Source organism: Pteropus medius, unplaced genomic scaffold, assembly GCF_902729225.1.
Source record: "Pteropus medius unplaced genomic scaffold, Ma_sr-lr_union100, whole genome shotgun sequence".
NCBI lineage: Eukaryota > Metazoa > Chordata > Mammalia > Chiroptera > Pteropodidae > Pteropus > Pteropus medius.
The window spans coordinates 15,756,943-15,901,121 of record NW_024351543.1 but is presented as its reverse complement, the minus strand read 5'-3'; the positions used below and the strand labels follow the sequence as shown (position 1 = coordinate 15,901,121).

The 144,179-nt window shown below is 39.2% G+C and overlaps 2 protein-coding genes and 1 pseudogene across 6 annotated transcripts in view; 1 reads left to right on the top strand and 2 right to left on the bottom strand.

Moving 5' to 3' along the window:
- The first annotated feature begins 28,688 nt into the window (after positions 1–28,688).
- On the top strand, positions 28,689–110,247 carry TGFBR2 (transforming growth factor beta receptor 2). Its single transcript, XM_039843481.1, has 7 exons — positions 28,689–29,115; positions 61,627–61,795; positions 66,481–66,671; positions 90,961–91,760; positions 93,380–93,521; positions 104,513–104,640; positions 107,510–110,247. Exons 1-7 carry the CDS (start codon positions 29,022–29,024, stop codon positions 107,687–107,689), a joined length of 1,704 nt encoding a protein of 567 aa, XP_039699415.1. The 5' UTR covers positions 28,689–29,021; the 3' UTR covers positions 107,690–110,247.
- LOC120586853 (uncharacterized) lies at positions 85,291–85,409 on the bottom strand (annotated as a pseudogene).
- Positions 110,248–130,290: 20,043 nt separating the features above from the next.
- Positions 130,291–144,179, bottom strand: part of GADL1 (glutamate decarboxylase like 1) — a 166,355-nt gene continuing 152,466 nt past the window's right edge. For all 5 annotated transcript variants that reach the window (XM_039843478.1, XM_039843476.1, XM_039843479.1 and 2 more), the window contains one exon: positions 130,291–132,056. In XM_039843478.1, coding sequence (XP_039699412.1) covers positions 131,883–132,056 — 174 coding nt within the window. In that variant the 3' untranslated portion in view covers positions 130,291–131,882. The remainder of the gene's footprint in view (positions 132,057–144,179) is intronic.

The window sequence follows — 144,179 nt, the reverse complement described above, 5'->3', positions numbered from 1 at the left end:
TTTCATTCAGAAACACTTGTGACACTGAAGAAGGGATACGTTCACATGCTGTGATCTAGTGGTACATGTCTCAGCTTGGACCAAAGGGATGTATTCTTGATGTAATAGGTTAAAGGTGACAGCAAAGTTTTTACCCTTTTCCCATTGGAATATGGAGTCTCATCCCCGTTCCCTTGAATCTATATTGATCTCTATGTTTGCTTGAACAATAGAATGTAGCAGAAGTTATATCCTGGAATGTCTAGGGCTAAGTCTTAAGATGCCCTGCAGCTTCTACCTGGGCCTCTTGGAATATCCACTCTGGGAAAGTTGAGCCACCATGAAAGCTCTGTTGCGGAGAGGCTGCCAGGTTGGATAAGCCATGCACAGGCACTCTGTGTGATAGTACCAGACTTCCAGTCATCGCTCAGAAAGTGCCAAACATGCGAATAAAGCTATCTCAGACCCTCCAGATCAGCCCAGTCCATCTGCCAGCTGAGTACCACTGAGTGACCCCAGCCAATGACTCGAGCATCAGAAAAATTGCCTTTTATGAACCCTACCAAATTCTTGACCTATATAATTGCTTACTTTTTAGAGTGACCAAGTTTGGGGCTAATTTTTTTTTTATGAGAAATAGGTAACAAGAGCCCTGAGAGATATAGACCATGGTTCAATATTGTAGTTTATAAGAAATGTATATTTGGTCATTCAGATATTTGCCTTCATCCATGGTTCCTGGCATAGAGCTCCCCAAACTCTTAACATTTCCAGAGCAATAAGAGCAATGAGAGCATCTTTTGTCATAATATTTGGTCTCTTGTCCTCAGCTCCTACAAACCTTCACAGCCATAAAGGTGAAATGGGTGTTTTATTATATATAACAAGCCCCTTTCCACTGCAATTGGGTTTATGTTAATGAGGTGACTTTTGAAAAGCACCTAAAGATGGCGGCTGGTTGCTAGGGGAGGCAACCACAAATGAAAGGTTGGAACTTGCATTCCCATCCCTCGATTTCAGAGAAGGGGAGAGGGCACTGGAGGTTAAATCAATTACCAATGGCCAGTGATTTAATCAGCCATGACTGCGTACTGAAGCCTCCATGAAAACCCACAAAACAGGGTTCATACAGAGAGTTTCCAGGTGAGTAAACACATGGAGATTCTGGGAGAGTAGCAGACTGGGAGAGGGCAGGGAAGCCCCTGAGCTCCTTTCCCATACCTTGCCCTGTGCATCCCTTCCATCTAACTGTTTCTGCTTCTTTCTTTTTACAAGAAACTGGTGATCTAGTAAGTAAAATGTTTCTCTGAGTTTTGTGAGCTGCTTTAACAAAATAATTGAAACCAAGGAAGGGGTCATGGGAACCTCTGATCAGTCAGTCTGTCAGAAGTACAGGCGACAATCTGGACTTGAAGTTGGCATCTAAAGTAGAAGGCAATCTTATTGGACTGAGCCCTTAACCTGTGAGATCAAAACTATCTTTGGGTAGATAGTGAGTTGAATTGTAAGACACCCAGCTGATGTCCAAAAATTGCTTGGTGTGAGAAACTCACCCTCATCTACATTGCAAGTGAGTACAGAATATTTTACATGGTTAAAGTTGAAGCCTTAAATATGATAATAATAATTATTTATATAGTATTTATTATATACCTGGAACTGTAATGCATGCATGTCTCACAAAACTCTATTAACTAAGTGCATAAGAATTTTGTGACTTGTCCACAGTTATTCAGCTAATAGGCAGAGAGGCTAGGATTCCTGGCTTCAGAGTCTGTATTCCTAACACTTATACAAAAACCACAACACTCTTTATAGGAAATTAGATCTCATCTACTTATACAAAGCAAGGGTTATCCTAATGTGCTCTATAAATCCATTTTAGGTGATCTATTTAGGTAGACTATCCTCTGCTTTGCCTTGGGCTGCATTGACGAACTTTACAAAGGACCACACACTTTGTGATTTCCCAGTCAAATGTTGAAGGATGCCATCCCACAGAGCCTGGTTATATGATACAATATTTTATTTATAAGGATTCTCAGGAAAAAATAAATTCCTGATATTGGGATCAGGAATATTTACAATTGTTCTGAACAAATGGTTTGCTTTGAATAACTGCTACTTGGTTTAAAAACAAATCTGTAGATGGCCTTGCTACAGAACATCTCAGGTTATGCATTTTTCTTTCTTCCTCTCTCCAGGTTCTATTTTATGTCTTAATCCTTATTCTCTTTTAGAGGCTGTTCCAATTCTTTTTATTTGATGTATCTGTAATTTACGAATATTTACAAGTTTTTTTCTAAACATATTTTATAGTAAGACAGGGTAGATGTCTATCAATTAATAAAATGATGGTTAAGAAGATAGTTTTGAATACTTGTGCAAGGCACAGAATTTAACTTTGGGTAATCTGCTCTTAAATTTGAAGTGTGTATGTATACCAATTATATATAGGTCACCCAGTTAGAAATTCTAGAATATTACAAAAAAAAAAAAAGTTCATGGGAAAATATTCCACTAAGAGAAGATGGCTCAGAGAAGAAGTTTGTTGTAGACAGCATCAGTTAGAATGCTCTCGAATGAAAGACAAAAATCCTAAACTCAAGAAGACCTAAAATCAAGGACATTCATTTTTATTTAATTGAACAAGAAGTCTGGCAGTTGCCCCTTCCAGCGTTAGCTCATCAGCTCTGCCATGACAGTGTAGAAAACTGCTGTCTAACATTCTCCTGGCTTCCGCCCTGGGGTGGTAAGGTGGCTGCTGCCAATTCTTGCATCACTGCCTCACATGACTGCTTCCAAAGGCAGGAAGTGGGGAGCAGCCAGGATGGCAAGAAAGTTCTCCCTTCTGCTTTCATCACAGAGGAAAACTCCTTCTTAGAAGGACTCCAGAAGACTCCCTCTTACACCTCCTTGCTCAAAACTATGTGACGCGTCATTCTCGGTTGCAAGGGAAGCTGGGAAAGGCAACACCGACTTTTTCATCCTTTATAGTGGAAAGCAGAAAAGGAAAAATGAGGCTGGGAACGGTTGTTAAGCAGCCAAATATTACTGTCTGCCTCAAGAATTTAATAAAAACACTGGATATATAAAGTATTTAATAATGGAGATGGCTGGGCAATAACCAATCAGAACATAGGGTGGCCTCAAATAGCGTGTTAGGCTGTAGTGAGGGGTTCCACTCACATTTCGGTCTCAGTTAGACACAAGTCCCCCAAAATATTAGCAAAACTCTCACAGGAATGTTCATGTTAACTTTGTAGTTCTTCCCAGGCAGGAGAAAGAAGAGCTTTTGTTTAACCAAGCACTGTGGAGAGAGGTATGTTGGCTGACAGCAGTCCACGGGGAATAATTCCTGGTTTTCTTCTTAAGGTTGAAGGGCAGGTCAAGGCTGCAGGTCCTAGAATGACCACCTACCTGCCTTTGTGAGAGTAGCTCTGAATTTGTTCTCTTCCTGAGTTTAAAAAGCGTTTAGCTGCTAGCAAAATATCTGGTAAACATGGTAATCTGTTGCAGCTGTAGTGTAGGGTTTCCTAAAATGTGATCTGCATCAGAATCCCCAAGCCACGCTTGTCTAAAATTCAGTCCCTAGATCCTATTCCAGACTCATAAACTGAATATTCTGACTCATTGATTTGGGGTAGGTCCCAAGTTTCTGTACTTTAAGCCAGATCTAAAGTGGAAAACCCACCAAGATTCCCTATAACTAATCCTGCCCTAAAAAGACAGCTATTTTAATCATTAGAGATGTGAGTAAAAGTTGTTACAAGGTTGATTATTTTTAATGGCTCTCTTTAATGGCAATATTTTTTTTCTTCCTTAAATTCTTGTTTTTGACATTCACCCTTGAAATTCTCGTACAGATTCTGAAACTACAGTCCTGGTTTCTCTTGGCTTGTGTCTCTGTATGCAAAGTGAAAAGTGAAATATTCATTGAAAGTGTTATATATAAATCACCTATTGGCCTTGCCAGGAATTCTTTGTTCCTTTCATCAATGAGGCAATATTTTAGAATAATTGTTTTAAATGACTGAAGCAGGCTTCCCTGCCACCCCCAGGAGTTAAATAAAAACACGCAAGCATAGAGAAATGCAAGAAGTAGTACTCTGTAAATGGTTGAAATTCAGGTACTCTTTTGTTAGATCACAGCAATGTGAGACAGATTAAATTTTAAGCATGGAGACTTTCAGTATTGTTCCTGTGATTGCGAAGCATCCACAGGCCTTCCTTTGCACTAATAATTACCCTTTTAGTTAATGTAATTGTTCCTGAAAATTAAACAGAAAGGTTCTGAGAAAATTACGGTTTCTTTTTGTTTATCACAACACTAGAGGATAAGCTGAAGATTAATTAAATGCTCTTGCTTCAGTTTCTATGTGGTATTGATTTCCAATTCAGAGTTAAAGCTTATGCTCTCACACTAAAAAGCCTGTTTATATGATCATTTTTAATCCTCTTCTGAAAAGGTTTCATTTATAATTGAGTATGCTCTCTCCTCCGCTTTAATTGTTCACAACAAACAATGCGAATGAAAATGTCCTTTATGGCATGGAAAATTAAGGATGAGAGAATTCTCACTCACCGACTTTCAATATGTTCTTCTAATTTCTCCAGAAGTGGCATCATATTTAAGTAAGTGCCCTCTCCCATTACAGTGGAAGCATGAAACAAAAGAATGCCAGAACAGACTTCTGTCCCCGAGGCAAGCCCACCAGGACGCAACACAATAATAGAGAGCAATAGTTTTGATTAATGATTTAAATGAATAATAATTCTGTTCAGGCTTTATTTCCCCTGCCTTCGCCTCCTCCTGATCCCTGCTTCCCTTTCTTTCTTCTTAATTTCAATGACTTCCTATCTCTTGTTAAGCTTTAAAAGTCCTGTGTAGAGTTTCTTTAAGATAACATTTTGTGTATTTTAGAAAAATACCAAGGCAATTAAAGAAGAGGAACTGAAATGGGCAGTGAGTTGCAGTAAATCACAAGTTAAAAGAAAAAAAGTGTCCCTAATAATTTACTGCTCATACCAATTAAGCTGATAATGTTAGCGTGCGCACACACAAACAGTAAAGATAGTTCTTACTTAATTTACACTTTCAGAAAGGGTATGACCTTGCCTTTCACCATAAAAATCAAGGGGCATATTAGCACGAAAAAAATCTGTGCCTTCATTTTGTGTGGCCAGTTTGGGAGTTTCCATTTCCTTAATTTTCATTTCTATTTATATTTGTATCTTAACAGAAAAAGTCAACCCGATTCCAAATGGACCTCCAAGCCATTATGTAGCATGGTGACCACTGATAAAAGGTAATCCCCTTTTCTTCAAGCCTGGTGGATGAGATCTGGATGGATTAAACAGATTTGGACCAAACCAACAATGCACGCATTGATTTACGAAACTCCAAGCTGTGAGCTTGGCATCAAACCAGAAACCATTTTTTGGATGTCCTATGCAGGAACGACAGCCAAGCCTCTGCTTTTCCAGCAAGGTAGATTCACCAAGAAAACTCAAGGATCAGAAAACTCACAAACTCTTAAGACCAGAAACCTGCTGGCAGTTATGTGTTGTTTGGCCCATACAGGTTTTAAATATTTTTAATTCACAATCAACATTTAAAAATACGAGGTTTAACATAGAAAAGGAAGATAACTGATCTTTTTGGAAAAATGAAAATATCTGGCAACACTGAGTGCTTGCAGTGACTGGCAAGAATGAAGTGGATCTATCCGTTTTGGACAGAATGGGGGCGCTCTGGCCTTCCCAGACTCCACTCCTCCTTTTTTGTCCAAGTCCTTCTCTCTCCACTCACAATTCTTGCCTGCCTGGTCTCTGAGTCATCTGAGTATGTGTCTCCCGAGGTAGTCCAATGTCTGTACTTTTCCAGAAGAGGAGACACGGTTGTAAGAATTGAAGGTCCTTTATATCTACTGATGTGCCACTCACCACACTTAGAAACCATCTATCACTGTGCAAAGTTATCACACTATTACTGACTTTATTCCTCTTCACCTTTTTCACACGCATCCCTGTATCACTCTCCTCTTCAGCAACCGCCAGTGTATTTGTTGTTTCTATGAGTCTGTTTTTGTTTGTCCATTGGTTTTTATTTACTTTTTTGATACCACTATGTTGTACACCTGAAACTAATATAATGTTGTATACAAACTATGCTTTAATAAAAGATAAAAATAAAATAAAACACCTAGTCACCTCTGCACAAATAGGAATGGAGCTTCGTTCTTGATCTTCAATATCAGTAATCACTGAATAAAACCACTTTAACTAAAATATATATATATATATATATATATATATATATATATGCAGAAAATTAGTACATTTTGTTATTTCTACATGAAACTCAGAGAATCCTCAGTTAGATAGCTTGACCCAGAACACCCAAACCCAGCTATATTAATTTACTTTGAGAGTAAGTTTGTAACAGTTTGAAGTCCTTTGAGCAGGTTTCAGGCTGAGTTCCTATTTCTAACTCTGCCTTACTATGTATTCCAGTGTTTAAACAATAGCTTGGAAATAAACAGTGATAGCACAGTGATTGCAAAGACAAGAAACAGAACTTGAGTGACTGTCATTATACGGTGTTTTAATTTGTGTTTATAATTCTTCATCTGCAGAGACATTTATTTAAAGCCCCCAGAATCAATCACACTATCTTGAAGAAACAAATAAGTGGGTAGTTACATTTGGGGGGATTTATTATAAAATGGAATTTTTTATGATCTCTGCCAAATTTATCCTTATGTTTAAGATTTTTTCCTGTTTCCGTATACGTTGTTCCATGAAAAAAAAAAAAAAACGTTTTGAAATTAAATTTTAAAAAGCGTTTTCTTTGATCAATTATGAATGAAACAGATTGGAAATTTTAGCTATACTCTTTTTTTTTCCAGGAATATCTGAAGAAGATTAATTTTGATGATTTTGATGAAGTCATTGACAAATTGGCAGAAATTAGACCTCAAAAACAAACTGTCATGTTATTATTTATTACTGTGAGGGAACAGCATGATGGTATACATTTTTCCCTTTGTTCAAAAAATATATTAATGAAATTACAAAGTACTAATCCATTATTCTGTATTTTTTTTCCAACCATTATTATTATGAATCCTTTTACTTTGGGATTATTACTAAAAATAATTCTATCTAATAAAGAAGGTGATGTTAAAACAGGATAAGCTCTGGGTGACAATTATGATAGATCTTTCACATTGCAAAATATCACATTCCACCTTTACTCCCAAGAAGATTCTGAGGATTTATCAGATGTAGGTAGTAGGTTTTTACCTGGCCTACAATTTAGATGGAATTTACTGCCAGCTTATTATCTACAATAGAGTTCTCTGCACTGGAATTTTCCCAGAGGTCCTACTACTGAAGAATTTGAGAGTAATTCACTCCTCAGTTGACCCCATAGCACTATGTCCAGAAATAAATATGTCATGAATAAACTTTTACATGACTGTCTCCTCCAGTAGACATGAGCTTCTATAACATGAACTTATAGTAGATATGAGCTTCTATAACATAGGGAATGTGCATTAATTATACCATTTCTACTACATTTCAGGTAGCTAATAAACTCCACTGAATGGATAGATGTATAAATAAATGGATGCATGAATGGATGGATAAATGGACAAATGGATGGTTGGTTGGATGGATGGATGGATGGATGGATGGATAGATAGTGTTCCCATCTGAGAAGAACACTTTTTGTGGATACATGAGATTTATATTCCTACTAAATTAAACAGATACCTTTGAAAGGAGTGGCATATTTTAAAGAGCATACTCTAATCCTAATATTCTTGATATCACTTAAAAAACACATCTCACTCATGTTCAGTACCAGGAAATCTAAGCAAATTCTTTGGGAATCCTTAAAAGGCCAATAGTCAATCAATGATATCATGGTAGCCTAGCATAGTGCCGAGTTTTCCAAACTTCAGCTTCATTACATACCACTTCATATTTTTGCCTAAATTATTTTATATGATTATTATTTATGTGATTAGTATATATTTTTCTTTAACTCTACCTACTTTTTAAACTTAAATAGATATCTTAACCCTGTTGTAGAAAATAATATTCATAAATATTTGAGTGTTATGTGCCTACACATTATTTTTCTAATGCACACTAAAATAAGCACACACATATAAAATCGCATCCATCTTTAACTATCTAATTATATACCATGGGAATATACCTTGTATATACCATGGAAACTGCACAGTAGAATGAACATAGGCTTTGGGATGAGATGAACGAGTGTGCAAGTCAGAGCTACACCATTTCCAGGGTGACTTAACCTCTTAAAAAGTTAATACTTCATATAAATACAGAGATAAGAAAACTGACTTCAGGGAATTGTGAAGATTAAATGAGATAATATATGCAAATCACCTAATAGGAGCCTTCCATCGATTATTTAGATGCTCAATCAAAGCTGCTAAAATGGTATTGATGTTTTACCTTTCAAACTTTTCTTTCTCCACTTCTCACTCTCTCTAAAAATCCATTGACCACTCTTATTCTAATGTAGCCTCAAAGAACCAAAGTGGTCCAATTTTATGCAACACAAACATCAGTCGGAGCAATTGCATTGAATAAAAATAAATATGAACAATATAAAAATAAGCATAGACAACTCTTACGAAAAGAGTACAGAATCAAGAATTCTACCTCAGGCATTGCTTCCATTGGTATTCTGCCATCTCAGAAACATCACTTTGGCTTTCTGGGCCTTGGTGTCTTAAACCAATAAAATTAAGGGAGTAAATTCCTTTTCCATCTAAAACATTAGTTGATGAAATGTTTGCCCTTTAATACAGCATCTCTTTGCTTTCTTCTTTCGCTTAACATTCTTATTCTTATTGCATGAGAATATTGGAGCAAAGTTCACTATGAAAGTGAAAAGACCTTCTACTGGGGTTTCGAGAAAGGATCTTTCAAGTTCAAACAAGTTTGGATTTAAGGTCTCTTGACCCTTCTCCTATTGAACCGTCAACTCAAGCCCTTATCAAGGTATTCTAATCTCTCCTCCCTCTTTCACCCAGGTGGCACCAACTTGCTTTTATTTATTCTTATCTTGTTGGAGAACTTGCATTCTTAGAGAGAAAGTGGGTTAAAAACAAGGCCAGAAATCAATAGCTGGAATCTGAACAGCGGACAAGAATTTTCGTTTACTTTTTTTTTTTTTCCCAGAGAGAGAAAAGTGCTTAGAGTTTTGATTGTATGCTATTGGCCTCCAAAGCATTTAATTAAGATGTCTGAGGCAGATAATAACAAATGTGAGAGATTCAGCTCCTCGAGTGATCATCCTGCAGACAGCCTGGAAGCAAATAAATGCAGAAGCAAGATTATAAGTCTCTCCTCCTGCCCCTTCTTCCTGTGGACTCAGCAGGCTGGCTACACAAGTGCCCTCAGAGATCAGCCTGATGCGGTTAGAAGAACTCAGCAGACCTGAGTTCAAATGCTAGATCTACCATTTTCCATGGTATGACTAAAAGTTACATAAGTTCTCTGATTCTCAGTTTCCAACTATAAAAATTGGGATTATGTTGGGTTTTGTGGAAACAAGTTGAGAAACTGTTTCAATTTTTATTATTGCATAATACATGACTCCAGAATTTAATGGTATATCAGTGACTATGTTATTTTGCTTATGAATTTTGTAGGTCAAGAATTTGAAACAGGTATATAATCAGCGTGACGTCTTCGCTATACTGTCTGGAACCTAAGCTGGGAAGACCCAATAGCTGGGGTTGTCTTGAATGGATAGGGGCTGAAATTCTCTTCAGTTACATGTCTGATGCCTGAGCCTATTGACTCAAGTGGCTGAGGCTCATCGTCATCTCTCTCAATGTAGTCTCAGGGCCTTTCCATGTGATTTCTCCTCAAGATCGTACCATCATGGTGACCTCAAGGTGGTTAGATTTCTCATATGGCGGCTCAGAATTCTAACAGCAAGTGGACCCAAAAACAAGGCAGAAGCTAAATGGACTTTTACGACCTAGCCTTGGAAATTACATAGCATCATTTTCACTGTGCTCTGTAGGTCAGTGCATGCTCCAGCCCTCTCAGATTCAAGGGGAGGCACATAGGTATTTAAAAGATGCTATATGTAAGAGCATCAGGCTCAACACTCGGAGTATTATTAGAGTTCCAGAAATATTATAGGTCAGAATGCCCCAAATCAATTCTCTGTTGTAATAATACTATAATAAATAATCATATAATATTTGTGAACATACCTTCATAAAGCACTTTTATATCCATTCATTCATTATGTTACATTATCTCTATCTAAGCTGAAGATATATTTTTCTTTGCATTGGAAATAAAGAAAGTGAAATTCAAAGAAGTTAAATCAGTTACCCAGGATTACACAGCTAATATATAGTGTAGCTGGGCATAAAACCAGGGATACCTAATTCATTATGCAATCTATTTCAGTTTGTAGAGTGAATGGGAATGAATATACTCAGATATAGAAATATACAGTTTCTTATAATAAAGAGACCTGGTAATTGTTGGCAATTTCAGCTTATCAATTATAAAATTTGTTTATATGACATTAATTATATTATATGTTTTTCTTTTTATCTATGTTTCTTTTACTAGCTTGTTAAAAAATAATGGTTTCTACTTACATTATGTAACAATATGTTCTGTGAAAATATGTTCTGTGAATCCTCCTCTTTTTTATGTCATATAAGAGAAAAGTCCCTGACAGAACGCCTTCTTAGAACCTGTTAACAATTACTTACTTTTTGACAGAAATTTGTTGCTCAGGTGAGTGGTGTACCTGGATGTTGGTGTCTCATTGTCTATTCCACTTCTCTTTCAGTGAGAAGAAAGTACTTAATGTGTGGCTAGTTCAAATTGACATGTATGGTCAATGTAAACTATATAGTGAAAATCAAAGACAGTGTAAAAAGTACTAGAAAGTATCTCAATAATTTTTATATTAATTATGTGTTGAAATTATAATATTTTGGATCTAAAGAGTTAAAAATATATATTATTAAAATTAATCTTACCTGTTTCTTTTTACATTTTTAATATGTCTATTAAAAATATAAAAATACAAATGTGACGTACATCAAATGTCTTTTAGACAGGACTTATCCAAACAGTTTAAGGCACAGGGCTATGTCATTCTAATAACACAAAGTCTAATCTTGGAGCAACATGCCAAAAATTTCTAAAGAGAAGCAGCTTGAATTTATAGCTAATAGTAGTAAGAAGACATGACTAACAAGACAACTAAAAGCTAAACATTCATGATATTCAGAGAAGTTTATGTCACAATATGCTCAATCCAGTATTTTACCAAATACCACTCAACAATTATAAATGTTTTATGTTATTCTTTCATAATAAAAAAAAAAGGCTTAAATAACATTAAGGTGCAATTGGCAACAAACTGAAAGTCTTTTGCCAGCAAACTTACAGGAAATGCATGGAAAACATTAATGGAGATGTGAAAGAGACAAATATTAGAACAAATGATACAATGTGGGAAAGTGCTGCATAGTTGAATAAGACACGGATATTTTTATCTGTTTCAGCTTATGTTATTTGCTAAATTCTTTTGTGATACACAGATACATAAAGGAATACATTTGGGGAAACTATTTTTAAAAGATGTAAGAGAGATGATATATTCTTTAAAATGTTTTAGAGAAGATCTATGGCTATTTTGACTAGGGGAAAAAAAGCAAACTGGCAGGAATAGCATTTTTTTCTTCTATAATATCTGTTGGGTGTGGTAGTGTGCCCAGCTAAAGCACTGTATTCTCCAGCCTCCTTTACAGCTTTGTGTGGTCAAGTTGTTGGGTAGAACTTACGGGAAGTCTCTTTAAAAGATAGAACAGAGAGCTAGAATACAACCCTTTTGATCTTGTCCTTCTTTTTATTCCTTCTTGGGCCAAGATGTGGTGGCTGGAGCCCCAGCAGCCATTTTTTCAGTTTGAGGATAGAAGCCACAGGAAGGATATGGAAGCAGAAAGACAAAAGGAGCTTATGATTCTGTGGAGTTGATATACTAGCCCTGAAAGGTCAGTCTCAGAGTTTATTCTTTATGAGAGAATAATAGTTTATTTTCACATTTTCTTAAACATAAAGGTATGCATAAAGGTATGCAAACTCAAAATTTTGGAGATCCCTGGCCTATGAGAGAAGCTAGAGCATTCAGGATTAGTGGTGGAGAATGAGTAACAAAAAGGAAGTGAACCAGACCAAAGGAAGATTTATAGAGAAAGAGGACTCTCTTCTACAACTGCACCAACCTCCACTAAGGAAATAATCAAATCTGACCACAGAAGGGCTCTTTTTGTTTAAGTTTCTTGGGGGCACCTTTGAGCTATCTTGATAAAGTTAAAATAAAAAATACTATCGGATCTCCTTTTTCCACAGTTCTTGCAGCTTTTTCCTCTTCTATGTTTGTTTGTTTGTTTGTTTTTATCCTTAGACTAATTTCCCTCATGGTAGGAAGATGGTTGCAGTAGTTTCCAGAGCTTCATACTTCCTTCTTCATTTCCATTTGGGGGATATCACTTTTCCCCCCATCATCAATTAAAATGCTAAGCTTCACATTGATTGTACCATCTCTCAACATATTATCTCTAAACTATAAATGTCATAAGATGGTTAGAATTATCTTGATTGAATTGGACCAAGTGTGACCTCTAGAGCTGGGAGTGTGTTCAATCTCAGATAAACCTCATGTGTAGTATTTATCAGGGAAGGGGCGAAACATATCCCTGAGAGGTCACCAGGACATCCACTACCAAAGAAGATAAAGAAATATTTCTAAAGTATACTATTTACTTTCCTAATACCACAATCATATAAAACCATGACAATATATAGTCCCACTTAAAGAACCCACAGATTAGATTGTATAAAACTTACCATAAGGAAAGTATAGTTTAGGAGAGGGTATCATTAAGTGACCAATAAATACTCAATTATGTTATAAAGTACTGTGACCAATAAAACCATGTAATTACATGGGGTTCAGTTCCAAGCTCTGCTACACACTAGTTGTGGAGGCCCTTGACACACTTCCTCAACAACAAAATGGGGATAATAACACTTTATCATTCATGATGCTTCTTAACAATAAGAACAATTACTTCACATTAGAGAAGACCAGATCTTATTAATTCAGTCACTGATGACATTATCAAAGACCAAACTTCCTTGCATTATATTGATGTTTTTGTTTAGTAATACCTCTTTATATTTGCTCGATGGCTATAGGGGCTCAAACTATCTCCTCATATAGCCAGGTCCATAGGACCAGAAGTGGAAGTCATACGTCTCTCTGTAAGAGCAACAAAACTGTTTTGTCAGAAGTCATTCCTCTCCCATCTACTCACCCGACCACCAGCAAACTTCTTGTTGGCCAAAATTGTATGACATGCCTATGTCTTAACCTCTGTTTAGTAAAGCTAGTGGAACCACATGATTAAACTAATCAAGATTTATCCTCTTGAAACATGCAGGGAAAGGGCTTTATTCTAGAATACGTGGATAGACAGAAACAGAACATTTGGCAAAAAAATAAAATCTGGAAGGAAGTCCAGGAAGCGAAAATACATGAGGTTGGGCCTAGAAATAGGCATGGGTCACTAAATCAGCCTCACAGTTAGTGTATGAAAAGAGCTTAACAGTATGCAGCATATACAAGAGCTAAATAAATGGTTATTAATGTGGTTGTTATCTAAAAAAGACTAATGCAATCTGGAAAGCTTCCCGCAGGATGTGTCATTCTGAGTTTTGAAGACTGAGACAGTTTGAAATTGTCTACATGAGAAATGACAAGGGAAGGAGGGAAACCAGAGCTTCTAAGGGTGCAGATGGTAGACGATTAAGGAAATGCTAAGGACATGGTTTCCAGTTGTAATGGGGTATAAAAGAGGAGTCTAGAAAGACATTGAGCTTTCTGGCATAACGTGACTGAAATCTGTGGATAGTGGTGTCATTTGCTAGGATAAGAATGCTAGAGAAGTGTCTTGTTTGATTGTGGGGACAAGTTCAGGAATGGAAATGGTGAGTTTAAGGTGTCTGCAGAATATTCCAGTGCAGATTTAGTTGTGGTACAAACTAATACAACTTATTTAGTAGTATGTCATTCATCCATTCAACAAATATTTATTGTGTACCTACTATGTGCTCGTAAATAAGCTAAACCCTTTATAAGCATTCTTTAATGTAATCTTCCAAATCCTCTTACAAGATAGTTGCCCAATGATCTCCAGCCATTGCTTTAGAAGCCAGTTTTGGAATCCATTCATCGATACCTCATTGATAGTTAATGACATCGACAGCAGCAGCATCCTCAAACACAAAAGCCACATTGCATATGTTAACTCAGGAGTGACAAAATGCATCTCTTTCGTTATCATTAGATCAGATCTGCCACTTGTTAACTATTTCTCATTCCATATACACTCAAGAATCTAAAAGTTAAATGCTTGGAAATGTATCGAGTACAATAGACTGATGAAATACCAGATTAAAATATCTGTAAAGAAAATCTTAACATTGGCGTTATTTTGCTAAAAATTTATATATATAAACCTAATATTTGTTAATACCATATATGTTACAGCTTTCATAGACATTATCACATTTGAATCTCAAGGAAATATAGACAGTTAGGCATGATTTTTAAACTTTTAAGATAATCATCGATTCACATATGGATATAAGAAATAAGACAGATTCTGTATGCTCCAAAATCCTATTTTCTGTCAATGGTACCATTGCAAAATTTACAGTACAATATTTCAACCATGATATTGATATTGATGTGGTCAAGATACAGACTATTTCTGTCACCAGAAAGTCCCCTCATGTTGCCTTTCCATTAGCCACACTCACTTCCTATTGCCTTCCAATCTCTTAACACCTGGCAACCCCTAATCTGTTTGCCATTTTTACATTTTTATTATTTCAGGAATACTATATAAATGGAAGCATATAACTTTTTGCAATCAGATTTACTTACTTAATATAATTCTCTGGACCTCCATTCTGGTTGTTGCATGTATCAATAGTTCATTCCTTTTTATTGACGAATACTATTCCATGGCTAGATGCATCACAATTTGTTTAAACATTCACCTGTTGAATGACATCTGTATTATTTGGGGCTATTAGAATAAATCTAATACAAACATTCTTGTCCATATTTCTGTGTGAACATATAATCTTATTTTTCTGGGATAAATGTGCAGGAGTGAAATGGCTGGGTCATATTGTAGATTCATGTTTAGTTATTGGAGAAACTGCCAAACTATTTTCAAAAGTGGTCATGCCATTTTACATTCTTACCAGTACTGTATGAGTGATCCAATTTTTCTACATCCTCAGTAGAATTTGGTATTGCCATTATTTTTATTTTAGCCATACACAGGGGTATATAATGATATCTTATTGTGAATTTACTCTGCAATTTTCAAATGGCTATTAATGTTGAACAATTTTTATGTGTTTATTTGCCATCTGTGTCTTCCTTGGTGAAAGGTTTTCTCATGTTGTTAGCCTATGTTCTAATTGCTTTCTACTATTGAATTTTGAGGAATCTTTATACATTTTAGATACTAATTCTTTATTAGATATATGGATTACAGATATTTTACTTTCCTGTAGCTTGTCTTTTCAACATCTTAAATTGTCTTTCACAAGCAAACATTTTAATTTTGATGAAGTCTAATTTATCATTTTTTTCTTCTATGGGTGTGCTTTCTTTCCTCAAGGCTAAGAACTCTAGCCTAGAACTAGATCCCAAAATTTTCACCTTCTATGTTTACTTTTCTAAAATTCTCATAGTTTTAATATCTACATTTAAGTCTGTGACCCATTTTGAGTTAATTTTTGCATAGGATATGAGAGGTCGAAAGTTTGTTTTGGTTTGGTTTGGATTTTTGCATATGGAAGTCCAAATACTCTAACACCATTTCTTGAAAAGGCTATCGTCCCACCATTGAATTTCCTTTTTTTTTTTTTTTGTAAAACAAAACATCTCTTGGGCATGTTCTGCTTCATTGGTCTATGTGTCTATTCCTCTGCCTCTACCATGCATGCAGCCTTGATTACTGTAGCTTGAAATCAAATTGACCAATTCCTCCCACTTTTTTATTCTTTTTCGAAATTATTTTTAAGTTCTTTTGCCTTTCCATGTAAATTTTAGAACAATTTTTCTATTAATTTTTTTCTTTATTAACAACAAATCTTGCTAATATTTTGATAGGAATTGCATTAAACTTGTATAAATTTAGAGAAGATTGACATCTTCACTATTTTGAATATTACAATCAGTAGACCTGGTATGTTGCTCTATTTATTTAGGCCTTCCTTGATTTCTTTTATCAGTGTTGTATGGTTTTCAGCATACAAGTTCTTTACATATTTTGTTAAATTTATACCTGTTTTATTTTTGAGCTATTTAGATAGTATTATACTTTTAATTTCAGTATTTACATGTTCTTTGCTAGTGTGTAGAAATACGATTGATAATTATATGTTTATTTTCTATCTTGTGACCTTGCTGAACTCACTTATTATTTCTAGGTTATTTTATAGATTTGTTAGGATTTTCCATGTAAAAAATCTTGTCATCTGAAAAAAGGGACAGTAATTTCTATTGTTCTATCTTCTAATTCACTGATTCTTTCCTCTCTCTTCTCTTAATGTGCTGTTGAGCCCATCTAGTGAGACTTTTTCCTCAGTTATTATAGTTTTAGTTCTATATTTTGATTTACTTCTTTTTTATGTCTTCTTATTCTTTGCTGAGGTTTTCTATTTTTTTCATTTATTTGAAGTATATATTTAATTGCTTGTTAAAGCATTTTTACCATGGCTGCTTTAAAATCTTTGGTAGATAATTCTAACATTTCTGTTAGCTTGGTATTGGCTTTTATTGTTTAACTTTTTCATTCAGTTTTAGTTCTTCCTGGTTCTTGGTGTGATGACTCAAATCTTGAAACCTAGAAATTTTTATATTATGTTATAAGACTCTAGATCTTATATAACTCTTCTGTTTAAAGGTTTTTTGGTTTGTTTTTTTGTTGTTGTTGTTATTTTGTTTTTGTTTTTGTTTTTGTGTTTTTGGACACTGTTCCAATGATTCAAGGGGCACCACCTTGCAACTAACAAGTGAAAATCAAAGTTCACGCTCCCTACTTGACTTCCATTGACACCTGAGTTTAGGGTAGGGGAACTCTCATTATTGCTGGGTGCAGATGGAAGTTCTGAATCCCTATGTGGTATCCACTGACACTGTAGTGGAGGTCGCCTTATTACTCCTGTGCAGTTGTGAAAGTTCTGAATCTCCAACAGCTGTCTTCTGATAACACCCCAGCGGGGAGGGGTAGGGACACTTGGTACTGCAAGGTGGAGACATAAGTCCAGTCTCTCTGCATGGTCTCCACTGACAACACAGAAGCAGGAGGGAGTGCAACGGGTATCTCATTACTGGTCAGTGGGAATAAAAATTCTGCCTGTCTACTCGACCCTCTTTACTCCACCACGGTGGGGTGTTGGGGTTCTTCATTATAATCTCACGAGAATGAAAGTCTATTCTCCCTATCTGGTCTTCACTGGAACGCATGGATGTGGAGCCACGCGGTGTTTTGCTAGAGTACAGAAGTTATTGTCTAAAAATGTTTTGTCTTGCTGGGTTCCTTCTTTCCTGATCTTTTGGCTAAGAGAGGAGGCTTTGATTAGAGTTGTTGTGTTTGTTGGTTTGTCCTATGTTGATATTTCCAAGTTCCAAGCTGCTGGTGTCTTCACCTCCAAGTGTGGACAGTATTGGGGATGAGGGAATGGGGAACTCACCACCATGATATGCTTTGGGTCCAAAGTTCCTAGCTAATTTTCCTTCTTCTCTCCACCTTTTCATAGTCCTCTTATGTCTTCTTATATTTAGTGTCCAGGATTTTTAGTTGTAGTTACCAGGAGGGATAGAAAGAAGTAGATCTACATCATCTTCTAGGAAGTGAAGGCCTGACACAACATGATTATCATCTGGATTTCAAACTTAAATCAGGCTCACAAATGTTGTATAAATTATTTAGGGTCACTTAGAAGGTGGAAGACGAGAAAAAAAGGGTTAAAAATAAGGACTCTAGAGTTAGATGGACTGGGTTTGGTTCCCAGATCGATCACATACTCTAACTAAATAGTAAACTTTTCTTTAAATATGAGATCACTTTGAGAATCTGATGAAATTTATGATCCCCTCCTTTGAAAAACACATACAACATTTTGCACATGATGGTAAATTCCATGAGTTCCAAATTAGGATCTCCTGTTTTGGAGAAAAGTATGTTGTAGGCTTGAACACAGGGCAGAGAGAGGCCATATTCATGAAGAAGCAGCAAAGAATCACATTCTAAAAGGTCATTCACTGGTTCAAAAATCTATCTCAGGATTAGGAGGCTCTGAAGCCACACGAGGAGGAGAGAGCTACTAGGGACCATCATGGTAGTGCCAAGAGCCATGCTTAAACTAGAAGGTATCACCCCTCTCACCAGGATTTTATTGTCCTCTGCCCATCTCCTTCAGGGATGACTTTGGACACATATCTCCAAAGGGCTCCTGTATGTGTCAGAATACTATCTGCTGTCAGTCCCCATACTGACAGCACGGTAGCAATGCTTCTAACCCATTCTGGCTCCAGAACCAGTGGCTGTATGTGGACTTTAGGAATTGACTTAAGCATACCAGTATGCCCTGAGCTGAGTGCAGAAGTGATAGTACAGTTTAGAGACACGTAAGCCCGCAGAAAAGAGAGGTTAAGAAGGTCACGGAGAATTTAAAAAAAAAAACAGGTAACTGATCTGTGTTCCAGCTTTTACTAGTTGTGCAGCCTCAGGCAAGTTACTAAAGTCTTGGAATCTAAATTTCATCATCTGTAAAATAGAGTTCACAATTCTTGCCACGTTCACATGGTTTTCGTGAAAAACAAATAAGATTATGTACGTAAAGTCTCTTTGTGAATTTGAAAATGCTACACCAATATTATTTTTAGGTCTGACTAGAGATGGTATACTTTACCCAAAAGTAGAATTTTATGTACAGAATTGTTATTTTACTGTTAAAGATATTTAGATAAGAGACCAGATTTGAAAACGTATAAAAGTTCTACGGCAAAATCATGATCTAGGTTTTTCTACTTAGAGAAAAATGTCCTAGGTAACATGGAAGTTCCTCATAAAAGAAGTAAATATGTTTCATTAGAGCAGATGGCTGAGCTGAAAAAAGTAGAGCGTAATAAAAGGTGTCTATAAAATCAGTCAAATAAAACATTAAGTGTTGTGAAAATCGCCCAATGTTTTAATTGCCTTTCAGGAGTTTGGTTTGTGTGTGGAAGCAAAATGGTAACGGTAAATTTCAAAAAGAAAACAGCCTTTCTGAACTACTTCCTCTGGAATTCTAAAAAACTGGTAGCATTCTGATGGCCTTTTAGGTGAAGAATGACTACACAGAGCAGATGGTTTAATGTTATTGTGACTTGGAGATAAGCATTTACCATGGCAGTTCTAAACAAGAACCAATGAGTCTATTGTCAAGTTCAGGAAGGAGACAACCCTTTGAAATGCCTGAAGGCACAAGTGGCACATGCTTTTCCAATGATTCAGTGGGTTAATAATTAATAACTTCTTGAGACTTTCACAAAGATTAAGCAAGAGCACACATCGCACTGTGAAATTCTTCACCCCTGACACACTAAAGCATAAGTATTTTGTTACCAAATAGTCTTTGTAATTGTTCTTAGCAGTTGATCTAATCTTTCTTAGATTATAGAACTGCTGTGACCTCACCAAAGTTATTTTGCATTGACAAATATTTGATTACGTTTGGTAGATGGGAGATTTTAGAAACAGGTGAAAACTCAAGGTCTCCCCATATCCTTGCTACCAGATAATATTTAAGAAGTAAGTCACAGATTGAATTCTGCTACACATAGAAATATTAGCAAACTATTGACCTTCCCTTTAGGAAGGTGAAGAATCTGCTCTAGGTCCTTTCACATACTCCAAAAGTATTTTGCCAGAAATGCAGGAAAATGACAATTTCTAGCAGTAGGATTGAATTAATTTGACATCAAGGTGGCTAAATACAGGATACTGGGTTAGGTCTAAGGCTCCACTCCTATAAGCCAATCAACATATCTTGAGCACCAATCATTTCACTAATGAAAATTCATTTTTGACTTCTGTCAATTAAACCTGGAATTGATATAAGATAAAGATTGTAGAAGTTGCCTAGGGATACATAAGAAGTTTCTAAATGCTACCATTACTCTAGAAAATTTATCTTTGACTAGGGTACAAAATTTTTACCTGAAAATCTTACAATTTATTGAATCTATTTGCACACATCCATATATGTCCTAAGTTGTGCATTACCATGGATTTGAAGTACAAGTTAAGTCAGCTCTTAAAATAGTTACTATCATCATTTTCTTAAATCAACTAAATAAATCCACTTTAAGATATATTTTTAAGTCAATAAACCTATATCATTACATGATTTTGTACTTTTGTGAAATGGACAATTAAAAAGTTTGTTATAATTAAAGCAATAACTTACATTTGGTTACGTTTCTAACTTTCAACTCTTGTGATATAATTTGGTTAATAACTACTCATTAAACTAAATGATTCTGGAGCTTGAAAAATAATTTCAAAAATAAGAGTGAAGTTATCTAGAATTTCTAAGAGAAGCAAGGATTATGTTAGACAAAAAGAAAAGCAAGAAAGAAAGAAAGAAAGAAAGAAAGAAAGAAAGAAAGAAAGAAAGAAAGAAAGAAAGAAAGAAAGAAAGAAAGAAAGAAAGAAAGAAAGAAAGAAAAGAAAGAGAGAAAGAAAGAGAGAAAGAGAGAAAGAGAGAAAGAAAGAGAGAAAGAAAGAGAAAGAAAGAGAAAGAAAGAGAGAAAGGGAGAGAGAAAGGGAGAGAGAAAGGGAGAGAGAAAGAAAGAAAAGAAGGAAGGAAGGAAGGAAGGAAGGAAGGGAGGGAGCGAGGGAGGGAAGAAAGCAAGCTGTTGTAATTTTCTTTCTTTTTAATTTAAAAATTGGAGAAGAACATTTTTACAACAGTGGAATTGTTTAATATAACTATCAAGGCTATAAATGCTCTCTTGGGAAGTGAAATCTATTCTTTTATTTGTACCATTTTTACTTTTAAGAGGTATTTTTCAAGATTTTAAGAAGTTTATGCTGGTGTTTAAATTCCATGACAAACATCTCTAGCCTCATTTGGTAGTCAGGCATCGAGAGCATTACAGATTTTACTTCCCAAATTCACAAAGTCTCAGTTCTTGAATATTACATATTTGGAGTTTATTCATTGAATAATTTTCTCATTTGCAGGTATTTATTAAGCAACAAATATGATCAAGCATAGGAAGCTAAAGGTGTAAAAAATACAGTCCCTGCCTCAAGAATGTCATAGTCGAGTGGGGGAGATTGAAAGGTAATCAATGTAATGAGGGCAGATGGCAAAGTTGCTTAGAGCCTGGTCTCTGCATCCAGTCTTGCTGGCTCAGAATTCTGGCTCTGTCCTTACTTAACTTCTCTGGTTTAGTATCCCAACCTATAAAATGGGTATGATAATATTACCTACTTTGCTGGGTTGTTAGGAAGACTGAAGTCATTTATTCATATAAAAAACTCAGAACAGTGTGTGGCACATAGTAATAAATGTGCCAGACAACATACATTGGCTACGATTGTTATTATTTATTAAGTGCATGGTACTTTGGAAACTACCTTCTGCAAGAGCATCTCTCTGCTTCATCCCTTATCATTTCAAATACCAATTCCTGCTCAAGCAAGTTCTTTTTTATCTTTCTTAGCTATTGATTTCCTTGCATTCCTATGTTCGCAACTTTGGTTCAGACTTGTTATTTCATATCTGCTTTCCTGACAAAGTCTTATGCCCTCAGATGCATCTTTCAGACTTTGTGATCACTAATTTGAAAATCTTATCTGATTATCTCTGATCATTACCCTCTCACGATCAAAATCTCCTTCAACGTCTTTCATCATCTTGAGTATGAAATATGAACTCTTCTGTCTGGCATGAAAACAGGGCCTTTCAGGGCTGGAGTCACCCTGGGCCACTTTTGGATTTTGAGAGTTTTTATTAATGTGTAAAAATGGATAACTGCTAAAATAAAATTACAAAATTTTGGTATATTTACATGTTTGCAACATATAATCAAACATATAAAATACAAATGCATATGAATATGTATTTATTTATAAATACTAATACATAAAAATACACTCACATGTTTCATAAGATAATTGGAGAAACCATACAGTTCTTAATTCAGAGTTGATATGGTTTTGTATTAGGTACACAGATTGACAGCCATATGGTGACGGGAACATATTCCTCTTTCCATTTCTTCAGTGGACTTCTCTGTATTAGTTAGAACTGATTTTGACTGGAACTAATAATTTATATAATATCAGTTTACTATGTCTTATGATTCTGCAGTCTGAATTGGAATTTGCTAGGTATTTGCTAGGGCTAGAAAATCCAAGATGGTTTCCTCACTCATATGTGAGGCCTCTGCTAGGAGGTCTGGAATAGCTGGCAGCTGGCTGGGTACCTCTTTTTCCATGTAGTCTCTCATGTGGCTAGCTTGGATTTCCTCACAGCACAATGGTCTCAGAGTATTCAGACTTCTTTCTTGGTAACTGGTTTCTAAGAGAGGAAGTCTGTCTTTGAGACTAGTCCTAGAACTGGCACTGTGTTATTATTTCCATCATATTCTATTGGTAAAAACTAGCCCAAACTCAAGGAGTGGGAACATAGAAAATAGATTCCATCCCACCTCTTGATGTGAGGAGCAACATGTGAGCACAGTGAGGAAAGGAAGGGATCATTGCCATCTTTGAAGACTAATTACCACACTCAGATCATGTCCACAATACCATTTTTACTGATATTGGTTCAGTGGATCTACTCTGCTATACTTTTGTCCTTCTTCTTATTGTTGAAAGGTGATTCTGTCACCTCTAACAGTTTTATATGCCCCCGCCCCCCCCAATCACATTTAAAAGTACAAAACAGGAGGGGTGAGGGGCAGAGAGCCTCTCCTTGGGCATTTCTTTCTAACCAGGTAGAAAAACATCTTTCTCACAAGTTCGCATCAGATTTCTTCTTATATTTCCTTGCTCAGAATTGCATCACATATCTACCCTTAAACAAGATGTAGTTATATCCATGTCCTAAACAAAATTGACTTCTGACAGCAAAATAGAAAGGAGACAATAGATTTTGTTCAAGCAAGCAGTGATGTTGGCCATATTCTGTGACTTCACATATAACCAAATTTGTAGATGACACCAAAAATTTAAAGTATAGTCCTACTGCCTTCCTCATTCCTAGTCCCTGTAACACACCCCATGAGAGTTTCTGCCTGTAAGAACCCTTTGCCTCTAGTGGAAGGAGCTACACAGTCACAAGGTAAAAGGCATGAATTCAAGGAGGAGTGCATTACCGAGGCCAAAAGTTAAATCTAAAAACACTTAAAATCTATTTTCTAGGCATTCTGAAATATTTGTATTTCCTTACTCCAAGTTCACACACCTCCTTGTCTTTACACTGCTGATCTGTGTATCTGTAACATCCTCTCCATGGCTTTACCTGACCATTCTTAAGGATTCAGTTCAAAAGGCATATCTTCCCTCAGGCCTTCTCTTACTCTCAGATTGGATTAGTGAGTGGCCTCTAGTGTCGGCTCCTGTGGTACCCTGAGCTTATCACCATTGTGACAATCATACTATCATATTTATTAATATTATTTGTTTACTTATCTATGTTTCACATTAGATCATAAGAAGAGCTTAGTGCCCTTCATTAAGGCTAGGATTACTGTTTTTGAGTCTTTATGTCTTCATCGCTTACCATGGTAATTTGGTCATGCTGGTTGAATGAAGAAATGGATGATCAGTTGCAATTTGATCCTGAAGGCAGTGGGAAGCCATTGGATAATTTTAAACATGATTATTCTCATACGTTTGGAGGGGAACATTTTGGTAACAGTGGAGGATACAGTAGAATAGGATGAGACTAGAGAGACAAAAAGACAAGGAAATTGAAATAATCCCACATGAAATAAGAAATAGAATTAAAATAATGTCAGTCTCACATGAAATAAGAAATAGGATTAAAATAATGTCAGTGGTGAAATGAGAATAGAACTGATTCAAGAGATCTTCAGGAAGTATGTAGATAGACCTCAATTACATTCTGGGGAGTAAAATAGAGGCAAACTTTTACCTGATTTTTATGTTTGTGGCTTAGGTCACCCATTGGAGATAGAGCCTTTACTTGACATAGGAACCGTGCGAAGGGGACATACATTTTACAGTCCCATTTTGGAGTGATGAGTGTGTGATGTCAATGGGGTATCTACAAAGAGAGTAGCATAGGCAATTAGAATAATTGTAGCTTAGGTGAGAAATTAGAGCTTGACAATTAGATTTGGAAATCATCAAGTATCAGGGAAGCCGTAGAAATAGCTGTGTTCCCTAGAAAGAGTGAGAGAAGAGCAGAGGACAGAATTTAAATAATGAAGGGAAGAAAACAAACCCGTAAAGACATCGAAAAGAAACAGCTGAACAAGCAGGCAGGGGATGGGGTGTATTAGTTTGCTAGAGCTGCCAATAACGACTCTGGCACTAGACTGGCCTTAGTTCACACCTGAGTTCTAACCCTTACTAGATATGTGAGCTCTGCCATATGCTTAAATACGTAATCTCTCTCTAATCCTCAATTTCTTCAACTGTAAAGATTAGACTAGGACTTTAAGGACATGCTCCAAAATGTTGACAATGATTATCTTTGGGGATAAGGTTAGGGATCCTTATTTTCTACCTTTGGCTTATCTGTATTTCAGACTTTTTTTTCTACCTATAAAGATTTATTTCTACCTAAATAAGATTATATACATATAAATACACACACATTTACATATATACACATATATGTATATCTTTTGTAATTTAAAAGGAAGTTATCTTTTTCGCCAAAAGAACCTATTCATCCTTTCTATAAACATGTGGCATAATTGTAGTTTCTATTAATATCTGTGAAGAATTGCAAACAAGGGAATGAATTAGGGAAATAGATATTCTCATTTTTCCCTCTGTTGAAGACAAGAAATATACATTGAATATGGTAGGGTGCAGAGTAAGGTCTGAAGTTGAAAAAGAAATAATCTGTTTTCAAGGAGTTTTCGATTGGTGTGGTAAACAGAAATGCACAACAATAATGCACTTCATGTCAGCATGAGACTAAATAAATAAATAAATAAATAAGTTAAATAAACTTAATGTTCCTTGGGTTCTCCCTGGAAGAGGAGAGATCGTATTAGCCTGGAGGAATCAAAAGTTTTCCTGGCCACCTAGCACCACAGAGGACCTTAAAAGGGTGGGTGACCCTCACAAATTCATATTGTCTCAGTGCTTACTGGACTGCTTCACAATAGAAGGAAAATTGGGCAAGAGATAAGAGTTGAGAATACAGAATGATTAATTTACTCGGAGAAGAATCTCCCTGTCAACTGCGTTAGTCTCCAGTAACCTCAGCAGCTGTATGTCAAAAAGTTCAGGGGAGTACAAAGTTCTTGCCTCATCACAAGCGGGAAACACAGGGCTGAAATTAACTACGTTTCGATTCGGTCCAATTGTTTTTTGTGTGTTCAGAGTTTGTAAAACTGAAAAAAAAAAGAAAATATTCAAGCTGTTTAACTTGGTTCAAGGTGGTTTTTATTGTCACCTTGATAGGGCTTAAACATTACCTTCCCTGTTTTTTAAGTGTTGAGTTGAGTTTTTATTTTTTGTTTTATTTGCAAATGGCCCAATTTTTGCATATGCATATTAAATGCCTATGTGAATACACAGAAAATTATATTATATCAATATACAACTATGTGTGAAAACAATGTCTAAATTGAAGATATCAAACTTCTCTTTCAACAAGAATCCCAAAAGGAAGGGTATATTGACCAATTTTTAAGATTGTCAAGTTACAATATGTGTGAGTTTACATGATTTCATTGTGATGGTTTCTAAGAGTTTGCACTTGGTGATGATGAATTCAGGCTCATTTTCACAGGAGATTGAGGATTAAATCAGAAAAGTTAAAGGCAAACAAAATTTAAATCCACACTAGCGATACATGATGACAAAAGTCATCAGTTAAATATTCTACCATGGACTCAAATACCTCAGACCTGGCCTCTAACAATGAAAAAACATCTGTCTTTGCAATAAATATGAAAGAGAAAGTCTTTAAAATCAATTGGGCATTTATTTGCCTCAATGTGTTTTGGAGAGAAAGGAAACATATGTATGCTGTCCAGAGGAACTTGGGCAAATTAAAAAAAAAAAAAAAAAAGGAAACACACACTTCTCCATTTTAAGAAAGGAAGTAGTAATGACATCACCCTCACCTAAAATCTAGCTTGTTTATCTCAATTTATTAGGTAATACGGTGCCTTCTTCAAAGTTATGAAGTAACTGGGATGATTAAGTACAATTTCCTTGTGAATATTACCTCATTCACTCATTCATCCAAAAAATATTTATTAAACACCTATTATGTTGCAGGTGCTGGGGATACAATAGTGAGTAAAGGGGAAAATATGATCTTTGTCCCCAAAGAATTTGGACTTGAGTGAGAGAGAGGAATAGAAGCTAAAGAATGGTAAAAACTATAGCTGTAGTAAGTGTTAAGAAAGAGAGGCATATGGTGCCAAGAGAACGTATAATAGAAGATCTTCTCGGGGAGGTCAGGGAAAGCTTGTCCATTACGGAAGTTCAGATTCACCTAAAGAAGATTAGAGATGCCTGGATGGAGAGAAAAAGAGGGTCAGAGGAAGGGACGAGTGCATTGGGGAGGACTCGTCCTCCTGTGTGGGAAGAACGTAGGGGAACGTTCTAGGAATTTAGAGCAGGACCTCAGGAGGAGAGGAGGGGAAGCCCAGTGGAAGGTAAAGTGGGGGGTGGGCGGGGAGGAGGCTTTGAAGGCAGGCTAAAAGTTCTGCTTTCTATCCTCTTTCTTAAGAGGAGTAAGAAGCCATTAAATAATTTTAATCAGGAGGCCGGTATGATCATATTTGCATTTTGAAAAACTGACTTCAGCTCTGGTTTGAGAAACGGAGTAAAAGGGCTCACAATGGCCCTGACTGAAGGTGAGTGGCTGGGAGACGCCTGCTCACTGCTGCCTTGGGGGAAATGGGGAGGAGCAAATTGTGAAAGCAAATTTTCTCCATCTTAAAGTGACTCTGGCTTTGCCTAAGCTGTTGGTGGGCAAGAAGATGCTCAGCCCTCCTAATTTCACTGCCTTTCTTGCATCCTAAACGTAAGAGCTGGGAAGTGGTATTTTCCTAAAAGACACATTCAGAGTCAGCTTCAGTGATGCGAGGAACAACAGTGACAAGACTTACGGTGCCAGGATCAAGCAAATGAAATCCTAGATTGACAGTGAAGATGTCAAGAGCTGGGGTTTACAAAAGGGCTATTTGCCTTCAAGTATTTCCAGTAAGCCTGGCCATCTGCCTCCCTGCAAACAATCTTTGTCTCAGATAAAGGAGTTCCTTATTTAACCTGCTGGAAGATCACCTGACCAGAGGGCTATACAAAATCTAAGTCTCAGAGCTAGAAGTAGGGTAAGCACATCATTATCCAAGCAAGACACATGGAAAAGAGAATGCGTCTTGGTTGGGTAATGATTAACGTCAAAACAGATGTACACCAGGATCGCGTGGGGCAAATCCGGTCACCCTAGCAAGAAGGGAAAGTTGAAAGTTTATCTTGTCCAGCTCAATTTTCCCTTTTGCAAAGGAGAAGCTATGCATTCTCTCTCCTCACTGGCACTATTGGAATGCAAACCCTGGCATCCAGCTAACTTTCAGATCACTTTTATTTTTACATTTTCTGCAATACATGATCCATTCTGAAGAGAACATTTCCCATCATCGTCACTCTGTGATGGCTGATCATTTACAATCCCTCACTGAATCAGCCCCAGGAAAAGGCAGTTCAAAATAGGAGCCACCTCTCGAGAGCTCAAAAGAAATGCCACATTCTCGAGGTACTGAATAAGAATCTGTATTTTTTAGGAAGATTCTCAGGTGATCAATATGCACATTATTTGAGGAAAAAACTTCAAGACTTCCACCTATAGTAAGAAAAACATTTCACGATGTAACGGTGTATGTATACATAAGTGAAACGAAAGTTTAATGAGGCAATACTTACTTGCTTTTTTTATTAGAAAAAAAAAAAAGACTCATTCCATTTTAGCATCCACTCCCTGGGCTGAGAATTGTAGTTAAAAAACACAGCTTTTAAAGCACCTAGAACAAGCCAAAGAAGGTTGGGGGGAGGGGAAAGGTGCTTCGTCGAGGTGCTTTGGAAAGTTTATGCACTTTCTACGTTACGAAACGTGTGCACTTACTCTGGAGTAAATACTGGGAGCAAGGAACGGAGGGCGGAGAGGGGCAGCTGAAAGTTTGCCAAAGTCCTCGGAGGGGCTGGTCTAGGAGACATGATTGGCAGCTACGCGAGAGAGCGAGGGCTGGAAGCGAGGAGAGGGAGAAGGCTCTCAGGCGGTGAGAGGTCCTGCCCAGCTGTTGGCGAGGAGTTTCCTGTTTCCCCCCGCAGCGCCGGGTGAAGTTGAGTGAGTCACTCGCGCGCCCGGACCGACGACAACCCCGCGCGCGCACACGCCCGGGGCAGGAGCCGGCCTCCTGCGCAGCTCCCCTCGGCCGCCGGGGGCCTCCCCGCGCCTCGCCGGCCTCCAAGCCCCCTCTTTGCTGCCGAGCCGGCGCCACATCTGGCCCGCACATCTGCCTGGCCGGCTGGGCGCGGGGTCCCGAGAGGGCGCGGCGTGGAGGTGCAGCCAGGGGTCTGGGAAGGCGCCGGCTGCTGCGCTCTGGGCTCGGTCTATGACGAGCATCGGGGTCTGCCATGGGTCGGGGGCTGCTCAGGGGCCTGTGGCCGCTGCACATCGTCCTCTGGACGCGCATCGCCAGCACGATCCCGCCACACGTTCAGAAGTCGGGTGAGTGGCCCCCAGCCGGGCTTGGCGAGGCGCCTGGGGTCCCCGGGGCTCCCAGCCCCTTCGCTGCGCTTGACAGGCGGCCCCAGGAACGCAGCGCCCGGGCGGAAACGGGAAAGTTTCCCCTCGGGCACCCACGCAGCGCTGCTCCCTTAGCCACGGGGATGTGCGAGTTTTTCTTCCAAAAGAGAAGGAAAGTTAAAGTGGCAAGGGGCGCAAGGCGCGTTTGGCCCGCTTTGTGCGGGCAGGAAAGGCGTTGTGTGTTGGCCGCGTTCGAGGCGCGCCCCCACCCCCGGAAAGGGAAGTTTGAGAAGTTGGTTATCTGAAGGAGGCAGGGGAACAGCGGCCCGGAGCGGCAGCCGCCGAGGCTGCCAAAGCAGCGGGCACACCTGGGGCCACCGCGGCCGGTGGCGATGCTGCGTGCCCACCCGGGATTTGCCGAGCCACCCCCTTAAGTGGCCAGTTACTCCAATCTTAGCTCCTGATAAGGGCTACGCATTCGCTCAGGCCGGCTTCTTGGCCCAGAGTTACTGGATAAAACTTTAAAGAAAAGAAGTGATTTCCAAAGGAAAGTTATCTGACTGCACTGAAGGCTTGGCCCGGATGGACTAGGGAGCGGGAATTGTCAGGTGGAGGCGGAGGATTGTTTACTAAGTGTCTGCTGGGGGCTGCGTGCTGGACGTGTTTCCTGGAGCAAGACAATCCTGCCTTCTGGGAGTTGATGGTCCTCTGCAATTATCGTTTGGTGGAAATGGAAGGGTTAAAATCATAAATCTGCTGCCCACCTGATCTCTCTATCTCCAGAGGTGTTTGTGGGGGTGTGTGGGGAGGGGGGGTGCGGTGGAAATGCACGAACTGAGTTCTTAAAGATATGTTATGGAAAGTACCAAACCCCTGAGACTTTAAAAGTTAGAATTTTCGCAGCTATGATCCACATAACTGAGTATTTGCAGCTGTACCCTGGGTAAGTGAGTATTTGGAGCTTTCGACACCTCGGTTTCCTCATCTGTAAAATGACATGGTTACATTTTGAATAAGTTTACATGCCCTTCATCTTTAATATGTTATGCCCCTTTGGTGACTTGGAGATGCCCTTGGAGATGCGTAGATCTAAGATGAAACGCATCACTCTGACGCACATGTTTGATTTACCAAGGGCCTCAGGCAGACTTACCCTTAAGTGTATCTAGAAGAAATATGCTCCAGGTTCTAAATGGTACATTCCAGAGTATTTGAAGTGGTTGAGAACTTCTTAAAAAAATTACGTTTCATATTGAAGGTCGCATGGAGATGGAAGTTTTTAATGGAATGACGAGGAAGCACTATTGTAATAAAAAAAAAATTCCTAACGCAAATTTGAGTTCTATGGTTTAATAAAATCCCAGTGTTTTATTCTTGAATGTTTTGCTACATTGCAGTACCAGAATGTCCAACTGTCTCTGATTATACCCCAGACTCTTAAAAACTCAGTTATATTTTGCTAATAAATATTTTAAATGCACCCTTAATTTTCTGTGTACATTAAAAATCATTAAAACTTTTGTTTCACATTACGAAAGAAGGAAATTTGTGGGCTCTGATTTTGTTAGGTTTTGTTTACAAGGATAAGATTTATGATTTGCAAATTCCAGACTCAATAGTTCATGAGTCCGTTTCATTTCATCTACATACACACTTTTACACAATTAAAAGCCTAGTGGCTTTTTATTTGGCCTTTTAAAGGTTTACAAAACCCACAGATTTCATACTTTTATGGAATGAAAGTTTCAAAATGGTTGAACTAAGGAATCATTTTGAGCATGTATGTATTCGAAATAAATTTTCGAAGATAGTTGAAGGTCGAAAGTAGCTATAATGAAATGAAGACAAGAAACCTAATTCCATGATTGCATTTTAATTTTCTATGTGAGTAAATGGTTTCAGGATTTTTCTAACATAATTGGTAGACTGTCAAAACATATTTCAAAATATTTTAATGCATGATAAGATATGAGGAAATGATATTATTTACAGCCTCCTAGTAGGTCACCAAAAAAAACAAAACAAAAAAAACAAAATCTTCTGTTTAGTAGATTGACAAGTGGGCAAAATATTTCAGTATAAGAACTTCACTAAGAAATACACTTTAAAAATTTTTTGTTTCTGAATTAGAATCATTGTTTCTAAATGCTCAGAATTAAGTAATTATTCTTTTGAGGAAAACTTTAAATGTCTGAAAACTCTTCAGAGCTGAAACATGTGACTTAACTTTTTGAATACCTAATAAAGATTCTTGTTGATAACTAAATGTTGGTAAAAGTGATATAAGCTTCTTTCCTAAAATCATGTTAAGGATATGCTTATTTTGTCAGGGTCAGAGACTAGAAATGAGTAGGCCCAGAGTTTGATCTTTGGTCTATTCACTTTTGTTCCCAGAAAGCACATTTTCACCTCTAGGCCACTTCCTTTAATAACATATTTTTAATGAGTTATGGTTTACACAAAACTCATCACATTTTGGATTCACCTTTTTTTTCCAAGATGGGACCCCATAGTGATGAGTCCTCATTATTGTCTGTGTGGTTGACATAGCTGCTACATGTTTTTCACCTCAGTTTACCAATCCTCAGTTATCAACACAACTTTCAAATTTTTCCTTTATTTTTTAACCCAATTTTTCCAATTAAGAATGACACTTCCTCGGTGCCATTATAAAAAGTGGCCATTACTCATTCTTCCTTCTCAACAGTATTTATAGTGGCTCCTTGCTCCAGGCAGGAGGCTCAGACTGGAGACACTATCCCAAATGAATAAGATAGACGTGGTCTTTGCCCTCACTGAGTTTAGCATTTGGGAGCGTGTCGAAGGCAAGGAGAACATTCATATTTTAACCCACTGTACGTGGGAGCATCATCGTACATGGTAGTTTATTTTCTAGACCCCTTTGTCAAAAGTTCATTTTACTGTTGAATGCACTCGGAGGGCGTGCAAGTAGAATGTTTCCTTTCAGTCCCTACGAACACGTGTTTTTCATTGACCTGTTCTTTTCTATACCTGCCTTGTCACAGGCCTGCAGTTGGGCCACCTCCATTCTCCATTCTGTAGCCACAATATATCCATCCAGTCTTTCTTTTGAGGATAGGCTTGGTGATAGAAGAGTATAGAGTAGGAGTTTTGGAATCAGGCCATGCTGGTTGTCAAACCCACCTCCCATTTACTGGCCTTGTTGCCTGTTCCAGTGATTTTCCTTCTGTAGCCTTCAGTACCCTCATTTGTAATATGGGGATTCTGGAGTTCTGGTGAAGATTAAATAAAAAAATACTCTAAAGTGCTTAACGTAGTGCCTGCCACATAGTAAATGCTCAGTAAATATCAGCTTCCATTATTATTATTGCCTGAATCTGACCTAACAAGGTCCTCAGTGACATGGCTCCCATCTGATTCTGCAGCTCCACATCTCTCCAAGAGTTACAGTTTCCCAGTCCATGCTCATCACCTTGTATACAGGTGCTGTGAGCAGTTTCGGTACCTGTGCCTTTGTTCACGGTGCTGTCTGGAACACCTGCTACCTGGATAATTTTCTCTCATCTTTTAAGACTTAACTCGTGTTATCTTCTTAAGGAAACCTGCTCTGAATGCCTCAGGTGGAGCTAATGTCCTCTTCTGAAGATAGGCCTCTCTTTTACCTGTAACAATGGTTAACAATAGTAAGCTCAAGTTATATCTTTATGTAACTTCCTTGCCTGTTAGGCCTTCAATTCTTTCAAAGGCAAGTGGTGTGCCTTATTCATTTCTCTATCTCCAGGTCTCCTGCAGTGCCTGGAACATCATTTAACATTCAGGAAATGCTGAGTTCAGCCTCCAATTTATCCTCCTGAAGGTTGTATGACTGAGTCTAGCATTTTAACAACCAGGCAGGCACTGTTTATTGGGAGTTTGATCTGAATGGTAAAATCATAGTTTCAATGAGAAGAGTTTCAGCTCTCACCTAAGTAGGCAATTTGGCACTTTTATTCTGATGAACTAGGGGAAAAGATACTACAATTTCTGACAAACATGATGGAAAGCTGCTAGAAGTTTCCATCCAACTCCTTTAGCTTTAGTGTAGGGCATTCAAAGCTATTGCAAACTTTTAAAACGTTTCACCAAAGAAATTTTGCAGTAAATACTGAATTCTCTCTCTTTCTCTCTCTCTCTCCTTTAACCTAGAAGGTTGTCGAAAGGAGACTTTCATTAACAATGAAGTGCTAAAATCTTAATTTAGTTTTTAAGTTTCTTTTTTCATCAGGGTTTTATGTTTTGGTTTATAAGCAGTGAAGCAGAGTTGGTCTAAGGGAAGTGCGCTCCAGCAGCAGCCACTGTCTGCTCTAGAGCAAGCAGTGTGGGTATTATTTAGGTCTGATGCAAATCGCCACAATGGTTTAAAATAAGGTGCACAGGAAATGTACTTCCTGGCTACAGCACGGCATTATATAGCCAATTTCCACATGAAAGCATAACTGTATCACCTTCTTAGCTTCAGCCCTCCAAGGGTTAATCCAGCAATTTTAACTCATGATTTTCAGTAGAAATGACTTAGCAGATATGTATTAGCAGCTAGAATACTCACCACTCATTTGGTATTCCCCATTTTTCTTATAATATTTTGCTCCCAGATACTTGTTGCTTCTGACTGAGACAACATAATGATGATTGTCTGCTTGGCATGTCAGAAGAGTTTGTAACACTGAGCAGGCAAATTGGCTTATCTCAGGGAGAAGTGGGGAGAAGAGAGAACTAACTTTTGAGAATCTACTCTGAGCTAGCCCCTTGACATTACTTATCTAATTTAATCTTCAGAGGAAGCCTGTAAGATAAGTTTTATTATCATTATTTTATAAATGGGGAAGATAGAGTCCGCCCAAGGTCATTTGAGGTGTGACTGGGCCTGTGTGTGTTCTAAGCTTGCCCTGCTTGCACTTTGCAAGCTCTTTTTCATGATGTATCTGTGTGTATGTGTGTGTTGGGGTGAAAGTTAGGGAGGGGGTAAAAGGACATCACATTTGAGAAAAGGGAAACTTACTATCTAATATCATCAATTCAATGATGATTTGCATTGCTTGCATGATCTGTCTCCTTCCTGATTGTCCTTGTTCTACAGAAAATCAAGATAAGATAGAGTCTCTTTGCACAAGGAAATTCTACTGTTCCTAGTCTGATAATGGCATCTTGGTGGTGGGACCCACTGTGGGTGATCTGGGTTGGACTATTTAGAGCAGTTGGACATGCACCATTTTCAAAGATGTGTAATGTGAAGCCCCCATTCCAGACACATAGGACCAGCATCTGTGTACAGGCCTCAAACAACTGCTGGTGAGGGCAGAAAGAGCAGAATTTATTCAATATAACAAAGACCCAACTAATATGAAAACTTGTGGATTAAGATTCTTCTCTTCATAAAAAGATCTGGCCTTTTACTTGCCATGATCAGCATTTTAGGTGTTGGCACTCAACGTGGAGCAACTGCCTCCTGGGATGTAGTCTACTTAGGATCTCTTGCTTAGGCTCTTAAGGGTTCCCTAGCATCTGTGTTTTGTTTACAAGGCGGAGCTATAGGTCATTAGAATGGATTTAGCTTCAGGGCAAGTGCCTATGACTGGTGAGATTTTATTTGGGAAAGGCCTCTTCTTTTAAGACATGTGTTTCTTTTTCCTCCTTTTTTTCTGATGAGCTATATCCTCTCAAATTTTTTCAGCTCATCTGAAATATATGGGCAAAAGGACCTCTGCCCTGGGCTTTAGAAGGTATTGCTTTTATTCTTCTCTGATCAGGCCCCTGTCCATCGGGGGAGTTGATTCCCGGCCTCTGAGTCCACACTTCTGCCTCCCTTCGTAGATCATGTTTCAAGTAACTGGGAACCCCAAATTCTCTGTCTGGATGGTCCTGGACCAGCTTTTACAGCCTACTTGGACCCTTAGGTCTATCTTTTTGAAGACCTTTACAGCCACTAGTCTGTGCACCTGAGGGTGGTTAAGGGACAGATATGTGTGTGGGGGGGAGTGTATAGTGTGTGTTAAACTTGGGTGTCTGTACACATCTCACAGAGTCCCACTTGATGAGTGATAGAACGGGCAGTAGCAAGAGGAAGGCAGAAACTGGGACAGTTCCCCACAACACCCAGTCCCAGGGAGGGACTTTGAGTAGTTCAAGAGTTTTAAAGTTGTACTTTCTTCCAAGACATTATGAAGACATACTTTTCAGTTAAAATGGAAGGATAAAATTTATTTTATTGAACAGTTTCTTAGCTTGATTTATAACTTTCAGTATTTTGACCTGTGGTGTTTATCTCCATATATCCTCTTCCCCTGGGCCTTCCAATGTCAATGGTGGCTCTGGAATCAAAAATATTCCTTTGCTGAGATGTTAGGGACAAACTTAGTTTTTATTGATTGTATCACATTTTCCATGGAGTAGAGATTACTCATTAATGAAAAAGCTGAGTTTGTAATCACAGTGCTGTATTTCCTTTAGGAAATTCAGCTTTTTGTAGTGTATATTTTCCTGAAAAAAAAACTTTAACTCAATTCATTTGACTTGTTCTATTTCTATTTCACATCATTTTTGTTTTTTTTTTTTTTAAGATTTCTCAGTGCCTTTGTTGCATTTCCTCTGTGTATCGGGAACACCAGGGCAAGGTGAAGCTTATCTGGATGTTTTCTTCTGTTATTATAAACATTTTATTTGAGTATTCCATGTCCTTTTTTCCAAGCTTCTTTAAAGAAAATAAGAATATTAGGAAAGCGTAAAGAAGTAAAAAGCACTCTAAAAGGTATAAGATTGTGCAAACTATGCATTTTAGAGAACCAGGTGTTTGGCAGAACAAACATGAAAGTCTTCGAAGAAAAATATGGGGCCAGGTGCCTATTTTCATCATATACCACAGAGAATTTTTATTAGTTTAAGTAGCTTTGGAGAGTCCATTGACTTAGGAGGAAACCCTCTCTGCTGCTTTGTGGATGACTACAGGTCATCCTAAAACTCTGTAAAAACCTTTCTCCACAGGGAGATGGAATTGGCCTCATGCTCCCTTTGAGTGGTGTTCCTATCTTTTCTCATGAGCCTTCGTGGATGGTTTCCCAATGATGTATGTAGCTACCACGTACTCAGATCTTACTGCTGCCCGGATCGTGCCGAGAACTTCATCTGTAGTAGTTAACCTTCAAAATAACTCTGAGATAGATTTTATAACTCTCATTATACATTCTCTAGAGATTAGGAAACTTAATGAAGGCCACAAAATTAGCAAATGATTTTGCTGGGGCTGGAACCAAAATGGTCTGATTTGGGGACCTAGACTCTAATTGTTATGCTATACTGAAACTAGACCACCTCAATTGACATAAACAACCTCTCCTTTATAGCATGGGTGATGGATGGGAAACTCTAGGGATTAAGAGAAATAATAATATCCAATATTTTTCTAATGCTAATTTAGCATTTGTCATATATTACACCATTCGATTCCTTTAGCTAAATAAAATACAATTTGATTCATATTCAAAGCAGTCAGATACGCTGGTCTTTTGATCTCTTTGATGAAAAAATGAAATGTATACATTTGGTGATAATCTTGGCTGAATCACGAAATAGTTACACCATCAGGGAGTTTAGGTATTCTGAACAAAACAGGAGCTTTATTGGAGGAACTGGGAGAATTCGAGGATGCATAAACATGTAGGGGATATATATGGAATGCCAAAGTGAATTTACCGTCATGTGAATGGAACTTAACTCAAGCCTTCTCCCTGGTACAGGATTATCTCTTGGCTCTGGGAGGGGCCCTGGCAATGTGGTTAACGAGTGTCATCAAGTTAAAGACTAGTTAAGAAATCTAGCAATGCCCTGAATGTTATAGTTCATATATAAAAGAAACTTGCTAAAGGTTTTCTCAAATTTAGAGGCAATCCAAAACATTTATATGATATTACTTATAATGAGTGATGAAACTGAAACTTTTCCAAGTTATTCAAGAATAAATTATACATTCTGATCACTTCTGGAGGAAAGATTGAATTATTTTCTTTTCTTTCTATAGTGAATATTACAAAATATCTTTGAAGAGGTGATGAAAAGTATGCAAGCAAAAAATGTACCACAAATATTTCAGAGGTACATCAGGTAGTTAATTAACACAAATATTTGTTTTCTTTCAAATTTTATATTTGTATTATTTACAGCTTTCAAAAAATTTTATAATTTGCAAGATACCATTTTAAATTCTGAAAAATCACTTTCATACCTAAATTTCTATTCTTAATATTTGTATTCTATTTCTTAAAGAGTGTTCCTGAAATATATAAACTTCAGTTTCCGTAAGACCTAACTCTAGGCCTAATGGTAGGATTTGCTTGTTGGCTTAGAAAGTAAATAAAAAATACCTCTTCTCCTTTTCTCTAAATATGTTATTATCACAAACCTTGATCTTGAGTAAAAGGTAACACAGATCTAACTAACCCTTTGTTTGAAATTAAAACTCTGCCTATGAGACAGCTGCTGAAGACCAAAGCATGTTATCCTGGCATTCGAGGGGCCCGGATAACCTGGTTAAGTCCTTTGTTCCCACTATGTCTCATTTTTCTTCTATGAACAGTGATAAGAATTGGACTAGGTGAGACTTTCTGCTTTTTCTATTGAGATGTTTCATTTTGTATGTTAGTAGAGGAAACCATTGTTGACTTAGAAAACATAATCATTAACTAATCAAAATAGAAAGCCAACAAAAGTCAAAAGAGGTCAGATCCAACAAATACCACGAACATCCACTTGGAGTTTGTTGGGGATGACTGCTGTTAAAAAAAGAAAAAGAAACCAGAGTTATTTTGAAAGTTGCCTGGTACAGGTGCCTGAGCATATGTCCTCACTAAATAGCATGTTTACTTCAGCTAACACTCACTCCTTGCTGAAGAAAAGGCTTCCTTGGTTTTGGTGGTAATCCCATTTCTCGTTGGTTAATTATGGTGTTTTCATTCTCCCCTTCCTCTGAGTTGGTAAAAGTGTCTGTGAAGGTTTTTCCTAAGGCAGAGAATTATGAAATGCTTTGCTATGTCTAGGAAAAGAAAGCCCTAAAGGAGCTTCTATATTTTGGGGGAAAAGAAAAGAAACTTGTCTGAATATAATTAGTCTTCTGTTGCCTTTCAAAGATTTCTTCGCCACTCTTCTTAAAATATTCTCAGAAAAGACAGAATTTGCCACAGATTGGCAGTTTGCAAACTGCTTTTTTAGGCAGAGAAGTAGCTGTGAGTCCCATAATTTCATCTGTATGAAGTGTTCTGTAGATACCAGTTAGCAGAGAGGAAGAATCTTCTAACTATTGCTTTGAATGAGTGTCTTGTCGCTACATATCATGTTTGTGTTTTATTCTCTAAAACCTATAGTATTAGGCAAAAAAAAAAAAATGCATTTCAACGAGATCCTCACATGATCCACGTGGGCATTGAGTTTTGAGGAGCATTGCTCTAATAACATGGAAGCACTTTTTTCTTTTTTTTTTTTTAGAGTTACGAAATTTATTTCCTTTTTGTTTTTTAAAATTTTCAATTATAATTGACATTTAATATTATTTTATATTAGTTTCAGGTATACAGCATAGTGCTTAGACATTTATATAACTTATAAAGTGATCTACCAGGTTAGTCTAGTACCCACCTGGCACTATACATAATTATTACAATATTATTGACTAATATTTCCTGTGCTATGATAAACGTCTCTTGGAAACACTTTTCACAGAGGAGTCAGATGATCTGCAGTGACTTCAGTGGATCAGATCAGGCTCCTTTCTGTCACTGTGGAAGGCGTCAAGGAAGAGTAGCTCCTAGTTTTATGAGAGTGTTTTGACTCCTCCGAAGCTACAAGATTCGTTTTAAAGTGGTTGTAATTAATGCACTGAGGCTAGCAGAAGAGGGAATGCATTGATGGCAGGTCAGTAAGTCACTTTTAACCAGCCTGTTTCCCCAGAGCCTTCTTCATGGCTCTTTTCTCCACTGAATGTCCCTTGACCACCACCAACTGTGGGTCCCAGGGATCTGTGTCTCTGCTGAACTCACAGTGTTCATCTTGTTTACTCATTAGGCATTTAATCACAGGCCTCCTTGACATTTGTAGGCCTTAATTCAGAGCTTTTGTACCGTGGCATATCTTAAAATATGTAGCACTCTGCTGTGTACCAAGTATGTACCCAATAAATTTGTGAATTAGTGTCAGGTTTTCCAGGCAGTAGTTCTACTCTTTAACATTAAAAAGAAAAAAGTCTCTTCTTTTGTCTCAAGAAACTTATTTGGTTGTTGCTCAGTGCAGACTCATTAAATTTTTCTTGAATCTCTCAACATTTATTTTAGACTGTTCTGAGAACATCATTATTGGCTTTTCTGTTGATCGGCTTCTATATTTTACTCACCATAAGGCAGTTTTTTGCACCTAGATTACTTTTGTCTTTAAGAATTATAGGTTCCTGTCAGTTACAATAACCAGTTCTCACAACTGCTTTCTCATTTTTCCAAATAATTTTGTTTTCTGACTTTTTTTTTATCTGAACTATTCTTCGCAACAAAAACAAAAAATTTCCATTGCAACCTATATCTCATATTGCTCTCTGTTGCATCAAATCTCAACTTATTCATCAGAATAGTTTTAAAACCTCGATACCTAGAACCTCTTAATCAAACATTTATTTACAACAGGAACTAGTTACACGAAATGCATAACCATTTGGTTTCATTTTTGCTCTTACATTATGCTACCACAATGCAAGTCTGAACTCTTATTTTCTGTCATCTCTAAGAATCTCATTAGTATCCGCCTGCGGACTCCCCTGGTCCCTTATCTCTTTGACACACATGCATTGCCATCAGCTATATCGCCCCCCACCTCCATGCACATCATTTTGAATAGGTGATCTCTGGTAGAAAAACTTCCACGGGTCCTCTCCATGGATCCACGTGATTACATGGCCCTCACTTCCTCTTCGAGGTCAAGGCTTGCATCGGTATCCCTGGCTCCTAAGATATACAGATGAGACACAGGATGGTTTGATGACTACATGCATGAAGGAGGCCAACCCTCTCTCCGACCTCTCATTCTACCCTGTGCATGCCTCAGGCGCTGGTTCCACTCTAACCAGGCTTCCTCACATCTTTTAGCTTTCAAATGTTCTAACTTGTGACTCTTCTGCTCCCTCAGATTTTCAATTCTCTACTTGTACCCGACAACACCTCCACCTTCTGAAATAATGCCTGGCCAAATGTCGCTTCTTCTATTGGGTCTTCTATTATTACCTGGGTCAGATTTTCCTTCTCCTCTTCACAGACTCTCTAACAGGCCTTGCTCCTCGCTCACGTGAACTTGGCTGCTGAGGTACCAGTGGCTGTCTGTGTGTGTGTTCCAACTGTCTTCCTAGAATGAAAACTCTTTGAGATAGGACTTATGCTTCTCCGCACTCAGCACACATTCTCAATAAAATGTTGTTGCTGTTTGAATCCATCATTTTTAAAGGCCAGGGGCAAACTGCTTGTAAATCCAAGATGGGGTGATAGGGCACACACACACATACACACACACACGTGCACGCGCACTTGCCCTACACAGCTTACCTTTTCACTGCCAAGTGTGTCGTTAATGGCTGTGCTGTTTATAGCCACCTACAGTATTGTTGGAGAGAACATGGGCTTGTGAGAAGTTTCAAGCGATCTGATGTGTGTAAGTTGCACTTTACAAAGGAGGTTTCCTGGGGGAGCTGCAGTCTATGGGTGTTAAGGGCTGTTGTTTTTCCATCCATCACAGGCTGCCTTTGATTCATTTATCTCCTCGTGTGTGAATCTTTTATAGAGGGATCAACGTGTTATGACTGGAGAGGCCAGAAAAAGTCATAAAGTAAATCATACCGTCTGACTCAGAACAGTTTTTTGCCACTCCTGCCTTTCATTTTTATGAATCATAGGTTATCTCCTATTGTCATGATGGTTGAGAAGGGGCAGTTGAATGAAGAAGTCTTGGAGCATAGAGAATGCCTGAAGACACCCTTCTATATGCCTGAGGGCCAACATCCCATACTGCAAAGATGACTTCCGGTTGTACTTTTTGGGAAGTCCTGCTAAAAAGGCACATGCTAAGGAGCTTTAAATACAAAGGCTTTCTTAGATGGGTACTTAGTAGGAATGGGTCTCCATGGAAGATCTTAAAGGTCTTCAGCCCCTAATTCCATCTCAACTCCATCAGCTCCCTGTAAAGCCACCCTAAATGAACATGCAGGCTAGAAAACAATGGTAGTGTGCTTCCTATGCCAGCACAGCTTCCAGACTAGCTTCTCTTCCAGCCTCCCCTCTATGGAAGTTCTGGAGCTACTGTTGACTTCACAACATTACTTAGATGTGGACTAGCAATACCTTACCTCCTCTTTCTAGGGGAGAAAAGATGAAATAAGAATTTTATATCTTAATATTTCCTGGGGCACTTATTGGATGGTTGAGATAGAATACTTTCAATTTGATGTACTACTGGTAAGCTTTCAAACTGCTGAAAACAATTCTCTTCCAAGATTTCTATGATGATGTTGGTGAGGATGTTTGTGGCAATTATATAACCACTTGTATTTCTTCAGCACTGTGCAAAGCATTTTGTCAAACACAGAGTGTTTCCTGTTATCAATTTATTAATGAGATGCTTATGATGTCTTCAGGGCACAGGAGGGAATCTAGTTTCTTAACAGTTCAATGTTCACTTCTTGAATAACTGTTGGAACTACAATAAAACCTACTTCAAGCTTATTGGCTTTGCTACTCCTCAAGGTATAACTTCTTTTATATAGAAGCAATTGACTAGATGATAGACATTTGTATTACTTGTGTTCTGCCAGACAAGACAGTTTTGTTCTTCTGTATATCTGTCTTTATGCAGGCATTCATCTTTAAGTTCTGGGAAAGGAAGCCCTCAACAATTCTGAACCTTTGATACAATGTACTATTCTGATTATGATCAATACTTTAATAAAATTAATGTTAAAGAGAATCTTTAGAGCGAGCTCTTGAAAACCTTGGGAAAGTCTGACTGAATCGGTGTCAGTCCTCTTGAATCATCATCCCGTGATACACAAGACAATCATGGAGGCAGATCTGCCTCTTGTTCTCTAAACTGAAGTGTCTTGAATTTATATGAAAAAGAAGGGACCAGAGAGGGTAGTCGATGATTGTGTTGGTTGATAGCAGCCACTCGTGTGCCCCTTGTCAGCAGTGACCCAGGCTGCAGTAGAAGGTCCTGATTTTAATGAACAATTCTGCCCACAGCCCCTTTTCGTGCATATCTCTTGGAGATATATAAAATATCTTTTGTTGTTAAAATAGATGTCCAATGAATAGTAAAAGCACAACGAACATTGTAAAAATAGCCGTTTGCCTACTTGTCCAGGCAGATAGAAACTAGTGCCAGGAAAACAGAAAAGAGAAGTGATTTGAATAACTTTACTATTATTGAGACTTATGGGAGAAAGAGCACCACTGTGACCAAAGTCTAGTCTGGCACCTTTGAAGAAAACATATTGACCATGTCTGCTTATCATAATTTTTAATAATCCCATATGTTAATAGAATACTTTATTATCCATAAAACAGTTTTATTACACGTCATGTTTAATTTTAAAAACAACCCTCTGAAATGGATATAATTATCCTGTTTTATAGATAATATGGAAATGGAGACCCAGAAAGATGAAACCATCCGAGGCATTATAAAATATCACAAATTTGTTTTTTCATATTTTACCATTTTTAATTATTGTGTTTCCTTGCTGCTTACTTTCTGAGTAAACCCAAGATAAAAACTATGGTCGCATTGTGTTTTTGAATTTTTGTAGCTAGGAGGGGATGGAAGGGATGAAGGGGTTGACACTGGAAGCCTTATCCTTTGCCTCAAAAATTAGTCATGTTTAGAATGGGAGAATTTCATCTTTCAAGACACATTTCTTTAAGGGTTTTGTCCATCAGTCTCACTGGAGTTCAAGCTATGTAATGAGTCATTTTTCTTTCTCTTTTTTTCTTGTGGGGACAGTTTCTCTTTTTAAGCACCATGCGGTCTGTCTTCTTGAGGGTTAAGTCACCATTGTCAGTACACAGATGCCACCATTGATAAGAGACTATTGCAGTTGCTACAGTCCTGTAGTTTTGCTCTTCCTCAGAATTTCAACGTGCTTCACATAATCAGAGATATGGGTGTCTTTACGTAGGAATGGTGCTTCATCACATTAGCATAGAGGTCAAGTAAGACCTCCGGTTTCCTTTTGCAGAACTTCTTAAACACAGATGTCTGAATAAAGATCTAGAGAGGAACAAAATTGTTTCGACTGACATGACGCAAGTAACAGATATCTAATATTTAGTCAAATTGCTTTTATATAAAAAGTTTTACCTTGAGGAGTAGCAAAGCTTACTTGTATGACTGTGACATTTTCAAAGGATATGATAAAGAATGATCTCGGTTAGTAAAAGTTGTATTCAGTTTGCCAGCTAGCACACAAAGCTAATTTATACTCTTGCTTTCCTGCAACTTGCTTTGCATAAATGTTACTTTGCCCACAATATAAAAAGAGAAATTGAGTCATGATGTTGTTTCAATCTTTGGTTAAGGAAGCACATCAAATCAGCTCGCACACTGTAATATGGTGTTCTTTCTCTTCTTTTCCACCAGTTTTCATTAGAATGATTTTCCCATGGACTTGGGACTGATGATCATTCTGATCTTTCCTCTTCAACAAAAATTTCCTAGAAAAAAATGAGCTTTATTAAATAATGACTGGGTTCATGAATTTATACTTGGAGAGATTTTCTTGAAACTGTAATAGGTTTTACTGTTACCTTTTTATGTACTTTCTTTTTAAGAGGATTCCACAGTAAATCTTCTGGAATAATGCCTTTTATATATAATCCTTTAAAAATTATAATTTTTTGCATACTGAATCCTGTTAAGGCAAATGTCATTGTACCAAGAAAAATACTCAAATTTTGCACATTTTATATCTGGTATATAAGTGGTGCTCAATAGATATTTGTTTAATGGAATGAGGAAGAAAAATACCACAGAAACTAAGCAGAGAAATTAAATTATAGGAATATATTGACTTAGATGTTACCTTGTTTGTGTTACATCTATTTAGCTTTGTGCTTTTCTGAAGGACAAGCTTATCCACCACTGTTAACTCTGATTTAAAGAACTGTTTATCTTTTTAACTTCTTTGCTCGGTTATCTAAAGGGAGATACACTTTCTCATGTAGCTCCTGGAATTCACTATTCATTTTGCCTCTTGGGGTCAAAACACTTTAGAATTCAGTTTTCTCAGGAAATCTGCTCCTCAGATCTTTCAAAAAGATCTCCCTTTAAGCTTATTGTCCCCATGGTGATTGGGAAAGGATTTCCACCCTCTAAAAAGATAGGAACTTGTAAAATCCACACTTAAAAATTAATCTAAAAAATGATCTTGCAGGAAGAATTTGTACAATAGCAACCAAATGCCTTAGGGCCAATTTTGTTCATGATCTCTGCCTCATCCTAAAACATTATTAAAGTTTGAGTCACATAAGAAAATTATTTGGATTGGGCTTGACTCTACCTGTATACATGTATTATGAGGTTCTATTACAATGCAATTTGTGATTTTCCTTAGCAGCTAGGCAGATTGAGATACATTGCTTTTAGGCCAGTCCACTTCTATTCAGTGCTGCCGTGGCTCCTATCTCTAACCCCTAAATTTGTTCCTGTTGGGTTTTTCACTCCATATAGAACAGATCTTCTACTGAACTTTTTTTTCAGCTCTAGCTGCACATTAGAATCCTCTAGAGAGCTTGTATAACAATTCTAATGCTTGAGCCTAACCCCTAGAAGTTCTGATTTATTTGCCCTTGGGTCAGGGGCTGGTATCAGTATTGTTTCAAAAGATCTCCTGATGATTCTGATGTGGAACCCAGGTTGAGAAACACTGATCTAGCCTATTCCTGATAGGTTACAAAAACGGAACTTGATCCGAGAGGTTAAGGTGCTTACTTGATATCCCCCAGAAAATAAGTACCTTTTACTGAGTTCAAAATTTTTCATCTTCGGACTGTTTTACTAAATCCAGTATAACAAATATGAAGCAAGTTTTGGAGTGAAGTCATGGGAGAATCAAAATCCCTTTACTTCTGGAAATTTACCTGCAGAGTGGGGTAAACAAAGGCCCATCTAAATGGCTCCCTCACAATGAAGGGGGTTAAAAATGAAGGCCAAAGTAGATAGAGCCTCGTGGGTTGGGTTGGTGGTGAGTAGTAAGGATGATTTTCCAAAGGAGAAAACAGCTGACCTGAGTCTGAAATGCTGGGTACAACTCAATGGCACAATTTTGTACTTGTTAGCCCCAGAGTCATGCTTCTCTACCTGCTTCAAGGAAACAGAGGGGAAGCTAGGAAGACGCTTGCCCGGGGTTATATCCACCAACCATACAGAGGATTTCTCCAGCTCTTCCTGCCACATCCAAGGTGGACAGTCGGCTCGCTAACTTACTTGGACCTCCCCTCATGGGCAGTGTTGGACACCAGGTATCCCTAGAGAAGCCCTTCGGAGTCCCTTCTCTCAGTCACAGCAAACCTCCCAGCTGCTAGCAGAGGAACCGACCTCTTTCTGGGGCTTAGGTCGGGCATCTTGGGGATCATCCCTTGGCCATGCACTGGTGGAAATGCTGATTGTGGAAAGGTCAGAAGGCGTTAATTGATCAAAGGGTTTTTGATAAGCCGGTTGTTCAGAAGAAAGCTAATCAGATTATGGAGGCCTTAAATGTCAGGCCATGTAGTTTAGGCTTAGGTCTCTGAGTCACTGCCAAATTGCAAGTAAAAGAATGACATAATTAAACCAGTGCAAGGCCAGGGGTTTGTGAGGATGTGAAGGTAGCAAATCCCTGTTTTCCTTTCCCACAATGCCTCTGCAGTTAGCAGAAGGCAGGGGTGCTCATTAAAACCTCATTCAGCACCTGGGCCCCTCCTGTTTCTGATCCCACATTGGGGCCAGGATTCCATTGTCAGTACTTCATACAATCATTCCTTATTTGCACTTGAAAAGATATATGGGGAAGCTCTTAACAGTCCAAGAACTTTCAGTATTCCTACCTTATCCTGAGGTTCTCTCCAGACCTCACTGCACACAGTGTAGCCTGCTGAATCCTCTGGACTAAGGTGTAAAAAAAAAAAATTGTTAATTCCTGAGAGTGCCTTATTTTGCCTGGGCCTCTCTCATAGACATTTTCCTGATATGCTTGCACCTTAAGTACCTTAAACATATGCTTCATATTTTTAGAATTCTGAAGAATTTCAAGTTTCAGTTGGGTAGAGCCTTGATGGAATACTTTTATTATATCTAATGCCATTTTAATGGGCTTGAGACTGGGAGATTGGGTTGATTAGATAAGGTAGGAATTTACCAAAGTAGAGAAAGTTGCCAGTAGCCCAGACACTTGATATTTAAATTGCTTTTTACTTAGTAATCTCCATGATGATATTGGGACAAATTATGTAGCCATCTTAGAGAGCAGCACTGTTCCTAGAACTTTTCTGCAGTGGTGACAGTATCTTATTTCTGTGCTATGCAACATGGTAACCATTAGCCACATGTGGCTTGAAATGTGGCAGGTGCAACTAAGGAACTATATTTTAATTAATTCAAATGTCAACAGCCATATGTGGCTATCGGCTATCATAATGAACAGAACAGTTATAGATTAAATTCCCATTTTCCTCAAATCCTCTAAAGAGGCACATTCAGGTCACTTCTGAGCATTTGTAATCATAGCGAGACAGATTAAATTATTTGTACCTTTTCATTCCCGTACTTTGGAATTACAGCCTGCTACTGTCCTGGATACATAATATTTTAATGTTTATGGAAGTAGTCTTTAGTAATGCACTCTAATTATAATACTTTGTTGTAGGAGGATCCAGCCAGGCCTTTTTTTTTTTTTTTTTTTTTATCATTTGTGTTTTTAGTTTTAATCGTAAAGGGCTGTAAAAATAGTATGGTCTTGTGGGAGAAAAATCTGCTTAAAGTCAATGCACATGGAGTGCTAGGGACTATAAACCATTCAGACTCCTGGAAATACTGGGTAAAGAGAAGTTTAAGAGGCAGGTAAGTCTCCAAAGAGAAAGTCACCCTAGAGGAATGCTTTTAATTAATAGAGCTTCCTTCACAGGAGTCCAGTGGAAGTGGCTTCCCTGAGGCCATTGGGATTTTCCCTTGTGAATAAATTTTACCCCCATGATCACTTGTGCGCTAAGCTCTTCTAGGAACTCCCCCTTATTTGGCATGCTGTGACTTAAACTCTCCAAAAAACCTTGACAAAAAAAGGCCAGCATTTTTTATAAAATGTTAATTTCTTGCTGTAAGCTTATGTGGGCTTTGACTAGAAACGGAATCTCTGCTTCAGCTCTGTGTTATGTTTCAGTCATTGAAATGGGGCTTAATAAGAATTACTTAATACCTTAGGAGTCAGATGAGCCCTACTTAAAAAAAAAAAAAAAAAAAAAAAAAACTTGTCTTTTATCTCTGGCACAGGGATTTACATTTTGAGAGGTCGTGCCAGCTGACTTGAGACCTCACAGGTTTCAGCTTGTTGCCAACAAGTCCGGTCCATTTTTCTTACTTCTGGAAACTCCTGCTTCTGCCACTCATGGCTTATAGGTTTACCATGGAACTCTAGCCCTTGTCCCTAATTGCCCCTACCTAACGGAATGACTACAGACAGCCAATCATTTAATATAAAACACATTTCTTAAGAAATCAGGATGGAACTTTAATTACAAATGGTATCCAAACCAGTAGGCAGGTCTCTTCCCGGTGGGACTCCTTTTCTAGCTCTGCCTTCTTTCTCCTTTCCTGTCCTTGTAGTCTTCAACTTTAAGGCTCCCTGGAAGCTAAGGAACACTGGTCTTTTCAGATTTCTTTCAGTGTTGTCCAGAAGAACCGTCTGTGGTGATAAAAATCTATATCTATCCTAGTCATATGTGGCTGCTAAGCACTTGAAAATGGCGAGTGCAACTTGAAACTGAAACATGATTTTATTTAACTAAAGTTAAATGTAAAAATCCTCGTGTGCCCATGGCTACCATTTTGCACATTGACTATAAATATCCTCCATGTTTGGGTTCAACGTGACTTTTTTTTTTCCTAATGTTTTATTCCCTCTGTGAGCCTATCTTTATTCCTTGTCTAGACTGCAAATACACATTTTATATATGAGGAATTTATCATAAGGGTAGAAGAATTCTCTTGGAACTTAAGGGTGGGATATGAAACTTGGCTTCGGAGGATTTAGGGAAACGGAAAGCTTAAACAAGTATTTACTGAGTACGAACTCCCAGGTGCCAGCAATGTCCAAGTTCTGGAGTACAGCAGTGAAGTCAACAAAGTCTGTATAAACAAGTGAGCAAACAGGATTCTACTAATACGTCAGGGATGATAAATGCGGGGTGAGAGGCAGAGAACGATGGTGAGCGTTTGTTATTTCAGAAAGGGTTGACACATCCCTATCTGAAGAAGGCAGATATCTGGGATAAGAACATTCTAGTTGGAGGAAACAGCAAGTTCATATGCCCTAAGAACAGAGTGTGCTCATCATCTTTTCCTCTCTTCAGCACTCCTCCAGGGTCTTTCATTTTTGCTTCTCTCTTTTTGCATTTATAGACAGACATTTTTACGTTGGACTCTGCCAGAAGTGGAGCCAGTCTGCAACCCATTGGTGTTAGACTAAGATAAATGAGAGACTGAAATATAGTCGAAATTACTTTCTCAGTCAGCTCTAGGGCCATGAAGCATCTTACACATCTTATCTCTCACGCCTAGGTATGTTTAACAAATAAGATTGCATGGGCGACAAACTGAAGGTGCAAAAGTTAGCTGCGTATCTGAGCTTGCATGAAAAGGCTTCTTAAGAACTAGAAAGTGTTGTTATCCTTTGACTTCGTAGTCAGAGGTAAATCCCTGGAAGTAAATGCTATTTCAGTCTGCAAATGTGGCCATTTTTCATAGATGTTAGGAGCCCATCATATTCCAATACTATGTGAGAAGAATGCATTTCAAAGACTTTGAGTGTGGTTCTCATTTTCCATATTAAAATGGCTACTGGAATCTATCTTAACTACCGCAGCCTGTTGACAATCAAATAATGTCATCATGTAAATGCTGTCCTCTCTTCTCACCAACTTGACTAAGACTATTAGGGTTTGGAGGGAAAATGATTCTTCACTCACTGATGAGTAGTAACATCACACAATGGCAGCTACTTACCTCACGAGAGACCTTTATGCTATTTACCACAAATAACATTAAGGTCGTGACAGCAATGAATAATGCCCAGGAAAGGCAAAGAGCAGCCTCACACTTTCTCATCCAACTGCACTGTGAGAAAACAAGCCAAATTGCCCAGTTTAGAGACAGATTCTCAGATTTTGTTTCAAATTTCCTGCCCTTTGTTGTCCTTTCTTGAAGCCTTAACAATGCTCAAAACTTGTTTCTTTTTATTTTACTTCCTCTGCTTGAAAAACATGAAGAGTGTATGTGTGTGGGGGTGGGGAAGTGGTTCAAAGTGTTTGGTGTTATCTCAGAAACCAAAGTGAATCTTAGGTGCCTTTTATTCCTCTTATGCTAAGTAGCCAAGGGTAGTTTGGCTGCTACTAGTCAAATAAAAGCCTCCCCAATTTCTTTTAGAAGTGGATCACTATTTTTATATATCAGTGAATTTACTGGTTTCCACATTCATTTCCTGAAAGTTGACTATATTTGTTTTCCTCAATTTGCATTTGGGGAAAATCAGCCTTGAATAGATGATATAGGAGAATGAGATTCATTTTGAATTGTGGCTTTTAGTTCAGCCATGTGGCAGACCCTGGACTGAGATGATCATCCTGGAGCAAGACCAAATGACAGTCATTGCCCTCAGAAAGCTTACAGCCTGCTGTCTGCCAGCCTGGCAAATTACTTAAATTCTTTCCCCTTCTGTAAAATGGGAACAATAATACTAATCTTCGTAACTATTTGTTAGACATAATCAAAGCTTCGATCAAGCAATAGGATGTTTTTACACAATCGTACCTATTATTATTATTATTATTATCATTATTATTATTATTATTATTATTACTCACCATTCAAGCTGAGCCCAGAGAATGAATTCAGAGTAAGCATGGACTGGAAACATTAGAAACATGATCAACGTTGTTGTTTTAAACTGTTCCAGTAAATGTCTCTGCTCTAAATCAGAATTTCCTCCACATCTCCCATAACTTTAGAGGAAGTGCCTACAGAGGCTGAATGGAAAGTGATCCTTCCATAATTTTCCTTCCTTCTGACCTCGTGATGCACAAATGACACGGCGTAGTTTTGTTTTTACAAGACTGATCAGCTGTCAGGTTCAGATTTAAGTCTGCGAAGGAGTGTTAAGGGAGACGTGGTGCTTACACAGTATACTAAGAAGTTCCAAAGGTGGTTTCTCATTAGCAGGGGGAACAAACCAGAATGTAAAGACCCTGCTTGATAGTCCTGAAGCCGTTTCTCTTACACACCAAAGCACAGCGTCTCATTATATTTAACCAGGACTGCCAGGTCTAAGCTGGGATACATTTGAATTATTCAGCTTTTTTGACTTTTGGGGGTTGAATTGTGAATATTTTTCAAAATGAAAGGGACCTTAAAAATCATCATGTTCAACCCAACTATCTGCTTCATCAGAGGACAAGCACAGGGAGTGCTGGAGTAATTGCCCAGGATCACGAAGCCAGCTCACAGTTGGTCTAGACTCTTCTCTACTGTGACTTGCTTGCACCCCCAGCACAGTGAATTCTCCTCCAGTAGAAATCGTATAGCAATATCACATGATTAATGTTTACATGAGCAAATGGCCTCAAGGAGAAGAGATTAAGAAATGTTGTTTCCCATATATCTGAATGACGGAGAACACTTCTTAAGTAGATACTTAAAAAGCTAGTAAAACTGTTGCTCATATTCTTCTCCGATTCTCTCATCAGCTGTGAATCAAAGTGTACTGGTTTCATTTCCTTGAGAAAGAAAGCCAAACCTAATTCTATCTCAACATTTTAGAATCCATAATCTTAAAGCACCTCCCCATCTCTGGATGTCAGTCTCAATAATTTTATTAGCATATTGCCAAATAACACATGAAAGTGTCTCAAAGCCAAAGTTGATCAGCTCTCGCCTGCTGAATGTTGTGCAGTCAGTAGAGAATTTGAAAATTGAACTTGATCCTAAACTAGTTATGAACAATATATTAAGACAGGATCATTTGGTTCTAGAAGAGTTGTTTAAAGATCCTCAGCACTCTTGGAGACTTTATTGTAACAATGATTGATTCCATTGTATCACTTTGAAAGCTTTGGAGCATAGTGGCAATAAAAAGTTACTACATTTCAATTTGTCTCTTCACTCAAATGTCCTGAAAGATTTTTTTTTAGAAGTCGTCAAACTGCTGCATTCTATTGATGAGTAGGAATAGACTGCCCAAACTCTTAATTAACTTGTCTTGCCTTGCCTGTAATTTTCTTCCCTGAGAGAGAGCATTGCAAGCGGTGTTACTTTTCTAACCAGAGAGTGCTTGTGTGGCACTTTTGATTGTCTAGACAATTTTCATATGTACTTCAAGCATGTTTTCTTTTCATCCTAACCCTAGAAAGTACCGTTTCATAGATCAGGAAATGGAGGTTCCGAGAAGTTACGTGACTTCTCCTTGTCTCACAGCAAATATCTGGCAGAATCTGAATTTGCTCTTAAGTCTGTGACCTTAAAATTCTCAGACTTCACCAAGCTGCCTTATTATATATATTTCCTAAAATAAGTGAAGGAATTGCAAAGAACCAAAGGTCTTTCCTAAGAAATTTACCGCATACTCCCCACAACTCTTGCAAGCCACTAAACCTCTGCTCATAAGCCTTTGCAATACGACTATTTTATTGTTAGCATCAGGAAGAATGAGGGGCTACATGTGACCTGTGGCTTTGTCTCTCATTAGCTGCCTTTTCATCGATCTTGGATATGTTATTTCACTTTTTTTGACTCTTAATTCCCCACCTGCAAAATGTTGATAACAAAATTACACAGTTGTTGAGATGAGTGAGTGAAATAATTATCACACTTAGTACTGGACTAGGCTTTGGGTCTACATTCAATAAATGGTGATAATAGGAATTATTGTTATTATTATTATTATTATGATCCCACTCAGATCTGATTTTTAAAGTAGAAAACTGTCTTTTTCCTTGACTTGAAATGTGAATATTCACATTAGAGAATATTTGATTCACATTAGAGAATCAAATGAATATTTAAAAATACCATATTACAAAGTTAAATCATGAATTTTTACATTTTAGTTAAACCTCTAATATTGGAGGAAACAATTGAATGGACATGTTAAATAATCATTAATGGTAAAATTCAGATGGCCACAGGGGCCAAGCAGGGAGTAGGGGACTCCAAGGAGTGGCAGGGAGCAGGCCAACTTGAGTATGCTTGCACGAACGGCTTAAAGGGCCACCAACCCTCACCACCAGCTGACTGTTGTCCCAGGATGATGGCTCACTATTACCAAATCTTTTTATTTTCTTAAGTGGAGTTGAAAATCCAGCTTTTCATGTAAAATATCCTAATATTAACACTTGATTTGCATTTTAAATAGAATTTGGGGCTGTACCTGTCTCTCACACACCTGCGTAGCAATCTCTGCTTTATCATCTCAGCCTGGTCTACTCCTGAGTTACTTGGTTGTCACAAAACAAGTGTCTTGAACCTCTCCCTTTAAAGGAGCCCTTCCCCCGGCCAGTGCAATCATGTTTCCATCCCTTTTCCGGAGCTTGCATATGGGAATCATCTGCTTTGACTGATATTTTCACATAGTAAAACTGTAATTGAAAACCTTGCAGGCACTGGGCATGCACTGGGACACTGGGGCACGTTTGAAAGTCGGGGTGGGAGGGACTTCCATACGTGAAAAGCCTGATCTCACAGGAAATTGATACTCAGACCAAATTCCTCGCTGAGCTGAAGCAAATGGCTCATCTCAGTTGCCTATTTTTATGATTCTCTAGTAGCTGCTATTTTTTTTAAAAAAATTTCTTCTTACCAGATTTTGTATTTGTTTTTGCATTTTGCAGTAAGTTGCCTCAGCACTTTGAGATAAAGTACTGTTTCAATCCTAAATGAATAACATGATTTTTAAAAAGTTGGCTTTATGTAGACCTTTTTCGTTTTCAGTTCTTTTGATAAAAACCATTTTTGTATATGTTTTTTCACTCCCTACAAGAAGTAAGCACATTGAGAAAAAAGGACCGTGTCTTACACGGTCCAACCCTTCCACAAGGTTTTAATATGAAGGGGTTTAATGCATATTTATTTATGTCGGCTAATTTTTCTGCTAAGTCACAAATTATTTTTGTAGAATTATAATGTTATAAAACTCCATAAATCGTGTGTTCATTATCTTGTCTCTCTCTGACTGTGCTATTTACCAGTGTTGTTTTGACTGTCACCAAGAGAGTTAATCATCTTTTATTTTCAGTAATCTCTGGGATATTTTCCTTGTTGCTACATACAGCACATCATCCAAGTTATATCAACCGAGGGAGAATTATTTTCTCAGTTACTATTACTTTCTATAAAATACCAACATGAAAGCATTTTCCAGCAGCAGAATAAAGTTATTATTTTCACAGTCCATGAAATAGTGTCACGTTCTACTCCTTCACCTGATATACAATTTCATTTGCATCGATGCAGTTCAATTTTTTTCAGTTGGTTTCCTCTTGTCCTCTGCCCCAGCTCCTGCATGCTCCTGGTTTTTGGCTTATGGCAAGTTCCTACATTTGGGATATGCCAGCTAAATGCACTGTTAAAATCAGCCTTATCAATGGTAAACTAAAATTGCCAAATATGGGCGATGGTATTGGCCACAAACAGCTCGCCTCTGTCCAGCTTTCAGAGGTGTGTTTTATCCACTAGATCCCTATTAAAGATGAAGGAAGGTGATTGAGGAGTCTAAAAGGTTTTCGGCTTTTTGAAGATAACAAAAGTGCTGGGATTCTGAAATACTGCCACTGGCAACAACGTAGATATTTCCATCTGCAAGAGTCATTTTAAATATTTGGGTTTTGTCTCCTGCTATGTGACCTGATTCTGGGACATGTTAAAAAAAAGAGAGAGAGAGAGAGAGAAAGAGAGAGAGAGAGAGGCAAACTCAGTAATTGTTGGGAGAAATCAAACTGCCTTTTATTCCTTAGTAATCCAAGAAATTCAAGAATAAGCAAGACATCAGAGTGTGCATATTTGGGAGTTATTTTGAGTTATTTGGGCTAGGAAGTTTTAAATAGAGAAGGATGCAATCGAAGCCCCAGCTTTGATTATTTTATGTTACTAGAAAAAAGCCAATTGCTTGTTCATTCAGCTCTAGCTTGTTTTATTCTATAGATGGCTTCTTTAAAATTTCTTTGTAAGTCAAATTTTTGAAATCCTGAAGGCACAGTCAAGTTTTTAATTTAAAGTATTTTATTGGATAATCCGTTTGAAACATCCTTTAATCCCTTAATTTACTTGTGAATACAAGATTATGTTTATGCAGTTTTTTAAAAAAGCAATCCAGAGTGAACTATCAAACTCATGAGTCAAAAAGGCAACTGAACCCAAACCCTCAAAGCTAAATCTCCTCAGTGGAACAAGTCAGACCTGGAGGGAAATCACACACACACACACACCAGTACATTCATAATTACCTAAATAATGGTCAATTTAGGCCAAATTTATTAAGCTCTACAACTCTCCAGATTCAGTGATTTATTTGCTAGTTCTTGACTTTAAGTTTTTAAATGAGGCATTGAATTTTTTCAGTTCATTTTTAGAATAGAATATTTTTTTATTATGAGACTAGGTGGACAAAGTCTGGGACTTTTTCTGTGCTTCCTCAATTCTGCTTGCCTGTTCCGAATCTGGTTCTAGCCAAGCCAGTTCTACGAACCGTGTATATACCCAGGACATCCATCCGTGTGCCTCTTAGCCTTTCCATCTGTGAAATGGAGGGATGCACATTTGTTGAATAATTCTCCCCTGATTTATATCATCTCCTGCTCTCAAGATACTTATAATTGCTTAGGGAATGAGGGTCCAAATATAATTTTAAAAATGAAAAGGAATTGTTGCATTGTGTTAGTTTTCAATTATGCAATAGATGTTTAGAGAACGGAAATATTCTTAAAATATCTTGGACTTAATCACAAAGTGTGTGTTCGTTTGTTTATAGTAATTGGCCAAAGCATTTGATTATAATGCTTGGAGATCTTTCTTTCATGAGGAGTCACGGAGGGACACCTCCGAGGTTGCTTGACTTGCTTCTTTATTACAAGTGAGAGGACACATGTGACAGGCCAGTAGACTTGTTCCACCTGGTCTCAAAGGCCATGCGTGGGGTGTGTGTTGCCAGTATCACAGACCATGGCGGCCGCCTGCCAGATGGTTGCCTCAGTGTCTGATTCTGAAATGCCAACTGCAATTAAAAACCTTCTTTCAGAGAACAAATCTTTCTATTCTGGGCCCATATGGTGATCAGAGCCTCTGGACCTGTGTCTGTTTAAGAGGCCAGGCTCGACAGAAAAGCAGATGGAAAGAACTGTAAGATGAGACATGCCCGTAAAAAGTGAGGAATCCTACGGCAGGTCCTCGAATAACATTTTGTTCAAAGTCGTTTCTTTCTAATGTTGATGAGATGCTGTAGGAACTTAACTCTTGTTTATATTAATTAGCCTATGGTAAAACTGGTTTCGTTATATGTTATTTTGCTTAAAGTCAAGAAACCTATAGACAGATGACTTTAAGTAAGGGCTTAACTATATTCGATTTTGCTAAATCCAAAACAAGTGAAGAAAGGGAAATAAAGGCCAGTCAATGACTGGGTTCTATACAGCCTTTGTGCTCGCTGTGGACCAGCAACATTGGTATTACCTGGGAACGGTTCTCAGTTCCTGCCTATCCTGGTCAGTGTCACTTGGCTAGGCGCTAGTGCCCAGCCCTTTAATCAAACGCTATTCTAGGTGTTGCTGTGAAGGCACTTTGTAATGTGATTAACAATCACAGTTGACCTTAAGAAAAGAGTTTACCTTAGATAATGTCACGAAGCCTGATCTGATCAGTTGGAAAGCCTTCCAAGCAAAAAACTGAGGTTTCTTGGAGGAGAATTTCTGCCTGAAAACTACAGCACCAACTCTTGCCTGAGTTTCCAGCCCGCCAGCCTGCCCTATAAATTTCAGACCTGCCAGCTCCACAATTGCATGAACCAATGAGCTACCTCACACCTGTGGGTTAAACATATTCCCAAGGGATTTATATGCTTATTAACAAGTAAGAAAAGCACTGCTCTCAGGCATAGTGAGTTCTATTACTAATTGCCATGGATGATTCTATGAGATGCTGCACTTGGTTGTATCAATTTTAGTGGTCCTGCTATGAAATATATAATACCAAGCAAGATATCCACAGGTGTTTGTGATATAGAAGACTTTTAAGTCCCCTCTTCCAAACGTATTTCACAACAACAGTAGATAGATGCATGAATTCAAAGATACATGGATGCATTTCTGGCAAACTGTTTAGAATTATTTGTGGAAACTTGAAATTTTACCTAATTGTTCAGCTGATAGTAGACACCATTCCAAAGATATGGGCTAAGAGTTCCTATCCCAGATTCCTAATATTTATCTGGAATAAGACTAAACCTTATTAGGCTGCTCATCTCTGACCTCCAAAGACAGCAGGACTGTTCCAGAAACAGACACATTAAGCATTTATGTAATTCCTATTCTCAAGTCCTGGGACCTCTTTCTCTAGGCTGTGAGTTTGGGGAAAATATGTCCTAAAATGAGGAAGGCATTAAGACCTAGACTGAAGGTTCGGATATATTACTCATGGGTTTGTTTGAAGAGAAGTGAAATGTGATGGGCCATGTGATACCATCATATGCTGAAAGCAGCTGCCCATGCTCACTTCCTATACTGAATGACTTCCTAATGGGGAGATGTTATTGGAACCTTTTTTTTTTTTTTGGAGAACATTATGAATTGCTAATTTGCCTAATATGGGTAGAAAATTTCCTAAAGATGGTCGGGTGTTCACAGAGGGTCTCATGTATTAAGGTAGTGTATTTTAATGTATGTTCACGTACATTAAAATACACTACCTTAATAGGAGAACATCTTAGCTATAGAGACTTAGAGTAATTTAACAAGCTGATTTAGAAGTAATTTGAAGTTGGTCAGGATTCGCGTAGGATTAATTTGGTTGTTTTCGTTGTGTTTTTTAGAGTAATAGCTCTGTCTCTGGCTATGCAAATGTGCAGTTGCCCCTTGGTATCCTAGGAGGGGAGGGGGAGAATTCGTTTCAGGACTCCCTCTCTCTGATACCAAAATCCGAGGATGCTCAAGTCTCATATAAAATGGCATAGTATTGGCATAAAACCTACACACATCCTATTCTGCAGTCCCCAACTTTCTTGGTACCAGGAACTGGTGGTTCTAGGAGAATCTAATGCCTGATGATCCGAGGTGGAGCTAAGGCAGAGATGCTAGCCTAGCACTCGGGTGGACCAGTACCTGTCCAAGGCCTGGGGGTTAAGGACTCCTGCTTTATATCATCTCTAATTATTTGTAATATCTAATACAATGTAGATGCTATGTACATAGTCGTTATACTGTACCGTTTAGGGAATAATGACAAGAAAAAAAGTCTATATGTGTTCAGCACAGATGCAGCCATAGTAGGCCTAACTACAGAGTACACGTCAGCAACATCACGTTTTTTTCCAAATATTTTCAATCTGAGATTGGTCGAATCCACAGATATGGAATCCGTGGATGCAGAGGGCCAACTCTATGCATTTATCTTACATCCCTTTGACTTCACAAACATTAGGTATTAAATGTAAGATGTTTGATAGGTAAGGTCAGGACAGCAACTTTCTTCCCTGTGGGTTGGAATGCATAGCTGCAATCATGCAAACGATGGTGAGGATGATCATCACCATCCCCTGCCCCCACTAGCCCTCCACCCCACTCTGATTAGCAGTGTGCTGCTTAGCATGTTATCACCCTCTAGGACTCTAAGGGAGGCCTAGGAGTCCTCAGCTGGGGCCTATGGACTTCCAGGAAATCTGTGAACCACCCCCGGGAAATGATGAGCAAAAGTTTGTGTGGATATATCTCTACCCCTCACCCCAGAGTGAGTTCATAAAGCTTTTATCAAAATTAAGTGACCTCCAACAGAGGTTAGGAGTAGCTTTGCTTTCTACACTGAACTCTATCCCACCAACACACTTATTCCCAAAGGAGAATACTGGCTTAAAGCAAAGGCTCGACATTTATCGACGGGCTGGAAGTGTTAGGGCGGGAGCCTCCTGACAACAACTAATAGTGAGTGGCTGGCCGGGGAGGGGACAGAAATTGTAGTGCATATGCTCGTGTGTGCATACTTGACCTTCTTTCAAAATGGAAAAAAAAAAAAAAAAAAAGCTGATCGAGATAAAAAATCTGCTCACCTTAGCAGGGGTAGCTTTTACTGTAAGAAAGAGAAAAATGAGGTCTCCTTGCTGAGTATCTACCAGGTGATGTTTGATAACTTACGCACCTTAACTAGCACATGTAGGGGCTTAATATGTACAGGTTCCCATTGTTCATTGTCCCCTGACCCCATATACCTGTGTCTCCAAGTATGGAGTAAAGTTGGCTGTTTGTTTTTTTCCCAAAACATTCAATGGAGAGATCTTCTCTTTCTGGGCCTTACCATAAGGCACCATGAATCGCACACCTGCATATCTCCAGGGTCCCTGTTTGCACAGATTGCAATCTGAGTGGTGTCCCCTGAGCTGTACGACTTGGTGGCTCTTCTTTATATTCTCTCTCTCTCTCTCTCTTTCTCTCTCTCCTCTAGCTTTTATGGCCTGTAATTTTTCTTTTTCTTTTTTGTCTCTTTACTATTGATTGTGTTTTGCAGGCATCAAATCCAAATCCCTTATACTTGTCAACACATCTGTGGCTGCCAGTGCTACTTCCAGCACCAGTCACATCTGTTTTTATTTCTTCTGTCATTCCTAGCGCCCGTCACTTTTCACACTTTTCTTAGCTTTTGTTAGAAAAAGATTGGCCAGACCAGAAAAGGACTCCTTTTCTTCTGAGGTGTGAAAGTGCTAATCTTATAGCTTCAGGTGCATGTTTTTCACAAGGAAACTTCTTCCAGCTTTAATGGTGAGCTCCTCCGTCACTGTCACATAGTTTGTATATGTGTGTGGTGAGGGAAGGGTTTGTTGTTGTTTGCTGCTTGTGCCCATCATGTTATTTTTCAGCTAATTCTAGGTCAGGGGTCTCAGTCTTGGTTGCTCACCAGAATCATCTGGGCAGCTTCTAAACTTCCTGATGCCAAGGTGACCTTCCAGAATAATTAAATCAGCATATCTGGGGTGGGACTGCTTCATTATTTTTTAAAGTTCCCTAGGCGATTGGATTCTAACATGCCCCAAAGTTGATAGCCACTAATCTAGGCTAAAATCCTAACATGCTAAAAGGCTGAATTCCAAGTTATGAAGACTCGATTTTATATTAAAAACAACAAAGCTTTCTAACAAGCAAATAGATGTCTGTCTGAAACATAGTCTAAAAAATATAATCAAATAAACAAAATGTGGCCTAGCTTTTTTTCTTTGTCCATGTCTTATAGAGAATCCTAAGGATTAAATTAGTTGTTTCTCAAATGAATCCAAATCTAACCATTGTAGAAAAAATATACATTCATTGTTGCGTTTGTCCCAAATTTAACGCAAGGTTCAAATCTGCCTATATTTTTAGCTAAGCATAGAGCTCTAGCTCTCAGAGACATTTTGAATTTCAAAATAGCTTGTTACCTAAAAATACACTTCCTGAAATGAACTTGAGGCCTGAGAGGGATGAATGGGTTTATTTTTTTTTTTCTATTTTAATGTTACCACAAGAAAGCAAATCTCGAATTTATATATGTTTATATTTTTAGAGACCCAGGAAACAGGTGCTCTGCCTAAGCAACAAAGAGGGTTACATGGCATAGTATCAAGGACAGAAATCTGAAATTCACAGACAAGGAGAAGTGACTGTGGGAGGGCATCGAAACTGTTCCTCTGGCTTCAGGCAGGAGCATACTTAACTCAAGGAGGATGTGAGGAGGCTGTGCTCAGGCCTGTCCAAGCACCATCCTTGGGGGACACACATACTTCCCAACTTCCTAACGGCCAAGGACGACTCTAGTGCCACATGTGGTCTGGCTGCTTAATCTTTCTTAGCCTAGCATGTATGTGTCTTTAAATTCATGTTTGTCGACCAAATGCCTTATAGCCTTGTCTCACTTGGCTCTCTAAATGCATGCCTATTGCCAATTATGGATCTCTTTGAAGAAAAAGACGGGGGCAAGGTTTATACCTTTTTTTATTGCCTTTTAGCATGCAGTATGTGCATTGCAAAGAACAGTCTGTCTTCAATATTGATGGATGTGAATGGATATTGCATTTATAATCACAGTTCCCCCCAACATAGGGGAAGAAGTCCTGTATCTTTTCCCACTTGGTATAAAGGGCCAAATGTGAAATTCGTATATTCATTCTTCTTTTGTACTCATCTCTTTACTCATTTATTCCATAAATATTTTGGATATCCTCTATGTGGCAGGCCCTCTTGTTGGCACTGGAGATACAGTATATAAACATGGCAAATAAGTCTCACAGAGCTCACATTTTGGTAGATAGATTATAAGCAAGTTAAGTGATCAAGTTGGTTTGTGCAGAAGAGTCCTGTCGTAGTTACCTCTGGGCTGCTGTGGGATGAAGGGCTGACATGTAACCAAACACCAGAAAGGGACAAGAAGCCAGACAAAGAGAATAGTAAAGGAAAGGCCTGAGGGATGAAGGAACTTAGCTTCCTCCAGGAAAAGCCCATGTGTAAAGAGTAAATCAGAGAGGGAGCAGGTGACAGACCTTTGAGGTGGAACTCGGCCTTTTCTCACCTGCAGGACTCTAGTGCCTCGTCTGTGCTGCCAAATCAGCTGATTTCTCTCAAGGCAACAGAATTCAGAGCCAGTCCCTTGCAATGAAGGCCCTATAGCTCTTTCGGGTATAGGTCAGGAAGAAGATGGCCAAGTCCTGCCTTACCTGTAGTATCTCCTCTTAGTTGGCCAACTCCCTTTTGCACTTCACAACTCTGTTCCCTTGTGACCTCTCTGTCCACCTGAAATCACTGACAAAAGCAAGAAGTTTCTCAAACTTCCCCCCACCTGCAATGGCTTTCATTACAAATTGCATGTCATCTGACGTGAAAGCATTATTTTGCCTTTCTCCGTATTCATTCTTATGACATCAAGTTCATTTGAAATTCAGGAATTCATCGGCAGGCTGCCAAGCAGTTAGATAATCATTGAATGTTTCTTTTCTCTCCACAGTTAATAATGACATGATGGTCAATGACAGCAATGGTGCTGTCAAGTTTCCACAGTTGTGTAAATTTTGTGATGTAAGATCTTCCACCTGTGACAACCAGAAACTCTGCAAGAGCAACTGCAGTATCACGTCCATCTGTGAAAAGCCACACGAAGTCTGTGTGGCCGTCTGGTAAGGTTGCCTTTTAAAAACAGCTTTCTTACCCCTTTATATGACTAATGCATGCTTGTGGAACAAAGAGTCCATGTGTCTCCACGCCCTAGGCCTAAACACCATCCCATTTGTCTTTCTCTCAGACCATCTCCCTTTTAATTATTGAATGTAGTTTCCAGAGATATTTTGTGCATTTTCAAATACGTACACACACGTGTATCTATATGTGTGAACTTATATGTGCGAGATCGTACATAAAATAACCTTTAATATTTGTAATAAATCTGGAGACTGTTCTTTGTATGAAGGAGTGGAACATGACACTTACTAGTCATTTAGTGACATCCCCTCGATCCCCATGACACCGGAGCTTTGTTCTTCTGAGGCAATCTCGGTCTCATTTTGTGGAAGGAGAGGGGATGAAAGTTGGGTTGTTGGAAGAGAAAGGGGCTTGTCAAAAAAAAAGGAAGCTATTCACGGAATCAGAAAACAACCTTTTCCTTAGAAGCTCTGGCCATATCACTCACACCAGCACTGGGTGACATATTACATCTTTCTCTTGGATCTGAGCTACATATTTCTCTTAGATCAGATGCTCTCCATCCCTTCTCTCTTTCTCTCTCTCTCTCTCTTTCGCTCACTCGCTGTCTCTTCCCACTCCTCCACACATAGTAGGTGCTCATAAATCATTTGATCATTATAGTTACAAATTGGGAGTATAAAAAGAAATAAAAGAAAAAAAGAGATGAAAAGACTTCCCATTTTACAAAAATGTATGAATTCATTATTTAAATAAAACAATTTGTAGACTCATTCTGATGTTTTGAATTTATCAGCTTTTTTTTTTTTTTAAATAACTTACGTGTCTCCTAGCCAGTTACAAATGAGACTGTAAAGCCCCAAATCTTCTCCCCGTTCTTGGGAATGAGTCTTTTGGACTTTCTCCAGACCACTTATCATTAGCCTTGATGATAGATCTGAAAACCTTGCAAATTTCTGTACATACCAGGGGATGAACTAGTTTCTTAAGAACTGAAGGAATGTTAACAGCAAAGACCTGTCATGACAGCTTGCCGTGTACCTGCCAACTTCATTCATGTCCAGTTCTGAGCAAATGCCTTTGAAAAAGGGATTTTGACAAAGATCGTGTTCAGAAGAAAGGGACCGGTGTGATTAGAGGTTTATAAAGTGTGCTGTCTAAGGGATGACTGAGGCAATTAACATGGTTTGAGTAAAGGGAGGACATGGGTCCTCCTGAGAGATATTGAAGGGCTCTCAGGTGGAAAATGTAATAAACTTTTTCTGTGTAACTCTGAAATGCAGAAGGACGGCCCATAACAAGGGGATAGAGTTGTGCTTGGTACAAGTTTAAATATTTTCACAATCGTGGTTTCCTAACAGCAGAACAGACTTCCTTGTCTGGAAGTCAAAGGTCAGAAGAGGCTGAATGACTGGCAAGTCTAGTGCAGGAAAGACTGAGACATCGGCCGGACGACCTCAAGCTTCCGTCTTTACTCCTCTTCTCCACTGATCGTCTTTACTTAAATATCCACCGTGGTGCTAGCTTACTTCTGCTAACGAAAAAAGCCTCTTTTAATGAAGATATTTTTCCCTGACTCACAGCACAAATCCAAATGATTGATTGTGAATCAAGTCTCTGGAACAGAGGCTTTGCTTGTCTCAGAAAATTTGAACACGTGGCGGAGAGGAAGCCTCTCTCTCTCCCCTGTCCAGCCAGAAAGAGTAAATACAGCAAACGTTATTTTTACCTGTCTTGGCAAAGATGGATACTCCTGTGGAGAGGGAGTGATAAGGAGAAAGGGACATGAAGTGGATGCTCTGCTACACCTCCCCAACCCCCTAAAGCACTGAGGTGCTCACCCTTTGTTCCTGGAACACTAGCTGCTGAGGGATCACCCCCAGTCCCTCCCTCCAGGGAGGTCCCCTCCACTGAGAAGAACTGCTTCATCCTGAGCAGCCAGCATCCTATGACTGATTGATGCAGGGGTCCAACGGCCTGGCCACTTTGCCTCAGTTTGAGACAGTTCTGGCAGCCCACCTGGGTTTACAGCTCCTGAGGGATCAGCTGAGTCCTTTCTTGCAAGCTGCACAGTAGTTCAACTCTTCCTCTGTGCGGTACCGCTCCTTTCCGTCCCTTACAGATGACTCTCCAGAAACCTCCTGCACAGAAATCCCACAGCCTCAATATCTGGTTCCAGGGAACCCAGACTAAGAAACAAGGCTATTTTGGAAACATCCAGACGTGGAAACTGAAAGGCTCTGCCGTGGTAGTGCGTTCCAATGCCTTATCAGTTTTAGTGTTCTATTCATTATTCATTCATTCATTCATTCATTCATTCATTTAAATAATGTCAGTTGTGTACCCATTCCATGTAAAATGGTCAGGTTCTTTCCAAGGATAGAAATATTTTGGAACCAAAATTAATTTCATGGCTGTGGTTCTTTTTTTCCATGGCTGTTGACAAATTCTTCATCTTCCCTGGCTCAGAGCAAATGTTGCAGGACAAAGGAGCCTGTATGGCTTCATTGTGTTTTCTCTCCCTATGCTCTGCTGTATCCAAAGATATTTTGCAAAATGAGCCGTGCTGTCAGGGAGAACACTGTTACAGGAGTGAGTGGAGAAAACAGTTAAAGACTTTACCCAGACTCGAGTATTATAATTGAGTTTCCTCTCTGCGGTTTCAATTCTCGAAGCAGCTAGGAGGTGGAAAGAGCTGCACAGTCCTTACAGAGCAACTGTACTGCATGGCTCGCAATTCCTTCCTTGTCCCATTCCTTGGTCCCTTGAAACTTCACAAGAAAGGGATACCCTGCTTTACCCTGGGAGCATAGAGGGCTCAGCATGCCTTCTTTTTGTTATCGAAACCAAAAAATAACTCTACACACACACACATACACACACACACACACACGCACACGCACCCCTATTGGTTGGGAGGAGAGAGATGCTCTTGTTTTATGGCCACGATGTTTGCCAAGACTTCTAGTAGCTTTGGGGTTAAGGACGGGTAGATTTTTATATACAGCATTTGTTGTGCGGTCATGCCAAGTTCCATTTAGTTCCTTGCTAGCCACCCTAGAGTAAGGATTCCAACTGTTACTCCTCCTTTAACCTCCTTAGCAAGGCCTTGTTCCTCTTGCTCCTGCTGGAGCGTAACGTTTTTCACGAAGTGACACAAGTGTCTTCTCCATTAGACCCTCTGGCTGCATGGATGCCATAAACATGACTCTGTTCCTGGTTGAGCTGTTCCATCCTCACCTTCTTTCTTACTCTTCTCATCCCCTTGCTGAGATACCATCCTTTAGTGTCCTTGAGCTCAGCACTGAGGGTTGGGATTGGTCAAGTTGCTTTTTCCCTATGTGTCTGGGCCCACCTCTTTTCCAGTGAAAGCTGGATCTTAGCTGCTTTTTGCTTCCAGCCTGCCTCCCAGTCTCCTTACTGTGAGCAGTGTGTGTGTGTGTGTGTGTGTGTGTGTGTGTGTGTAGGGATTGGTCAGTGTGCACTAGCACATGTTAGCACACACGTGCACTCATATGCATGCACTCAAAATCCTTCCCAGGGAAAATTACATGCACAAAACTAGCTGGACCTATCAAGGCATTTGAGGCCTGGTGAGCCCCTCCCCAGACTCTCCAGCCTGAGGCTACCACTCAAGACAACAGATATTTTGCGTCTGAAAAGGCAGAGTTAGGAGGAAGGATGTGAGACCAACCTTGACACTGGACACAGTCACCCAAGATGGCAGGTTTATGAAGGGATCAGAGAGAAGCAGGCAGAGAAATAATGCGCTTCCCAAGGATGCTAGAGTTTTATTTTGGCTTTTGGAATGATAATAGCAGGCATTAATCATTGTCATTTTTAGATGTAATGTACACATACAGCCAACTGAGCATTTCCTAGGGCCCGAGTAAAATGCCACGCGAATGATTCGCTGAGCCCGTAGCTGAGTTAGGCTCTAAATTACTCCAAGAAGAAATTAGTTTGTGACAGCATAAAATATTTCACTGACCTGTAAATGAAGAACACCTTGCAGTTCTTTCCCATGTGTTTTAATGTCTGTGCCCCAGTTGGTTTCTTTCTATAATTCTAGAAACTGCAATATTTTATCTAGGAAGTATCTTCCATTTTCTCAGAACAGCCAGATGCTAACATGGAATATGCCCTCACACACAGTGCACTAGGGCCCAGCAGAGAAAAAAAGAGGAACTGCAAGTGCTTTCCCAGGCATGCTGTCTGAGAACAAGTTAGCTAGACATGACCCCGGCCCTGCCAAACGAATGAAGGATTCAGTGTGAACCTTGCAGTACGTTGAGGATAGAAGGTTTAAAATCATCCTGGGGACTCAGGAATCTTCTGTTTTCCTGTGCCCTCCCCTTTAATGATTGAATTACGACTTCATGTGTAAAATTCTCCTATAGACTAGCCCCCCAAGGAAAGCCTTCATGTTTATAATCATAAATGGGATCTGAGAATAAGTTAAGGAGGGACTGAAATGCGTAGAAAAAGCACAGGAGACCGTGGGACAACCTGTTAATGCTGGAAAACAGGAACCGGTTGATGTTGTTAGAAACAACTTTATGAAGGAAATACGTTCCAGATTGCTCTTCTGTCCAGAGACCTTATTCATTCTTTCTCTTTGTCTCTCCCCACCCCTCCTCCACCATGAACCTCTGCACCCAAGGAGAAAGAATGATGAGAACATAACACTAGAGACCGTTTGCCATGACCCCAAGCTTGTCTACCACGGATTTGTTCTTGAGGATGCTGCTTCTCCAAAGTGTTTTATGAAGGAAAAAAAAGTGGATGGCGAGACTTTCTTTATGTGTTCCTGTAACACTGATGAGTGCAATGACCACATCATCTTCTCAGAAGGTGAGTTTTCTTCTCTTGATGGGCTGGAGCCTGACTTCCTCTGTGTTGATTTCTTGTGTCCCTTGTCTGCAGTCCCAAGGACAGCCCATCTTTCCGTGGCTGATGCTGGCAAGTGATCGTATGCTCTGGGGATGAAGAGCCCAATGACCTGGTGGAAAATGCTTATTGAGTAACAGAGTTGCTTCCAGTCCTAATTAAAACTGGCTCATGTGCCCACATTATTTGTCTTTGACAAACAGTTCCTTTTACCTAGAGCAGTGGTTCTCAAAGTGCAGTCCCTGGACCAGCAGCAGCAGCATCACCTGAGGACTTGTTAGAAATGCAGATTCTGGGGCCTCACCCCCCGACCTACTGAATCAAAAACTCTGGGCTCTGGGCCCAGTAACCTGTGTTTTAACACACCTTCCACATGATTCTGATACAGCTAAAATGTGAAAACCACTGGTCAAGAGATTGGAGGAGGCTGTTTGATATAAGAGGAAGACTTGCTTTGAATTAACTCAAGTGGGTTTTGTACATATTCCTAGGATTTGTCTAAAGCATACTTATCATTGGTCTCATTTAGCATACTTACCATTGGTCTCATTTGAGAGGAGAACTGAGATGCAGAAGGAAAATCATGAGCCAAGGTTTACCCACAGAGACAGGGGAAGATTAGATTAGATACCAACCTTTATCTTTGAAGTTCAGCATTCACTCAGCTTGAAAGAAGGGCACACAGTCCCTCAATTAAAAAAAACTATTCAGAGGTTTCAAATTATAGAAGCAGTATATGTTCTTTATCACAATTTTAAACAATCCAAAAATATGTAAAATTTTTAAAAAATCAAAGTACATTATTAACCTTATCCCCTCACTCCCAACCCAACAGATAATCAATATTAAGAGTATGTTGGATGCGCACGTGTCTCGTTCATTCATTCGTTTATTCATTCATGTAATCTCTCTTTCCCTCCTATCTTTCCCTATCCCTCGCTCTCTTCCTCCTTTCTTCCCTGCCTTCCTCCATCCATGCCTCTGTGCATCTGTCTTTTCATCTAGCCTTCCATCTGCTCATCCATCTTTCAGTGCAAATTGTCGACCTGACTATAAGTATTATTTGGAAGCCTTTTTTTTTTTTATCCAACCACGTTTACTTTTCCTTGTGACTAAGACAATACATATTGATATACTACACACCTTTTAGTTTTCTAGAATTCCATAATATGGATTATGTTCTATGACTAATTAAACCATTCCTCTGTTTGGTGGATTATTTAGGTGTCTCCAGGTTTTCATTTAATGCCACATTGAATCTCTTTGTAAAAAGCACTTGTGCTGTTAATATTTCTGCAAAGCTGATAGATTGAAAATAATATTCTCTTCATTTCAGGAATGTAAATTCAGATTGCAAAAAGGTTATTTTAGCTCCAAATAGGTCCGATTCAATAAATAGTCCTTTTGGAACACAAGTGCTAGGTCTAACATTATCCCTGTGTATGTCCCAACTCTGGAAAACGATGTGTCTCCTGCTTTGTGTAGGCTCTCACCAGCACTGCAGACCTATTTCATTGTCTCTGTGTCCTTCCCCCATTGCCAGTTTCCCTCTCTTCTTGTCCAACTTCCCCCCGTGCCAACTTCTGAGTATGTAAAGGCAGGCATGTACATCTTATCAATGCAACACTTTCCAAAATCACTCTTTTATCCTATTTTCTTATCCTGTAAACACTCCATTTTTCTCATTTTACCTACGTAATTTGGGTTAGAAAGGAAGGTAAAAGTAGATTAAATCACATTTAAGCACGATCATACCTGATATCTAGGCTTAACGTGTCAACTTTCCCCAAGTAGTTCACTTTTTTATAAAAAGGCCCAGGCTAAGCCAAAGAAATCAATGTTTAATAGTAGAATATCCAGACATGTTTACTATTATCTATGAACCTTTTTCCCCCTTTTGAATACTGACTCATCCACAGTGGAAGAGTTTATTTCATCCAAAAGGGACAACATTGATAAATGACCTGCAAGTAGGATATATATATTACGATAAGCTTTTAAGATATTAATGACTTCAGTTTTCAGTGTATTTCAACTCAGGTGAGAATCATGGGCCCATATTCATATATTTTCCCTCTTACTCATTATCAGACTCTTTCTTTTGAGGTGAGATAATCACCCTAAAAGCAATTTCTCATTGTACAACTCAAGAAATCCAGCACAGCTGATGACTCAGATGTCTGCGTGATTTCAGAGTCTTTTAAAATGTTCCAGGGTTGTTTGCATTTTGTCTTCTAAAATATCCTAGGGAATATCTGCTTTTTAAGCATCTCTCTTCTCAGCAGACACGAAGAGCAACATTTTAGGTTCCATTTCTCCACTTAGTGCCATCATCTCTTCTTTATACTAAGGAATGAAAATTCTTGAAATAATTTTTCCACTCCAAGTCAAACAAGGCAGTGAAGGCAAAAGTTCTGGAGTGTTTTACACTGTATTTTTATTAGTACAGTACTCAACTCTCATAGCCAAATTTCTGATCTGCAAACACAATGGATGATAATTACTTACGTCTTCTGTTTTTTAAAAATACATAAAGGAAAGAAGTTGAGCTGCAGATCTTCTTTTTAAATATAGATCTTCGTTGTCAGTGCTGTTATGAATGATAGCTCACATGCGGAGAGAACGGACTGTTGCTATGTACCGTTGCTATGTACCGTGCTCAGACCTTTCCATGGCATGGCCTTGTTTCATCTGAGAGCCACCCTGTAAGTAGGCACTGAAATACCCATCTTATGGGTGAGAAAACCGAGCTCAGAGACATTTCACATTTTGTCCAGAGTCAGATGACTTGTGGGTGGCATAGCTAGGATTTATAATGGGCTATGTATGAACGAAAAAGAAATCCGAGGACCTGCCTTCCTTCTTTCCTTCTTTCCTTCCTTCCACCTTCCCTTCTTCCCTTTCTTCTTTCCTTCCTTCCTTTCTTCCTTCTTCTCTTTCGATTTCCTTCTCTTTTTCTCTCTTTCTCTGTCTAAGCAGATACTATATACACATTTTAAAAATTCAAATGCTACAAAATAGGTCCAATGAAAAGAAGTCTTTTCAGTTTGTCCCCTAATCTACCTGGCCATTGTTAATGATTGGTCATCCACTCTTCCAGAGAGATTTTTCTGCATGGAATTCTGCCTGGAAATCCTGAATTTGGTAAAGCATATCATTGAGATTTTTTTAAAAGTCAGATGTGTAACTTATATAAAATATAAAATTTACCCTTTTAAACTGTATGGTTTGCTGAATGTGACAGATGTATACAGCTGTATAACTGCTACCACAATCTAGATACAGAACATGGTCATGACTCCCAATGTTTCCTCATGCCCTTTTGCAGTCATATTGGGATTTTTATTCACATTTTAAAAATTAGGTTTCTTTCTTTCTTTGTGATTTTCATATTATTTAACTGATGCCATGACCTGAAGAATGGGCATATGGGGTGTCCCCAGCCGTGGACAACAAGGTGATGCTTTTTTTCCCCTTCGCTTCTAGAGCCACAAAGCCTAGTCTAAAAAAAAAAAAAAGCCCAGCTCTGCATCATTTATTTACCTCATATTTTTTCTCAATCGATGTTGCTTGTCCATTTGCCATGCAGTGAGTGATCTTAAAACCTGGCAGGTGGGTTAAGGGGAGGATGGACCTCCACATAAGCCCCCAGTCTTCCCCATTTCAGGCTCCCGGAGGCCTGTGTTTATAATGGCTCTTATGCCTATTGTCCTGTTCATCTTGTCGAAGCACCCTGATTTTTTGTACATGGGAAATATACAGCAGATGCATTGAAGATACATTGAAATAATCCTCTTAAGGCCCAGCAAGGTAATTAGATCACTATTTCCAGGTAATAATGGAGAAAAAACAGTAACAAAGAAGTTAAGCGACTTGCTTACAGTTATTCAGCTAGTTAGTGGCCGAGCTGGGGCTATGCTTAGGTCTCCAGACTTTCACCAAGGTCTTATTTCCCTAGTTCTGCATTCCAAGGGGCGTCAGGGCCGGCTCTTAGGAACTGGGGGAGAAATGATCAAGTGGACCCTCCTTCACATGCTGTCTGTACAGTATGTAAACTGCAGTAGAAGATAAGGTCCACAGGAAGGTATCGCCAGCTTTCATGAGTTTGAAAATTGTTCTAGAACGAAAGAGTTAAAGAGACCTTGCTATCTTTCTCAGTGAACCAGGTGCTGACCCTTACCCCTGAAACCTTACAGTGGGGCTTTGTGCTGTGCCTGGTGGCTCTCCCACTTCCCAGGGGCAGGTGGGAGTAAGAACCAACCAGAATGAGGCTGGAGTCTGCTCTTCACAACTGTGCTCCAACAGTCATGTCTTTTTGTACTGTCTCTGAAGACTCTCTCTGTCAAAAGTTATCGTGTAGACTTCTGAGGCAGTCAGAGTCTACCTACCCCTGAACTCACCAAGACTTGAGACTCCAAGTAGGAGAGACGGTGTTTGCATTGGTTGTTCTTCATGGCCTGGTGACAGCTGTGATAAGACCTCTCAGGCTCCAGGACTGAAGGGAGCACAGGACGTGGGAAGAGAAAATCCTAAGCTAATAGGTGCCCTGTTTACTCGCCAATGACACATCCACTTTGCAAAGACCTCATGTTGTTATTGATCTCCCACTACCTTTAAGAATCAGACACAACCAAACAGTTTTATTGATTCCATAAATGGTTTCCAAGTGAAGTAAAGACACTGCATTTACAGAGCGCTGGCCAAGGAGATGATTTCTGCTGTTTTAGTTAAGAGAGAAACAGTCTCTCTCTACTGACTAAGAGTGGGAGCCAGAGGTGGGCTTCCTGGATTTAAGGCTTAGTCTACCACGTATTAGCATCGCCACCTTGGACCAGTTACCTGACACCTTCTTGCTTCAGTCTCCTCATCTATAAAATGTAATAAAAGGGAAAGCGGGGGAAGTTCCTGGTAATGTGAGGATCGACTAGAGTTATAATGCAGAACTAGAGTTGTAATACAGCAATGTGCGGTACAGCACAAGGAGTCACTATCTGTTAGCTGCTAGTATTATTTGGGCTTTTTCTGTAGGATTTGGGACTTTTGCTTATCTTCAGACAGGAAGCCAGGACAGCTCAGCCCTCAGGTATGTTCCAGCTCAAGTTTTGTAGTTGAGTTTTGACCTCAGCATGCCAGCAGAGCAGACACCTCCAGGTATCATACCACGGCAGTTTTGAAGGGGCTCATTTTGCTTTAATCCATACCTCATCCAATTTCTCTTTTTCTCCACAAGCCTTCTCAGAGGAAGGGGAACATGCTGAGTCTAAGATTTCTAATCAAAGCTAACCACATCCCTTGACATCCTCGGATAATATTACAAATTAGGCACGTTGTTCCTGTTTTGATACAGAACCGGAGCAGGAGACAACTAAATAAAGTGGGAATGACTCACTAGGGCCTTTCAGATCAGTGATCAGGGTAATCATAGTTCTGTATTTGCCAAAGGGATTCATTCTCTTCTTTTTTTTTTTTTTAGCTGAAAGCTTGCTTTGGGCCACATGGCCTTCTCATTGAATGTCTGTGCCACTGATGACCAGCTAGGCTGGTAATGGTGCTGTCACCTGGGGTTGTTGCGGGCATTAAAGAGGAGGATGCTGGGAGCGCCCAGCACAGTAGCTGGCACGTAGTAGTGCCTCCTTTCTTATTCTTCCTCCTCTCAGTAAGGAGAACACTCTAAGCCAAGGAGCACATCTCTTCTGGATGGTGAATACCCTTGCTACGCAGAGTGTTGACAGACCAGCAGCAGCATCACCCGGGAGCTCCTTAGATGTGCAGAACCTTGCGGCCCTCCTGGACCTATTACATCAGCCTCTGCATTCTGACACTGGCCTTGGTGATTGGTTTGCACACTGAAGTGTGAAAAGCACCAGTGTGAACTCCCTCAACTAGGGACGGAAGCAGAGATGGGTCTCGTTAACTTTATGCTAGCAACTTGTGGAGCTAATTAACTCATGAGGAATAAATCTGATCTTAAACCTGCTCATTTGGAAATGAACTAAATGTACTTTACTCCGTCCTTTCAGAACAGAACTACCCAGTGAAAGGTGGGTGTTTTTGAACAGTGATAGTAAAGTTCAATTTTTTTACATACTTCCCAAACTTTGTGCTAACCTGGGTCTGGATGTAGAGAAGATCAGGCACCTTTTCAGTAACATTTCTTTGGTTTTCATGATAATGTTCATTTTAGTTCATCTGTGAGATTGTCCCCTAATATTTCCCAAAGTAAAAAGACATTTAGAAATGCCTTCAAGATGCATTTTAGAAGTTGTTTTTCTGAATTGGACCTACAAGAGAGTTGTTTGGTTCTGCCAGAGATCCTTGGGCAGGTAATAGAGTGGCATTGAAAAGAGGTTGCCCGAATCACTCTGTTGCTCAGTCATCTGCTGGAGTTGGGTACAAGGAGAACAAGAAGGTGACACATGCGGGGTTAAAGGAAGCATGCTCTGGACCACCCCCAGCTCCCGGATGACTAGAACCCTGGCCATCTCATCTTTCCTCCTAGCTTAGAGCTGAACTACTTATTCTGGAAACCAAGAGGCACCATGGCCATGTAGGAAAGGGAATTAGCACTAAAACAAACCCAGGACTTTGAAAAGTTTGGTTTCCAGGCCAGAGGCCCGTCCCCTGAAGGGAGTAGGCAAGCTAGTACCACACCCGAGGCCCAGATGAGGGAATTCACAGGACAGTAGCAGTGATCATGCCACTGGAGTGAAAGCCACTGTGGACTGGTTCACCTACTTTAACCACTTTCAGGTGTATTGTCTTGTTTCCTGGAATCATAATTTTTTTTTTCCAGAGGGGGGAGGCATTACGTTTTTGTGTTTTTTGGCTTTATTGAGGAATAATGGACAAAATTATAAGGTATTTAAAGTGCATATCATGATGTTTTGGCATACGTATATATTGTAAAAGGAGTCCTGCCATCTAGGCAATTAACACATCCATCACCCCATAGATTTTTCTTCGGTTTGCGTGTGTGAGAGAACATTTAAGTTCTACTAGCAAATTTCAGCGGTACAATGCAGTGTTGTAAACTCCAGCCCCCATGTTTTTCGTTAGCTCCTCAGAGCTTATTCATCTTATAGCTGGAAGTTTGTACCTTCTCCCCAACCTCTCCCTGTTTCTCCCAACTCCCAGCGCGTAGCCACCACCATTCTACTCTCCATCTCTATGGCCTTGTCTTATTTTTAGAGTCCATGTATAAATCATCCCAGATAATTGTCTTTATCTGGCCTATTTCACATAGCCTAATGCCCTCAAGCTCTATCCATGTTGTTGGAAATGGCAGGATGTCCTTTCTCATGGCAGAATAATATTCCATTGTGTGTGTGTGTGTGTGTGTGTGTGTGTGTGTGTGTGTGTGTGTGTGTGTGACATCTTCTTATCTGTCCATCCATTGATGGGCACTTAGGTTGTTTCCATATCTTGGGTACTGTGGATAATTCTGCAGTGAACATGGGAATGCAGATACCTCTTCAAGATCCCGTTTTCATTTCCTTTGAATATATACCCAGAAGTGGAATTGCTGGATCATATAGGAGTTCTATTTTTAATATTTTTAAGAAAACTACATATTGTTTTCCATCGTAGTGGAACTAATTTACATTCAAAGGATTTCCTTTTCTCCATCTTCTCACCAATATGTCTTTTCCCTTGACTTTTTGGAGTCATAACCCTTTTTATGTTGAAATGAAACCCATTAGTTTATCCAGACTTTTCATTTTACTGACAAAGAAATGGGTCTCCAGAGAGTGGCCTGAATTTCTCAAAATCTTACAGCCGGTTCTTCACTTTTTGTCCACAGAAGAGTTGGAAAATCTTGTCTCTTTTTCAGGGACTGTCCTTACTCTTTTCTATTCAGACTGGGGTGGCGGTCGTGTGCACTTTATCAGTCTTACACCAATGGAAGGCTGCACAACTTACACTTACACAATTGTTCCGTGGGCACAAGACTGGTCTCTGAACGACTCACCATTCAAGTGAGTCGTTCTTGGCAAGCAGTCTATCCCCAGGCTTACACTGTTCACGTGTTTGTAAGGATGCTGTTTATAAATGATAGCCAGCCAGATGCTCATCTCTTGAGAAGATCATGATCTCTCCAGGGAGATTAACCGGGTTCAAATCCCAACTAAGCTATTTATAGGCTGTTTGTCCTTGGGTGAACTAATTTACCTTAGTTTTCCCCTCTGAAAACTGGGGATGGAAGTAGTGTAGTGCTCACTTTGAATAGTATTTTTGTGAGGATAAATGAGTTTATTCATGTAGGGAACTTAGAATAGTACTTGGCACAGAGCAAGTATTCAATAAATTTTGGCTGTAAATAGTTGCCATTGTTCCCCTAGATTCAAATGTCTTATCTTTGGATTTAGCCAGATGAGTGAGAGGCTTTATGTCAATGTCATATTGTATTCTCCCCCTTCCTGAAAATTCCTTCAACTGAATTGTGTTTAGGTTTCGTCCATCGTAAGCAACATTCCTGTGAATCCAAGTGATATATTCGCTGTAAAGAATGCTGTTGAGGAAACTATGCTACATTGTACTATTGTCTTCCTGAGGAAGCCTGTAGAAATTTCTCTCCGCTCTCTAATCCCTAATCGAGAATAAGCAGAAAAAAATTCCCTATTTGCTTTTGATCTTAAGTACACTTTGAACCATAAAGAGCAGGGGCCAGCAAACACCTTTCATAAAGGACCAGTTAATAAACATTTTTGGCTTTGCGGGCCATAGAGTCTCTGTTGCAGCCACTCAGCTCTGCCATAGAAGCAGCCATAGACAGTATGTAAACAATGGGCTGTGATTGTGTTCCAATAAATTTTTATTTTCAAAAACAGCTTTAGGCCAACTCCTGATGTAGATGATCATGTGTGTGCTCACATGTATTTTTCCCTTCAGCACTAACTACCAGAAAACTTAGAGTCATCATAGGCTGATATCACTCTTGCTTGACTGTTTTCCTTTATTTTTCCTACATTTATCTTCCATTTGTCTTGATTCCAACTTTCATTTTTGCTTTTCTTTTGTCTTCCTTCACTACTATGTCTATCTGCAGGTTGCATGAGATTTCCTTTCCTTTCTTTTTTTTTTTTTTATTTTTACGGGATGGAACTATTAGTAAGTACATCAGTCATATAGTTAACTCAGAAACCAGGACTCTGGGAACCACTCTGACTCAAAGTTCAACCAATGTAATTAAATAGAGAAGTAGACCATCGGATGTAGGCTGTCACCAGTGTGTGTTCATTGCTGACCCGCCAGCTGTGTGCAGGCTTTCGCAGTTAGCATGCTCTCTAACTGGAGAAGTTGAAGGAAGGGAGACGGGGACTCCTAGTAGTTACAGTTTCATTCCTTTCCCTCTCGTTGTTGTAGAATTTCTTTTAAATGAAAACAGCCTCTTTGGTTTGCAAGCCTAACTCTGGCAGGAAGACAAATGATTTTTTTACAGTATCAGACACACGGTTTCCTGTCTGTGTTTAACTTGCTAGCAGAACATCTCAGCCAGCTGGTTCCCCCTGGACCTACTGTGACCTGAATAGCTTTGCCGCCTGCCATCCAGCAAGCCCACTCTGTGTATTGATCACAGGCCTGGCACACTTGATTGACACATATTGGTTTCTGAGTCAGGGAAGACTGGGAAGTGCTGCTCCCTTTCTCTCAAATCTCATTTTGTGTTTGTTTTGCTCCAGCATCAGGGAACTAGCTGGCTTCTTGGGGGAAACTCCTGGTTCTTACATGTAAGAAAGAAGAAGAAGAAATGGTACTTTGGCAGGTCCGGAGCTCTGTGTGTACTGCCTTTGAGTCGTGCCCTCGCTTGCTACTCAAAATAGCTGTCTCGCCAGCTGTGCATTTTTGTTTTGAGAGAGGCAAACCAGATTTACTTTCTGGTCTAAATGCAGAAGAGAAAAATAAGTGTGGAAATATGGTTGAAAAAAAAGTTGTTAGAAGAGGAGGAAAATTATGGATTAAAGTCAGTAGTCTCATTCCTGGGAAGAGAAATCAGTTATTTGAGGTGATGACTCACGCTGAAGGAGCCTTTGGTTGTGAATGAGTTAGATTACAAAGCATCCTTTGAATCAGTGAATATGGCCCAGTGTCTCACCAAGGAAATAATAAAGATTGTACATGCCAGAGGGCATTGTGACGCAGTCAAGCGAAGCTTAGAATGTACTTGCAGTGACTTCAGGCCAAGCAACTGGCTTCTGTAGATTTTTATTTTCCTGAGCTGCAAAGTAAACATCGCTGCTCTGAGGCCAAATGTGGTGGCTGGTTGTGAATACTTCTACCCTGGAACCTCATTCTGATGTGAATCATGGCAGGGTGGAATCCGCTAAGGACACAGCCTGTCTGGAATCTCATCCACTGGTTGTGAGTGATCAGTGAAACAGTTGGACTGATAAGGCTGGCGTTTCTGCGAGGCTGTCCTGATGCATCCTCAGTCTCTCTTCTCTCCCACAGCCACCTCTTTGTGTTCTGTGAACAACACATGGATGGGTGGTGGTAAAAGGAGCGAGGTAGACTTTTTGCTACTTTACAACTATTGCAATGTCCCACCAGTGGAAAAACACTGGGGAGCTAGCTAACCACCGTGAAACTGACTTTCATTTCCGCCCATACTAAACTTCAGAGGCTGTGTTTACCACCAGTTGGACATCTGGCTGACTTGCTTTTGGAAACTTTTTCTGATCTTCAAATCACTCCTGCATGTTACTAATTATGTAAAATATCAATTTTACCAGCAATAATTATGCTTATTAAAAAAACTAATATTAACTTTTAAAGGAACAATTAATATTTGCGTTTCTACTTTTGAAAAAAATGTACCTCATGTTGCCTCTTAAAGATACAGCTTATTTCAATGTCAAGAACAATTGACCCTAAATTTAATCATTAAAATTCTTTCTATTCCTTTTATTTCCAGGTGTCCATCCTATTTAAAATACCTATTTCTCCTGTCAGGCTGAAGTAGTTGGCCCTACATTAACCCCATATTGGAAACACCGGATAAACTTTAAAAACTACTCATTAACTTTAAAAACTACTCATTAGCAGTTTTAGATTTAATTGGTCAGAACTGTATCAAGATTAAAAACAAACAAACAAAACGAACAAAAACAATAACAACTCCCCAAGATATTCTAATATGCAGCCAATGTTGGGAGCCGCTGGACTCAAGACAGTTTTTTCTGCCAAATCTTTTTATATTTTTCATTATGCTCCTCATATAACCTGGAAAAGGATGGTAACAATTAGAGAATGGCAACCACCACAGGAAGTAGCTAAAATTCGCCTTCTAGGTTAGAGGAGAAAACAAGCAAAACAAAACACCTATAGTCCCACACTCCTGAGGAATAATAAGATTCCTTAATGTGGGATATTATTGAGCTTTCCACAATTTGCAAACTATTATTTCAGAACCGAGGCCAAGGGCCTCATTGAGAATAGATATCTGAGATTTTAGAACTGATGAAATTATGCATTAAGGGCAGGCACATTTTAAACCTGAAGGTGTGACTGAAAGGTTGGATGGCAAGGTTTGGGTGCCACTGCCTTGACCTTGGCAAAGACAAGGCAGGGGTTAGTTAGGCAGCGTGCACAGTTGCAGGAGGTGAAGACATTTGAGTGGGAGAGAACTGTGATGAGCCGTGGTTCACTCGGAAAGCCAGAAGTGATGATGTGTCTTGGTGACCTGACAGGTATTGGTAGTGCGAGTAATCAATGTGCTTTTCTAAAGCGATCTAGTCTCCCTCTTGGAAAAGATACTGAAATAACATAAGAACCATATCTCTGCTTTCTAGTTTTTGGCAAACAGGAAGGACCCCTAACTAGAGTAGAAGATATAATCCAAACAGGATGCTAGGTAAAGAATTGAAGAATTAGGGCAGGTTTTGAAGAAACAAAACCCAGGCTTAGTGGTCCTCTGAGACTATGATGTGGAGAAGAAAACAGAAAATATTTCAGCTTCTAAGAATGTGTATCAGGCTGAGGTGCTATTCATGGAGGAACAGACATTCATAAGACATGTCATAGTTTTCTTGGGCCAAGCCTGGCCTGTTGTAAGCTCCCTGGTCATATTGGTTTGCCCTCTTTCTAAAGCCACAGCTGTGCACAAGTAGCAAGACTCTACATCCCAAGGACGAACATGAAGGATGATGAGCATAGTGGAAGGAATGCCTCACACAGCAGAGGTAGAATCGGGGTTTTAATTGCCTGGAATAACCAGTAATATGAAATGACAGATAAATGTCAAGTGAAGTGTCCAGGTTCAAATGATCAATTGCAGTGGATCAGCTCATCAAAAAGCTGGCTGAGTACCTTCATATGATAGAGACCCAGAGGTTTTCTGGTGAGTTACAGTCATTTTGAAATCGAAGCAGTCTGGCTAACAGAATCAAAATGAAACAACAGAACAAACAAGCAAACCAGCAGTTGTCTTAAACTGCATTCATTAGAAAGGGCGGTGAGAGTCTCACTGTAATCTTTGCTGCAGAGATCATGGTCCAGGTATTGTAGTTGGGTCTGGTGAAGTATGTCATGGAGAATTTTAAGTAGGAAAAACGATTTCAGAAAAGTTTGCTTTATACTTAGAAAAGAACCTGGCATTTATTGAGCACCTGCTATATTCTAGGCTGGCAGATTTTAGGGTCCCACAAATACGTCCAACTTTAGAGTCTGATATACATATATCTTTTGAAGAGCGATTGAAGGAAACAGAAATGTTCAACCTGAAAAAGAAATGATTTAGAGAAATGGGTTAAATGCCTACCAGGAATTTAAGAACTCTCATCTCATCAAGAAGGAATTGTTCTGTTATCTTTTGCTCTAGAGAGCAACATGAAAGCCAGTAAGTAGACATACAGGAAGGGCTCATATGACTTAATATAAAGAGTACATTAAAAAATACCCCAGTGTTTTGAGTTTATCCTAATAGATCTGCAGCTAGATCTATTTGGATTAGATTATGGGATGATTTATAGAGAATTAAGGTCCTTCTAGTGTAACATTTCAACCAGAAGTTTTATCTCTGTCTCTCAGGAATATTCCAGAAGAGGTTGTCATGCCAGATTAGACTACTTGTAGGCCTTTTTGTTGGAGAGAGAGGTGGGAAGGATATAATGTAAGGGAGATTGTGTGATAGGATGTAAGAGGTGGAGAATAGCTTAGTTTTGAAATGTGTATAATTGGAATAAAACAAATAGATGACAGAAGGGAAGGCATCTTCCATCATTTGGGAAAAAAATAATCTCAAAGTCTGTCCAGAATGACAAACAGAACTGTCAATATCCTGGAAGTTAAATTAAATCCCATATGCCTAGTGAGCTCACTGTCCTTCTGTTGTTTAATTTAAATGATTTTTTTATTGTTTGCCTGAATTTAATTGTTTTCTTTTTATTGAGATGATGGATGGGGAATCATATCTCATTCTACACTCCTCCAGCAGTTAATTTGACTAGGAAATTCTCATGGACCATTTTCTCATTGGCTAGCACTGAATCCAATCGTGAGAGGGCCTTGCAAACAAGTCCATGAGGAATTTTCATTGTAAGAGAGAAACATCTCTGTGCCAGAGTACCAAGGGACTTGTTCCGTGTGTGCTAAAACTGTGTTTCTGAAACTTTACTGCGTAAATGAATCACCTAGAGAACTTTGTAAAATGCAGATTCTGATTCAGCAACTTAGGACAAGGTTGAGATTCTGCATTACTGATGAGTTCCTAGGTAATACCTGCTGACACTGCTGATCTGGGGAACACGCTTTGAATAGCAGGGTGCCAAGATTCTTTCTGTACCGCACCACCAAAATTTATAAAGATGCAGAAACTGGAAGTCCCGAGTTAGAAAGTGTGCGTGTGTGTGTGTGTGTGTGTGTGTGTGTGTAACATATGGTGACTTGCACTATGTGCATGTGTGTTCGTGTGTCAGTGATGCAGTAAAAACAGAGAAAAGCTGAGAAGATGTAACAGAAGAAAGAGGCAGTTGTTTGCTCCTTATGGCATCCTCTGTCTTTCTCTGTAGGCATCCCAGCACGTTTGCACCTGGCGAGTGCCTTGACTTAGGCACGCTTCCTTTGCATGATCAGTGAACATATTCAGAACATATCCAATAAATATGTAGGAGACATCACAGCCATTTGTTCATAATCATCATTTTCTTTCTTATAACTGGATCCAACTTTACTACACATGTGGTTCAACTGAGTTATGTCTCTGAGAAGACAACGGCATCTAAACCAAACAAACGAAGGGCATTGCTCATGCCTCTCTTTTCTCAGAGCAGCCAAACCGACCACCTCCTTAGCCTTCTGCCTTATTCTTGTTTTGTTCACTTCAACTCTTCCGTACATTTTCTCTTAAATGTATTTCTGACATGGTTGTATTATTTTGCTTTTCCCAGAAAGAATTCTGGATCTCAAATAGTCGTGGGGAGAATGATTTCTCCAAAAACACATTGCCATAGGTCGTGTTACAAAAGAGACAAAGCAGATTGCAATCAGGCCACATCCCGAGGGATATTTTAATGCTTCTTTATGAGATTAGGACATTTTTGTTGTTGTTGGATATCTGCGAAATATATTAGTGAAAACTATTTTCTGTTAAGGTCTATTACAAAATAATACAGAAATATGTATTGAACATTTTCTATCTTAAAGGTATAATACTTTTAAGAGCTTGACAAACATTATCTCTTGTAAGCCTTACAACAACCCAGTGGAATTGCCTCTGGGGTGTCTTCAGTATGCAGATGAAGCTGAGACCCCAAATCACACAGGAACCAGCGAAGGGGATCTAAAATCAATCAGAATCCCATATTCTTAAAATCTAAGTTCTACTGCCTCTAAATATACAGAATGGTTTCTGTAAATTTTTAAATCTCAGGATCTACTTTGATTATTTTTTGTACTCCTATTGCCTGATGAAATGTTACTAGTTGGAGTCTAGACCAATTTTTTTTTACCTTCAAATTGTCAAAAAAGGTGACTTCTCTGTGTGCACTGAGAAAATCATGAAATTAGATCTCAGCTCAGTGTCATGTCTGGAAATATCATGCTTTGGAAGTGAAGTAACATGAAAGATACTAGCACATCACTCAGATTGCAGTCCTAGAACACGTGAGAAGTCCCTTCCAAGAGTAGCGGAGACTTCAGGATTTTAAATGTGGTCACTGTTGCAGAATATCCTGCTAAATTGTTAAAGCGAAATAAAGTGACCTTAAATGCCAGGCAGCAAACACAGCATGGCAAAGAAACGTGATTCCAGGATATGTCCCAGGTCTCCTAACTTGGGATAAAAATTGTCAAATAAGATGTTTTAACAAAATGTACTTTGTGTTAGTATGTTTGGAAATAATCTTTTTTTTTTTTTTTGACTGAGATTAAGAGTACTTTTAATGTTGTGAACCTCTTGCTCTTCCCGATACTCAGATTATTCCTTAAATATAAATTATTTTGTCAGAAAAGAAGCCACCTGTCCATGACTCTGTTTATATAGTAGAAGAGCTAGCATAGTGACTACTGGAGACCAAGAATCACTGAAACCAGGTATATAGAACCAGGCTAGATGAGGCTGTAGATTTATAAAAATTCTTTCTCTGGTAAAGTCGATGCCTCCAATTTTTTATTGTACTGGTTAGGGTCTTCAGCTCATGTTCAGTAAAAATAGCTGGGTAGGTGTTAGTGTACTTTTCCTGTTTTTAAAAGGAATGCATCTAACTTTTTCACATTAAAATAAGGTTTGCTGAAGATTGTTGGTATACATTTCTTATCAGGGTGTTTAGCTTTATAATATACTTTCTCTGTGACTAATGAATTAATCATGTTGATTTTCTCATTTATATTATTAAATGTGGTTAATGACACTAGTTGTTTTCTTTGTTTTTAAAGGCTATAACATACTTTCTTGGCAACCTGGTCTTGCTGTCTTATTTTTAAGTCCTCTACTAGATTCGGCTTGCTACTATCTCATTTAGAATTATGTTTTTAAATCATTGTACATGAGTGAGATTGTTCTGTAGTTTTCCTGTCATACTCTTCATGTCTGCTTTTGGTTGTTCTGCTTCCATAGACTGAATTGCCTTGGTACATTTTTCCTAGTGTCTTAAAGAGTTGTGCGAAATTGAAACGACCTGTTTCTTGAAAGTCTGGCAGCACTCAACTTCATCTGGGAGTGGTATGTGTTTCGGGTTTGGGGGGAAGATTGTTGCTCAAATGTTTGGGGTTAATTTTCTCTCACTTTTTATTTCAAAAAATTTAAATGTTCAGAAGAGTTGAAAGAATGGTACAGCAAACGCCTATGCACCCTTTCTCCTTCTCAGTATTTACCCCACGTTAACATTTTACCACATCCTCATCTCTCTCGGCGTGAGCGTGCACACACGCAGGTGCGCCTTACACAGTCCATACGCACATTTCCCCAAAGCATTGGGGCTGTTGCTGTGGCTTAAATTCAGGATCCAGTCAAGGACTACACATTGCATTTGGCTATTTTTCCTCTTCACCGTTTCTTGTTCTTTATGGCGTTGGCTTTGAACAGGTCAGGCAGTTTATTTTATAGAGGCACATTTTGGATTCGTCTGATGGCTCCTGCTTTATCAGATTATTTTTATTAAATTGAGATATAATTGACATATAACATTATATTAGTTTCAGATGTACAACATAATGATTCGATATGTGTATTTATTGTGAAATGATCACCACAATAAGTCTAGTTAAAATCCGTCACCACGCATAGTCACGAATGTTTTTTCTTGTGATGGGTACTTTAAGATTACTCTCTTAGCACTTTCAAATATGCAATACAGTATTATTAATTATAGTCACCACGTTGTACATTATATCCTCCGGACTTATTTTATAACTAGAAGTTTGTACCTTTTGACCCCTTTTATCCACTTTTCCCACTTTCTACTCCCCACCTCTGGTAACCACCAATCTGTTCTCTGTATTCTGTATTCATGAGTTTGGTTTGTTGGTTTGTTTGTTTAGGTTCCACGTGTTAGTGATATCATGAGGTTTTAGTCTTTCTCTGACTCATTTCACTTAGCTTGGCACCCTCGAGGTTCATCCATGTTGCCACAAATGGTAGGAATTCCATCCTTTTTTATGGTTGAATAGTATTCTATTTGTGTGTGTGTGTATGTGTGTGTGTGTGTGTGTATGTGTGTGTGTGTGTGTGTGTGTACACAATGTATCTATTCATTCATCGATGACCACCTACGTTGTTTCCATGTCTTGGCTATTGTAAATAATGCTTCAGTGAACATAGGAGCGCATATAACTCTTTGTGATAGTAATTTTTGTTACCTTCATATTGATTAGATTCTGACTAAACATTTCATAAGGATTTTACTGGTATTTTTATTGTAGGAAGATTTCGGGGGTGCAGTTCTGCAAAAATCAAATTTTGACATGTATATTCAATCATATTAATATCAAGAAAACTAATTTCACAGTAAAAGGCTACCAAAAAAAGATTTAAAAATTAAAAAGGTCATACTGTGGAGAGATTTTTTTAATTATTCATTCATTTTCTTTAATATTTGTAAGATTATTCAAGTTTTATAGTTTTTCTTATGTCAGTTTTGGTAAGTTACACATATATATTTTTAGGACTTGGACCATTCTTGTCTAAGTTTTCGAATTTCTTAGCAATATAGTTTTCATGGAGTTTTCTTGTTCTTTGAATTTTTGCAGCATCGAAAACTCTGTCCCCTCTGCACCTTCGTTTCATTATCAGTGTCACCAAGGTTTTCATGTTGCATCAGTCATTATCTGCTGCCATCGTGGGATGTTGTTGATTCTTCCTCTTCTGTCTTTGTTTTCTATTTCACCAGTTTCAACTTTTATCTGTCCTGTCTTTTTTCTTCTTCTTCTTCTTCTTTTTTTTTTTTTGGCTCTATAATTGTGTCCTTCGTCTGAATTTTAATTTTAAACCCTTCGTTGGCTTACTATCCTGATAGCTGCCAGAAACATCTTTCTTCAGTGAAAACTCTCTCCCTCCAAATGTACCACTAACTACATTGCAAGGCTCCTCTGCTTTGACCTCAGGTCACTTGTATTTTTCTCTGTTTCCATTTCTATGAAATGAGAATAATAATACGTAGCCAGCAGTGTGGTTACAAGGATTCAAAATAAATCATATAAAACACAGAATATGGCACTTAGTAGGTGCTCAATAAATGAATGCTGCACTTTTAATATTTTAATTAACATAATGGCTTGCGACAGGAAATACTCCCTTCCCCCAGCTCTCTCTCTTTACCACAGTTTCTTTGGATCCCAGCCAGTTGCACGTATATATCCTGTTGCTTTAGATGAACATGTTTGTGTGTGAAAATCTTTGTGGTTAGAGGGTCACTGCCAACTTCACAAGAATCTCTGTAGTCATGTGATATTCATTAGTATAGCAGTGCACCAAGGTTTGCAGAAAACAATCATCTGTATCTCTTTCTATCGTTTGTATAAATTAGTACTTTGGTAAATTTTTGCCCCAAACACCTTCATTGTGTGGAGGATCCCATCTCTCCAATTCATCTATGTTAATTTGGTTTCATTAAGACATGACCTGCATAGGCTTTTTCTTTTTTTTTCTTAACGCCTACAGCACCCAGTATTCCTAGGTGGTCTCTCATCCAAGTACTAACCAAGCCCGACCCTGCTTAGCTTCCAAGATCAGATGAGATCCGACACATTCAGGTTGGCATGGCCGTAAACTAGGCTTTTTTTATTACGTTGATCTTAATTTAGTATCTTTTTTACTGTATGATATTTTTAAATCATTAATTATAGAGGTTCAGTTTAAGTTCCTTTTAGCAATTATTGGACTCAAGCATAACAAAGGACTCGAAAGAGGTTAGGCACAGCCTGTCTTCATTGTTGTGTGTGTGTGTGTGTGTGTGTGTGTGTGTGTGTGTGTGTGTGTGTGTGTGTTATTAGGGAACTTGTTTAATTTTAAATCACTCCAGAAAATGTATACCATGGAATTTCCTCTTGAGGTTTCTGCCAGTTTGTACTTTTTTTATAACATACTAACATTTATCTTTGACATTTGTCTTTAAAAAATATTTATCAAGACTGACATTTGCAAACGGCTGCTTATTTGCAACTAAGTCTGACTTCCCTATGTGGGGCATATTTGGTAGAAATTTTCAGAATTAATCAATGGACCTCTGGGTTTATTGCTAGGGCGACAGCTAGCTGGCATGGAAAGAAGGAGTCACTCAGAGCTGGGAGAAACAGGCTCTCCTGCTTGCCCTCGCAGAAGTCATCGTAACTCAATTTTCTCTCTCTCTCTCTCTCTCTCTCTCTGTCTCTCTCCTTTCCTTCCCTCCTTCCCTCCCTCCCTCTCTTTCTTCTTTTCACTTTCCTCTTCCTCTCCCCCGGCCTCGTCCTCTCCCTCTTTCTAAAGTGAGATAATGCTTATAAAGTGAATTGCTCAGTACCTACCTTAATAAAGCACATTATTTGGTAGTTATCTTAATTATTGTTAAGAGAGATCAAAGAAGGGCTTCCCATCATTTTCCACTGAGCGCTCCTTCGCATGTGACAAAAGCTGTGACAGAATCCACCATTACTCATGGGGAACACAGCACATCATGCCAGGAGGATTTATCAGTGGCACCAGTTTCCTCCCTTACTAACTTCCGCAAGAAACAGACGAATCTCAAAATCTCTGCTCTAGGAAATCCTGGCAAAGAGACAAGAGCTGGAGAGCTAGAGAGCTGGAGAGCTGCAGTGCCTTCACTCTGCCAAGGGCTGTTCGCTTTTTTTGTGCGTGTGCCATGGACTTCTTGGAAGTCTGGTGAAGCCTGCAGACCCTTAGCCAGAGTGATGTTTTCAATAAAATGTAGAAAATATAATACATGAGATTTAAAAAAATGAATGACATTGAACTGCAATGACCACAGATTTTTAAAAATATATTCATGCTATAGTAATATCTGCTTCTATAGTAATGTCTTAAATAATAAAATCTAGCATCGGATCTAAAAAATTGAAATGTCTAAATGATGAGTATAAATGGTATGCCAAGCCATCTACAACAAATGTAATATGGCATGAAAATAACTGTGCCTTTTATTGGTGACAAAGTCATAGGTATGGCTAATATTAGGAAATGTTACATTTTAGCTAAAGATTAGAGAAAAGAAAAAGATGTAAATGTTGCCCATTTAAATTCACAGAGCCATTGAATTCTATACATGGAGTCCAGGCTAAGAGCTTCATTTTTTATGAACCTTGGAGAAATTCCCTTTATTTATAATACCCGCCAGAACTACATCTAGCTCAATGTTGCATAACAAGAGCGTGTAATGTGAATGTCACGTTGTGAGCACTATTACCTATACATCCAAGAAACAACTGATGGAAGATTCCAGTCATTCAACAATTATATCTTGGTCCACCTATGTTCTAGGCCCTGGGATAGGCATTGAGAAAAGAAAGAGAAATATTTTAGAGTCCTTCCTTATGTAAGACATTTTTGTTCCCAGGTAGGGAAAAGATGCATATTTGCAAGGATACCACTCAGCTGTGGTTTTTAGCTAAGATCAAGGGGAACAGTCTGCACACCCAGAATATGCCCTTCTATACACATTATCCAGGAATTGCCGATGTCACTTAATGGATGGCTGTAAAATCACTCAGTCTAGCTCCCAATGAAGAACCCCACTTTATCAAATCGAGAGGTTATATAAAATCATTATGAATTGGCTCTCACCAATGTGAAGTTTCGAGACAGCATGGGTTAAGAGCTGGGGTCAAGACTGGGGGTCTCACTAATCAAACAGAGCAGAGCTCTTTTCAAAGATCGGCTTCGCTATTGCTGACATTTATGATCTTAGGACATTATTTAAACCATCTGAACCTTAGGTTCCCCATCTGTAAAATGGGGTTCATAATAATAGCAGTTTCTGCCTCCTAGGGGTGTTCTGTCGATTAAATATGAATACCATAAAGAAATTCTTAGGACACAGCCAGGTTCATACAAAGAATTCTATTTATGAGTTTCTGTGTAATTGGGGGCCAGCAAAAAAATTCTTCCTGCAGGTCTCTGAGTAAAGAAGATGGTAGCTTTTACCTACATCGACAGCTGTTGGTTTTTCTAGTAGCAGCCTGAGGGTTAATACTGTGAGAGGGTGTGGGTGGTTCTGTTTAGATACAGCCACATCCCAAAGCTTCCTTTCAGCCCCCCTTTGCTATTGTTAGGGTTTTTCACCACCTCTTTGAAGTTTCAAGATTGACAGATGTTATTCAATAATTCCCTCCCCACCAGATTTTTACATGTAGATTTTCAAAAAGTAAACACAGGAAATAAGAGGGGAAAGTAAAACTTTGGTTTCTGACCATGAAGGGGGAAGGGAGATATTTCTAGAGACTTCTTCAATCAATGCTTACATAAATTTCAGGGGATTTCTGTTTTTGTGTTTCTCTTAGCCTGAAAAAGAACAAAATTTAGCAAGGAAGGCCCTTTTCATATACGGCCAGGAATTATAAAATAAACTTATGAGTGATAAACGAACAGTTCTTTTGGATGTTTGGCACTCTTTAAAGAATTGGAAACATAGCTAAGTATTCAGTTAATATTTAAAATGTTCTAATTGTGTCGTTTCTTCATATGTAAAAGAGAATATTCACAATGGATCAAAATGAAGTCTCTTCAAATTCTGCCAATGTCTTACAGGTCATTAAAATAATACCTATAGAAGAGGGATCAGCAAACTTTTTGCAAAGGAGAAGGTAGTAAATATTTTAGGCTTTCTGGGCCAGATATGATCTCTGTTGCACGAATGTCTTAGTTTCTTCTTCTTTTTTAAAAATTTATTTTTTCATTGAGGCGACGTTGATTAATAATGTTGGTTAATAATGTTATATAAATTTCAGGCTACAACATTATAATTCAATATCTGCATACTGTATTGCGTGCTGACCACCAAAAGTCTAGTTTCCATCCATTACCATATATTTGACCCCCTTTACCCATTTTGCCCTTCCCCTTCACCTCTGGTAACCACTAATGTGTTGTCTGTATCTATGTATTTGTTTTTATTTTGTTTTGTTTCTATTTGTTTTATATTCCACATAGGAGCGAAATCACACTTTTTTTTGTTCCTTTCAGTCTGATTTATTTCACTTACCATAATACCCTCTAGGTCCATCTATGTTGTCACAAATGGCGATGTTTCATCTTTTTATGGCTGAGTAGTATTACATTGTGAGGCGTGTGTGTGTGTGTGTGTGTGTGTGTGTATTTGGTTCTGCGTATACTATGATCAAAATAGGCCTGGCCTTTACCCGTGTAAACATACGTTCTCATGGGAGAGAAAAGCAATCAGAGAATCAAACCAACTTATGATTATAAGACATCTCGTATAGTTACAGACAAGCAGGTACTTGAAGCAAACACATGCATTGGACACTTCAGGTAAGAGAAGGAGAGTTATAGGGAGGGAATGTTGTTTTCAGCTGTTGCACCCGAATATTATTTCATCTGTCCCCTTAGTTTTGCTCTCCAGGCTCACGCTTTGCCAGACAACAGGGCCAGTCCCTGCATCTCCGCAGAGCTTTCTTTTCTTTGCGGTTCCAATCCTTTCTGTTAGTGCCACTTCCACCCCTGGTCTCACCTGTCCTTTGTTCCAGTCAAGCCTCCCAGTGTGAGTAAGAATTCAGGTTTTCAAGAGTCAAATTATATCCCTTTTCCTATTGATTTTAATGCATTAATGTATCTTTTCTCAAAATACTGATTTTTTTTTGAATTATTGGTTTTAAGGTTACTTTTCCAGGTTTTAGTGGCATCAGATTGACATAAGATCTAAAATTTTCATCTAGAATTTATAGTTAGTGGAAATTAACGTTTCCACTCAGAATTTACTGTAAAAATAGATCGTGAATCATATGGAACCTAAAAACTTCAATTTGACACGGTACCAGCTTCATTTCTCACTGTGCTTCATTAAGTGATGGAATCAAATACAATTTAGGTAATGGGTTCCCTTCAAAAGATTATGGTTATCCTCTAGACCAGGGGTCCCCAACCCCTGGGCCGTAGACCAGTACCGGTCAATGCCCTGTTAGGAACGGGGCCGCACAGCAGGAGGTGAGCAGCGGGTGAACGCGAAGCTTCGTCTGTATTTGCAGCCGCTCCCCAGCACTAGCATCACCGCCTCGGCTCCACCTCAGATCCTCAGGCATTAGATTCTCATAGGAACACCCTTCCCTGGTGCCAAAAAGGTTGGGGACCGCCGGTTTAACCAGCTCCAGCCAAGGCCAGCACATGAAATGAAGTTTGATATACATGACGTTATAGCGAGATGGCTGGTGCTGAGGGCTCCTCCATCAACCCACAGGGCCTGATTCAATGGTCCAAGTTTCCTTTTTTAACTCCTCTCACCTCTGTGGTAATATTTCCATGATTGGCTATTAAGTATTTCTGTCCTGTGAAACTACAAATTGCATGCATACTGAAAAGAGGAATACTGGGGGAATAGAAGGAAACCAATTTCCAGAGACCCTTTCCACAGCTTCCTCTTTCCACCACCGACAGGCCCAGAGCCGATGCTTAAGGGTAGCGTGGATGTTGATCAGAACAGACAAACTGGAGTTTAGAAAAGAACAAAGGCTATGGCAGTGCGTGGCAATCTCTTTGTTTTTACCAGATCGTACACGCCAGATATTGGAGGCAAGAGTTGTCATTTTTTTCTATATTCCTAAAGCCTCCTGCAGTACCTTGACTGAAGTGTAGTCAACACTTAGTAAATCCTTTGTTCATTTATTCAACACTTATTGAGGACCTGATGTCTGCCAGGTGCCGTTTACAGTAGTGAAGAAGAAAGACATGGTCCCTGCCAGCATGGAGTTGGTTGGCTAAGGGTGAAGAAAGTAGGGAAAGACAGATATAAAACCACTCAGTAGAGTCACAGTTATTTAATTTAAATTGTACTAAATTGTTACATAGAAAAAATGTAAGGTGCTGTGAGAGTATATAAAATAAAATATTTTCCAAGTTTCCCTAGATTTCTTTAAGGGTGTGACATTCAAGCTGAAGCTTGAGGAAAGAGTTAGAGACGTCGAATGGATGGCCAGACGCAGGGAAAAGTGGACAGGTGTATGCTAACGTCCATCCCTAGAAGAAAAATTCACAACATACTATTTACAAAAACTATACCGATGTGAGAACCTCAAGACAATTGAGGTGTGCTCCCACTTTCTCACAGTGCACACCAACTCAACCCAACTCTTTCTCTCCTTTGTTTTGTTTCCATATCAGAAAATTCCACCAACAACCCTGACTTGTTGTCAGTCATATTCCAAGTGACAGGCGTCAGCCTCCTCCCACCACTGGGCATCGCCATAGCCGTCATCATCACCTTCTACTGCTACCGTGTTCACCGGAAGCAGAAGCTGACCCCGTCCTGGGAGACCAACAAGCCACGGAAGCTCATGGAGTTCAGCGAGCATCTTGCCATCATTATGGAAGACGACCGCTCCGACATCAGCTCCACGTGCGCCAACAACATCAACCACAACACGGAGCTGCTGCCCATTGAGCTGGACACCCTGGTGGGCAAAGGTCGCTTCGCCGAGGTCTACAAGGCCAAGCTGAAGCAGAACACTTCGGAGCAGTTCGAGACTGTGGCAGTCAAGATCTTCCCTTATGAGGAGTATGCCTCCTGGAAGATGGAGAAGGACATTTTCTCAGATATCAATCTGAAACATGAGAACATCCTCCAGTTCCTGACGGCCGAAGAGCGGAAGACGGAGTTGGGGAAGCAATATTGGCTGATAACCGCTTTCCATGCCAAGGGCAACCTACAGGAGTACCTCACGCGGCACGTCATCAGCTGGGAGGACCTGCGCAAGCTGGGCAGCTCCCTGGCCCGGGGCATTGCTCACTTGCACAGTGACCACACCCTGTGTGGGAGGCCCAAGATGCCCATCGTGCACAGGGACCTCAAGAGCTCCAATATCCTGGTGAAGAATGACCTGACCTGCTGCCTGTGTGACTTCGGGCTTTCCCTGCGTCTGGACCCCACACTGTCTGTGGATGACTTGGCCAACAGTGGGCAGGTAAGTTAGCCTGGATCCCCCTTACCATGTCCCTGACCCGACCCTTCCTCTTTATCCCTGTCTCTTGCTTCTAGTCTCAAACAGTCTTGCTCTCTGGACACTTGTCTGTGTCCCACTCTCCTTTGACAGGGTGCCATTGCTGATGAGTGGAATTTCTTATCCTATTTCTTCATATCCTCCTCAGTTTAGGACATTTTCTCCTTGAGTTGATCCATATTTCTTTTCCATTTGCAAATTATTTTTCTTTGCTTCAAACACTGTTAGTACTTTACCTCTATCATTCTCCTCTCCTTATGGTTGTACTCAGCCCATTCTACTCTGTACTCTTGGCAGGTATATTGGTTATTTTTTTATTTTAATTTTCCTACCATTCTAGAAGTCAATCTCCTTGAAGTCCAAATCCATGTCCATTTGGTCACAGCTAGCACAACACCTTGAACAGTCAAAGTGACCAGCGAGTATTTGTTGTGAGTGATGGATTGAGTGAATGACTCGATTGCACTTTTGAAGCATCTCACAGATTAAAACAGAAATCTTTTTAGCTGAGAAGGTATTGGAAAGTGACAAGAAATACCAAGATATCCTTTATGAATGACAGAGCCCCATGTTTTCATGCTAGAGGCTGTGGATTCGAGTGGAGTCTCAAGAGCACCACCGTTTTCTCTAACCAGGAGCAGGGACGTGCTTCTGAAGCATTTAGTTACTGCTCAGTCAGCTCTCTGGGTCTGTGGCTACACACAGCCAGTCTTGAGGTAAACATGCTGAAACACGGACAGATGAATGTGCCAGGATAATGAGTCATGCCATGACCTATTAAAAATAAAAATTTCTTCTAACGCATGCCAACAAGAAAAATTCCTTGGGATAATATCAACTCACTTGGCCTTCCTTAGACACTTGAGAAGGTAGACTTCATTGTTGTTTAGTCAAGCTATATGTGCTGCATTATGAAATATTTCAAGTGATTCCTTCTCTAGAAATATTTTTTCCTTTTTTCCTTTGTATCCCAATGTTTTCATATTATCAGTTATCGTCTAGATAAAACTACATAAAGATCCAGATTTGATCTTTCACTATTTTCATACAGTTTAATTTAGTAGAGATTTTATGAAACTATACTATTTCCTTGGCACACTAGAATGTGCCGTAGGCTAAACAAAGAAGATTAAGACAATCCTTAAGTGACAAAAACTAATGGCAATTATTATTATTTTCACCATAAATCTTGGAATTTTGAGAATGAAAAGATATTTAATTCATAAAGCAAAAATAAACGTCTAAAGTCTCACAGATGTTGACTCCCAGATTATCTGCAAGGATGTTATTGTATAATATGGTGACATATATCATGGGTTAGACAAGGCAGTTCTGGGGTTTGGCATTTCCTTATTTTGGCATGCTTTGTCTATATTCTTTAAAGGGTTTTTCAGGAAGTGAACACCTATTTTTAAAAATAATTACATACTCTCTACCTTTCTATGCAGCTGTCATTATTTTTAAAAAGCGTTGTACTTTTGAAAGGTTATCTACCCAGGTAGGGGATAAATACCAGCTACATTTTGAAAATAAAAATGCAGTTGGTATTAAATAATGGGCCTCGATGTCTGTTTTTGCTTTAGGTGGGAACTGCCAGATACATGGCCCCAGAAGTCCTTGAGTCCAGGATGAATTTGGAGAATGTCGAGTCCTTCAAGCAGACAGATGTCTACTCAATGGCGCTGGTGCTCTGGGAGATGACGTCTCGCTGCAATGCTGTGGGAGGTGCGTATGGACCCCCCATCTTGGTGCTGCGGTGGGCGTGCCTTCAAAACGATCAAAAAATGATTCTAGGATTGCAAAAGCGTTTACTCTGCAATGAGGGCTAGCTGAGGTCTGGTAGTACACAGCCATTCCAGAACCATTTGGAATTGTGCTAAAAAGTGTAGGTTTTGAAGCCAAAAGCCATGTTTGGTGTATAAAGCTTTTTTTTTTTTTTTTTTTTTTAATCTTCTTTCTTGAAGTATAATTAGTTTTCTCTCTTGCCATAGCTCTCCACAGATATTTACATATCTGGTAAGAAATGAACACTAATAATGTAAGAATTATGTTTACTTACCAAGTAGATACTATTATCTAGAAAAGTATCTGCTATATATATATATATATTTTTTGTATTTTAAGGTTTTTCAGAATTTAAGGTCCAAGAAATGGATTTGACTCAAAATGTACTTTTATGGACATGACTTGCCTTTGTTAGGCAAACAAGCAGAATGGTTTGATGTTTTGTTTAGGTTTTGAAAAATCTAGTGAAGAGAAGTTCTTGAAGAATGCAGCGTTCTTCAGGGGCGCAGGGGGGATGTTATTGTTTTAGAAAGTATTGTCCCCTGAACCTTCCCAGACATGGGAATGGCTGAGATCCACATTACTTTATGCTTTTCTGACTCTCCTCTCAGCAGTCTTCTTCAATTTGTGACAGGTGTCAGTCTATCTTTGTCCTTCATGACCTTGACACTTACAAAGAATTTAGACCAGTTATTTTATAGATGGTCTCTCGCTTTGGGTTTCTCTGATGTTTTCTTACGGTTAGAGTGAGATCGTATATTTTGGGTAAGAATACCCCAGAAATAACATGCGCTTCTCAGTGTCTCATCTTGGGGACACAAGATGTCAGTGTGACTGTTCAATTGGAACACTTGGTGAAGGTGGCACCTGTAATTATTTTTTCCCATTTGTAATTAATACATATTATAGGAAGGTGATCTGACCTGTTTCTAAAGATACTAAACATCTGTAGAGTAAGGATACTAGACCTGTTTCTTATCATAATTTTACCTAATTTTAGGATCCATCACTAGTTCTTACCTGTAATAATTATTACTGTAATGTTTTCCTAGCAGTGATTTTCTATTTTTTTATTCCTTCTACATTGATTATAGATATTCTATTGTAAGGAAGATCTGTCTTTTTGCCATCCCCTGTTATTCATTTAATCATATATTTATGTTAGTATGGAGTTATAGATATTTTATTATGTGGGTATTCAATATTATGAATAATTATTTTTGCTGCTCAGATTGCCACAGCTTTGGGTATTGGGACAAACTACCCAACATTTTGTCCAAGGTGGATTTGGTTGACATTGTTGCTGGCTCTGATTCTTCATCCTGTTTAGAACATGCTTAGCCAACTTTCCAGGATGGGTCCAGGCCACCGCCTCCCACGAGGCACCTTGCTGTACCATCATCACCTAGTTCCCTGAGTCCCTGCATGGGGACAGCAATTCCTATTTGGCTGACACCGTTATTTTCTGGTTTCTTGCCTGAGATTTCTTCCCGCATAGCACTTTTAAAAGTAACTTGGTTTTTCCTTGCACAGTGAAATTGTTTAACCAAGTTTCAACCACTGAGAATAATTTTCTGTTTGAAAGCTTTGACAGTTCCAAAATGAATCCTTAGACCGGTATGAGTTGTGTTAAGAGATGATGCTGTTGTCACTGTCAGAATAAATTTACCTAAATTTTGGTATCTTTCCTATCCTTTCAAACCGGTTATTCTATAAACATGAGCTGAAGATTGTGTCTCCGTCTTCCGCTCTGTCAGGGCAGCCAGCTTATTAGGGCCCTGCGTGAGCGCCCTGCCTTCACTGCTGTTGATGATGGAAGCCCTTTCCTGTTGATATTTGCTGAGTGTGGAAGAATCCGGGCTAATGGAGAAGAACCGGGCTCACCGACTTTTATGAGGTCTAAAAACAGTCTGGTATAAACAAGTTTTCCCAAGGAAGGAACAGGATCTCATTTGTTCAGCTTGTCTCAGAAAACCTTTCATAACCTTTAGGGTAAGAACAGACAGCATTTGGGGAACAGGAAAGAGGCCATCCCGGTTCTCATTTTGTTTGATCTTCAGCCCACGGTCTTGTTTCTCTCATCTCCACTCAGGCTGAAAAAACTAGAGCTATTTATCTACCTTAATTTTTGTCCAACAAAAAACCTTTTACTCGATTAAGTGTGTGAACTCACATATTCAACCTTTTCTTTTAACTTCTTTTAAGAGCTTTTTTCCTTTTTATTTTGTCTTAAAAATCTTAAAGTCAGATTTCTTAGCCTTGTCTTAATTTTAGACTTTTCTTTTACATTTAAAGAGTCCTTTGGAAGGTGTGTAAAGGCCGAAGGTGGATGTGTTCTCTCCTAGCTGTTATAGAAACACACAAGGAAAGACAGGTCTTGCTCTCAAGAAGCATGTAGTCTGCCGATGAAGCACTTTTATTTTTTTCCCCTTACTTTTAAAAAATTTATACGTGCTGACACATTTATCACCTTACAAAGGCAATCAATAATAATTCCCTCTAGTTGATGTTGGGCTTTAAATGTATAAGGTGTTAGACAGAAGGCAGGATGGGAAAGGGCTTTCCTTAAAGCTTAAACTTCTTTTCTGTGACTTGAACACAACATATGCAACTGCTGTTTTTTATTGGCAGTCTCATTTCAAAAAAGGAAATACGGAATATGCTTTCCTTCGTATGAGGAATTATAGATCAGTATTTTAGTTCACAGCATAGCTCAACTAATATTCCATCCAGTTTATTCTAAGTGGGAGAACATCTAACTGAATGAAGTAGGACCGAGCATCAGGGGACAGACAGTCTTGCAGGAGAAAGTGAAATTCCACCTTTCCTGCTTTCAAGTGACGCCATTCTGTTCTTAGGGTTGATCCCAAACCCTTCTGCCAAGCCTGGCCCTTGCCAGCCTCTCTAGGCTCCTCTTCACAAAGCACTCTCGTTCTGCAGTCATCTTTATGGATTTCTTTTAGGTCCTACCTCCAGGCTTTGTCTCCTGCTGTTTGCTGGGACAGGAACACAGAAATCGACTTATAAACAGGCAGTGCCATTTGGTTATGGTTTGTGCTGCAGGAAGGTAAAGCAGAGGGCACCGGAGACTGAACGTCCACATTAGCAAGGTCAGGCCCTGGGGGACAAGTCAGCTCTCAAAGGATGGGTGAGACTCAGGAGTGTCCTCTTAAGTTGCTTCTCTGCCTGCCAGCCTCTCCTCTGTGCAGAGCAGCACAGGGGAAATGGGAGAAAGTGGTGGCATTGCACCCAGAAATCCTCACTCCTACCAGGCGAGAGAATGCAAACGTGGCAATAGCAGCCTTCTGAAGCCAACTGGTGCAACTTCCTAAGCACAAACTTCCACCTTGGTGCTTAAGAGATGGGTTGTCGTAACTGAAGAGGAGGGCTTTCTTGGTAGCGGTAGGTCTGGTCACAAAATCAAATGCAAAGGAATAATAGCTACCATGACGTGGGCACTTGCTTCAGGGATCAGCTCACTTAATCTAGCAAGGACTCTTTGAAGTATATACTGTTATTAGCCCCATTCTACAGATGAGGAAACTGAGGCTTCAGGAGGTGGGAAAGCTGTGGAGCCAGGAATCAAAACCCTGTGTGTGACTCTAGCCCACAGGCCCTAACCCTTCCTGGTATGTGCTGGCCTGACCTACAGAGAACATGTTTAATAAATGGTGGGCATGATTACCATTATTATTATGGATGAGGTAGTCAGTACTAATTTGTGCATCTTGGCCTTGGACTCGAAGCCTTTCTGGAAGCGATCTGACAAGACAGTCACACATTGGGGAATATTCAGTGATGGCCTCATTTCTGACGTTTTCCAGTGATTGGCTTCCCTGTCTCCAGATGATTCTCTGTTCCTAGAATCCCAAAGCTGTTAAATGTATAGCATGTTGCAGGCTCTGTGCCTTGAAGTCTGGAATAATGTCCTTATTCTTAAATATCTCTGAAGATGTGTTCATTCATTGGTTCACTCAACAAATATTTATTGAGTACCTATTCCATGACAGGAATTATTAAAAAACAAACAAACAAACAAAAAACAGTCTCTCTTCTTAAGGGACAGAGGGTCTATTGAAGAGCTAATATCCTAGAAAGGCAGGTGATGAACAAGTAGGTATATAATAGAACATTGGGGTGGGTATGGTAACTTTAGAAAGAGAAAATAAAGCAGAGAGTATTATTTCAGATACTTTGACCATCTGAAAGAAGAGTAGCAAAGAAACACCAAGAAAACAGGGCTTCACAGTTGTTTGAAGAGGGAACAAGACAGGAGGAGGTGATTGGTGTGGTACTGTTTTATAAAGGAGAAAAGTCTTGAAATCTCCATTCAGCAGCGACAAACCGAGACTGGTTCTCTTTTACAAAGAAATCTCTGTTAGCAGCTTTGGGGTTGTTTGGTGTTCATGCAAGCGTTTGTGGGGTATGTGGGAGGCAGATGAAGGCAGGGTGCCTCTCTGGACCCCCCCTGGCAAGCACAGCAGGCACAGTATTCATGTCATCCCCAGCCAAAACTGGCCCACAGGCAGACCAACTTCCAAATCCCTTAGCCATTTGGGCCTTTGAATAGAAGCGGACACACAGCAGCCAGCTGAGCAAGTACTTAACAAAGAGGAAAAACACAACCCCGAGAACGGCTCCAGAGCGTATTGCCAGCTTGCTGCAGTCTTGTGAGACAGACGAAAAGTGCAAATGGATCAAAAAGAAAGAAATGGGAGACATTTAAAAAATAGGGGTGGGAGAGAGGGACTGAAGACTCAAAGGACTAGGCTGGGAATACTTCGTTTTCCTGGATTTCAGGGGAGTATAATTTGGAGGGCAGATGAAACTCGGGGGTATGGCTTCGGGGAAAGCTGCCAACAACTTTGCTGCACCGTTAAGTTGGAACTGCAATCAAAGCAACAGCTGTGTACCAGATGTTGACTCAGAGGAGTATCTGTGCTGTCCAGAAGACTTGCCCTGTGAGTGCTGCAGAAACGGGGGGAGACGCACGTGTAGCTTCTCGTAAGAGCCTTCTGAGAGAAATGAAGGGATGTTGCAAGGGTCTGGACATTCAGGGTAGCTTCCATCAGTGAAAAGGTGGCAGGGAAAGGTGGGGAGAGGGATGCAGGAAAGAAGAGCAGGTTGTTCTCAAGCAGGGAAATGAAGAAGTTTCTTAGGAGCGATGCTTGAGGCCCTTGGGAGGATCCTGAGGTGTTCGACCTCAGTTCACCTAGCTTGGGAAGCAGGCGAGACGGGGACTTGGGCTGAGTATATAACTCTGCTGTGCGGGCATCAGACTTGGTTGGTTGTTTATTTGGGAAGAGCACTCAGGAAATGCCAAGAAGGGAATGGGGAAGTGAGTCACGGAAGGGAAGGAAGCCAGTAAGTGGTGTGTTGTCCAGCGGTTCTGCACTGTGGACAACTGGAACCTAATTCTGCTGGGGACCCTGGTCCGGCATCAAACACACACCTCCGTGTCACGCTACCCAACCGAAGAGGAAGCTGGGTGATTATCTTCTAACTCCCATCCACCGTTAGTTGAGGGCTGCTCCTGGGGCAAGTGGGGAGGTGCACGGCCAGCACTGCCAGCCTGCCCCACATGGAATTGGGCCAGCATGCATGGAAAGGGTAAATGTGGAGTGTTGTGTGGCCAGCAGCCCTACAGCAGTATACAGTCGTCCTTTCTTATCCGCGGTTTCACTTCCTGCGGTTTTAGTTACCCACAATCAACCGTGGTTCAAAAATATTCAATGAAAATTTCCAGAAATAATTCATCACCTTTAAATTCCACAGTGTTCTAAGGAGCATGATAAAATCTTGTGTTGTCCAACTGGGCACGTGAATCATCCCTTCGTTAGCATGTCCACACTGTATATATTGCCCCCGACTGTTGGTCCCTTTGTAGCCTTCTCAATGATCAGATTGGTGTATCAATCAGTGCTTGTGTTCAAGTCATCCTCATTTTACCTAATAATGGCCCCAAAGCATAAGAGTAGTGATGCTGGCAATTCAGATATGTTATCCATCAAAGCTGTAAATTGCTTCCTTTAAGTGAAAAGGTGAAAGTTCTTGACTTAATAAGGAATAAACAAAAATTATATGCTGAAGTTGCTAAGATCTACAGTAAGGACAAATTATGTGTAGGGCTTGGTACTATCCATGGTTTCAAGCATCCATTTGGGGTCTTAGAACATATCCCTTGTGAATGAGGGGGAAAATCTACTGCATAATGATGGAGTGCATCGTTTTGTAGATATGAGAATTGAGGCACAAAAGGTGAGCTTCTCTTTTCTAAGTCCTCATATCTAGCTTACGGTGGTGGAGCCAGGGCAAACACAACTAATAATACCCCTACTTATAATGCATATTGTTGGCACTATTTTTTTACGTGCTAAACTTAGTTTTACTCTCTAAGCTCTTTGCTTTTTTTTTCTTATAGACATTTCCAATTTTTTTAAAAGAGTGGTACTCAGTATAGGTTAGGCAGGTTTAGCACTCTCTGAACTAACCCCGCTCACCCCGTAACTTCCTTCTTCTGCAGTTCTTCAGAGAAGGGAGGCCTGAGCCTGGGTATCATTCGATCAAAGGCACAAAGAGGAACTCTAGAAAATACTAATTCCGCTGCCAGCCATGCCCTGATTCGGTGCCTGTGGCAAAGTGTGGCAGTCTTTTTTACCCCACCTCCACCACCAGCCGCCCGCCGACTTCCCTAAACCCAGAATGGTTTAATGTCGGTAAATAGTAGCGGTAAGGAGAGGGGTGCTCTTTGTCATCGGGGTTTTTTTTTTTTTTTTTTTGCATAGCTTGTTTAGAAATTACAAGCCATAACATCTAACAGGTCTCAGAAGTTTCCCGTTCTCGGGGTCATATGGCGGGGGAGGCCTAGCCAAGGCCGCGGGGGACACATTTGTCACACTTGTTCTCAGCTGTGCTTGTTCTGTTTGGGGGAGAAAGAACTCACTGAAATGCTTGGTAGAGAGGGGAAATCGTGAAAGCTTCCTAAAAAGGCAAAGCCTTTTCATCAGAGTAACAGTAATGCAGCCAGCAGTTCTGAGTGCTCTTCCCAGAATCCAGCGCATTCCTTGGCCTCAGTTTTCTCAACTGTAAAATGAGGTGTTGCATCACATCTCTCAAGACTCTTTTTTACCATTCTCTATCTGACTCATTTGAAACCCTTAAAATATGTTAAATAACTTGCATTCATTTCCTCTGTCAAGATGCAACTCATATTCCTTGCAAAGCATTTAGAGAAATGCTGCTCCGAGCAGGGTCTGCAGAAGGTGCTGGTGCTCAAACTTGTTCTTTCAGACTTGCGATATGATAAGGACAGAAACTGAGAGAAGCTATTTAGTAACTTTAATAGCAACCTGGTGTTGCCATGACACTCAAGTGGATCCATTTTTCTTATAATTCATTTCTACAGAGTTTTGATGAGGCCTCAGTCCCCAGCGAATTGGGGGCAAAACACCTGGCCTTTTATAAAAAATAGAAGTACTCATCTATAAACAACAAAGGAAAAATTTAAATCACTTTTAATTCCATTATTCAACCTAAGTCACTTTTGTGAAATGACCGGTTAGAAGTGGAGAGGGATTTCTTTTTGTCTATATCCATCTGTTTAGTAATTTTTGTAGTTTTAATTACATGCATTAAAAAAAAAATGTAAGGACCAATATGAAAAATAAATAGATAGGGATAAAAGATATGTAATTTGGCCCCAGTAATTTTGCCAAAGTGGATTAGGTCATCTCAGCCATGGATAACTGAAACCATGTGGAGAAAGTTGGAGTTGAAAACCAACTTTCTGCCACTCGCCCGCTCTGCTAGATTCCCCAGGACTGCCCAGGTTTCAGTGGGTGAGGTTCTGTCCTAAGAGGGGCCATCGGTGCCCACCTGGCTGGCAGAGGCTTCTTGACCTCTCTCAGGGTTCAGGCTTCCACCCAGGTGTCTGTGGCCACCTCCTTCTGCTGAGTCAAAGTAAATGTCCTTGGTATTCTGAGAGACTCTGAGGAGAACTGAGGAACAGTCGGGAAATGGCCTCCAGAAAGGAACGGCCTCCAGTGTAATGGCCTTGCAACCAAGGTCAATGGTGCAATTTAGCTGAGAGATTGACCTGGGGAGAAAGGAGAAAGCATTTCCTTGGCAGCTGTGTTAGGCCAGCTTTACTAGAAGTTGAGTCTGATACAAAGATTTTTGTGCAATGACTTATGGAGACTAAGGTCTCAACAGGAGGAATGAAAGGAGCAGGAAGGGGAAGGAATTCACAAACCTGTAGTTTCAGGAAAGGGGCAGCCTCAGCCTGCTCTACTGGGGAGCTCTGGAGTATGGATTGCACGAGTTATCCCCTCTCCCAGAGGCAGGAGGGTTGGACTGTTAAAACTCCCACAATAGTTTGTCATTGGCTTCAGGCTGCCCCTGGGAGTGAGGCTGTTGTGTTCCAGAAATCACCAGGCCAGGCAGCTTCCATCAGCCAAGGACAGTCTTGAGAGAAGGGTGAAGGTTTGAGCCCTTAGGACTCAGCACCTGCAGTGGCTGGAGCCTGGTGCTCTCGACTTGATGAAGGGATGGATCTAGGCAGGCGCCAGCCACACCAGCGATGGCAGCCAAAAGAGTTGGAAATGGAGAGTCAGTGAGCTGATACATCATCTAAGGAGAAACTTATATACAAATTCTCTCTAGTCTAGTCTAGTCTAGTCTAGTCTGGTACACATACCTCAAGGTATGGTACTAACAGGGTATTATATTATTCAATTAGATTGGTTTACAAGATAACTTAGAAGGGGACATGGAGGTCATTCAATTCAGCCCCTTCATCTTATAGAAGAGAAGAATTAGGTCAGAGTAAACCCTTATTGGGAACCAGCTCTGATTTTCAGTCTTCTGCTTTTCTTGACTTCAAGCCAACACATATTTATCAAATGCCTACTGTGTGTAAGGCATAGTTTTAGGCACTGAGCAGAAAATTTCAAGACACAAAACTCGGCCTCTGCTTGGGCCTTAGAACTTTACAGTCTGGTAGAAGATACTGGAATGGAAGAAAAAAATAAGAATAGTATACACATCAAAATTTAGATCTCATTCCAAAAGCAGTATGGATTAAGTGCTATGGGAACTCGAAGGCAAAAGTAGACACATGGAAGAATGGTTTGTGCTTGTCTCGATGTGATGGGAGGCTTTCATTCCAAATTTCCCTGTTTTTCAAACTGTGTAAAAATAAAATATCATGCCAGCTCTTCTATTTAGGCTGAAGAAGATAAGCATGCAAGTAGGGTTCTGGAGAAGGAGGAAAACAAGAAACAAAAACAAGCCACCCCTTTTCAAAATGTAATTTTGCCTCAAAAGTTTCTTCAATTCTTAGCCTGGAAGAGCAAAATAGTGAAAGTATTACTCATCAAACATAATTATTTTGAAGCTAAGAGCCAAAGGTCTTGCTTTCTTTGGAGAAAAATGTTGAATCCAGCCCACTGTTCCCTTTCAGCTCAGAGATGCTTTACTGCTAGAGTGTTTTTTATCTTTTAAATTTTCCTGTGCCTCACTGACGTGTGTATTAGTCCACCCACTTAAATTAGTGTGTTGTTTATGCATTAGCACTTTGGTCAGGACTGAAGATTCATTCATTCATTCATTCATTCATTCATTCAGAAAGCATTTACTGAGAGCCTAATGTATGGGGGGGCCCTCTCATGGGTGCTGGGAATACAAAAATGAGAAAGGGACTCTGAATCTACTCTCGAACACTCACAGTCTAGTTGAGTGAGACAAATAAGCAGGTGATTGTATTACAATATGACATATACTAAACTAGAGCTCTGCCCAGGACATCCAACTAAGAATGGCGCGGGGGATATTCGAGGAAGTTTCTCTAAAGAAATTAACCTTAGTTGAAACCTGGAGCCCAGAAGGGGTTTACATCATCCTCTATTATTTTCTTTATACCATGTATCATTGAAGGTAATTTATCTCTTAAAATTTTGTTTGTTGATATTATTAACCTCTCTCATTTATCATCTTATTAAATAACATTTCTCAAACTTTTTTCATCATTGCTCTCCTAAGAGCCTCTGCGGTAGTCATTTTTTTCTTAATTGCTAACCCCCTCCACCATGATGTTCCCCCCTGCCCGTATGGCAAAGTATACATAATATAAATTCACCATTTTAACCATTTTTAAGTGTACAATTCACTAGCATTATGGACATTCATACTGTTGTGCAGCCATCACCATTATCCATTTCCAGAACTTTTTTCTAATCTTCCCCATCTGAAACTCTGCACCCACTAAATAGTAACGCTCCATCTTTTCTCCCTACAGTCCCTGGCAACCACTATACTACTTTTTATCTCTATGAATTAGACTATTCTGGGTACCTCATATAAGTAGGATTGTACAATATTTATTCCTTTTATTTTTGATCTGGCTTATTTCATGTAGCATAAAGTTTTCGAGGTTCATCTGTGCTCTAGCACGTATCAGAATTTCATTCCTTTTTAATGTGAATATCTCTATGAAATCTAACATGACATATTAAGTCTGTATGCGTGCTGTGCACATTTACAGGGCTACCAACCACTGTCATATATAAAACTTTTTCTACCTCCCAGGAACTAATTTTGCTCCCTTGGGGCAACATCACCCTGTCAAGAACACCTGTATTAAAATGTCGGCTTCTTTGTGACCATGTTGGTCTTGCTGTATACTCTCTCGCCAGATATTAGCCCAATACCTAGCACGTAGCTCCCATTTGTGGAATACTTCTCAAACTCCTTCCATAGTCACGCCTTCCATCTTGTTTTAATCCATTATTGTTAAAAATTGCTCTCAGAGTTAGCACAGGTATATTTTGACACTTGCTGTCTTATTCTGTCCAGCCAGACCTCCCAACATGCTCATGTCCCCAGGCTGCATACACCCTTCTCAATGTCCCTGTGTTTGCCCGCTTTCTTAACAGAGGTGAAAGATTATGAGCCGCCATTTGGTTCCAAGGTGCGGGAGCATCCCTGTGTCGAAAGCATGAAGGACAATGTGTTGCGAGATCGGGGACGACCAGAAATTCCCAGCTCCTGGCTCAACCACCAGGTAAGGAATGATTATATTGAGGGGAGAATAAGAGTCATCTGAGGCAGCCTCTTAGGTAGGAGAGAATTCTGTGCTGTTGGGTTTCTATCTGAGAGCAGGTCCTTTTGTGTTCTGTGATCCTCTTAGGTTTCGTGTATAAAGAAAATTTCAATAAAGTGGGATGACCCTGTGATTTTAAGTTCCAGCTGGCAGGTAGAGACAACATTCAAAGAGAGCTCACAAATAATCATCTGAAGGATATTTGTCACATTGTCCAAGTCCCCGTGGTTCCGGTTAAAATATTTTGTTTGTGGCCTCTGCCACTCACCTCCTGCCTTTACATAGGGAATTTATGTTTTGTTCCTTTCTGGGTTCCAAATGTTTTCTTCTGGGAATTTTCAGCCCTGGAAGGAAATACTTAGCAGAGAGAAATAAGCAGAGTTTGTCAGCCAGCTGGACCGAGGGGTGACTGCCGTGCACCCTGTGCAGTCTGTACACACAGAGCTGGGAAAGGGGAGGCCAGCGCCTCACTCCGGAATAAAAGAGCAGAGAGGAAAATGCAAACGAACAAACAGGAAATCTGTCCATTGGAACATTTTAATAGCTTCTTTTTTTTTTTTTCCTTTCAAGAAATGGTGAGTAAGGCCATCCATCGCAGGGCCGTAGTTTTGGACTTATAAGGAGGCCTACCCAAACCCTTGGCCTGGGGGCATTTTGATGAAGGCAGTGGGTCAGAGGGAAAGAACAAAATGATAAGTCGCGAGAGCAAGAGGCCTGTCCGACACACCCAGGAAAGACCCCTGAATGAAATGAGAGAGAGAGCAGGGTGCCCCCGGCTCACTGACCACTGTTCTTCCTACTGTGGAAAACCTTCTGTTGCCTCCTTTGGATGAATCCTCTTATCCCGTGAAGGCTGGGGCTCAGTCACAGGTTTTCCTAAGGGCAAGGCAAATTCGGATAAGAAATAGAGACAGCCAATCAGGAGCAGTCGGGAAGACAGATGGAGCAGGAAGCCTGGCTTGTGCTAGTCCTGGCCTAGAGCCACTTCCAAGGACAGAACCTAATAAAGCTGGGGAGAACGTGAACCCAACCGTGGTAGCCCAGGGCCTTCCGGGGGGTTCGGGCAAAGCCTCTGTGACTGTGACAATACAAGACTGTTTTGTTAGCTCGGAAATCAGAAGGCACGAGTGTTGTTTCTTTCAAACGCAGTTGACTCCTAAGCTGTACATTTCTCGTAATGAAACCATTATTCATGATGATAAAATTCTGGAAAGAATTTACATAATACATTTTTTTCTCTTAATGAGATTTGTTGCCCTATTGATTTCAAGTTAATGCTTAATATTTAATTTAATTTACTGCCTGTAATTACGGTGTCAGAATAAAATAAATGTTACTTGTGTACCAACAATAACACTCCACTCTTAACAGGGCCATCAATCAATACCGTCAATTAGGTGAATTATACAATTAATTCAACATCATGAACTCACTCACAGCGCGGGAAGGGAGGGAGAGGCTCCTAGGTGTGCTAGGAGAGTTACTAGTATGGGGACAGTGCCGGCTCTCAGGGCAGTGTTGGGATTCATCCATTCCACCCGGGCAACAGTGTGAGGGGTCATCAGTGATAATGTTGAACCTCTAATTGGCAGGAGCGCAATCTGTTTCTGCCTCTAAGCCTATCCGTTTAACTCTTGCACAGTCTGTTTCTGCCTCTAAGCCTATCTGTTTAACTCTTGCCTGCTTTATTTAAAAAAAAAAAAAAGACTTGAAATGATAAAAATATTTGCAATGCAAAATAAAAATGAAGGCCACGAGAGAAGACCCTTGCCATTGTGTTAGCAGCGTTTCCTGGACAGGTCTTTTGAATGGGGCCATTATGGGGTTTAGATTGAACCCTCCGAAATGGCCTAGAGCCAAGCTGGTCTGGCCAACAGAGTGTTTTATGGGGTCCAGCCTAATGCTGGAGAGGGGCGGGGCATAGCAGCGCATCCTTAGCAGCTGCCACCGACGGACTCGACAGAACATGTGGACTTCACAAATTAAAACCAGACTAATGCCTGGACTTCACTCTGACACAGATAGTCAACCCCATTAAAATAGAAATGTGTCTATGATTCCAACTGTAAGACACTCTGGCAAAGGCAGAACCACAGAGATAGCTAAAGATCAGTGGTCGCGAGGGGTTCAGGGAGGGAGAAAGGACGGGTAACCAGGTGGAGCACAGAGGATCTGTGGGATACTGTCATGGTGGACACGTCATTTGACCTTTATTGGAACCCCTCGCCTGTACCCTAATGTAAACTGCAGACTTCAGTAGGTAGCAATGTGTCGCTGTTGGTTCATTGACACCAACAGCGACACATTGCTACCTACTGAAGTCTTTGCGGGATGTTGGTGTGAGGGAGATTGGGGGGTGGGAGGGGGTGTGTGGAAACCCTTTGTACTTTCCACTCAGTTTTTCTGAGAACCTAAAACTGCCCCAAACAATAAAGGCTAAAACTGCTCCGAAATAGTATAAAGGTATGAAATGGTATTGGGGGCCACTTTGTGAGGACTTTCAGGTATTGGGGATGCTATTTTACCCCAGAAGCCTACTGGAGGGCCCTTGTACTATCTCTCCATCTCATGACTTACAGTGATCAAATGGCACCAGAGTGAATAGGTACGGCAGGTGTCCAGGGCATTGTGCAGCCCCCTGCACAGCCCCTTTGGTCCGCATGCAACTGGCCAGCCTCATCCAGTGAGCGCTCAGTCAGAATGTGCTAGAGGCACAGGCTCATTCTCACCTGGCGGGCACTGCAGGAACAAGGCCAGGCAGCCACCTTGCCCTCCATGGAGCCCCCTAAGCCAGTGACTCACGTTGCCTGTGACTTCTCTTCCCCTGCAGGGCATCCAGATGGTGTGTGAGACTCTGACCGAGTGCTGGGACCATGACCCTGAGGCCCGCCTCACGGCCCAGTGTGTGGCCGAGCGCTTCAGTGAGCTGGAGCACCTGGACCGACTCTCGGGGAGGAGCTGCTCCGAGGAGAAGATTCCGGAAGACGGCTCGCTGAGCACTACCAAATAGCTCTCCCAGGCCAGACTGGGCCAAGTCCAAAGAGGCCACCCCTGTCGCCAAAGAAGAGAGGCAGCAGGAAGCTGCCCCTAAACCGATGCTTCCTGGAAAACCAGGGGTCACGCCCCTCCCTGTAAACTGTGGGATTGAGCGGAAACAGCAGTGGCAGGGAGTGGGTGACATGAAGCATTCTATGCCTTTGACGTTGTCATAGGATAAGCTGTGTTAGCAGTTCCTCAGGAAATGAGATTGATTTTTACAATAGTCAGTAACATTTGCACTTTATTAATGCCTGTATATAAATATGGAATAGCTATGTTTTATATCTATATCTATATATGTCTATATCTATATATACAGCCATACTCTGGAAAGAGACAAGGAAAAAGATCAAATATTCCCAGGAAATTGGTTTGACTGGAGAGCTCCAGAGCCGAGCTCAGAAGAAGGGATCCATGAAAACATTAGCACTTGACAATCACACGTGAGATGGTTCTCTGACTACACACGAGGGGGAACTTTGCATTAGGAGCGAGTCTCCATGTCTCAGAGACTGCTACGGCCACGTTGCATTCGCTTTCGCAAAATAATAGTTCCCTGCGTGTGGGTCTTCTTCCGGCCACGGAGCTATTTATAGTCACCCTGTTTGGGGACCAGACCCTGCAGTTCCTGTGTGCCATTGTTTCTCCTGGACTGTTCACCTGAGCTTCAAGCCCCACATCTGGTTTGTGAACCACTTTCTTCCACTCGCTCAGAGACTTTGCTCCATGTCTAATAGTTTCTATGTTTTGAGCCCTGTTTTTACCTTAACAGGCTGCAGAATATTCAGGACAAATTTCCTCATCCATGAAATGGCCATACCTTCTACTAATAAAATATATGTATTATGTAATAAAAGTATATATATATACATATATATATATATATATATTCCCCCCATACACTTGTGTTACTATTGTCCACTCCCAGACCTTCTCCCCTTCCTTAAAGGGAACAAATCGCCCCTCTGGGGTTCATTGTGTTTAACTCCTCCTCACGCGTGTTTTGAGTTTCTAGCTTTCTATGCATCTTCGGGGCTCCTGAACACTCAAGTATATTTTGAGCTAGTGGAAAGAATTTGAGCTGCACTCCACTGCCAGTCAGGAGTTTCCTCAGGCACACTGAACATGTGTTTTGCTTGGCCAGCGCAACATTTAACAAAATTGAGCCACTTTTTAAATATTTGGAGATTTTACAAAAAAAAAAAAAAAATTCTGAATCCTCAAGTGAGAATAGATAGCAGATGGTTTCCAGTTCTCTCTCCATCTACGTCATTCACAAAATGAAGGTGTGGACACACTTATAAAGCTGCTTCACTTCTTGATGTAAACATTCGTGTTTTCTGCTCACCCCCATCCCAGTCTGGGAAGTAAACCTGCCCCTAACCGATGTGCTTTGTAAGAAATGTGCATTCAGAAGCAGTCATTCTCTGGCTGTATTATTATGACTTTGATTCCCTCTCTCTACCAGATCATGTGTTAAGATTTGAAGTTGGCCCGTTTTTCGCGGGGAGAGGGAAACTAAAGGGGACCTCTTCTAAGATGCCCCGGTTAACCCAAGTCTCTTTTGTCTGCATATTAAGAGCTTTTCCCTATGCATTAGGGACGGGAGCCCTTTATTCCCAGAGGCTTTCGTCGTGGTTACCAGTGTCTCCATCATACCAGCCTTTCCAACCCTCGCAGAACTTGCTGGTGAGGATTTGAGTGTGGGACACAAGAGTCCCATGTGCAGTTAGGAAATCTGTGTTCACATAGACAAGAACAAAGAATGAGCTTTAATACTCCATAGGAAACTTGTTAATTCAAAAACAAGTGTTAATGCTGCAAATAATCTCTTTTTTAAAAAATGTTTTGAAGCTACTTAATTTCGGCCAAATAGGAATACAAGAGTGGGACTAGCAGTGAGCAAATCAGCTCTATTTGGATTTTGGAATGTCTCTTCTCATTGGGTTTTAGCAGACAGGCAGAAGTTTGGGATTAGGTGGAACTTCTAGGGACCCTGCTCCGTCGGGGTGGGCTGAGAGAATTAAGAAGGACAATTTGATTGCAGTACCATGCAAGTGCCCAGAAATTCCATGCACTTTAAGGCTTGTTGATGCCGTCCCAATAGCTGTTGCTTACTGACCTCTAGTGGTGAATTCCTAGAATACCGGTCCATTAATGGGATCTTCCAAGATCCAAAAGAGCTTTTATCACTCTGGGTTATCATCAGCATAAACTGGAATGTAGTATCAGATGATACTGTGGCTTGTATTGTTTATGTACTTTTTTCTTGTTCAAGAAAAAGACCAAGGAATAACATTCTGTAGTTCCTAAAAATACTGACTTTTTAAAACTACTATACATAAAGGGAAAGTTTTATTCTTTTATGGAACACTTCAGCCGTACTCATGTATTAAAATAGGAATGTGAATGCTATATACTCTTTTTATATCAAATGTCTCAAGCACTTATTTTCATACTGTACATCGTTCATCTTTTATATAAATAAAATGTTTATTAGATTAAATAAAGCAAAAATACTCAGGTCAACTTCTTGCCTCCTGTTCCTATTCATAACAGCTAAGACCATGAGCCTCACTTGGGTATGTTGCAGTTTTTGTAAAAAAAAAAAAATCATGAGACAAATCTCCAACTTTTCCATATTCATCGCTCTTCTTCAACTGGCAGTCTTGGGTCCCTTTTTTATAAAGCATTCACAGAAGTTCAATAATATGAGATGCAACAGATGCTATTGGTGGCCCAACCCTTATCCCAGGCCCCTGGGATGGTCTCTCTACATCTCCTGGCTGCCATCTTAGTCTCTTCCCCTCACCCCAGCACCCAGGGAGCTGCCTCCATCAACGTAACTGCTTCTAGGGCTTGGCGTAGCCGAGGCTGCCGCTAGGAGCACACACCCATTTCTTATATTTTCTCTTTTTCTTACATAACAGCTGGCCATTGACTGTCTTTTTGACTCCTGCCAGGTGTCATGTTTCCTCCCTCTTTCTTTCTGCTTAGCCACAGCATTCCACTTGGGGCTTTTAATCAGCGTATCTGTATCACCAGATAAATGTGCCTTGAGCAGTTGGCTGCAGGTCATTGTTTAACAGGCTTTCTTGTGACAAAACATATGTGGTTTTCTACCCCAACTTTGAGCTACCTATTTTGAAATCTGAGAAACCGTGGCTTCTTCTGAATTATCAGCTGGGTTCTAAATTGTTATATAATAGTAGCTATATCAAAGTATCTAAATCTCAGCACTGATGTTTTGTGTTAGACAATTCTTTGGGCAGGGGCCTGTCCTCTGCATTGTAGGTTGTATAGCGGCATCCCTGACTTCTGCCTACTAGATACCAGTAGCACTCACCCACAGTGTGACAACCGAACATTGACAAATGTCTTCTAGGGGGACAAAAATTGCCCTCAGTTGAGAATCACTGAGCTAGATGATGTGGTCCTGTACTACTGTGGGCATTAGTTATAATCCTATCCTAAATAACAACTCGGCAACATTAGTGGTTACTAATTTTAGTGATTATCTCCATGTGTGACCTGAGCAAGTCACCAAACCTCTTTATGCCTCAGTTTAATTACGTATGCAATGGAATTTTACAGACCTCATCCTAATCAAGATACCATTGTGACAAGAAATATATGCAAGGCTCTTGGAGTTGTATCTTGAACTTGGGAAGCCTTCCATACATATTGGTCAATATTAAGTCAGTTTAGTATGCCAAGAGCTGTTTTTCCAAAGAGGCAAATTTTGAGGTAAAGCCTAGAGAGTATTAGCAACCCAGAGGAGAACTGGGCACATACACAGGCCTGTAGAACAGAAAGGTTTCTATCCTCAGCGATTATTAAAGGTGAACTCTCACTCAGTACCTGCTGTGGCAGCAGATTTAATCCTCCATTAGCTCTGTGAGCTAGGTAGCATGCCCATTTTACAGATGAGAAATCATGCTCAGAGAACTCAAGGAAGAAGCCAAAAGTCTCACAGACATAGACTCTTGGTACATAGCCAAGTAATTGTCCCAGAATAATAATTTGGAATAATGCTTGGTTCTTCTCTCTACTTCATGCTATCTCCTGCAGGAACTGGTCTGTCCAGCTGGATGAGAGCCATTTCCATAATGGAAGGCCCTGCTACTCACCTACAGGGCTGTATCATTGTTTCTCAACTCTCCCCTGTGTGTCTGTTTGCTCGATGAGGGCAGGGAAGATGCTGTTTTTACGTCTATTGCCCAACTTTCCACTCACATGATAAACATGGTCTAAATTCTTGCTAAAAGAACCACTGAAAGATGAATATGTGTAGACAGTCTGCCTAATGTGTGAAATGTACACTTCAGGTGATTTCTGATTGTGTCAACCTTTAAAAACTTTATTGTAGTGGATCTGTTTTTATTTTAATGTGTATTAGAAAAAATAAACACATTAAGCCTAGGCCTTCACAAATATTATTACCTAAAATATAGCTGAGTTTAAAAACTAGGATTGATTTTTTAAATGCATTAAGTATATAATGGCATTTATTTTTGGCAACTACAGAAGATGTGAATATGAATGATTGAAGTTAGCTCCACACAAGGAAGCAAATCCATATAAATTACTAACATATTGAGCACTCAGTAAGTGCCAAACACTATTCTCTGTTTCACTTTTTTTTATCTGCTTTAATCTTCATCACACACCTATGAGATACCTCTGTATTAGAGATGAGGAAATTGAGGCAGAGAGCAAGGTTTTGCTAACAGTCCCACAGTTAGCAATCTTTAGGCTGGGATTTGAATGGAGACCCTCAGACACCAGAGCCCACACTCACATTTGAACAAGAGATGAAGCTGGAGTTAGAGGGCAAGATAGAGTGCTTGAGGTTCTGACCCCTTAGCCTAAAATACAAAGGAGGAAGATGCAGTTTGCACTGGCGGGGAAGGGCAGTCCATCAGGGAGCCCAGGGAGAGAAAGTCCTTCCTCAAAGGCACATGGACTCTGGGCTCCTGCCCAAGAGCTTCGGCCAAAATAGGAGCCAAGGTCATCTGAGCCCCTGCCAGCCCCATTTTGCCAGGGTTATTTCAGTTCTTGCCCGCAAGGTCAGGAGCATTCCACTTGGCAATGTCTCCAAGTGCTCTCTACAGGGACGCAGTCCCCTGCACCAGTCAGCAGCTTTTGAATGTAGGCTCTTTGTGCCCAGGAGTTTCTATTTTGTGGTGGTACTTTTTGCTTTAAATTCTCTATGCAAATGACATGCTAATAGTGTAGTCAGAGGGAAATTCCCTCCCTAGGTGACAGACAGGAAACCTTTTATTTAAACAAGTGCGTCCATCCTTTTTCTTAAAAGTCACCGCAGTTGGTTGGCATCTGCTTATTTTGTTCATTTTCTCCTTAAAATAAGCTTCCTAATCGTTGTTTATCATATTTCCAATTAGGTTTTTTTTTTTTTAACTTGAATAATTATAGCTCCAGACTATGGGTTTGAGGACATGGCTTTCAGGCCTACTTTGCAAACTGTGCTGATAAAGACCAGACTGTGAACTTTTCCACATTACATGGCCTGCCAATCAGCCTCACATGGTGTAATTTAATTCTAATGCAGCTCCTGATCCTCGGTGCATTTAAAAATAACTTGTTAATAGTCTTCCTATTCTAATTAAGCTAAAATTACATACACTGTGAAATGCTTGCTCTCTCTGCACACACACATGCGTGCATGCACACACACACACACACACACATACACGCGATTCTTAAAAATCACTTCTGTGTGAAGCCTGCGCAACACAGGGCTTCTGTAATTGTCCTCAGTCTTTCTCTACCTATGCCTGCAATGGTAGACAACAGGATAACCATAGCTGTGGTACCCTAGCATTATCGAAAAACATAAAACGCTTTTAAAATCCATGTTTCTCTAAATTTTCATAACAAATTCTTAAAATCGGGACCTCTATAGCCAGATCCTCTTGGTTCAAATCCCAGCTCTGCCACCAACTAGCTATATGACTCTGTTTTATAGCAATCCTCTTGTTTTATTCCTTTGGTTTCTTAATGTGTAAAATGGGTATAATGAAAGGACTGACCTGGGGGATTACTAAGAATTGCTATTAAGGATAGAGTTACTAGAGAAAGACAAATACCATAAGATTTCACTTATATGTGGAATCTAAAAAAAAAATACAAAAATAAATGAACAAACAAAACAGAAATAAACTCACAGATATAGAGAGCAAATTGATGGTTGACAGATGGAAGAGGGGTCAGGAGATGAGTGAAAAGGTAAAGGGAGCAAGATGTACAAATTGCCAGTTTTAAAGTCAATCATAGGGATATAAATTACAGCATAGGGAATATAGTCAATAATATTGTAATAACTATGTATGGCATGAGATGAGTACTAGATTTATCAGAGTGATCACTTCATAAGTTATATAAATGTTTAATCACTATGTCGTGTACCTGGAACTAATATAATACTGTATGCCAACTGTAACTGAAAATTTTTTAATTAAAAAATAAAATATTGCTAAAAAAAAGTGGAAGGGGATAGATGAACCAAGAATGGCACAATGTTGATCATTATTAAAACTGAGTGATGAGTTAAAAAAAAAAAAACATGGTTAGAATAGAGACCGGTGCATATAAACATTAGTTATTATTATTTTACCATTATTAACTTTTTACATGCTACTCTAAAATGAGGCTGTGTTGTTGTAATATTTTAATGACATTGTTCCCAAAATCTTGGGTAAAATGGAGTCTCGAGGAAGAGGAGCCATGTTTATCTGTAACTGTGAATGGATTGTCACCTGTCCTGGAGGGGGCCGTGTGGCATGGCCGTGGTTGTGCAGCAGGGGGGCCCTGTGAGACGGAACCTCGGGTGTTAGTCTAGCTCCGCCATCCACCGTCCTGCTCTTCCATGACTTTGATTTCTTGTACTTTTGCCCCATCTGAGACTCTTCCCCCTCCTGCCTACACTAGAAAACTGAAGAAAATCCAAATATTTCATTTGTAAAAACACAAGGAAAAGTACATTAACATTATTAATGCAAGATATAATTTATTAGCTTTTCTATATCTAATATATACATTGATCATCCTAACAACCCTGTAGTTAGGTATTATTTTCTCCATTTTGCAGTTATGAAATGGAGTTGACCATCTCATGCAAGTTTATGCAGTTTGAACTCAGGTCTCTCTCTGTATAAAACTGCTCCTCCAAGCTGTTTTGTCCATATTTATTTCCTTCATCCATTACATTACATTAGCTGAATGCAAAGTGGTGTGCCACCCAAGTACTGCTTGCATCTTAAAAACAAGAACTGTGTGTTACTTAACATATTATCCAAGCATCTAGCACAGAAGGGAGCACATGACATTCAGTCGAGAAATTTTTATTGAAGAAATGAAAGCTCTTGGCCTTTAGAAGTCCGTGATCTATCTGAGGAAACAGACACATACAAATAAACAGTACATGATCAGGATGTTCTAATCGGTAACACCCATTGGAGTGAAACAGCCCGAAGCCAAAAATGCCTGGGTTTTGCAGAGAAATTCCTAGTGAGAGCCTGACTGCGGTCCCACAACCGCCCACGTGGATGTGGTGCTCCAGCCATCACCACTACCCTTGACGGAATGGCCCTGCTCCTCTAATTCTCTTACAAATGTCTCTCAAGGTGCTGGTATTGGTTTCCTTGGGTTGCTGTAACAACTTTCCACAATACTGGTGGCTTAAATCAACAGAAATTTGTTCTCTCGCAGTTCTGGCAACTAGATGTCCAAAGTCAAGGTCTCGGCATCAAGGCGGGGCCTTGTTCTCTCTGAAGGCTCCCAGGAATAATCAGGACTAGGTAGAGCTTGGTGTGTCCAGCTGCTCATGGGTCCAGACGTTCCTTGGCATTTCTTAACCCGTAGCCACACCACTGCACGCTCTGCCTCTATCTTCACGTGGCCTTCCTCTCTTCTGCTCTGTGTGTCTCTTTTAAGGACATGTGTCATTGGATTTAGGGCTCACCTGGAAAATCCAGGACGATCTCATCTGGAGATCCTTAACTCAATTATATCTGCAAAGATCTTTTCTCCAAATCAGGTCACAATCATAGGTTCTGGAGATTAGGACTTGGACATATATTTTAGGGACCGTCATTCAACCCACTACAGAGCTTTAACTGATTCCTCCGGTATAATTTCTTCTAAGATGAAAAGATAACGAGTCCAAGAGCCTCCCTTGTTCGCTTGAGGCATTCCTACAAATGACTCTGACAGGTTCACAAATTTTATTTGGCTTCGTTTTCTATCTTAACAACAACGACGACAACTTAGTGATGTTTACACTGTGCAATAATTAAAACATCACGTAAGGATTACTGTTTATCTCGATGACTTCACATACTTTTTACATGTCTATCACTTCTCCATCAGTTTCAATTGTTTCTCTCCAGGAATATGAGAATGATATGAAGTTAAAAACTCTTCCTCTACCCACAGTATCTTCCTTTGTTGTCACCCCTATGTTTAAAATATAGGGAGCAGTTCATGATACTAAAACAATATTATGGAATTTGACACCAGTGCTAAACTTAGAAATAAATGATGACTTGTTTCAATGCCCCAACTCATTCCGTTGGAACACAGGAATACCCTGGATGAGAATGGGAGGTGAGGTTTTAGTCTAAGTCCTGTTACTAAGGTCCTTAGTTCCATGACCTTGGGTATTCTAGTTATTATTGATACATAATTAGTTACTATAAATTTTAGTGGCTTAAAGCAACCAATTTACTTAGCTCAAGCTTTGTCGGTCAGGAACTTGGGAAGGGCTTGGGCCGGACAGTTCTCACTTGGGCTCTTTTCTGTCATTGAACTCAGATGTCAACTGGGTTTAGAATCATCTAATGGCTCGGCTGAGGTGGATGTCCATGATGCCTCACTCCTGAAGTTAATGCTAGTTGTCAGCTGGGAGCTCTGCTGAGCTGTCATCTAGAATACTTACATACGTTCTCTTCAGCTGGCAGTGTCAGGACAATAGAGTCCTTACATGACAGCAGGCTTCCTCTCGGGTGAGTGTACTGCATGGACATTTGTGACATAGTGTTGGAAGTCATGTAACATCACTTTTCTTATACTCTACTGAACCAAGCATTTGCAAGTCACACGAATTCAAAGCAAGAAGACATGGTCTCCCATCTCTCCATGGGAGGAGTGACAAAGAGTTTTGTGGTAATACTTTAAAACCAGCACAAACAAACATTTTACAGTATATGGGTCTCTCATCTGTAAAATAGGACTACATTATCTCTAAGACTTCTCTAGTACTTAAAATCCTTGAAGTACTTTCCTGTAATTATCTTTATTTATTCACATCAATGTTGAATGTCATTTCTTTTCTTTAAATATTATTTAAAAGACTATAATACATACAATTAGGGGGAAAAAAACAGAGAAAAACATTTCTGTTTTAATACCCTTCTAATTATTTTACATTGAGTTGTTTGTGTGTGTGTGTGTGTGTGTTTATATGTGGTATTCATGTGTCTCTGTATGTGTGAGTGTGATGATCTCACCAGTTCATGGTTTGGGAACTTTTTTCTAAGAATTAAAAGAGCCAGAAAGAGTCTGGAATCTTGTTATAAGTGGCATCGGTTGCCATTACAACTAAACATACCATGTAGCAGTAAAATGTAATATTCTAATTAAATCGTAGTGGTTATTGTTCTTAGATTACAAACTCAAATGTGCAAGAAATATCACAGGAACACAGGGATACCCTGGATGAGAATGGGATGGTTTAGGATTTATTTTCTATAAATCTGCTTAATTTTGATTCTTAATCTCTATCCCGATGGGCTCATGGAAAATTCAGCCCTTATTTTTGGAACCACCTTCCCCACTAATTCCTGAAGTTTTACCATTGTTCCAGATTCTATGCAATGAGAACAAGGGGCCAGGGCTTGGAGGGGTTTCTGGTTCTCAGTTCTCCGTGAAGCTTGATTTCCTCTTCAGAGGCCCATTATCCCAGGTGCTAGGTTTGTTCAGGTCTGCCTCTCTTCTGCTTCTTTGCTGTGCTAGGGACTTGGTATTATTCTTGGGAGAAACTGAGTGCTACAGGTTTAGATTTGCTTCTCAGTGCACCATGGGCTATTCCTTTAAAGCCCACCATGCCCTCAGGTCCTTGCCAGGAAGAAATGGGCAGGGGCCCTCCTCTCCAGGGAACTCAACTGTCACTCCTTCAAGTCCGAGGGATTCTCTACTTTCCACTTTTCCTTCATCCAAGCTCTGTTCCTGCCCTTTTCTCAACAGACTTGGTTGCCTATCAATTCGGAGCCTGAATTATTAGCAACTAAATAACTAGTTCACTTAATCTTCATACCTTCCCTGGAGAGGAAAATATTTGCATTCCATCTTTCTAGTGTTTCAAAGAAAGGGAAGAGGAACAAATTGATTATTTTTCCATAATGAGAATGAATGTTCACATCCTGCCACAGAAGAATATATCAGGCTTATTTATATGCATTGCATATCCTCCAGTATAATAAAGGGAATCACACTTCTATCTGATAGTTTTCTTGAGTCTGTGTTCAACCATTTCCTAAATCTCCTGGGTCTGATGGAAGAACAGCTTCTTTCATAGCTGATAACACTGAAGAAATACCAAAAGAGAGAACAAAATGACAGACATAGGGCTTATTGTTAGGATGAGATAATGCAGGCCTTGATCCCTTATTTGCTATTTCAAATCCAAAGCTCTGAAAAATATAAATAAATTTCCTAGCTCATTTGGTTTCAAAACCTGATGTCAGGCTACTTATAGTTGCTATTTATCCCATTTAGGGTGAATATTTATGTCATATGGCAGAAATATTAATGTGTTTAATTATGGGGATGTCACCTACACCACTCTTTAAAGTCTCACATAATATCCACCTTATTATCTTTCTAAAAATGCCCCAAATGTCTAGATTTCTAAGTCTATCTGACTCTGAAGGTTTGAATAGGTTTTGGGAGATATGTATATACCAGTAAATTTCTTATTCATGATATTTCATTGCCCATTCAGTCTAAATCATGCAGAATAATATACTGGGGCATGATGATTTCTAAGTAGGTTTGCTAAACTGAAAAGAAAAGTTTTCTTTGAATTTCAAAAGCTTGCAGTGGACTCGAAGCAAGGAGGAAGACAGGTTGCATCAGAACAAGGCTTCTTCTGTCCACACCACTGAGTCTAGTCGAAATTCCCCAGCCAAAGGGAAATAAAGGAACTATGATGAGCAAAGATATCCATGTGGCTGAGAATCAGCAGCTTTCAATGGTTAAGAGCAGATTAAGGCTACAGTTCTCCTTACCAGCAACCTCACCAGCATGTTTAAGTGAAAGCAAGTCTCAGATTGCACAAAAGCAACCCTACCAACTATTTTATAATCTCAAAGAAGTCCCAAATCTCTCCTTAGGTGATATCATCATACTTCACACTTGAGACAAAATCAGCAATATTCTAGAGGTGTGAGATGTAGCAATTTTACAGTTGAAATCTGACAACTAGAATCTTTCAAATCAGTACCTGAACACTGTTTTAGGAGCAGACCTCAAATAACATCCTGAAGGATCCAGACTTCTGGGCCAACTGGATTCTGTTCATGTGAAGATAGACTCTTCACAATGCTTCTAATCTATTCACATATCTTGTATACTAATGAATGCCTATTTGTACATCCATTATGATAATAAACAGAATGTCTCCTATTGATAAATAAAGGTAGGTAAAGGTCTCTGGAGTGTGACTTTTGATTATATACAAACTCACCATCTTTGGAATATTTTTTGAGATTGGAGCACCTATCCATCCTAGCTATGTATATTAAAGTTATCATACATATACACACAGATATATATTAAATGTATATGCTAAAGTATTTGACAGTAAAGTACAGACTACAATTCACTATCTGAGGTCTTGTGTGAGTGACCCCTTTTCAATTTACCAGGGCACTCAGGAGCCCTTCAAGTTGGACCATGAGACACAGCATACCTAGAATGATAATGGCTCTGGTATTTAGCTGAAATCCTTTCAGATTCTCAACCTCCACACTTGGACTTGTTTGGGACTGAATGGAATCAGCTGAAAGTCTCTTTCCAAACTGGGGAAGCAGTGTATTTTCTCCAGCTCTTTCTGATCAGGGGAAGAGACCCTACTTTAGGAACAGAACGGATCTCATTAGAATGCCTCTTCACTATAGGTCCCCTCTGGAGTATACTGCATCATGATTCCTGCAAAGAATGTCTCTGTCATTGGCACAAGCAGTGCAGGAAAAACTGTTAATGCAGGCAATATCTTGGGGTTTTGTTTTATGAGACAAGTATTATGTTGACAATGTAGATCCAGTGTTAGGGAATTATATCAATCACATACGAATATTGTGTAAAGAAATTAAATTATTCACAAGTTTTACGGATATTAAATGTGATTTCTTAAAACACTAATCCTGAATTTAAACTCGAATTTTGGACATTCAAAGTTTTAACATTCAATAACACAGAAGTCAGAGGATAATCATGTAGACAAGTTATACAGACTACTATGTGTGATCTAATATTAGATTGAAAAGAATCATAAAGAACATACAATTTTCACCCTGTTTTAAAAATATTTTACGTCTTACACATGTGTCTATGCTCATTAATTCATTCTTGCATCGATATCTTTTAAATTATTCCTCATTTTCCATTTTCCAGCATTATTAATAATGCTACAACGAATATCTTTATGTAAGTTGGTATTGGTACATTTTTTACTTTCTTAAGACAGACTTATAACAAGAAGTTATAAATATTTTTACGGTTCTTAGCATTGCTGGCCAAATTATTTCCCAAAATGACTGTGTCTATTTTTAGTCCCACCAACAATACATGAGAACAAGTATGTCACAGCACATTCATTGGTTTGTGTAGTACCACTCTGTTAATTTAATATTCCACAATTATACATCATTATTGCTACTGCTTGCATTTCTTTTATTCATAAAAGATTAAACTTTTTTTCATATATTTAGAAATTGTAGTTTACTGCTGAGAATTATCTGTCATATTCTTTACATATTTATCTTTAACACCTAAATGATTTTATGAATTATATTTGCCACAAACATTTTCCCAGCTTTTATCTTTTCATTTTGTTAATGTGTACTTAATATATCCACATTTTAAAATATGTACAGAATTAAATCACTCTATTTTCTTATGAATTCTCCTATTGCATTCATTTTTAAAAAATAACTGTCTTTCCAAAGATCCCATAAATATCTAATTCTATTTTCTTAAAAATTTTCTGTGGCATTTTTTTTAAGAGTTAATTATATGTTCTCTCTAGAGTGTATTCAGATATATGGTGTGGGCTTGAGGAAAGATCATCTATATGTTTTTCTAATTGTTAAACAGATGCCCCAACATCATTTAATGTGAGCATGAGGGTGAGAAATTTTCATGTATGATTGCCTTGTGTTACATTCTTAAAGACACAGTAGATTTGTCCCTGAAATGGAAACTACTTCTGGACTATTTTGCTCCATTATCCAGATTCCAGTATAGGTCTGCTATAGATGATATTACTTCTAATTAATGTTAATACTTTTCACATCCAGATCTTTAAAAATATTATAGCTTTTGTTGTTGTCGCTGTTTACTCATTTTGTCATGCATTTTCCTTAATTATTTTATTAGGAAAAATATTAAAAATCCAGCACATACCCAGGGCCCATACCATATATTCAGAGTTAGTAAATGTGTGTTTTCATGCTTGATTCAGAAATTAGCCTTTTACTTAAAAAGAAACAAATCATTACAAACATACCATCACCATCTGTGGAACAATACTTAGTCCCCAGTCTCTGTCCCGACTGACCTTCCCAGAGTTCACCCCTCTTACGGTTTAAATGTGGATCCTTCCCCTCTATGCATGTACCTACAATTCACAGAGTATTATCTTCTGTGTAGGGTCTTTTTAATTTATATAAATGGAACTCTGTATGCATTTCTCTCCCCTATATGGTGTTTAATCACATGTGAAAGTAGTCGAACAAGGAGGCCATTCCCCTGAGGTGGCTCCAGTGCTTAGGTAGCCCACTAGATCTAGAACACGCTTGACTGTTATCATCCAGAGTAACTTTTGCTGGGGACTTTTTCTTTATTTTCAGAATTTAATGATTGTTTTGATGGAAAAGACAGAGAAGGGACTTCAGGAACAATTACTCACTCTCAAAATGAGGGAAAACCATCAGCAATCAATGAAGCTCACGATGGATGGGTCCAAAGTCATCTGAATGTACAGCTCCTGCTGTTAATTCAGGAAACTCTTGGATGAGCATTTATTGTATCTTTCCTTATTTGAAAATAAGAACTAAAGGGTGATCCATTTAGATGAGATCAGGCCCAAGACGGGAAGCCATTCAGTTATCAGGACAGCTGGCAGCAACACACAAGCTAGCATGGAATTTGAGATCAGCAACAGCAGTACAAATGCCAATCACTGGCTTTTGATTACCAAGCACATTTTAGAAGACAGAAGTTAGCACAGGGGCTAGTAACCCAGTTTTTCTTCAGGTTTTGTATACAATGACAATTAATGATTGTTAGCATATTTCAGTTTTCTGAATTGCATAACATTCCTCTTACTGCAAGTTACTTGCTTATCCAAAATCAGATTTACCCACCTGCCTACCAAGCTGGTTTCTCTTCAGATTTTCCTGATAATGCTGACAATTTTTCCATTTACTCAATCTTCTATAAATGCCATCCCACATAACAGTGCACCCTGGCTTCGACCCTTGAGAATAGTTCGATCCACACAAACATCACAGTACTTTAAGCTGCCGACTTGAAAAGGTAAAACTCAAATATCAGCTAGTATACGGGTCAGTTACCTTGGTACCAATGTGATCTCATTTAGAAGTCAAGTCTTTGCAGCTCTAACTGCCAGGCTTTTAATTCTGCCTTGTTCCCTATCTTTGATATCTAGAACTTACTGTTTAGGCCTGGCCTCTCCAAGTATTCGATCTATGCTTTTTCCAAGGCGTAGAGCATGGTGGTGCTGCTGGATCACTGCACTCCAGTTAAAATCTCCTATTCCCGTTCTGGCTTTAGACGACCCAGACCTGCTGCCAACACCTGGCTAGCACCCAGGTCAAGCCAGCTCCAGCCCTCTAACCATGAGACTTCAACATATAAGCCAGCTCCAATTTATCACACACCCTCCACCACCACCACCACACACACGTGCGTACACAGAGGCTAGGAGTAGAAATTTCGCCTTAAATCTACATCCATTGAGGTCACACTTCCATGATCTTATCACACAGACCAAAACAGGTAGGGATGCTGTGCTACAGCATAAATATGAATGTTTTTTCAGTGGTTTAGTTAGCCATAGGAAGGATGGAACAGGCCCAAGTGCCACATAATCTCCATGTAATCTCCATCCTCAATTGTTCACACTAGAGAAGTGATGTAGAAATTCCCACCTAGACTTTATTATGTGGCTACAACTATAATGAGCAGCCAGAGCTTGGGGATAGTGGAGAATTCAAAGCAGAGCCTTACAATTTGGACACCAAGTGAGGAAGAATATGTGTGCTCTTGCCTAGCAGACCAGCAAGTCGCTAGGGAATGAATAGAAAACCTTTCTGGAAGCCATGCAGGTTCAGTTGTGCAGCTCTGGCCTCGGGCTGTGACAAATACCAAAAGTCATGCCCAGGCTTCCGGACAACGGTCATTAAAGACTAAGTTGGGGCTCCTGGTCCCAGGATGAGAAAATTCCCCTCTGTAGACTCAAGCCTGAGAAGACTTAGGGAAATGCGGGGTGTGGGTTCTCGAACACTGGACCTAACCATTCAACTAAAAACTCAACTCACGTGGCGAGTTACATATGATATAGAAGATATCTTTCTAGATACGGCATGGGTTTTTAAATGTGACAATGGGGTCCTGTCCCAAGAGCAGTGAGGGAAGGATTTAATGAGGTATCCTCAAGCATGCGTTGCTCACTCCCACCCTTACCCGCCCACCAGCAGAAAGGGGCTTAACCTGCAGCGAGAACAGCTGTGTTTCCATTATGACTTAATAACCTTCTCACCCTTGGTCTCCAGCAGAATGTGACCTACCCAAAGAAACCTCAAAGCCTTCAAATATCAGAATAAAGATTGTTTAGAACTCACCATCCACATGAACCATAGCTATGTTCTGCACAGTGTTCTATATTGCTACCAGCTATCAGTTGGAATTGCAGAATATTTCAAATGTGACTCTATTCTAGGCAGTGTTAGTGAAAAGTTAACTTGTGGTGACTCTTGACTCATGGTGACTTAAGGTTAGCATATGGCTCTAGTCTTATACTCTTGTGAGGAATATTTAGAAATCAAAATCATACTTACCCAAGGAAGAAAATTTTTCTGCACCAAGTCAAGTCTAAATTCATTTTTAAGGAGAAAGTTTTCCTTTTTTCTTCAGGGACACATTTACTAACCAGAACATTTAACATCACAGTTTCTAGCATGCATTTTAAGATTAAAGATTATTTAGGTGTTTTCTCTAAGACAGAGGTTAGTTGTTTTACATTTATGTATCCAAGTGTTCCTTGAAACAAATGATCTCCAAGGGCAAATTAATGCACCTACCTGCCAACCCTTCCTTATGTTCACAATTATTTATTGGGTGATTATTATGTGCTTAGGCTTCAATGGATATTCTATCTTAATTTTAAAAATGTACAGAGATATATAATTACAAATAGTGATATGTATATTTTAAGAAAATTATAGAGAGCTTGTATTGGTGCAGATCCCCTTTTGGATAGGTGGAGGACAGGCAGAGAAGGCATCCCTAAGGAACTGAGACTCAAGCTGAAATCTAAACTGGAAGCAGAAATTTAATTAGGTAAAGGGGGAAATAACGTTCTAGGAAGAGGGAGTGATATGTCCAAAGGTTTTGAGGTGTAGGGTGAAGGGAGGGTGGGATCTGAAGGAAGACTCATTTTTCTGGCCCTCAGTAGGAGGGAAGCAGCACAACATAAAGCTCAACTGCTTGGGAGTTGGAAGAAGGCGAGGCTTTGGCAGCCACCTGCAGAATTTGATCTTTATCCTGAGAATTGAAATCACTTGCCTCTGTACAGCTTAACTATCAGGACTGAGATCACTTACGTCAACATGATTTAACTGTTTGTTTCAGGAGATTCTAGCTCAGAAAGTCAAGACTGTAAATCAATGAACAACTTTACTGTTTGCTTTAGCAAATTCCTGCCAACCAATTTATCCAGCCAAACACTTGACTCATCTCTCCCATCAGGCAAAAGAGTGCTCACCTTCAGAAACGGCTTGCTTATCGCATAACAGCTTATTAATCAGGACTTGAGTCAAGACTCTCACCTTGCTGTGCCTACAAATCCAAAACTATTATATGATGAACTGTGCCCCGATCAGTTTGCCTTGAAAGATACACCTTCACCCACTTGAGCATAGACCTGAAGCCTGTAAATATCCTCCTTCAACTTCACCCTTCTGAGATATCACTAAGGCTCTTTCAAGGCAGTGTTTTTCCCACACTCAGTAGGGCTAAATTAACTTTGCTTTGCTTGACCTACAGGTTTTCTGATGGTCTTTCACGGAGTTGGCAGTTGTCAATCCTAACAGCAAACAAGTCATTGAACATTTTTAAGAAAGTGAGAGATGTGATCAGTTCTCTGTTTTCATCTGGTTGCAGTTTGGGGAGTAGATTGAACAAAGCCCAGAATCACTGCATGGATGTGGTAGGAGGCTATTGCTATAGTCCAGGGGAGTGGTGATAAAAGCTTAGAATTTGGACATGACAATGGAAATGGGATAAATGAATGGATTAGGGACATGTTTTGGAGGTAAACCCAACAATGTCCACTACTAGATTGGATAGTAGGAGAGAGAGGGAGACAGGGGTGTCAAGAATAAATTATAAATTTTGGTTTACTAAACCAGGTAGAAAATGACATCATTCACTGAGATGGAAACATGGATAAAGGTACAGGTTTGAGGAGGGATGTGGGCTGGGGGTAGGAAATCAGGGGTTAATTTTGGACACTCTATGTTTGAGATGTCTTTGAAATACCCGAGCATTTGCACATGTAGCTGTGCAACTCAGAAAAGCCTGAGAAACAAAGCAATGGCCACATACTCATAAAATAATTATTCTTACCTCTTCTATAGTCCCTGTTAAATTTTCTTAATATTTCTTAATACTTCAACTCAAAGCCTCTCTATAATGCTGCCCTCCGACCTCAATGGAAGAAAGCAGGTAAGAAAATTCCTACATTCTAGTTTGAGAAAGGGGCCATGACAGTATGATAAAACTATTGCCCTCTGAGACCAACCAAGTTCTTGATGCTTTTGTTAGCTAAGTGACTGTGGGATGCCAGACATCATCAGATTGGTAGGATTAGTCCAAAATAATTTTTTCCTCTCCATATAACTGGAAAGTGAAGAAGTTTAGAGCTTGGGCTCTGGGGTGAGGTAGATTTAGATTTGACTTTTGGATCCATCACTCGCTAGTTTGATAATCTTGAAGAATTTTTGTATTTTCTATCTGAGCCTCCAGTTCAATTGTAAAATCAGTATAATAATAAACCCCACCTGATGGGGTTTTGTGATATATAAATAAGACCATGTAAATGTACTTAGCTGATATAGTACTTGACATGTAGTACAGAGTCAGTGAACGCTAGCTATCATTAAAATCATCCTTGGTTTTCTGCATTAGACGATCCTCAAACTTGTGGAATTTGACCATGAGAATTGTCATAACTGCAGGAGTAATGGGTTCAAGAAACAGGAAACCTGTATTATTTTTCTACTTTTGGCTACTGTTTAAGGGTATGGACATCCAATGCTTCATTTGTTCAGTCTCATGACAGTTAAGAAGGGAGTGGACAACAGAATGAGAACTGAGACCTCTCTTTTGTCTCTACTTGTGACTTCATTTTAACCTGTGGTTTCCTTGTGCTGTTAGACAAGTTTTCTCAGAAGAGCTGGTCAAGAGTCCCCTTACTGGAATGCTTCTGCTAGACTGCACTTTCCAAAGCCAGAAGCTTCCTGAAAGGGGGACTTTGTTATACATCCAGTTGGATTAAGCAAGTTTAATTCAATTTTCCTTGAGTTAAACTGTATAAAATAAATCCTCTACAAATTAGAACAAATCAAACCAGTTCTAAATGATTGAAATGAATTTCCATGAGATCAAGGTAGCTCAAATGGAATGTGATTGAAGCGAAGAAACACAAAATTGCTTCAAACTATAATCAGGCCAGTTCAAATTATATTAGGTGAGTTCTGACCAATTTAAATTAGGAGGAATCAAACTGATCCTGAAGAGGTTAAATTTAATCTCATTTTTCCCATGCAAAATTGGCTTTAAATGAGTTAAGGGGATTAAGACATTTCAAGTTGTATCAAATCCATTTCCAGTTGGATTCATTAAATGTAATCTGGGTAAAACTAACTCTGCTTGAACCAGACAGACTTGAACTAAACTGGATTCCAAACAGTTTAAATAGAATCAGACTTCATCAACCTGGGTTAATTTCTGAGCTGTATGAAAACAAAAAATGCTTTAAGAATTGGTGCCACCCAATGCATGTGTCACAGCGGCAAAGCCTATAAGTTGCCTGCCAGTATCCATTCTCATATTTTTCTTTACTACTAACAGAACTGCTTATATGGTTATAGACAACAACATATGTGGTTAAATAGATGATAGATAGATATAGATAGATAGATAGATAGATAGATAGATAATAATAATAATAATAATAATAATAATAATAATGATGATGATGATGGTGATAGATGACAGATATAGATAGATGATAAAGTCATTAAATAAAAATGTAAAAACTACATAGCTCAGTGTCCCCTACAGAGAAGTGTGGCAAATGAGGGCATGGTGGATGGGCCACTGGGAAAGTCATTTTCTATTTCTTGCTGCCTGAAATTTGGAGGAGATGGCAGGAACCACAGTGCCCAAATTACAACCACAAGTGAAACTTGATGATTGCATCCATCTCTAAGGATGGTAGAGTAAAAATGTAGAAGGATCCAGGGTCCTTGACAACATGGTGGAGGTATCATCCATCTATTACAACCGTCAGTGCCCCTCCCAAATCTCAACATTCACCAATCTTAACAAAGGCTTTAGTTGCAAGTGTTTGTCTTGTACTCTCTACCTGAAGGCTTCCCGGGGCCATGGAAGTATGGTCAGGATTGTCAGGGAACTAATAATGGCCCTTGGGACAGCCCTCAATCAATTAATTTACCAAGGGATTAATATTCCATCCTCTTCACCCCTCTGATGGGAAATCTGAGTTATGTTCTACACCCTTTCCCAGAGGTCATGGCAGGGTCCAGCCTCTGTTGTTCACAGCATTAAATTTGCTCATTAACGTTCACTATGCTGGTTTCCTTCCCTTCTCTGTCTCACTTTAATCCCCGAACATTTTAATCCCAGGAAATGTATAGGCTGCTTGCTCTCAAATCCTTGTCCATATCTGCTTACAGGGTAATTGGATGTAAAACATCATCTCTGGATTGTCCACCTTGAGACTTCTTTTGAATGAAGAAAAAATAAACCACTCTAATGAAACCAGAATTATTTGAGTTTTCTGTTATATGCTGTTGAACCTCATGCTCTGATCCAGTTAGCAATGTGATAACTTCCTTAAGTTTAAATCCCTTAATGTTATTGAATCTTTTTTTCAATAAAGAACCATTGTTGAATATCAAAAGCCAGAAGAGGAATTTAAAAGTCTTTTGATTGAACACAGTCTGATGGCTACTAGAATATTGAAAATTATATTCTAAACGATTATTTTTAGCGAATAAAATTTCAACAAATAAATGACCTCTACATTGTTAATTCTAAAGTTAATCTCAGGTCTTACTTGACCCATCCCCAGGATTTGATATGAATGATCACTCCCTCCTTCTTAAAAAATGGTTCTTTACTTGGCCTCTGCCAACCACTCTCTCGGTTCTTTCTCTGTCTCATTGGCTGCTCCTTCCATCTTGAGCTGTTGTCCCAAGGCTCAATTCTTGGCCTGCTTCTTCTTTATGTCTACAAATACTCTAGATTATTGCATCTAATCACAAAATTAGAAATAAAACCTCTATTATTATGGTTTTCAAATTTATATATTTGGCCCCAAGTTCCTTCTACCAGTTGAGACTCATAAGTAATTATTTATATCTGGTTGGCTGACTTACAGACAGCTCAAATTTACCATGACCAAAACCAAGTAAAACTATTCTTCCTGAAGTTCTCATCTCAGTAAATGGCAATTCCTTTCTTATCATTGCCCAGGCCAAAAGTATATGAAACTACTCTTAATTTCTCGTTTCTCTTTGAACACTCCACTCTATTAACCAACCCTAACAACTTTACGTTTAAGCGCCTCTAGAATCAAACCTCATTATACCACTTCCTTCACTATTACCCTAGTATAAACTATCATGATTTCTTGTTTGAACTGTTAAAGTTACCTCCTATTTGGTCACCCCAAGTCCACTCTTGCCCACATATACCCTATCCTCCAAACAGTAATTACAGTGATCCTTCTAAAATATAAGTTGAGCCACTCAATACCCTATTTATATTCTCCGATGTGTTTCCATCTAACTCCAAGTCCCCAGCTACAGGGCCCAGGGTACTGACTCTTAGATATTTCTTTAACTTAATCATCTGCCACTCACACTTCCCTCTGCTCAAGCCATACTGACCTCCATGTTGATCCTCAGAAGTACCACAAATGCAGCTCCTCAGGCTTTTGGCTTACCATACCCTTCACCTGGAATACTCTTTCCTCAGACACTCACATGGTTCTCTCTCTCACTTCCTTAGTCTTCATCCAAATGATACCTTACAGAGAGACCCTGACAAACCAACTTTTCTCCAACAGCACACCTCGCTCTCACTTTTATACTATTCCCTTCACTCTTTTTTTCTTCAAAATACTTATTACCACCTGACTTGTTACACGTTTACTTGTTGGTGTCCCAACTAGATTGAAAGCTTCAGAAGAGCAAGGACGTTTTCTATCGTATGCACTGCATATCCCCAGAAACCAAAATAACTGTTCAGAACATAGTAGGCACAACTATCAATGTGTTTAATGAGTAAAAAAATTATAATTAACCATTTATTGAAAAATTCTTGACCATTCAGTCAATACCTGATTGGGTGTGCTATATCTTGACATGTTAAGGGGAAAAAAATGGAATTTTCAAAGTACCTGACAGCGGTTGTTTTTTTATTGATCAAGGAGCTTTCATCTCTCAAAAAAAAAAAAAAAAAAGACACACCTGAAGCTGATCTGTGGCTACTGCGTTTCCCACAGCTTGCCTAGTAGATGAAGAAAGACTAGACAAGAAGTAAATCCATACTGTGCTCTGTTTTCTCCACTTAATCAAAAAACTAAAAAGTAACTTGCAACCTGCTCTCTCAATTATTTAGCAAAAATGCCAACCAAGCCCAATTCGCTTCAAAAATGTATTGGTACAGCTCAGTAAAGGGGAGATGACAGGAAAAAAAAAAACAAACACTAAATTTGTGCTAATGTTGCTTTTTATTTCATGAAACTCAAATTATTGCAAACATCAATTTCAGGAACATTTTAGAAAAACGTTAAGACAAAAAGGCAATGAGAAATGCAAAACACACACACAAATACCTATCACCAGAAACTGAAGTGATTCAGAGAAGATTAAAATGTTCTTTGACCAATGGAGATATTAAGAAACCATATACCCCAAAATAAAAATATGAACTAAAAGCAAAGAGTACGTATCTGCTCTTTACTCTTCAAAATTTAACTGACATAAGTTAATAATAGAGTATCAAAAGATTATTGAATGTGCTAAGTCTAATACTTGAACACTCATCAATCATTTGCTTTCCAAATCAGAGCTCTAATTAGATTCATAATTTTACCTCGTTGAACTCTGAACCCATAACTCTGAATTCTGTTTATTTCTTAATTAAATAAGATTCTCCTAGAACTCTAGGACCGTGATCAGAGACAGAATTGCAATCATCCACTCCAAAGAGAAATGGAGGTGTTTACACTGGAAGGTTTCTAATTCCCAGACTCTCTGCCCCAATATAAACCACTTAATCGTCTACACATTTCAAAGCCTGAGACAAGGAATGTTGTATCACCCTGAACTTCATTCTGGTTATTTCCTACAAGAAGAGAGCAAGCAAAGAAATAGGCCCCTCAAGTTAAAAGAGGTACATATTTAGGGACATATTTCTAATGTCTATGCCCAACTCATGACACAATGATTTTGAGAAGTGAATTAAGACTATTGTTTTGATTGAAAGGGCCACGCTAAAATGTTTGTCTTTTATTCTTATCTCTAAATAATTTAGAATAGATAATAGTTCATTTTAACTTTTGAGAATAACCATTCAGTCTGCATAAAAGATACATCTTTAGAAAATAAACATCTAATATAGTTTCTCTTTTAAAAAACAGCTTTGATATCTCTCTGATGCCTCTAAACATTTGTGCTACTGATGCCACAGCTATATTTTCAAAGACCAGCTCAGGGACCACTGACATATTAGATATTCATTCCTTTGCTGCAAAACATCACAGTGATGATTCAGTCATTACAAGGTTTCATTAAACATTATAAGGTTCTCAGATTTTACCTTGCCTCAGAATCACCTGGAGGGCTATTTAAAATACAGAAGGTGGGGCCCCACACCTAGAGTTTCTGATTCAGTAGGTCTGGGGTGGGGCTGAGAATCTGCATTTTAAAAAGTTCCCAAGTGATACTGATGCTGCTGGTCTAGGGACCACTTTGAGACCAACTGCTTAAAATTATTAATTTGTATGTTCTTTAAAGAGCAATGAAAGCTTAGAACTCGGGCCTTACATAGTACTTACTAAACTCTCTTTAATTCTCTGTCCCAGGGACAATCTTTGAGAAAACATATTTTTATAGCAACAGTAGTGCCCAAGGAGCTACAGAGTCCTTAACGCTTAGCATTCTGGTTTTGCTGGGCCTGGATGGGGCGCGTTTCCTATTTCTCTCCAGAAGGGCTGCAGTTCCCTATGTGTCCCCAGATGCCCTGGATCTGTAACTTTCCCCAGGACAGGACTCATGCCTCTGGGGGACCAAAAGCCTCAGCTACATGTCTCTACCCAGTAGGTCGATCTCATCCAGGAGGAAGTCCATGTCCTCGCGGCTCACTTGAGGGCTGATGACCACCTGGCGGAAGAAGTTGACCTTCCCCCTGTGGGGCTGGTAGCCCAGCATGAGGCTTCCCTTCTTCATCATCCTCTCTTTAATGGCTGGGGCCACCTGCATGGGAGAGGACAGGGAGAGGTGAAAGGCCAGCACACAGAGGCATCACGACTCATTGGACCCAGCCATTTGATATTTACTGGGCATCCACTGCTGTGGGTTTTATTCCCATGTACACAACAGGGTTGACAGTAATAATCATCATCATCATCATCATCATCATCATCATCATCTACTGAGAACTTACGACATGTGAGAACCGATTCAAGTGCTTTAGATACATGGATTCAGTTAGCTTTCACAATAACCCATTAAATAAGCCATTAAAATATTTGAAAAAGTGAACCAGATCTATCACATACATAAAATTATTTTCTATAAAATCAGCGTTTCATTTTAGTCTTCCTGAGGGCCAGCAATGTGGGGGAGTGAAAAAGAAATAGTATGAGTTTGAGCATTAAAAGGCAGAAGGTTGTTGAAAAGTCCTTCGGTATAAAAAAAAAAAGTAACTTAGGCCAAGAATTTTCCATACTATTAATATGCCCATTTGTAGATGAGGAAATTGAGGTGCATGGAGATTATGTAAATAATATGAGGTTCCCATGTTCAGTAAGTGCGAGAGCCAAGATTTAAAACCAGGCAGTTTCACTCAAGCCCATACTCTGCCACCTAAACCATTACATAATGCTGCTTCATTAAAAACAGATCAGGTATCCTCAGGGGTCACAGTCTCAAAAGCGTCAAATGTTACATTACCAAATTTGTCTCAACTAAAAAAATACTCTAGTTTTTCTTGAATAAATTCTTGAATAAACTCTCGAATAAAAAAAATTAGTCATAAATGGGGGGAAAAACCCACAAAATAACAGCCTTGCATTGATAGTCTACCAAGAAAAACACTAACACAGGTATAATGTGCAGTTCTATTTTGAAGACTAACAGTTTATTAGTTTATTAATAGGACATATGTGGAATATAAATACTCTGTCTGTTATTAAGAGGTGTAAAGTTACCAATAAAATTAGGAAGCCCATATTTTAAAGATTTCCAGCTAACATGAGAATGGGCCCTGATAATCCAAATGCACAGATTTTTCTAAAATTTTAATGTTTGAAGAAATTAGTCCGATTTAAGAACCACATGGGAAAATGAGTCCATTTTCAAATCAGTAGTATGACCACCCAAGAACTAGGTTATAAACTTTAAAAACAATTAAGAGTGTACTTTTACTGGCTTAGAAATGCAAGCAAAGGTTTTCCATTTTCATTTTATTTTAACTCCTTAGAAATTTCTGAGCACGTTCTATTGAATATGTGGAAAAGAAATATAATGTGTTCCTGTCTTCGCCTTCTCAGAAAGATGAGATTTAGCTAATCCAGAAGGGAGAAATGCATACATAAATAACACCAGGCACAATGTGCTTGAAAATTACTTAGGTGACAGGCATCAATATCAGTTCCCAGGAGCCTCTCTCTGAGCGTGGCCATCCCACACCTCTCTATTTTTTAAATATACCTATGTTTTGTCAGATACCCCCTTGAAGACATGCCAAATGACTTCATTTGACACTCAACATAATCTCAATCTGTTCTAAAACTTATGGAAAAGTTGGGGAGTTTTAGATCCCTGGAGATATGATGTGTTGGACTCAGCCTTAGAACCTTCTCAAAGGATGTTCAAGGATAATTTTAACTAAGTACATTTTTCCTTATGTGCTAATTTTGGTACATAAACCTTGCAGAACATGGACGACACTATTCCTACAACAGCAAAACAAACACCAATTAAGCACAATCACACTGCCATTCTAGCAAAGGAAAGGAGTTCTCAGAGTGTGAGACAGATAGAAAATATATGAGCTTCAGTGAAAGAAAAAAAAATGTAGAAAAAGAAGATGAAGTCAGAGATCAAGCTGGGGAAAAATGTGAGCCATCTCATGTTCTATAAATATCTGGAAAAGTGTCACAGATTTTATTCTGAGCTTTTTAGAGATTAGAAAAACAGAGTTAAGTAAACATCATCTCTAATCTCTGCAAAATTTAGTGACACGTGGTCAGTGGATCCTGTAAGTTGGAAGCTAATAGGTAACTCTCTATTATGCCTGTGCATATCTCTTTGAAACCCTTATATTTGAATGCTCCAAGCATCAGTTTTCTTCCAAAGCTCTTTATACAAGTACCATTTGTTATTAGAATTATAAAATCTAGTGAAATAATATGTAAGCCAATGGAAGGTGAGTGCAAAAAGAGAATGCTTTCCATAAAAACTAGGTTGAATCCTTTGGAAAGACTAGATAAAGGGGGACTACTAAACAAAGCCCCAAGTTAGGTTTGCTAAGAGAACAGCAAAAGATTTTAAACAAAATCTTAAGAGTCCAGACTGAGGCTATACACAGATAGTACACAGGGGCCTGCACACTCACTGCACTTAAAGAAACGTGAGCTGGATATGACAGGTGATCCCTGAAGAGTGTAGTTTATGCAAGAACGGTGGAGGCCCTCTAATCATCAGACCTCTAGTCAAGAAAAGCCTCACTTGCTTTTGGAAGGCATTTGGAAATCTACCTGATGGGGGCGGGGGGAACTTTACATCAGAAGGTGGGGAAATAAAGGCACATAGATGTATTTTAAGTTAAAATGTTTGATTTCAATACACATCACATGTTTTTCTAGGATTATTTGCTTTTACTGACCAATCTTTATCATCTTAGGTAGGAGGGTTTCTAGAGTGAATGTGGATGTGAATGGGTGTATGCGTGTGTGTATGCACGTATGTATGTGTGTGTGCACGCATGTGTGTGCACAACTACATGTAATTTAAACTTCTACCATTTGTTGCTCATTTATTGCTCTTAAAATTCTCCTACTTGGTCACAGAGCAATGCAGAACCATGGTATGACTTAGGCTCATGGTATGACAAAGGCACATTTTTTTTTTTAATTCACAGAACAAGCGGCCTCTTGATATAAACTGAAGGTATGAGAGAAAAACACGGTAGTGCACGTGCTGATCATTAGGAAGACCTGGTCCGCCTGGGACAAATGTCTGGCCAGGAAAACCACAGACTATCAATTTTAGAGCTTAGAGATTGTGATTCTGTAAAAAAAAAATTTTTTTTAAATCAAAACTCCCTTCATATTCATCTTCACCCTCCTCTAGGTACACAGGGTATAACTGGCTCTGGTATGTTTTAGCCAAATTTAACTTTAAATTTTAGCCAATTTTAAATTCAAAACAGGTATGTTGGTGGCTCAAACCCAATTTGCATTGTCTATTTCTGTTTACTTTTCAATAACTCTATTCTTCCCCCAAAGTGCTATTTTATGCCTCACGTTTGGAGAGCATTAGAATTTTGATTCCAACTCATAATACGTCAGAGGCTCACATGAGGCACTTTTCAAAATAAATCTGTTAGGTTTGCATTTCTTGTAAGCAAACCAAAAATATTTTCTAATGTGCATAAGAAAAGGTAAAAGAAGAGCCCTCGATATTTTAATATAAAGATATTTTTGATCTTTAAATTCTTGCTCTTGTATAAGGCATAAGACTGTGCTTCCATGGACAAAACAATGGTATAAGAACCAAACTTTTAGGCCAAATTTTGTCACTAACTTACAAAAATTATAAATAAATGACTAAATATTTATATGACTCAGAGAACCAGCTAAGCGAGGGTTTGACAATACAACACACATTTTATTTATGCATCCATGAATACAAGATTAAGTTCTAGAGAGAACTACTTCTAGGCAAGGGGCCTCCTTTCTCTATACTTCTTGGGGAAAAGAAGCCATAAGCAACATCAAGGTTGATATTCATGGAATCTCTGTCACAAGTTATAATTGTAGTAGTAGTTGTTGTTAACAAATATTTTACCAGCTCTTTACAATTTGCAAAGTACCTTCACATGTTTGATTCCCATGAACTCAAATTAAAGTTTATTTAAAAGACACCCATATTTTTGCAATTTAGGCACCAAGAATGCTCTCATTAACAACCAGCTTATCACCTTTGCACTTAAAAAAGTCAACCATTTTTTATTTATAAGGCTCCAGGCACAATCCAGTGCTCGGTAACTTGGATAGTCTCTTTTGCTGATCATAGCAGAGAAACAGTTCTAATCTGACAGCATGAAATACTCATAGAGGAAAGAAAATATGCACAAACCAAACGTCTCTATATGGATGGAGCATGCATGGAGGAAAGCAGTTTGGCAGGAGTGAGATTCCTTTCCAGCTCTCAATTATTTTACTGCTGGTTTTCCTTCAAATTGTAAATCAAGTTCTTTTCTTATGCCTCAGTGCACTGGTCCCTGCATCTTAAGTGAGGGAAGATCCTGACATTTCCATTCGATTGCACAGGAACTTAATCGACATGTTTCTATGGGATTGCTTTTTCTCCCCTTTAAATAATGCTCCAGCAATGATTTAGTCATTTAAATAGAATTTTGTTGTCACGCCCTGAAGCATTAAATAGCATTCGATATTTAAAAGTTGCTTAAACCCAGAGAAAAAATAAATAAAACAACTCTGTCAATCTGGCTAAGGGTAGTAATCTGACAACACGTAATCAACCAGGCACCATAATAGCCTCTTATTAAAACAAAATTGTAATGTCCATAACATGACATTTCTTTTTAATTGTTACTTACTTAATGTTAACAGCAACACTTTTTTCCCAACATATAAAGTGTTCCTCAAATCATCTGTGAGGAAATTTATTTTTCCAATGCATTACATACATACTTTTGTGACATACAATAAAAGTGAGTTACTAAATGAAATCGAATTACTAAATAAAAGTGAAATAAAAAAAAAATCATAAAAAAATACAAGCCCAGTTTTGTTGTTTTATTTTTAAATTCAACAGTAAAGTTTCTCTGTTAAGTTGTCATAAAAGTTTCTAAATAGTGGTGGTGTCCCCCAGTTCAAGGATCTGCATGGGCTGGAGGCCACACTTCCAGGATTGATGCTCTCTTAACTCCTTCCGCTCCTCGTGGGTACATATTACTTGAATCATAAATCTTGTTATTTTGCACACTGATTTCTGCTCGTTGGCATGGTCGCCATCCCATCTCGAATGGGGTTTTATATGGTAGGATATAAACTTTGGCACCGCCATGCCAAAGTTTACCTAAACATCTCCCAATTGTTAAATCTTGGAACTGCTCCCGTGATGATGGCATTTCGGTGAAACCATGGACCCCATCATGAAACCCCTAAATCAGTTCTTCAAAGTCTAGTCCAGAGATCATAAAAGTAAATGGATCAAAATGTCCTAGACTTTAGGACCTCTATACAAGTTTTCCCATCATTTGCTATGAGGGTAAAATAGTCACATTTTCTCTATAAACATGGGGCAGCACAACATTCAGGGTGTCTGAGAAGACAAACTCACAGCTAAAAAGGTGACCCTTTTGTAGCAAATATGAGAGGCAAAGAATATGTAAGTTACTACTATGACTTTAGACAGCAATGCATTCAGAGCTTCTAATGAATCCAGAGAGATTTATTTCACTAAATTCTCCCCTAAACCATAAACTATGTTCCTCAAGCTACAGAAATGAGAGCTGTTTCCCCAATTTCAGTTAAATTAATCTACATTCCATTTTCTCCAAGGAAGCAATGATTCTTTGAGGAGGAGGAGGCTAAACTTATAATAATTTGCAAATCTTGTGGGTAGAGCAGGCAGAGTAAAAACTGAAAAATAAATTATGAGTTTTACTATAATTAACATTTTTCGTTAAGAATATCTTGCCTAAAAGAAAGTTGCATCAGATGCGGAAAATCATCTATAATATTTTTTCTCTACATAAAAAGTCACTTGAGTTTCTAATTACCCTATATTTTCACTAAACTTCATATGTATTTAGCTTCTTCTGTATTCCCTAAAACAGAATTTATAACCATAGTAAAGCTACTCATTGCAATACATGGTTAAGCAAATAAACACTGAGAAACCAATATAGTGGGGGCTAATATAGCTGCTATACTTGAATGTTCGTTGTTCTAGGTCTGGGGTGGCAAACTTTATTTGTCTGTAAAGTACCAGATAATAAATATTTTAGGCCTTGTAAATCATACAATCTCTATTGCAAATACTCAGCTCTGCCACTGTGATATGAAAGCAGGCCTAGACAATATATAAACAAATGAGCATGGCTGGGTTCTAATAAAACTATCTAGGGACAATAAAATTTAACATCATGTGATTTTTGTATGCCATAAAATGTTACACTACTTTCGATTATTTTTCAACCACTTAAAAATGCAAAGGACATTCGTAGGCTACACATTAATCTTAGGCTACACATAAATATAAGCCAGAGTTGGCTTTGGACATCGCTTACCGACTCCCTGGGTCAAAATGAAAAAAATATGTTATGAGATGTAAAATGTACCCCTTCAAAGGAAGAAGTACATAGACAATTATGTCCATTGGGCTTCTTTCAGAAGTTTTACATTGAGCCAAGAAAAGGTAAAGGTCTTCTTGACTCTCCTTCTTCAGAAGAGCATGAAACCAGAGCCACAGATGGGTGGGCAAGGCTGCCACTTTGGCTCTCTTCCAGCACAGTTATTTCTGAACAATCACAAAAAGCAACTTGCTTTATACTTTCCTCCCAAATAAGCTGGGTTCCGAATAAGCCCCACTGTTCATGTTACCTTGAGATGGTTCATCTGAGTAGGATATTAAAATCTAGCTCATGGAAAGAGTTAGCATGAAATGTTCATACTCTGTGCCTGGCACCCAACCCCAAACTGTTTCTGAAACTTATACAAAAACTACATATTTCATTTCCTCATTAAGTCACTTTTTGGGGGTAAAGTTAGGGGACATCTCTGATTTTCTGAGGCCAGACAGAGATGCAGAGTGCATCAAGGTGGGGGCCAGAATTCAGGGCATACAAAGCATCAAGGGCCAGAACTTAAATGGAAGAATTGTGGTGCGAGAGAGTAATCAGCATGCCTACACCATTCGGAGCACTTGGATGGGCTTTCTGCTTCTGAGAAGGGCTCAGGCCAGTGCAGTGGCAGCCTAGGAAGAAAACATACAGTTTTCTCTGCCTCGCTGAACTCAGGATATAGTCAACACAAGCTGAAGACCAGTTACCCATCTGAGAAAAGCTGCCCTGGAGAGAACACCCAGTTGTGCAGATATGGAAAAAAAAAAAAAAAAAGATGTAATTCCTTTATTTGTTCATTAATTTCCATGATATCAGTCTCCATAAATAAAGCATCATGATGGTCCTTTCATGAGCTGGTGAATGGGAAGGTCATCAGAACACCCACATTGGTTCACAAAGTCTAAGCACAGATTTACATCTCCGTTTTCCTTTTGCTATCAATTTTTAAAGAAAGTATATTCTCCAGTGGAAAAGTGTATCTCATAAATTTCTGATTATGAAAGAGCTCAATAATATGCCATATATAGGAACTTCCTAAAACTTAAATGAACATTTTTATCTTTCAACCACATATCTGAGTTTCCTCTGACTGTAAATAAGAACTGACTTTTCCGTTACACATGCAACTCAGAATAAATAGAGTCGAAATGGGTTTTGACCTAAGCTAAATGTATATCCTCCAATTTGTAACTTCTGTGTTACTTAGAGTGGTTATTGCTAAATGAACAGTTGTTGAAATAATACATTCCTTATGGCCTAAACATACTATAGTCCAAAGTAGAAAGTGATTTCTTTAGTCTTATATAAAGTTCTTTGTGATAATGGTTAGCTTTACATGTTTAAAATGTAATAAATGGAATCTCTCACTTGATAAAGATGAAACAGTTGTCACCTCACAATACAGAAACCTTTCCTTTGTATTTCCAAATATATTTGAGTAATTTGTTTCTTTCCCAAATGTGGTATTTTATATAGAAGAGGCATTTGCCCTCCCAACACAGTTTGCTTTCGTCTAAAATGTTTCCAATTTCACAGCCCTGAACTGCAAACATTTTGGTTATGCCTGATCAACAGTCAGTGTCCTCCTCCCATCAAGGAAGAAGCCTGCTAGAACAACGATACAGAATTCACATTTCTTAGAGCACCTGGCAATGCAAAAGCAGGGAAACTAAAGCCTCCTTAATTTTGTCTAGATACCATCTAAATTTCTTTTTTTCTTCTTCATGCTTTAGTCTTAGGTAAAATGATCCTATTTCTCTGTCATTTTATCAAGTTACATGTTTTCCTTTTAGAATAGGGAATAGCTAAAGAATGTTTTTTGTTATTGTTGATAATGACTTGAGGCTGATTCTCCCATTGCTCTGTGTAGAAGGGATCACACTATACAATTTGGTGCATTACCTTCTGGGGCAATTATTTGTTGATGCAGGATTTAGAATACTTTCTTAAAATCCCAATCAAATTAAATTATCGAATATGTTTTTTCTCGTACTTTTTTTAACTAAGTATTTTGGCCATACAGTCTTATTAACAAAAAGATGCAAATGTTTACAACTTAATTCAAAACAACACGATGCCCTTCAACTACTGAATGGATAAATAAATGATAGTACATCCCTACCATGGAATACTATTCAGCAATAAAAGGGAATAAACTACTGATGCAACCTGGATGAATCTCCAATATATTATGCCAAGTGCAAGAAGCCTGACTCAAAAACTACTTACCATATGACTCCATTCTGAAAAAGGCAAAACCACATACATGGAGAACAGATCAGAGAGTGCCAAAGTTTGGGGCTCAAGGTGAGGGGCTGACGACAAAGAGGTAGCCTGGGGTAATTTTTAGAGGTGATGGAATTGTGTCATGTGTGACTACAGTGGTGGTTTCATGACCACTGAACTATAAGTTCTGTCCTAAGCTGGGCCTTTACATGATTTTTCTTTATATCCCTCAGAGCCTAACAGAAAGCCTCGCCAGCAGCTAATGCTAGGCCCTTGTCAAAACTCGCAGTACTATATACTTTAAAAGGTGAATTTTACCTGTATTTAAATTTTTAAATAAATAAATGAGTTGATTCAAAAGACTAAAGAGGTTCTGAGAGGACATGTAGTTACATGAGATCAGATGAATAACTTGAGCTTCCAGCGCTCCAGTTTCCTTATCCCTCAGCAGAAGATGATAATAATAGTACATTACTTCTTCACAAGATTGATAATCTTCACAAGATTAATATGGACTATGATACTATAAGTACAGCATGTAATACTGTAAAGAAACAGATAGAGCATGGTGGACATTAATATTCTTATTCAAGAAAAGTCTAGAGCACAAACTCTAGAAAGGAAATGGAACTCGGAATTGGGATGTTTCTTTCCAGTTCTGCCACTAATTGCTTGTCCTTAAGCAAAACACTTAATTTCTCTGTAGGTCTGAAATGAGAAAGGTCATGTTGACCACTCAAGTGCAAAGAGTGAAGGTATTTTAGATGCAGGCACTTGTTGCTTTTCTTCATGGTGGACTAACAGAAACTGTATGGCTCAAGGCTTTTTGGAGACTCTCCAACACATCAGATCAAACATTCAAACGCATCCACCATACTTAATATATATAATTCACGTATAACTATAGAAGATTTCAGTTGAGTTGTGGTGACTGAGATAACATAATCTTATGTTATGTTTGATTTTGTCATATTCCTTTTATCTTTTGGAGCCATTTTTAAAAACTAGTAAATATTTTTATATGCCCCTATTCAATATATGTCCCAAGCTTGGTTCACACTAGTGACAAAACACCCAGTTCACTCAGGACAGACTTAATTTATACCTATAATTATCAATAGAACCCTTTTTCATCACTATCAGTGAGTTTAGACTAACCATACATAAACCAACAGACCTGAGAACCAATTCCTGAAATTCTGTGTGACTTTGGGCTAACCGCTTTGAGACTAACATTCCTCTCCTATGAAGAACTGATAATCCCTTGTAGGATTGTTATGTAAACTAAATGAAATAATATATTTGGATGCAGCAAGCATAGAATTTGTCATCTGCTAGGCAGTCAATAATACAAGCTGGAATTATTAATTTCTTAAAGTGAATTGTTTTTAATCAATTTTAATTTCTTACAGTGAATTGTTTTTAATCAATTTTAAAGTGTACTGGTCTTTTATTACACTACTTCATTATTATCTATTGAGACATGAGCATTTGAAAGAGTGAAAACACGACTTGTAATTTATTCTTTCTCCAGAAAGCATCTAAACTGTATTTAAACAATTCTGAGAGTATGAGTTAGCAGCTTTAGAAACCAAATCTTGTACATCAGTATGCCACATCTGTATTAATCTTGTATTTAAGTTCCAAGATTTTCTAACATTGACAAAGTAAACTTTTTTTCCCCTTTAAAATGTAAGACAGTTTTGATCATCTTGTCAATTTTGTGGGGGGCGGAGGCCAGAGGCAGAGACGGAAGCTTTCCATTGAAATGTACTGTGCACAAGAATGATTTTCTACTGTATTCCAGAAATTTCGAGAATTCTGTGTATTTTGTAAGTGTGAGAATTTTTCAGAATACAGAAATATTTTATAAGAAAAAAATTTACTTCTTTGGACACGTGAAAAGGTCACATATCAAAAAGGTCATTTGTTTCGATATTCATGAGCTTGTGTCTAAAACTGTATAGTCTCCCTGTGCTATCCTGACACTTCTATTTTTATCAAAGAAACACTGAAAAGCAGTATTAGGTGCTTCCCAGATGTGCCAGATGCTACAATCACCTGGATCCTGGCCTCAATCCAGAGCAACTGAATTTGAATCTCAATGGGATAGGCCTGGTGGTCTAAACATTTACCAGGTACCTCAAATTCTTGTTATCATGACTTGAGTTTAGGAACATGGTGAATGACAGTGTTTTAACTAGGACTTTGGAAGAGGTTATGGTGGGGTGTGAGATCAGAGGTGTTTGGGGCAGGAAAAAGACAATTTTGAGAGAGGAGGAGAGATGACATTGGGAATCTCCCCTTTTCTAACTGTTTATGTCAATTCTATAGTAAAATAAACCAGTGACCTTCAAGGAAGTTGCCAGCCAACTTTTCTGTTAATCATAAAACCTGAAAAAGTGTTCAAAACACTTAACCATGGCTCAGGAAACAATAAAACTCTTTGTTTTGATTGCCTGAAGAATCAATTTGCCTCCTTCAATATATTTTCCGCCATCCCTTACATATTCCGCCATCCCTGTCCAATTCATATCTTATTCCTTTGCACAACCCTCACTCATTTCCCCTAATATCTGTCCCCCTATAATTTAGAAGTGAGTTGAATTGGTGTAAGTCTTCCAAGCTTAAATTATGAAAAATTGGTGGTCTATAGCCCATAAAATCCTATGCTTCCAAGAGATCATTTCAGCTTGGCAGAATATGAAGAATTAGGCCACACTGACTGGACATACCTCTTCTCAAATATAGATTTTTACCCTTATTTTCCTCCAGAATATATCTCAAAATCAGACATGCACAAAATGGAAAAGTATTTCAACTTAAAACAATGTCCCTGTTTTACCCTTTCCAATGCAGAAGAGCAAAGCCACAAAAGCAGAGTTTAAAATCCCAGAAAGACCAAAGAACACAGCTTCACATTTGGTGTTTACAACGTAGAAATGACGATGACAGCAATTCCAATAAACCTAATGTCAGCCATATATTCAAGGCAGCTGAAATGAACAGTCATAAAAATAAACCAAACTGAACCGAACACTTTAGCTGAAGAATGGACATAATAAACATTTTGCACACTCTATAAAGCAAAAATTTAACACTCAATTGTGTCACAGCAGCCATCAGAGCTAATAGCTCCTCAGTAACTGTTGTGGGCCAACTCTCAAATTTTAGCCCCTGTTGGGAGATCTCTACATTGTTCCTTAAAATGACAAGTTATTTGGAAATTCTCAGCCAGGAGTGACACCACTTCTCTAGGGTAATTTGGAAAGAAGTGTAAGCATTTTGGATTGTCCTGATGATTACGGAATGCTATTTGCACTTATGTGTGAAGGTCAGAAGTGCCAAACACTTCACAATGGTTACACTAAACCTGCCCAAGGAAGACATGCTGACCAAAATGCCAGGATGTCCCTGTTGAGAAACACTGGTCAGGAGCCCCATGGGCTCAGGAATGCCTCCTACCCTTTGTCTTGATGTCTCTGGTCCTTTCAGTTTCTCTCACAAGTTATTGATCTTGCTTTGGTCCAGAACAAATGACTAAACTGATG

What these genes read in the sequence shown, in the direction of transcription:
- TGFBR2 (XM_039843481.1), top strand. Translation starts at nt 29,022, where the DNA reads ATGGGTCGGGGGCTGCTCAGGGGCCTGTGGCCGCTGCACATCGTCCTC. An exon ending in ACTTGGCCAACAGTGGGCAG is followed by an intron (nt 91,761 to 93,379) that starts GTAAGTTAGCCT and finishes TTTTTGCTTTAG; the next exon opens with GTGGGAACTGCCAGATACAT. An exon ending in GCTCCTGGCTCAACCACCAG is followed by an intron (nt 104,641 to 107,509) that starts GTAAGGAATGAT and finishes CTTCCCCTGCAG; the next exon opens with GGCATCCAGATGGTGTGTGA.